Consider the following 142,711-nt stretch of genomic DNA (forward strand, 5'->3'; position numbering starts at 1 on the left):
GGGCTTGTCTCTCAGGTGCAGATCTTAAAAGCTGTAGTGCCCAATATGGGGTTCAAACTGTGCTCCTCATGAAGGTCTGAGTTTTGAGTTCCTCCCAATTGTGGGTTGTTGCACAAACAGGTTATGGCAAAATTGTTATTTTAGCCTCTCTTACTCACTTTGATATGGGTTTTTGTTTGCCCAATGTGTAGGAGTTGCTCAGCCCATTTTTGGTATTTTTTCAGAGGAGAATGTTCCATGTATAGCTATAGATTTTGTGAACCTGTGAGAGGAGATGCGTTCAGGATCTTCTTATGTTGCCATCTTGAACCAGAACTTGCCACTGGAATTTTGACAGGGATTGCATTAAATTTCTGGATTGCTTAGGATAGTATGGACATTTTAATGATGTTAATCCTTTCTAACCATAAACATATCTTTTCATTTATTTGTGTCTATAATTTCTTTAAACAATATCTTAAACTTTTCAGTTTACAGATCTTTCACTTCCTTGATTAAGTTTATTCTGTTTCATTCTTTTTGATGCAACTGTAAATGGGATCATTTTCTTAATTTCTGTTCCTGATAGTTTGATGCTAGTATATAGAAACACACTTGATTTTTGTATATTAATTTCGTATCCTATAATTCTGCTGAATTCATTTATTCTGGCATTTTCTGTGTGTGTATGTGTGTAGTCTTTAGGGTTTTCTAAATAAAATGTCATGTCATCTGCAAATAGAGATGGTTTTACCTTTTCCTTTCTGATTTGGAGGCCCCCCGCCCCAAACACACTTTTCTAGTTGCTTTGGCTAAGACTTCCAGTACTATGCTGAATTAAAGTGGTGAGAGTGGGCATCCATCCATGTCTTGTTCCTGGATCTTAGAGGAAATGTTTTTTTTTCACTACCGAATGTTAGCAATGAACTTGACCTTAAGCATGTTAAGGTACATTCCCTCTATACTCAAGTGAGAGTTTTTATCATAAATAGATGTTGAATTTTGTCCAATGCTTTTTCTGTATGTTATGATTTTAATATTTTTGTCATGTAGTATATGACACTGATTTGTTTATGTTTATCTATCCTTGCATCCCTGAAATAAGTCCCACTTGATCATGGTGTATAATCCTTTTAATGTATTGTCGAATGTGGTTTGCTAATATTTTGTTGAGGATTTTTGCATCTATGTTCATCAGGAAGATTGGCCTGTGTAATTTTCTCTTCTGCGGCATCCTTGTCTGGTTTGGGTATCGGTACTGCTGGCCTCATAAAATAGTCTGGAAGTGTTCCTATCCTCCTATTTTTTCGAAGAGTTTGAGAAGAATATTTCACCTTAATTTCTGAAAGCTATTTTCACTGGGTTAAGAATCTTATGTTGATTTTTATTTTTTGCAGGAGTTTAAAAATGTTGTTCCTCTATCTTTTGATTGGCTTTTTTTTTTTTTCCTGGAAAAAATCTGCTCTAGTCCTTCTCTTTTTTTATCAGTCTATTTTTTGTTTTAAGCAAAAGGGTAAATCTAGAGGCTGTCCTTTTACCTGACAGAGAAGTTTTCTCCATTTTTTTGAAGGCTTGTACTCTCTCAAAGCATTTATGCTTAAAGTATCCTGCCCTATCTAGTTTGGGCCAATTTTGCTTTAGGGGTTGGGACAATAAAGTTTCTCAAGCTTTTTTCCTTTGTGTCTTCTTGTCAGTGTGCATATTCTGATCTCCCTTATTTTGGAGCCTGGTATATGAAGTCGGTCAAAAAGGTTTTTTCTTGGCCTATTTCAGGTGCTAAGTTCTTGTGCATATATAGCTTAAGTTAAAGAATCCATCATGAAGTTCAAAGATCCACCTAGAAATGTATGCCTAGATATATTCTCTCATTATATATATGCTCTATTAGCATTATATATATTCTCTCAGGACTTCATGGAACTCTGGGGACAGAATTTAGGTATCTGCAGGGCATAGTTAACAATATAAGGTAGGGCTAAGTGGGTGTGAATACTGGAGTCAAAGTAAATTAGAATCTTTATAGTATTGAGTTACATTACTTAATTTCTCTAAGTCTCATCTTTTTTCACCTGTAAAAGGCATTTTAAAAATCTCTTATCTCTAACAAAAAAACAGTGCCTCATAGGTTTGTTCTAGAGGTTAAGTAAGATACTCTACACAAGCTGCTTAACTCAGGGCTATAATTACTCAATGAATTATCACCATCATCATCATTTCCCTGGAGAAAATACCATCATAATTCCATTTCGATCTCATCCAAAACTGCCAACAAAGCCCAATATGTAAGTACTCAAGGTATGTAACACTGATTCATGCAAATTTAACATTATGTAAATTATACCCTGAGACAGTGAAATTTTATAGAAATAGTTTATAATGCTTATAAAAACACAGTAGAACTTCAGGTTTCAGCTCCAGCATGTAGAGAGCTTGGCACTCATTATTCCTATCCTTATGAGAAAAAAAAAAAAAAAAAAAAAACAGAACTGAAAATTGACAGCTTTTCGTAGAGTATCAGAAATGGTCTAGATATACCAATAAAAGTCAGTGGGGATTAAAAAAGCAAACAAACCAAGACCTCATACCCACTTTAAAGATGCAGATAGATTAAAAGTAAAGCAACGAAGAAAGATAATCCATGCTAACACAAAGAAAGCTGAAGTAGCTTTAGTAATTCCAGACATTCAGACTTTATAACAAGTAAAATAATCAGAGATAAAGAAGGGAATTACATGATAAAGAACTCAATTCTCCAAGATATACAATACTTAACATGCAACTAACAGCAGAGCATCAAAATACCTAAAGCAAAAACTAACAGATGTGCAAGGAGAAATTAAAAATCTTCAACTATAGTTGGAAACTTCAACACCACTTTATCACTAATAGCAATTTTCTGTCTAACACTACCATCAATCAATGAAGATCTGATTGATATTTATAGAATATTTCATCTAACAATAAAATACACATTCTTCCCAAGCTCATATGGAACATTTATCATGACAGACCAAATTCTGGGCCATATATCATACCTTAACAAATTTAAAAGTTTAGCGATCATACAAAATATACCCTCTCAAACCAAAATGGAATTAAACTACAAATCAATAATTAGATAGCTGGACAATTCTAAAATAATTGAGATTAAATAACACACTTCTAAGTAACACATGAGAACAAATACGTCTCAAAAGAAAGTAAAAGACTTTTTTAACTAAAAGTGAAAATATAACCTATTAATTTGTGGGATGTATCAAAAATAGCGGTTAGAGGGAAGTTTACAGCACTGAATGCATATATTAGAAAAAATACCTAAACTCAATTATCTAAGTTTCTACCTTAGGAAACTAAACAAGAAGAGCAAATCAAAAGAAGAAAATAATAAAAATTAAAGCAGAAATCAATGCAGTTAAAGAAATCAATGGAGAAAATCAATAAAACCAAAAGCTTGCTCTTCGAAAAGATCGGTTAAACTGATAAACCAGTAGCCAGGCTAACCATGAAAATAGAAGATAAAATATTGATATCTGAAATGAAAGACGGTCATCACTACTGATCCCATGTACATTAAAAGGAACAAGAAATATTGTGAATAACCTAACTCCTTGAAATACGTGATGGACCAAAACTCACAAAAAGAGTAATGGGTATCTTAATAGGCTTATATCTATTAAATTGAATCAATAACCTTCCAAAAAGAAAAGCCCTAGGCCCAGATAGTTTCACTGATGAATCCTAATGAATATTTAAGGAAGAAATGAGACCTATTCTTTTTTAATCTCTGAGAGAACTGAAGCAGAGAAATACTTCCTAACTCATTTTATGAAGCCAGAGTTAACCTAATTACCAAAACCAGATGAAGACATTACAAGTAAGAAAAACTACAGACCAATTTCTCCATTTTGCAAAAATCTTCAATAAAACATTAGCAAACTGAATCCAGCAACGTATAAAAAGAATTATATATCATGACTAAATGAGCTTTATTCCAGCTATGTAAGGCTAGTTTGATATTCAAAAATCAATTAATATAATCTATATCAATAGACTAAAGAAGAAAAATCAATTTTTTCTCAATAAATGAAGAAAAAGCTTCAAGATTTACTATAAAGCCACAGTAATCAAGACAGTATGGTATTGGCAAAAGATCAATAGAAGACAATAGTTCAGAAACAGACCTACATAAATATAGTCCACTGATCTTTGACACAGGAGAAAAGACAATTCAATGGAGACCCGCTAGTCTTTTCAACAAAAGATGCTAGAACAAGTGGACATTCATATGCAAAGAGATCAATCTAAACACAGGCCTTAGGTCTTTCACAACTCAAAATGGATCACATACATATAAAAGGTAAAACTATAAAACTAGAAGACAATGAAGGAAAAAACCTAGGTGACTTGGCAATGGGTTTTTACACATAACAGCAAAAGCACAATCCATGAAAGAAAATTTAAGTTGTAATTTATTAAAATTAAAACCTTATCCTCTGCAAAAGACACTATTAAGAGACTAAACAGTAAGAAAATAACCAAATTAAAAAATGGGCAGAAGAGCTGAACAGACACCTCACCAAAGAAGATACACAGATGACAGGTAAGCAGATGAAAAGATGGTTAACATTGTATGTCATTAGGAAATTGCAAATTAAAACAGCAATGAGATAGCACTACATAACATATCTTTTAAAATGACTAAAATCCAAAACAGTGACACCACCAAATGCTGATGAGAATGTGGAACTACGGGATCTCTCAGAACTCCAAACTCTCAATGGAACTCACTTATTGCTGGTGGGAATACAAAATGTTACAGCCACTTTGGAAGATGGTTTGGCAGTTTTAAATGGCTAAACAGTCTTACCACATATAGGCATTTCCCCAGTTAAGTTGAAAACTTACGTCCACAAAAAAACCTGTACACAAATGTTTACAGCAGCTTTGTCCATAATTGTGAAAACCTGTAAACAAAAGCAACCAAGATGTCCTTCAAAGGATGAATAGACAAACTGTGGGATATTCATACATGGAGATACATTAGCAATAACAAAATAAGTTAGCAACTCACAGAAAGATATTTAGAAACTTTAATGAATATTGCTAAGTGAAAGAAGCCAATCTGAAATGGCTGTAAAGTATGTTTTTCTAACTATATGACACTCTGGTAAAGGCAAACTATAGAGACACCAAAAAGACAGTCTTTTAGTTTGAGAATTTACTTTAAGATAAAAGAATTTCAGTTTCAAAATTCTATTTTAGATTCCGACATCAGCTGGTACTACTTCAGTGTGCTATATACAACGATGGAGAGAATGCAACATATACAAGTCACTGTATACTAAACTGAGGTAAGTGTATTATATGTTTGCAATTTTTGTTGCATTTCCATTCCCATGTATTCAGCCATCCTCTCTCCTTTTTCTTATACGATTCCACATACTCATTATTCCTAGCTCAGCTCCTTCACCAGTGTCTGCACCAAAATCAGCAGTTCAGTAAACAAGGTACAGTGAAGTTAATTCTCACCCAATGAAATCCCTACCTTGAGTGCCCCCTCCGTCCGGGTCACCACTGTATCCCATTTCCTAGAATGGCTTCTGATACAGATAGACGGTACTCGGTAAATATTTGTGAACAAATAAATTTCCTAATAGTTTAAAAATTCTCTAACAGTTAAACATTTTATCAAATTTAAAATGATCTCGATTGTTTAAAATGTTATCAAAGAATGCCAGACCAAACTAAGGTAAAACTCTAACAAATAACATTTATTTTTCTTTTATATAGGTATTTCACAGCCTGAACATCACATTACCTTCAAAGAAAGGTGCTTTTATGCCATTATATTTTACTATTTACCGCACAGGCATTAAGCATTCTCATTAACACGGTGAGACAATTTGCTGGTAAACATTTAAACACACAAACATTGATTTCAATATCTCAACATATTTTTGGTCATAACCAAGGAGGTACATCAAAATATGACAACATTGACTAATATTTTACAAGCAAATATTTAACTCTGCATAGTTTTATACAATAGGCTGTGGTAATAAATAGTATCACCAATCTCATCAACTATACTGGCCACAAAAAGCCTAACATTCATTTTAATTGATATGAAATGCTCTATTAGTGTACTTTCAACATAGCCTTAAAATGCCGTGGGTGTTTAACCCTGAATACATGAAAAAAAAAGTACTAAACTGGTATGTTTCAGTTAACTACAAATATGTCATGTTCACGGGTTACATTCCTAACATGAAGGCAAATGTTTAAATAGAAAAACTAGCAGTCCAAAAAATGTGAATGTGCAAACTGTGAGGAAAACATTGCATTTAAATTTGCACTCATTTGCAAGTTACAGTACTAGCTGTTTAAACACTAACAGGAAAAATATTCAGCAGGAAAGAATGGAAATGACCTCTCTCAGCAGAGAACTAGTCATTGCATACTGCTCCATAGCTTAGAAAGTGTTTCTGGTGATCTAGAGCTTCTAACACCTTATGACTATCCTTCATTCAATAAAGGAAACTGCGGGCATGCTTCGATCAGTGGTAAGGATAGGAAGAAACACCTGAATCAGCAACATTTTAAATTGTTATGTTTTCAGAATCAGGTTTGCTAAAGGCTGTAAAGCTACCCTTCATACGATACTAGGTTTGATTTTTTTTTTTTTATGTCAGCATGGTAAAAGGTACATGCAGTCATTCTACCAACCTGTATAGGCAGTACTCAGCATAACACTCAGCTTGAATCAGATTCAAATTCTACACAGAGATTCTCTGTATTGTTTTCAATGTGTTAACTGCTTGGAAAGCAGAAATGCCTAATAATTACTGCAGTGTTTTTTAATTGAAATGTTTATAGAAAAGCCCCAATCTTAAAGTCTATAGAATATCAAGAATTCTATTTGGGATGTTAAACGCACTGGGCAAAACCCTGGTTTTCAGTGTGCCATCTGCCCCACAGGAGAAGATCCGATTGCCCTGGATGATGTCAATCTGCATGACTCCAGCCCCAAGGTTTCTGAATATGGACTGTTTAGCATGTTCATTTTTAAATGAATGAATCAGACCATGGCCTGTCAATCTCCAAACCTAGTTAAAAAGAAAAACAGGGAAAACAAGAAGTGTAAGTCTTTGAAAAAATTTACTCCCTGTATTTCACTGTCCTTTCAAGTTTCTCCCTTCACATCCTCTTATAATTTCACAATAACCACATGTGCCCCATTTCTAATTCAATTAAGTATTTAATTAAACATGTTCTTAATGCTAAGCTAGGCTCTGGGCAACATAACAGTACCATCTCATTTATCCAGAAACCTCAACTATACAAAATAGTCAGGTACTGGGGGCAGAGGTGGGGAGTGAGGAGGTGGCACTGGGGAGCCAAACTAATGTCACCAAAAAAAATCCATGCATTAATTTATATGCTTTACTCAAGAGTTCTTTAAGGCTTCTTACTAACCTGAGAGTCTGAGGCTGATTATCTGGTTTTCTAGACCATAACAGTTTAGAAAGAACCACAGAGAAGGGTGTCAACAGATATTCAGTATCTCCACAAAGCTTTATGCCCTCATTTCAAAGAGCATGGTGGGGTTTTTCTTCTGAATCAGTGTTGACAGCAGATAAAAATAATACATAATAGCGCATTCCAATGGTACCTCTTGTGCTAACTCACCTTTATGTTACCTTCTGCTGAACCTGTAGTAAAAAACTCCTCACAGGGATCCAGAGACAGAGCCTTAATGGCTGAGTCATGTGCCTGGAACGTGTGGATTAGCTGCCTCTGCCTGATGTCAAAGATGCAGACGCATCCTTTCCTCCCTCCAGATATTAAGAGTTGATGTTTTGGCGCATACTGAAGTACTGTGGCACCATGATCATGGCATGTGAAACCTGAAGAAGAAAAACAAGAGCCTTTTCCAAAAAAATTTCTGTCTTGGCAATTCTGATAATAATATAGAAATTACCATTTTTCATTCTAATTTCTGTAATTGTATGATCAAAATATTAAAAAAGATGCCAAGTCAATGACAGAAAAAATTACCAGTAATCTCAATATGAAAATACACACACGGGAAATTTAAACCTTAAGCCCAAATTAAGTTACACTGCCTCATAAGTATGTAGAAGCAAAAGTGCAGAGGAGACCAAGTTTCTCAATAACATGTTTAGCCACCGACGACAGCTATTTACCTTCTCTTAGTTCCTGCCCATACATACCTGACAAGAAATTTGGATGAGGCTCTAACTGAAACTCAAGTACACCAGTGTGCAACTTACCAGCCACACGGTGTTAGCCTTCAAAGAGTCTCTGCACTTTAATATTGTTCATATTTCTAGCTTTTACTATAAGGTTACTTAACTTTTATGGTTAGATTTAATTCTTTAAAATATCTCATTTCTATTGAGCTCAGTGAATATTTTGCAACTAATTCCTTAAAAAGCCTCATCAGTAACACTATGCACCATATCACATTTTCTAAATGGAATACAACTGAAGACTAAGCTAGCTGTATTTCTATGACCATACATATTTACCTCAGCAAGATTGCAAGTTATTCCAGTTAACTTTCAGAATTTTATTCTAAATATTTTTCCAATGTCAACCCACAAATGCTGACTGGATTCACTGGTTAAAATAAAATCAGGGAAGCATTCCTTCACAGTGTATTAAAAATCAGACTCTAACTCACCATGAATGAGGCTGTTTCCAGGTGATATCAAAGTGTCCCAAAGACATACATTTCTTATAAAGAAACAATAAGAAAAATACATTGTAAACAATTGTTCAAAGCCATCGCCAGGGGAGAACTGTCTTCAAGTATCTTATTTAGTCTTGTTATCTTTTTTGTTCACTCACATTTAAAAAGCAGTGATTCTCAACTAGAATGAGGGTAGAGGCTGGGACTGGGGTTGTGTCTCTTCTACGAGTTTATACTTTGCACACTACACAGTTCTGTCTTATGTAGTCCTACCTGTCTCTGCCCCATCTCATCCTCCAGCCCCATCTCTTTTCCTTTACCGTTCCGGGGAAATTAAGATAGGATTTCCAGGACAGAAGGGATGCTTCCATACCCCCAGGGGAAACTACTGCAGGGAAATGAGAGATGTCATTCATGGGCACCTGCTGCCAGTGAAAATAGTGTGAGGTAAAAGAAAACGCTGAGAATGACCGCTACGGAGTATCAAATGCTTACTAGTTCTCCAGAACATGACAGCATTAACGGCAATAAAAAAAAACTGATAGCTTTAACATAAAAATTACACATACTTTTTGACTCACTATATTAGGAGTAATTTTTGTTTTTTTCTTTGGTAAGGAAAACTAAGAATTATATAACAAGGAGTTTTTGTATTCTTGGGCTGAAAAACCTTCCTAAGTAGAAATCCATATTTTCTAGTGAGAATAGCTTTCTGCCAAAAAAAAAAAAAAAAATTTTTAACTTTAGGTTTATTTGAGCCAAAACTGACAACTGCAGAGAAGCAAGATCTCAAATCTTTCCCAAAATGTCTTATTTCTTATTTTGCTTCTCTGTCAACCTACCTGTTGTCATTGGACTGCCCAGATGTGGCAACCAGACTTGAAGAGGTAATAAATGCGAAGTCACTTGTGGCTTTACTGTGGCACTGCCAACTCTATGGAAAACAAAGTGTAACTGATGTTAACCAAAAATCCAGTAAAACTTGGTACAATACACATGCAGTTCTGCTAATACAAGATATGCAAGAGCTAAGAACAGTTTTGTAAAACAGTCTGCAATAAAGAATAAGTCATAATATGAGGATTAGCTGTCATGTATATTATTTGCCTAACAGCCAATAATTTTTTAAAACTGAAAAGGGATGGTAAAAACATGGAATTAAAGGTTATGATTTTTTTAGAATATGCAACAAAAGAATAAGACACCAAATACATTAACATCATACAATTAGACGGCCTGGTTAAGTAAGGGCCCAATCAAACAATTTTAGTGTTAATGACCCCAAATACATTTAATAAACTTCAAATAATAATATAAATCATAATAACAACCCTAGGAAGAAAAGTCTTACATATCCATCTAGTCTATACTGCAGTGTGAAGGACTTGAGTCAAATTAACTTTGTAACCATCCACCTTCCTTATCATCTCTGTGCTCCCTGTCTTCACCCCTAGATGAGCTTTAGCAATTATAAAAGATCTAAAGTGGTTCTGCAAATAATCCAGAGGTTTAAGGCTATCCCAAACAGCTCCTGAGGATATTTCAGCACCCCGGGAAACCATTTACTGAGGCAAGCATGACTTTTCTTATTAGATCAACTAGATAAGTAGAAGTTTAGAGGTGAGGACTCAGAAGGAAGCTGTTAGGGTATTTTAAAATAAAACACATTTTTCTGTTTGAAATTATCATGGTATAGATCTGACTGAAGGTAAAAGGACAAATTCAAGATCACTTCCATTTCTGTAAATACTTTATCATATAGCCTGCAGTATACTAATATATGTAATGTGTATAGTCTAGAAAAAACTCTTAAGTATTTGGGAATCTATCTAAACCCTGGAGGTTCAGGACTTTTTATAAAATCAAAATATACGAAGACAGTTCTGTTTAGGATAGTATCATCTTCCACCTCTCTTGGCTCCACCCCTCCAAATGTTTTAATATGATTTGGATAAATGAATAGTTGGGATTGGTTATTTTATAATCTAGTAAACAGAATTCTGGAACAAACTGGAATATAGTCAGCCCTCCATATCTGATCAAAAATATTTTTAAAAGTTACATTGTTGCTAACATGTAGTATGAGTATACAGTTAGGACTGAGGTGGTTGCATCTGTACTGAACATATACAGACTTTTCCCCTTGTCATTATACCCTATACAACACAGTATATCAACGATTTACATAGCCCTTACACTGTATTGGGTATTATAAGTAGTCCAGAGATGATTTAAAGTACATGAAGGATGTGCGTAGGTTATATGCAAATACTACACCACTTTACATAAGGGATTTGAACATCTGTGGATTTGGTATCCGCAAAGGTCCTGGAACCAATTCCCCATGGATACTGAGAGCCAATTGTATAAGGAACCTCTCTGATTCTTAATACAGGTATCTAAAATGAATCACTACAAAATTCGATCATTAAAAAGAATCAGTTTTCAAAATGGATAAAAGTATAATAAAAATGTACCTTATGGAGGACCACACACAGGGAAAGTACCTGAATTTTTTCAAATATAAAGATTATCCTTCAAGCTGTTTTATTTTTTAAGTCATTTCAGTCTAAACCTAGAGCAACGATGGGTTCAGGGCTGTGGTTGCTGGATGCAACTGTCCCTTTTCCATCAGATCCACTAATGAGATTCACTGTCTGAAACTGACACTTCATAAACAAGTGGCTTCTACACTTCTGGGAATGCCGAGTGATACTTACCATGTAAGGTTTAGGATTTGCTGCAGTTTGGTTTACTTGCCAGATACTCAGAAAACCCTCTCCATCTGCAACGCCACACTATAAGAAAGTAAGTATTAAACACTGCTGCTTATCAAGGTAAAAGCATTTAAGGAAAGCAGTCACTTAGTCCCCACTTAACTAACATTCTGCTTATACCTATGTTTCTGTTGCTACAGTTCCCAAGAAAGTCCAAGTACTATAACATCCTGCCACTTTTTAAATGCTTTTCCACAGCTATTTCACTGTTTTTCTCTAATTTTCTGTAGTAGAATTTAGTGAGAAACTGAAAGGTTTCTCTCAGGTATTTGACTATGCTTATGGGTACCACTAACACACTCAACAGAGCTCTTTAACCTCAGAGTATTTAGTATCTTTAAGTGGATAATTAAGCCATATAAAATTTTGTGGATTTATGCTTTTGTTGGGAGGCAAGGGGGTATATAAATAGACAACAACAAACTACCTACTCAGCTTAAACCAGGGTCACTGAATTTGCTTTTAAATGTAGTTTTACTAACCATTTACAAATAAATATCTATAATTATTTTTAAATGACTTAGTGGTAACCCCTAAGAACTAACCTTGTTGCCTTGAGAATTAAAATATAATCTGGTAACTCTTGCATTGCCAGCCTGGCGGAAACAAACAAGTTGCTGAGGTCGTGTCCATTCAAACATTCGTACACTGCCATCTTGAGCACCTGTAAGATCTGAAATACATGCGGAAAACCAGAAAATAAGAAATGGAAAGCTAAAGAAAGAGTTCCAATATTTTCCATTCTATAAATCAACTTCAAAATGATAGAGGCCACTTACAATCCTTGGATCATAAAATACTTACAGTATTGATGGACTGGGTGTGAGGTCATTCTCTTAACATTATGTAGATTCCGTTTCATAAGCTTTAAAAGAAGATAATAAAAAATGAATTTGTTTTGTAAATAACGAAAGGCATGAGGAAGGATATGATTCAGGCCAACTTTAATTCTGGTAACATTTATTCTTCTACAACCGGCTTATTACCGAGAAAAAACCTGCTGTAGATTTTCTGAACCACTTAATACACAAACCTTGTCTGAGCAGCTTGTGGAAGCATAGTCACTTCCTGGTGCAGCCCTGGCCTGTGTGGACTGTGAGGATACCAAGCACCTTCACCTAGTAGTGAAGGGAACGCTCCTCCAGTGCTTCTCCCTGAGGTCAATCAGGCGTATCTCCAGAGTCTTCAGAGTAGAACATGAGAACGGGACCCCTTTACACTAACGATGTTACTGACGCGCTTGTCAAACCTCTTTGCTTTACCACTTTTTGCCTCATGGTTTACTCATTTATAAATGATAATGGGGGATAATAATAGCACCTTCCCCCTAGGGTTGTTATGAGAAAAAGCATGCACCTGACACAAAGAAACTGAGAATATGTTAGTTATTATTATAGTATACTAACTAGTCACTGCCCCTGATCTTTAGCATCATTCCTATGTCAAAGTAATTCCAACTTATTTTTGAGGGAGTCCACATCCAGAAACCACACCTAACAGTGAATAACATACCACGCTAGCTCCAGTGCTCGTCTGTCCACTGCCCAGCCATGGCAGAGATGACGGCGGATGCACCTGATTTGCTGAGTAAGATGATGCACTTGGCTGATAAAGAGTTGTAGTGGAACCACGATAATCAACATCATCTGAACTGTGAAAAACATGTGTGTTATGATGAAAATTCCATTTTCTCAACACAAATTTCAATTACAGAGCTTCTTATGAAAACACAGGATAGTCTTTATGTTTAAAAAATGAGTAAGTATCCATGAGAAAAGCTTAGGTACACATCCTAATCATAGCAAGTTTTAGTATCGATTAACTTTTTTTTCCCCTTTAGGCAAAATATAAATTTAGTTCAATGTTGTTCGGGGGTAATTTTATTGCTGCACAAGTTGGAACAAATGTTTTAAAAGTATTTAACAAGATTTTCTTTTTCTCACGTATAGAAAAAAGTTATATGTACTCTTCAAGTATAGATAGCCCATGTATCAAATTCACACATTTTTTAGAAGTTGAGTTTAAAGATTTCTAAAAAGGTATAATTATCACATAAAAATGTTAAAGTAATTTTTATGATGGACATATACTACATGTAATATATTACAAGTGTGATACTGAAATCTAGTTATATACTGACAAAACAGAAAGTCAACAGAACACGGAGAGATGTTATCGTGGCACCATTCCCAAGCAAATAAAATTTTCAAGAGTCTGGAGAAAAGCAAGAGGGAGGGCAAATGTGGAGAAGAAACCCTGATAGAGGGAAGTGTTGCAAAATACTCTTGGTGCAGTGTCCATGGCTTTACTGAAAAGTTGTCCATATTTTTATCTGTAAAAAAGGTATGCTTATAAGAAGAAAAAACTCTGAAAACTACTCAGTAAATATGACTCGTCAATTAGTCCAATACATTTGTGTATATTGCTTCTTGCTCTAATTATCCAGGTCGACTGAATTTATGGAATATTGTGCAATTCCTCACATTTCTTTGGGATTAAATGTCAAGGTGGCAGTTGTTAGCATTAGACTTCAGTGATGAGGATTATCCTGACTTAAACACTATAAATAGTTTATGGTCTAATGGAAAAAGTATGAGTAATATGTTTACTGATGTAAACAGAGCCTTTTATTGGCAGCTAAACCAATTATGTTTGTCTCCTACCCAAATGAAAGGAGAGAGATACAAATATATTTTTCAAGATACCTCAAATCATGTGGATAATCACTTAATGGGTTCCCTTTAAAGAAAACTACATTTAAAATGCACTACATAAGACTATCAAACCTTTTGGATTCTCTGTCATATTCTTCTCCAATCCACATGTATGACTGACAGGCCAGTAGAGAAGTTACATCAAGTTCTTGTACATCATGTGTTGAAGCCAAAACAATTTCATTACAGTTTGCCTGTAAAGCAAAGGTGAAGTCAATAATTTAAGCAATTTCACTAAAAATTGTTTATAATGACTAAAGCTTTTACCTTATTAATGGCAAATGCCATGATCATATCTGATTCCTTATGAATGATTTTTGCCTTTCCACCTGGATAGCCCAGATCAGCTTCAACCTACAAAACATTTGTCAGCAGTTTTAGTTGTTGCAGCATAGCTCCACGTAGAGATCTGCACACCCCACAAAACGAAAGGTAAGAAAATGTAGCAGCAGCAGCAGCAGCAGCAAGTAAAAAGGGACCAGTAACTTAGTGTGTTGAGAACTAGCTCTGGAGTTAGCTTAAAGTCTGATGCCCTGTAATCAAGCCAATTATAAATATTTTCATTGTGATTACAGGATTCTGATTAAATGTCATAAAAGATTTCTAACATAGTTTTCATTAGTATTTATGACAGTAATGTGTTTCTCTTATCTCTTCCAAAAGTGTGCAAAGATACTACAGTAAGAATGTGTATACAGAAGAGTCACAAAGTGGAGGGAAAAAAAGACAAAAGGGTCATATAAGAACTAAAACGTTTTTAAAATAAGAGTGATGAGCTAGGAATAAGAAGTTGGAAAAAATAGAGAGCAATAAAGGAAACTAATGAGAGGAAAGTGCAGTGGCTTAGGGTCAAAGGTGATGGGAAGGAAAGAAGAGGCAGAATCACGAAGGAAGAGAGATAAACAATCAGATTCAAAAACAGATTGGGAAAGTGACAGAGTAGAGATCGAACAATAAGTAAGAAGGAGAACCAGTAGCAGAAGAACAAGCCACTGAGGTACATGAGAGCAATGAGTACTCTGACTAGTTAGCCAGCTGAGCAAGTCATGGTTAGTATTAGAAATGAGGGGTTAGCTCCCTGAACTTTAAAGAATGAGCTAAGTACAAGAGCTTTGAATACTACCTTGCTGTGGCAATCTTCTGCTACGGAGTTTTGTTTGACCTGCTCCACATGTTCTTCTACAGACTAAATAACACCACACCATCACAAACACAGAACACATGCATGAAACAAAATTATAAAGAGAATAAACAGTTTCAAACTGCAATGGTTACTCCATCACTTAAAGACGGTAATAATGAATTTGCAAGATTTCCTTTTAAAAGCACAAAAATCAGAAATTAAACTGAGTAAAACATAATGTAATCAAATAAACACAACACAAAGCAAACCAGGCAAAATTAAAGTTAACATGACTATTATGTAAGTTATTTCAAAATGAAAATTAGTTATTTGTACATCAGTTATGTAACTTAAAGTTCTAATTTAAACTGTAATATCTAAAAACAAAACCTACATGTACAAGCAGATGCGTTCCATACTGCATAGCTTCCTATTCTACAGGGGTTTATTTCAAATACAAATTAAAACTACTTATTTCTAAACACAGTTCAAAAGAAGTACTGATGATTATTTCACTCTTACTCATGAGGAATATATCCATGAAGAGAGAGTCAGGGATTAGAATTCACATTAACCATTATTATAAACACATGATTTTTCTCCTTATAAGTAAATAAATGTTTGATAAAATGAGTCATGAGAAAGAAATCACACGAATAACTTGCTACTGGTTGATGACAAGGTCACTAGGGGTGGCTATAGTCAGAAATAATATTTCTACTCTGCTGTGGAAACCTGTGAAGGCTCGATCAGAGCAATGCACTTCTAATACTCTTGAAGTGACTGCTTCACTTAAAGCAAAAAGGACCAAGTTCTCTAACGTGCCTTTAGTGACTGTCCTAGGGCTACTGCAACTGCCAAAGAAGGAAGTAAAGTGTGCAGGGGCTGACTCAGCAAAAGCCCAACCGCTAAAGAATTTATTTGCCTTTAATCAAGTAGCTTAGTTTGTTATATTTACCAATTTCACAAAACTTGTTTGTGGAATATTCTTTAATATGTTCAATGAATAAAAATTTCAGCATTTCTTAAGGGAATTTAATTAAGTCATTTTTTATGCTAACATTTTAGCACTCAGAATTAGTTTGCCAATTTTACTAATTCACTGAATTTACCAAATTTACTGATTACCAAAATCCTATTTAATAATTTTAAAAGCTAGAACTATCTTATTGGATGGGTAGTTTTAATAATGTTACACATTTCTGAACTTATGAACAGTTTTTGTCTTAACAGCTTTAACATTTTTTTCATAACTTTTTTCTTAATGAAAACAATTTTTCAGCAGACCTATACTATTCAATACAGTAGCCACTAACCATATGTGGCTTTTCTTTTCTTTTTTTTTTTTTTTTAGGCGAGGCAACCCTTAGCTGACTTCTCAGATTTCAAGAACTTTGTCAGCTTACAATCCCTTATTTTTTATTTTTCATGCCTACAGCACCTGGTCTTCCTAGGTGATCTCCCATGCAAGTACTAACCAGGCCCGACCTTGCTTGGCTTCCGAGATCAGAAGGGATCGGGCTTGTTCAGGGTAGCATGGCTATAGACTTAAATTTAAACAAAATTAAAAATTCAGTCCTTCAGTCACACTAGCCATATTTCAACTGCTCAATAACCACATGTGGATGGTGACTAGTATACTGAACAGAACGGATATAAATTTCCATTATCATAGAAAGTTCTATTTGATAGCACTGGACAAGAAAATTGTTTCAGCCAACAATTTAAAATTCAAAAGGTATAAAAAGGGTACATAACCAAAATTCTTTCTCCACTCCAAATTCCTAGCCATGTACTTCCCTTCCCTGGAGACAACCAATGCTTAAACAACATTTTAAGAAATATTCTATTTGTCTCTGTCCCACCTCTCTGTTCATGGAGACCCTCTGCTGGCAGAAAAATAGCAGAGAACACAAAGCTTGGCTGCTGATGCCAAGAGCACAGAAACTGGGGGGCATAAAGAAGGGGAGACAGGGGTGGAAAGAGGGAGAGCCTTAGTTAAGAAAGAGGAAAAACACAGAGGAGAAAACAGAACCTGAAGGGCAAGACTAGAGTCTAAGGGTCCAAGAAACCTAGACACCTGACTTCCCACAGAACTCTGAAGCTCTGACAATCCAACACAATCAAATGCCTACAAACCTTAAGCATTATTAAAGCATATTTTCAATAAATCATTATGTTTAGTAATTTGAAGAACACTCAGAAAATTGATCCTTCAATGAACTGGCTTTCTGTGAATAACAGAGCTCTAATTTAGTAAGTTTCCTTTATTTTAAATCTATTTCTGTATCTTGTTTTATGGCATATGGATTCAGCATCACTACAGGAAATGCTGTGAACAGTGGATTAAATGAAAGAGGAAATGAATCTGGCTCTGTGAATCCCCTAACAAATCCTATGTCAAAAATTTCAATACCATCAGGGCATAAGACTCAAAAAATCTCTATAGTTCAATCCCAATTCTTCATTTAAGTACATAATTTTTAAATTCATAGAGAAAATAAATGGCTGTTCACAAAGGCTGACCACATTCCATCCAGGTAAGTGGGTAACTAGTGAAAAGAATGAATGTGGCAGGTTCTGTTGCCCTAGGTCTGGGAGGAAACTGAGAAGCAAATTCTATATTTTACTTTGGGAAACTGAAACATGTAGACTGTCCCTCTTGGTTTTCACTTGCCGAAGTGAAATATAATTCATTTTTCCTTTCTCATAAATTGTCAAATTTTTAATCACATTTGACATTGTACTCTGAGAACACTCTCCAAACTGCCCATTACCTCATTAAATGGCCAAATGAACTGAAATGCTCATATAAAACACCTATAGACCCCTTTTTTATAAGGAAGAAATCATTTTAAGTTCTACAGTGCCAGACTCCCAAATTCCTGATTCTTGTTAAACCCCGAATGGTATCACATTACTAATTTATATTTAGATTAAAAATCACCATGCAATGCAGAACCTCTACCTCACTTTGTAAAATCAATCTTCCTTCATCTTCTATTTGTTTTTTCTGTAGTTTATTTTCTCTCACAAAATTATTCTGAATTTGTTGCTTCTAAAGTTTCTCCTGTTCATTTCTAAATGCTAAATAAATAAAATACTTTTAAAGGGCTACGCTATATTTTCAATTAAATGATATTAAGAGAATTGTAATATTGAGTACACTCATTTATATAATATAGTCCCCAAACCATCCATCACGTTTATTACATGTAAAGCCCAACAAAAAATAGTAAAGAGGAAATAGCAACTTTCACTTGATTATACAGGATTTATCAAGGGATCAATGTCATTTCATTGTTATGAAATGAAAATTGTTAATTTTTTATCTTAAAAGAAACTTACTGTAGTTTGGCAAACTGTTACCCATGATGTATAAAAGATAGTAAGTTCCAACCAAAAAGTAAATTTCAAAATAAGTCGAGTACAGACTTCATTAGAAATGTTAAAGAAAACTATACAAAAATTACAACAGAATTTTTTTAAATACCTCACTCTGCTTTCTTTTCTTAGTGAAAATATATCTAATAAATGTCTCTTGAAGAACTTCTTGTTTAACAAGGAAATGCCAAAGTCGTTTGACTGGAAGTGCAGAGGAATCCCGAGATCTGGTAAAACAATCAACATATCATACTCTTTTAGTCTGTAGAAAATGTGTTTCATATGTTCAGATGCTTTAAAAAAAAAAAAAAAAACTCCATTATCTATTGCAAAGATACATTAAGCTCAACGAAATTTTCCAATTTATTTCACTTTTAATTTTTAGTTTTTCTAGAAATCATTCCTTCATCTAGCAATTAATTCTCTTACTTGTTTCCTTGAATGAACAGGTTGAGTTGAAAGTAAAATGAATCTCTTATGATTCACTTTTTAAATTATACTTTAGATTGGTTCTGTTGGTTAAAGCATGCGATCACCCATGAAAATAAAGTCATAGATTTCATTTCTAATATCCTAATGACCTAAAAAGCCCTGTTTTTTCAAGCTTATGAGCAATATTCTTAATAATAGCAGGCTGCCTCAAAAAAAAAAAAAAAACCAAAACAAAACATGCCACTTACCAAAATGGAGCCCAGATGAACATCAATGAAAAACAATGTATTTACTGTTAAATTACTGAAAAAAGGTCAGTAGCACCTGTTTGCATATGCAGATTATCTCAAAATTTTTCTGTAAGTTCTTAAAATAACAAAAAAATACCAATAAAGGTTTCTTCCTGATTATAAAAGTAGTATGTCTATTGAATTATAGGTAATACTGGGGAAAAATTTTTTCTAACTACATTTCTGATGTTTTTCTTATCATAAACTACTAGAAATAGGACTGCAGGTTCAAAGTTATGTTTTGAAGGCTACTGGCATATTTTGATAAACTGTCTTCCAGACGGGTTAAACCAAGCTACACTCATCAGTATTATAAAAAAGCATTCTTACTTGAATGGAGTATTTTCAGGTTCTAGCATTGCTTTATTTCGAAGAATAGCTGGTCCAGCTCCTACTGAAAGGTCAGATGGATATGTATTGATATAGTTAGGGGGTGGACCTTCAAACTGATCCATTTTCTCTTGTAAGATGTGTTCCCAATTCTCCAAGTTTTTAATCACAGCAATACCTAACGGTGATGTTACAGGCAACTCTGAAAAGTGATAGAATATGTCATTTTATTTTGATAAAAATGTTGATCATCATCCACATATTTATAAAATCTGAATTCATAGCCAAAACTTCTGAAAGTACAACTAAATCTGAAAATCTTAATCTAGTATCATTTGGATTTTTAATGCTTTCAACGAAGCTCTAACATGAGCTGAAAAAATGTCTAGCTTTCTTCAGTCTGGTTTTTTGCTTTTTTTTCTACCTTCTAGGTAGACAGTGATTTCTGCTATGTATTAAAACCGTAGACTGGAGCCTAAAATAAAAAAGATCTCTTAAATAGTCAATGCAGTATTTTATTTACCAAATGCTCTTTCATATAAATTTTGTTAAGAAGAACCTGATGGCAATTTATTAACATTAATTTTCAAATTCCAAACTTACCAGAGAATTCCAATCCAGCAATGGGAAAGAAATTCTTGACATTGTGAAGTACTAGCTTAACCATTGCCAAATGCAGAAGAGCCCAGCTGTTCAAGAGGGGACAAAAAAAATTCTCCTTAATTGAAAAATAAAATCACGAGAAGCACAGTAATAATCCTTGTCAACTGTTTAGCACAATCTCCCACCCGGAAATTTCTAACAGCACAACAATAAATTATGCATTTTTCTCACTAAAAATGTTTGTGTTTGGACTCTATATGTAAACTACTCTTTGAAACAAGATGTGAAAGAAATACTCTCATGTCTAGAAATTTACCTCAAAGGTACAGAATTCCTAACCTGAAAACATTAAGTCAGTTCTTGTATAAATTCATGGCTATTTTATTTAAAATCAAAATTACAAGGATTTTCTACAAAGGGGAAAAAAAGAAAAAGAGAAAAGCCTTACTTACCTATAAGAATTTGGATCTTGGTGCTCCTGTATTTGTGTGTCTGAAAAAAAAGCATCATCATCTTCTTCATCACTATGAATGCTCTCATCAGAATCATAAATAACACCACTATCAGATAAAGGGAGAAATGGCTGCAATAAAAGGTAAAGTTATTTTTTAAATATATCATTATTTTTGTTCTAACTTAACATGGCATGATGGGAAATGTATTCCCTTATGTGCACTCACAGAAGATGACAACATTGTTAACACATGCAGACAAAAGATACGTTAATAGAAAGAAGGTGATGAGCTCAAAAAAGCAAAATGGTAAAAAGCAAGTGACACACCCAACATGGTACAAAAATGAAAGTCTAATGGATCTGGTCACCATGAGTATTCTGATCTCAAGAGACGTTTTCTCTGCTTTGGAGAAACAGAGATTTGTCATGGGGCCTCACCATGGCCTGATAAAACCCCCAAATATCTATCTTCTGCTCTAACTCCATGCTGACCAAGGGAACTACTGATAATCAGCTGAAGGGAACTTAGATGGTAGATACATGTATTCCAGTCACAAGAAAAGGATGACACTGATTACATGTTAATAAACTGACTTCTGATATATACCTAAATCCCATATGATTTTCCTTTTGCCACCCAAAGTTAAATTTCCTTCCATCACCATATATTTGACCCTCTTTGCTCTTCTCTATTGCCACCTCTCCCACTTCCTCTGGTAACCACTAAACTGTTGTCTGTGTCCATGAGTCTCTATTTGTCTTACTTGTTTGTTGTTTTCAGTTTTATATCTATCTATATGATTTTAATCTGTCTCATCCATATCAAATATCTGATCATCCCTGAATGACTGTTGTTACTGGACTTGACACATTAAATGTCTAAACTATGGTGATTTAATCCAGAAGCTATCCTCATTCCTATGTGATGCATGTACAAGAGTCATTAAACCAGATACACTTAAAACCTACGTTCTTCAAGCCCCTTACCTTTGCAACAAAATAATCCCACATACTAAGTTCAGGAGGAATAAATTTTTCTTTGTAAGATGGTCTTTCGGTAGGCACTGGTGGTGGCGTAGCATCTTTTACAGGCCTTCCAGGGACCAGCATTCGCATGTTAAACCTCCTACGGTGTTTATCTATGTCTTCAGAAGGAACAGGAGGTGCTGAATAAAGATAGGAGAAAAAAAAACCAGCATTTATTTTCCATTATTAATTCAAAGAGTTAACCTTTCTTTCCTCCTACTTTTAACATTTTTTGTCCAGACTAAATAACTTACATCTGTGCTTCTAAACTATTCTAATTACTGTATCAGTTTTCTAGCCTTCATGGCAGAGATGCAGATGAGGACAGAACATAAAAGAGTTTCTTGCCATGAAGCATCCTTTGTGCTATATAGAATAAAAGCTAAAGTAATTCTAGGTACAATGTACAAAATAAATGGTATAGTCAGTAAGTCATAAAGGAGGGAACTTGAGTGATTATTTCTGGCTATGCTGTTCAAGATAGATTCACTGAATATGTAGAATAAAAGCATGCCTTAAGAAAGGCAAAAGCTAAGTGTGAAAGAGAGAATAAAAACAAATGATCAAAGGTTTGAATAAATGAGGAGTAAACTACTTTTGCTAGACAGGCATCAGGAAGGACAATAACAACAACAGTTTACAGTTAGGCCAGGAATAGCTTGTGGGTAAGAGGCTAGGAGCTTATCTCATGGGCATTCTCACAAAAGCTTCCTGAGCTAGTCACATGATGAGGTACGGTTTGCTTTATCAGAGAGGAAGATGGATGAAGATGACAGAAGGGCCTGAACTAGGTTGGTGGGTGGTAAAGACTGAGAGGAAGGGTTAGATACAAGGAATACATAAAAGAAATATCAAAAGGATCCAAGAATTCATGGGATGTGGGAGGGCCAAAAAGTAGAAGTCAACCCACTCCACTCCTAAAGTTCTCCATCACAGAAAATGATAATTCTATCTTAATTCCTCTTTCTTCCATGCCCCACACAATTCATCAACAATCTATTGGCAATAACCTAAAATTACATACAGAATATGTCCACTTTTCACTTTGCCCATGACTACTACCTGAAGCTAAACCATCTTTAACTTTTTTTCTAATTGAGGTGAAATTTACATAAAACCAATCATTTTAAAATGTACAGTCCAGTGGCATTTAGCACATTCACATTGTTGTGCAACTGCCATCTATCCAACTGCCATCTAAAGCGTTCTCATCACCCCAAATGAAAACCTCATAAGCAGTCACTCCCCATTGCTCCTTCCCTCTATGCCATGGCAACCACCAACCTGCTTTCTGTCTCTATGGATTATCTATTCTGGATATTCCACATAAATGGAATCATACAATATGTGACTTCTGTGTCTGGCTTCTTTCAGTTAACATATTTTTGAGGTTCATGCTGTTTGTAGCATGTATTAGTACTTCATTCCTTTCTTTGACTAACACTTCATTATATGTATATACCACATTTTGTTTATCTGTTCTTTTTTACACTACGCCACTGATTGCTTATCTGTAATATGACCATTTCAAAGGATGAAATACAGATGATTTCTATGTTTCAGCATCGAGATGGAACCTTTCCTATGGCATTAGTCTACATCTCACCATATCTTACCATCTTAAAAAGTGGGATGAAAAATATATTCTAGTCCATAAGGAAAAAAAAAGTACAGAAAATGGAATAAATAAACCATGGAACAGTGACCTTGTATGACCATAAACTTAATCTGAAGCCAACTGCTGGTATGCTCTATAAAGACTGAGGATTTATTTAAATTTTCTTTCTCTAATTAAAAACTATCCTTTTTCCATGTCCTCATTCCTTAACATTTGTCTTTTCACGTACCTTTACCTTTCCTCTATTCCTTTTTTATCCTCCTTAAATTTGTTCTAGTACCGAAAAAAGTTAAATTGAAAATACTGAATGTTTCTTATTTTAAAATGAGTTTATTTACTAAGATAACAAGAGTGAACATACTTTAAACATCCTTGATTTTCAAAATAAAAATTTTTTAAATATTAAAAAATCTTTTATTTTAACATCAGAAATTATTTACATTTACATACATTAATCTTACCTGAAATACTTTCTGATTGTCTTTGAGGTTTCACAACAAGTTTCACACCCCCTCCGAATACAGCAGCCCACATTCGATTATTTAAGGGGTGGGCTGCAAGTCTAAACAATTCATTGGAGGAATTTGTGGCAAGAGCATGTATCAATAAACTTAAGTAAACAGCAACAACAGCTTCACACAACAAAATGTTCAGTTTTGGCTGGTCTTCATCTTGGGCCGAACTCAAGAGATTAATTAGTGAGTTCACACCTGTAAGGGTATATAATATCAGAAGAACTATATCAGCATAATTCTCCAGAAGGAAAAAATTCCAAATCTTCAATTTAACCAAATTTATGTATGCTTATTATATAAAAATGCATTTCCATAATTTCGGCAACAAGATAAATAATGACAGAAGTGGCTTATAACCTATAAAACAAGAATCTATTAATCTATACTGATAAGAAATGAGCGAATAAATAATTTAAAGGGGGAAAAGGGAAAGCTCTTCCTTACAGTACAATTTCAACTAATAAGTAGAAGAAATGACAGAATTAGCAAATCACCAGCTAGTGACCTCCACAATAATATATGATTCAGGCAAGAATCATCACTGGATGCTAGAATTAGTGGGTAAAAGTATATTTTATAGTCTCAAATGGTCTCTTCCAAAGATCCTTATTCATTGCAAAGGAAAAAAGCAGTAACTTTACAAAGAAGAAATCTGGCAGAGATGGCCTTACCAAGCAATCACAGTGAATGGTACCAGTAACGGGACCAGCTGATAGCAAGTACCCCTTGATATTTTGCACTGAAAAGGGCACAATATTGCTTTTGTGGTATCTCTGACAAAAATACATAATCTGAATCTAATAGTAAGAAAACATCAGAAAAATCCAAATTGAGGGATATTCTAAAGTATAATCAGCTAGTACTTCTCAAAAGTGTGAACGTCATGAGAAAGAATGAGATTCATGAGAAATTACAACTAAATGTTACATGGACTACTAGTGAAATTTGAAAAAAATCTATAGAAAAAAAATCAATGTTTAAGATGCTGAATTTGATAACTGTGCTATGGTTATACGAAAGAATGTCTGTTTTCTGGACCGACACAGATACATTTAGATTTAAAAGAGCATCACGTCTGCAACTTTCAAATATTTCAGAAAAAATACACATATATACACACATAAGTGAATGAGTGAGAGAAAGAAGGAATGAATGATAAAGCAGCATGTTAATATTTGGGGATTCTGACTGAAGGTTATAGAGAAATTCTTTGTACTATTTTTGTACCTTTGTATGTTTAAAATTATTTCAATAAAAAGTTAAAATTAAAACAATGTTTCTACCAACTTATGTATAAATGAATTTTAAATGCGCACTTTGAGTTTGTCACTTCTTTCTACTGCCACTCTTCACAATGATCATTAATATGTAAACTCAGTTACAAAACAGAGTAAAAATTAAATGACATGGCAGACCAGAAAAGGCTTTATAAGAGAGTGGAGGAGGTTTGAAATGTAGCAAATGAGAAAGAGAACCAACCAGAAAAAAAAAAAGACCGGAAGACAGTATGACATAAGTACCATAGAATGGGATAGTCCTATCCCAATATGTACATTTACACTCAAGAATAAGTGTGTTCTCTCTGATATATCTGTGAGAGTATTGCTGTGATACTGCTCTCTATGACCCAGAATTTCTAAGGATATGGAAGATGATGTGCTCACTCTTATGAAAGATGTTAAACCCTGCTCTTTTTATGCTGGTCAACACAGCTGCTTTTGAAGCCTTAACTTTCTGAGTCTTCAGACAACATTACAGTACTTAATAAGTTCTAACCCATGATAGAAAATATCATCAAAAATTAATAAAAAGCCATTTACCAAATCTACAAAGAACAACAATCATGAAACCAGTTGGTAACTTTTAAAAAAAGAACTGCCAAATAGAAGATTTAAAAAAACACTTAAAGTCTTACCAGGCCATTGAGCAGGAGAAGAATTTGGTGTTGCATGTTCTTCAATGCTTTCTGTCCTCAGTCTTCGACGATCACTTAAAAGAAGTCCTTGATATGCCATTCCTGTAAACTGGTTTCCCTCTGTTTGACTGCTAAAACAAATATAAAGTTGTTATTTATCATCTTAACAGAGGTAATAAGCAATTGTACTTTATACATATTTATTTTAGATGATTATAACAAAAACAAAATTCTTAAAACTCAATTCACTATCCTAATAAGATTTTAGAAAGTTCTTGAAATTAGATACAAATGTTTATTGATAGTTTTTTTAAAAACAAAATACCAAAATATCAAATTTTATTATGTTGGGTAGATGACATTTAGTCTTTTAAAATTTTTTTCCAGAAGCCACTTAATACTATGAGATCTTTCCTATGTTTATCCATTTTTTTTTTTTTTTTAAAGTCTAAGGTAAGAAGACTACTGTTCTAATGTACTAGAATTATTAGAAAATTTCCGGGTACAATTTTGTTGCATTTCTTAGCTCTGCAAAATTGTGCAAACTTAATCCTGAATTAAATTATAAAACTAAAATCTGGAGACTCATAGTTTAGAAATACCTAATCCTAAAGCCAAAATGTGTCTGAATATTTACTTCCCTCATTTTTGTGGAGTTGAAGAAAATGCAAAAGCAAAAGTAAAGCTGACACCCTTGAGAGCTAATCATAGCTTAAGAACTAGAAAATACACATTTAAAAAGATGTATTTGAATTCTTACTTGGCGCCACATTAACCAGGGATTAATAACTAACAAGTTGTCTTTGAACATGAAGATACCCACAGTCATCTTTTAAAAACCCTCTTTTTTTTCTTAGTTACATTTTCAAGTCTTAGGAATAGTTAGACATGGCCTTATTAGGCTAAAATCAGAGTACAGGCCATTTTGAGAGAGTAATTCTTTATGCAATATCAAATCTTCCCACAAAAGGTTGCTGAATTTATAAGAAAAAAAAATCTAGACATATGTTTAATACAAATTTAATGTGATTCTATGTATATTACAAACTTTTCATGTATTAATATAATTCATTTAAATCTGAGTCATCTTTCTAAGTGATTCAATTTCTTACTACTTAACCTGCCCAAGTCATTAAAATGCAAAGTACACACTCATGAAGTCGATTTTACATTTTAAAAAATTGGAACCATTACTTCTAATTGATATCACTTCCAAAGACTTTTATGCTATATGCATATGAGTAAGTAAAATTGATTTTAATAATTCAATGTTAGGAATGTACTTTTTCATTTTTCAACAAAAGTATTTCTTCTTTCAACTAAAAACCAGTTAAACAAATAGAAGTTAATCCAATGCTAAAAGACATAGTTTCGAAACGGAAAAAAATTTAGAAAACTTCATTTTATAAATTATTTTAGATAATGAAAACTTTTCTTGACAACAAAAAAAGATGGTGATGTTGCTAATTTCCATTTATTATTTGTCGTATTCTATATGTCTGTTATCAGGTGACAGCTAAACTAAACAAATCATTATTTGTTTTTTTTCATTCTCTCTCATCTATTAAAGAAACATGGCAGTCATATTTGAGGATTTTTCAGTCCCTACGAAACAGAACTTTAATATAAGTTTGGAACAGTTTAATATTTTTGCTGTATTAATACTATTTGGGTGATTTTTTTTTTTTTTACCTGTAGCTATGACTGTCACATAATGCTTGGTAAATTGATGCAGAAAGTGAAGCTGCTAGTGAATGAAGTGTGTGCACCTAAAACCAAAACAGCCAAAATTACATTTTGTACTAACATTTCTATACAACAGTAATATCTTAAAAATTAGAAAATACCCAGGAAACTAGCAATATCATAAGACTAGATCCTTTTATGACACTACCGACTACTTTAAAACTTCTAAAACAACACTCACCCAACTTTATATGCATGCCCACAACAAAGCTAATTGATTCAGACACATCTTTATCAAATATTTATTTACTGTGAGTCTGCCATTTACTAGGCTTCCTAAGAAAAGCACTAATGTTCATGCTATTGGGTCTGTCCTAGACTCCTAACAATTAGCTTAAATAGTAATATTCAAAAAAAACTAAACACCAAAAACCAAAAAAAACAAACAAAATAAGTACGGTTTTCAGAGCTTTTATTTAAACTTGACCTATGAAATTTCCCTTCATAAAAATAAAATATTGATCTCATCAATGAGAATGAATTAAATGTTTAGAAAACATATTAATCACCATGTAAAATGGTTGATTTTCCAAAAAGCAAATAATTTACTTACTGTTTATGTATGAGTAGTGCATAACCTTAACATTTTATTTAGAAAGTTTAAAAATTGTCAACATATAATAAAAACCACATTCTAAAATGCTATACTGAATCAACATCTTCAGACTCACAAAATTTTAAAATTTGAAGGGACCTTAGAAATAGTTACTCTCTGAAAGCCTTATCCAAATTTCTAGGATTGGAAATGTTTACTTAGAATTTATATGCACTTTGCCTTTTCTGTGTGTTCGATTCGCCTAACAAATAATTTAAGTAATCTCTTCTAAAATAATGTATGCTGTAGATTAGAAGTCTCTAATAGGTTGATGTGAAAAATATATCTTGGGTCCCTCAGAAGAATGCACTACCAGAGATCAAACAGGCCTTTCAAACAAAAGAAATGAACAAAGTTTGGGACCTGAAATGACATCAGGCACTGGAATTGGAAAAAGCACAGCACAAGTACACTTAGGCCAGCACAGTGGAAGTTGATCGGCCCTTCAGATCCTGCCAAGCTCCCTAAGGTTTCTTGGAATCTATCCATTTTTTAAGTTATCAAAACAGTGAATAGGTTTCATTTTAAGTAATGAAACTGCCAAAACTCTGACAGCCCCTAACTCCTGTATAGCCTCCAACACAATCATCAGGGAAAGAGTTACAAGGATACTTTCTCTGGGACTATTTCAGATCAATCATGGCTCTCTCAAAAATACCCTTAGAACCCATATTTTCAAAATATCTTGGCATGTAAGCAAATCGTCATAAATATTTCTAACTTAATGGTTCATTTAAGGGAAATGGAGGATCTAAAGGAATGTGTCAAGAAAATTGTCTAGGAAATTAATTTTATTACCAAAAGATTATTTCCTGTCTTAAAGGAAGACAATAACTTTCCAGAAGTAAGAATACTTACTTTTAAATTACATTCATTGGACAAATAGTCTTTAACTAATCAGGACTGAGTAGGTAGACTTTAAAATATTTCCTCTAAGTCCGATTTGGAAGACAAGTACAACATATTTACCTTCTCAATGTGTGCAATATCAAATGATAAAATTTACATTACCTTCACATCTCCAATACTGGGATGAGGCGGTGTTTTCATCTGAGCAATAGTATAAAGTATATCATGGATGTGATTATTTAAGTACAATACAGGATTAGCTATGACTGTTTTTGTTGATGCAATACTTGCTGAAAGCAGAGGCAGGGTGGTAGGTAATGGCAGTGGAGACTGGAGCTGCTTCACTGTAGTTTCCTGTGGGTGACAGTTATTTTTTTCAAAATAGTTAAAATGAAGGAGAAAAATAACAATAGTTATCTAATAAAAATATTGGCGATGAATATTTAAATATAAATAATATACTCATATACTTATTCCCCCACTCCACAAAAATTTATTGAGGACCCAATATGTACCAGGTACTATGTATGCTAGGTGCAGAAGATAAAGATGAGTATGACTCAAGCTTTTAAGCCTACTTCCGATTCCCAAAAGTTTAGACTAAAAAGATCTATGTAGATTATAAATATCTGCCTCCTATAGAGAAGTTGAACATATTTAGATTAACTAGTAAAAAAAAGTTTTATAGCTATAACTGGCAGAACTATTGAAATTATTAAAATAACCAAGATTGAAAACAAAAGTGAAGTTCATACCTGCTGGGATTCTTGTAGCAAAAACTTGAGCTCCATCCTTACTGAGGCCAGACCACCACCTTGGGCCCCATGAAGGCTGCAGTAACTAAGAAACACTCTCAGCAGATCTTGGTTTTTCTGCAGCCATAACTTTCGTCTTTCAGCATGCTCTCGTTTAGCCTGCAATCTTCGTCTTTCTATTTGGTGGCGCTCATATGAATCAATATCTGGTTTGTCTACCATTTCTTCCTGATCCAGAAGATCACTTTCTACTTTAGAATATGTTCTACTGGCATATTCTTTAATAATTGTTTCATGATTACATATCTCATGCAATGCAGCAATTTCCTTTTCAAGCCAGTTATAGAGTTGAAATCTGAGTTTTCCTCCATCTACTTCATAACCTGTAGCCAATGTTCTTAGTTCAGTCATAAGGATCTTTAAACAAGCTCTGAATTTTAGTTGTTCAGCAATCACATCAACTTCAGCATCACCTTCAAGACAATCCTCTTCCTGAGGAGTCAATAACATATTAGGGTCTGAGGCTTTCTGATCTTGTCTTTCTTTCCCCCTGGCATCTGTACTTTTCATTACTAAGCCAACTGTATCTTCATCCTCTTCTTCTAAGGCACTGTCATGATCTTCGCCCCAATCAAGATTAAGAGGTTCTTCTTCAACTTTTACTACTGGCTGACTCCAATCAAACTGTGATGAAGTTACATTTGACCAATCAATGCCAGAACTTTTATTGTCATCACTCAGAGTTTTTGATTCTGAAGGTATATCACCCACCTTTTTAGAAATAAAGTCAGACTGCTCTTTTTTTGCAGGTAAGGCAGATATTTTGGTAACTTTTGGAATTTTAGAGAGTACCTCCAAAGCTAAAACAGGGCATCCAACTTTAAAATGAGCATTTGCAGTGGTAAAAAATAATTTTCTTTCTATGAGGTTAATTTTATCAACCAAGTTTTTCTCAGTTTTGAGACCTACGGTCGCCAAAGTTCCTTCAGGGGAGGCAAGGTTTCTTCGAATAAGCAAAGGATGAGTTCGAAGATAGTTGTAGAAACTAAACACCATTGGGTTACAAGATTTGACGATAACTATAGAAATCAAACAGATACAATCCAAGGTACTATGTTAATTTGTACTTAAATTATAAAAGAATAAACTAGGGTATATCATCAGTAAAACTACAGAGATGAAATTAAAAAAAAAAAATTTCCTATGTTCTGCTATGGAGTGATGTCCAGGATATATTAAGTAAAGGATGGTGCAAAAAAATGTATATTGTAAACTACTCTTTATCTGAGAAAGTGGAAAAGTGATATGCATGCACTTATATATTTTTTAAATGATTTTTTAATTGGTTCCCTAAAAAGGGAGGGAAGAACAGTGTAGAGAGATCAGGAAAGAAGCTAGATTTCGCTGAAAAATGCCTTGGATTTATACACTTTTATTTCAAAACTGTATCAATATTTTACATTATATTGAAAGAAAATAATTTTTAAAAATTCACACAAAAGCAAAATTAAATAAATCAATCTGTATATCAAGTTGGTAGCATCATACAGAGAGGAAGTATAGGGTGACTTCAAAACAAGTAATTTAACTGTATATCCTTAGCGGGACACATCATAAAAGCAAAAATAGCTGCAAAAAAGAAAGAAGTTTTAACTGTCCTCAGTAATGTTATTATCAAAAGTGTTTGCCTCATTATTCTGTAACTATTATATGCACATAATGTAGCAAATAATTGTTAATGCCATGAGAATCCAAGCTTTTCATAAGATAGAAATTTTAAATCTAAGAAGAACCTTAAAATCTATATTTCAATTTGAAATTTCAATGTGAACTCATGAATTCTCAGAGAAAAACAACTGCTTAGCTCCGACTATCAAAATAGCCTAGAAATGATGACCAAATCAATGGCAATGAGAATCTCTGAGCACAGGCTGTGGTCTCTACTACTATTCCATACTAAAAGGAACCCATTCTTTAGAGGAAAAGCCATTTCCAGATCTGGGGCAAGAAATATATCAAATGAGCCCAATACATCTTACCAAACTAGAAGGCAAAGAAACTACCAAGGAATAATGTCAAAAGGATTCAAGAACTTGAAGAGAGGCTCCCACTGGTTAAAGACAGGATAATCTGAGCATTTGTAATAACAATCTGCAATGATTTAAAACACAGATCTATCTAAATCCATGAGCTCAAAATAACCTTTAAAAAATAAAATCTAATTGGTAACCTTTGTAGGATGTTAAGGAATTAAGCTATTATTTTGAAAACTAATAAACAGAATGAACCAGACATTTATGTTTCCTTTTTTATACATACTACTGGACTTCAGCATAATCAAACAGTTGCTAAGGGACGATGTACTCAAGGGAAGTATTCTAGCTCATAAAGAAAGGCTAAAATGACATAATTAGAACATCGCCGTTTTACAACCACTAACAAAATAAAGAATCTAGGCATAGATACATAATATGTACATCTGTAAAATACTTAAATACATACATAAATACATAAAATGCAAAAAGAATCTAACTGTTCTGAATCTTACTTTTTTCACTTAATACTAAAGCACATATTAACACATCGATTTACCTTTTAAAGGCACTGTTTCTATACTTTGGCTATATTATAATTTATTCTATTAATGAATACTCTGACTGCTCCTTTTTTTAAATTATTGCTAACAAAGCTGATAAATACCCTCCAGATGCTTTCAAAAATCGAATTATTTGGGATGACTAGGAGTTAAGAAAGTTTAGCACATAAAAATAAAGCTTTTCCAGACCCACGCACTAAGCCAATAAATATAACAGCCCAAATTTCTTCTTAAAAATAAATTTTAAAAAAATTGGCTATGTAATTAAATAGAAAGAGCTGTGCAATGGAGCGAACATTCTGTATGCTTCAGTTTAACAGATATGAAATTAGAACGCCATGGTAATCTTATCTTACATACCTCAATATATCTATGAGAGTAAAAATATGTGTGAAGTCTTTACTGCTAGACTCAATTACAAATAATAAGTGACTGATTCTCTAGCCGCACAAGAAATTTTGATAATTTCTCAAAGTTGAAGAGTAAATCTGGTAATGATTGTGTTTTTTGTTTGTTTTTTGATCTAAGGGAACATTAGCTCAGAAACTGTTTTCTTTTAAAAAAGGGAGAAACTTACAAAATGTCCTACCTTGACAATCATCCTCCTCCTTTGGTGTTTGTTCCAATAACGTGTCCAAGGCTCGGGTGTAATCTTTCATTACCCAATAGGCAAGACTACGCAGAAAGGGATCAGGATGTAATCTTTTGCAATCAAATCCTGATCCATCCTTTTGGCAACCCAAAACCTTCTGATTTAGGATGGATATATAAGTGGATGACGTCTCAAATTCAGATTCATATAAACGGGCAATAATCATGGCTAGCTGAATATCCTCCATTTTTTCAAGACATACCTGTAAATTTTAATATTAAATACTTATTTAATAACAATTTAAAGATACAAAATATTCTACCATCATGAAATTATCTACCATTTATACTCTCGTAGATGAAGGAGGGGGTCCAGAGGCTGAAGTATATGTAGTTAAATGACTGCCTGATAGATTAAAGAACAGTAAGAATAATAAGAAACCAAAATTTAGTACCTTCCAGCCTAAAAAAAACATTTATAAAATAAGCATAAAACAAAGTATATCAATATCAGACTTAGGTCAATTTAAATTAGTAACATTCATTTTTAAATTTAATGCCACTTATGACATTTGAACTTATTTATATCAGTTCCTCTTAATTTCCAATTTAAAAGAAACTTCTATTTATTTAGCAAATAACACAAGAAATGAAACCACATATTCTATTTTGACTCTCTATAAGTTTATATTCTAATATAACTTCTCATCTTGAGAATCTGTGGTCATTCGGGCAATCTGCATATTTTTCAGTCAATCAATATGTCTCTTCTATGCCTGAGTATCTTTTAGCCTAAACTTCCCATTTCGAAATTATAAACATGTTATTTTTAAAAAATCATATATTTGAGATAATTTTGAAAATATGACTAATGCTAAATGTAAAGTACTTTCACTTTGTTGGATAATTCCTATTTCTTCTTTCATGTATTATTTCCACTTCTATTTTCCCTTCACCCGTTTGGATTGTTCATAATGCTAGTAAGTATCCTAAGAGAAAGATATCATAAATAAACAGAAACATTTATAATTACTCCCTTAACCAGCAAACAAGATTATACATCAAAAATGCTAAGTTTTACTTCTTCACATTCATTTTCCAATATGTAGGACAACTACCTTTAAAACAGTACAAATTGCAGTTTCAGTTCCATATCTATGAATCCCATTTAGAAAAAAAAGAACTAAAAAAGAACTTTCTACACCAGATAAGAAGGTTGTGACCTATATATAATTGTGACTTATATATAACTGAATCACAAGATGGTTCAGAAGATAGTCATAGACCATTTTTTGCCATTTTTCATACATTTATACTTGAAATGCATATACTTACCTTGACATAAAATACCATCTATACAAAATTTTTCATTTGTTTCTCACTTAAATTTATTTATAATTTCATTTATCACAGTGGCCCTATTTAAGTTCAGTAACTTCTATAGTTATTCTCTGTCCTTACAAACATTTGACAATAACTGCAATCTCCTCTATACACTTTTCAGGTTTTCAATCTCTTACAATTATAGCATAGCATATTTTCTTAGTTTTACCTCTATGGCATCTTTCAATGAACCAGCTAACAAGAAAAAAGCAGCAGATTGTTCAAAGCGTTGTTTGCCAAGTAAAGAGAAAGCATTTTTCAAAGCAGCTTTACGCCATCTATCTTCGTTAAAGTTGTGGCTGAAAAACGTTGTCATTTTTTCATCATGCTGTGACCTGGGAACCAGAGCACAAACATCAGTGGTTAAACCAAATTTTAAATATTTTGTAATCTATTACGGAACATGTAATAATGGGGGGGGGAAAAACCAAAAACCTTCAAACATCCATCTAAAAAAAGAACACTAACTTCAGTGATAGGTATTTATTAGCAACCTTCTCTTCCCTTCTTCTAATAAGGAAAGTTCAAATTACTCTATGTGTACAGAAACAGAAAGCAAGAGCATTTTTTACTTTCCAAAGTGCTTTTATCAACTTTTTTTTAACAACACCCCACTCTTTAGATAAGGTGAAACAATATTGTGCCCATTTTTTGCAGATAAAGGAACCAAGGCACAAAGAAGTAAGCTGACTTGATCAAGCTCATACATCTACTTTCAAAAGTATTAGGTTTCTGATTCACAGCACAATTTTCATTCACTAAATCATGTTGAGTATTGAGGGAACTTACCTAAACAGACCCCACACTACTGCTTTCTTCTTCATTGAAAGGTAGAATAGCGCAGCATCCAAGGCATCACTGTTCCTTTGAAAAGAAGCTTTGGCAACCTAAATGGTAAATAAACTATTATATTAAATTAACCATTTGATAAAAAAAAAAATTACGACAAATTAAACAATTAATGCTTTCTGCTACTTCCATGGCTGACAGAAACTATGGCAATGGGAAAAGTTAGCTCTATTCCAGTCTCCAGTATCTTCTAATACATGCTCCCAGAGATAACTATTTACATGCCAGTAATAATAAAAATAAGCACCTTTCATTTATCTTATGAATCACCACAATCCAGGAGGTACTACTATACTCATTTTACAAATGAGATGACTGAGACACAGAGAAGTTAAGTGAATTGTTTAAGGTCACAGAGTAAGGTAGGGGGTAGAGATCAGAACCCAAAGGTAACAACGAAGAAGGTAGAATATTCAACGGATGTGACCTTTTTCTTAAAAATTAAACATATTACAATTCTTAATGTTTTATAAAAGTTAATATGCTAACTTCTATGGTATATGTGATTCCACAACTGAAAGCTCTCAGCTAATACTGAAAGAAACATCTGTGAATGAATATTAATTATACACACACATTTATACAATTACAGGCAAAAATACATTTAAAAAATGTTCTTTTTTAACAACATATTTTTCTGGTACTTTTCAATCAAATTTTGACAATTCTGAAGGACTGACACATTCTTCCTGAAGTAATTAAAATACAGAAGGTTGAAGCTCTATTATTTTGAAGGGCTTACAAATTTTAGTTCTTAGAAATTTCATGAGAAAAAGCCTTAATGAGCACAAAATTTTCCTCATATTGTAACTGATAACCAAAGTTGCTGAATTCATATGGAACCAGTCAATTCAATATAACTTTTAAATTAAGCCAATAACATTATTGTATATAATTACTGTTTTGAACACAATACTAAACAGATATCTTATTTCTCAAAAATACTGAGATAATCTCTGCAAATCATGAAGCTGAGAGGCATAATAATAAAAAATGATGAATGTTTTATTTAGCTCACACTGTCTGATGGTGAAGCAGGAAGCTACTAAGGCATGGGCAGGATACCTAAAATCATTTCACAAAAATGCTTTACTCTCAATACTCTATCCTTTTGATTTAATTTTGAGATAAATTAGTTGTGGAAATAAATCACATGTACATAACAAAAATATTCAATGATAATGACACAACACATGAATGACAAGAAATTTAAAAGACCTATGTAGGCAACACCTGAAACATTTCAAACAAAAGATGTCCTCTTTTTTCCACTTGGTTTGGGACATATAAAATTTACTGTAGATACTGTTATTTATATACTATAACAATTAACTTACGCTATACACCAAAAACTAGTTTCTTAGTTGGTGTCAGAAAAATTCCCTCTGACATTTGTACCTATTTTGAGAAGAAAAATGCTGATATCTTTATCAGCTGCTGTGCATGTAGCATGAAAATGACATTTTTATACTTTCACTTCAAACTGTGATCTGAGAACCACGAACACCAGAATCACAGGATTCTAATTAAGATGCCACAGCCCTGCCACCCCCAATCTACCACCAAATGAAAACCTCTGGGAGCAGGACTGGAGGATATGCATATTAAATGTTTGCCAGGTGGTTCTTCTGAGAACTACTATCGCAGAGAAATAAATTCCTCTTGAGAGAAATACATTCATACTTTACAAATGTAGTATCATTAATTGTACTTTGGGAATCTCAATGGACTCCTAAAAGTAAATGATGAATGAGAATTCCACTATCCTAGGCCTGACAGAGTAGAAAGGATACAGACAAAATAACATTTAGAAATGACAGGAGTTTGAGCTGGTTACCTAGCCTCTCTGAATCTTAGTTATATCAGGTAGAAAATAGAGATGGAGCTAATGAGATGAAATAATTTATCAAAGGCAACTAGAAACAAACCTGGTACACAGTAGGTGCTCAATAATAGTGGGTTTCTGCAACACTGAAATAACTTTCCATTTCCTCTAATACATTTTTAAACAATTTTTTTCTAAAGAGAATCTACCAGATAACTGATTCTAAAAACCTGTCTTAAAAAATTTATAGAATGTTTCATTTGTTGACATACATGTCCTTCGAATGTACATAAATCAAAAATTTTTATTGAATGGTATTTCAATAAAAAGGAAGTTTGCTGTTTATTAGCCTAGCCGTGCAGAGAATCCTTTGTATAAAAAGAATGATTTTTCTATGTAATGTATGTAACTGACAGGAATTTAAGCTTATTTTCTAAATTTAGATTTTTATATTTTCTTACAAGAGAACACACCTCAACTGATAGCAGAAAATATTGCTATTCCATAAATATGTAAACTCAGTATGTACAGCAAAAGACTGCATGGACATTTTATAAAGGTCAAGTTTTGGAATCTCCAAAAAATTTTGTTTAAGAAATTCTCCAGATCTGACGATATACAAACTAATTTCCCACTACTGGTTTTCTGGAAGATAATATCTTTTCTCCTTTAAGAAAAAACTTTTTTTTTTTTTTTAACTTCAAAATCCAATGAAGTAAAGTTACCTTCTCAATGCATCTTCGGAGAGTGTTAATATTCCTGACCCACCAACCTATTCCCATAGCTCTTAACTCAGACCACTGAGGGTCCCCTCTCTGAATTGCAGGAATCATATTAATCAGTTCTTCCTCAGCCTCAGAATGAAAAGCCCAGGCAAAATGGCAAGTAGACACACCTAAGTTAGAAATACAAATAATAACCTTCAGAACTATATCAAAAAGAACAAAACAATTTCTCACATAGTCATGTGTTCATTCACTTTGGAAAGAATTTTCAAGCAGAAAAAAAGAAAGGAGTCTTTCATCATTCAAAATTTTATAATATAAACTTCTAAATACAAGATCTAAATACACAAAACCAAAATCTCTACCTTTTTCCCAAACATTTGCTTTTTCCCCCCTGCAAAAATAGAGACACTAAAACTGTCTCATGGGAAAGAAAGATATTTGAATACTGCGCCATTCATATGTACACACACCAAACTTATCAACAGTAAAAGCCTTGGTCAAGTCAAACTATCTTGGCCCGTGTGCCGGGGTGTCGTTTCACAGATTACTTTGCCTGAGGACCATGTCCTCTAGTACTGAACACTGAAAACTGCCATTCATCCCTCTGGTCAAAGAGCTAGACCTAAATATCACTTCAAAGCAAGCTCTAAACTTCATGAGCGTTCCAGGGAATAACCGTCTGGAGGCATATTACTCTGCCTGTAGTGCTTTGGCTGAAAGTAGTTTAAAGCTGCCTAATATTGATGGGATATGGCAAACTCTTCTTTGCCCAGGTAGAAGACGGACAGGGATTTAGGCTGTATTTAGAGACAACAAAATGGGTTTAGTGATACTATGAGACTGAGAAGTTATTAATAGTTTAGCTACTGATAACACTTTATTCCACGTAGAGCAGGTAAAGGGGAAACATGAAGAAAGTAGACCACACAGAGTGGTGACAGATAGGGAGAATGCTGGGAAGAACCCTGAGAAGCTTAGGGAAGAAGCCATATTCATTGAAGTAGCTATCAATGTGAACTCATTTTGTAAACAAAGAAATGTCTAGGGTCAATGACAGTCACATTATAACACAGTCCTCTCAATGCTATAAGGCCATTAATATTACTACATATATTTCTCATTAACAACTACTATTCACATTTAACATGTAGTTTAAAGCTTTTTAAATAATTACTGCTTCAAAATAATTCCTTTAGAAAGCATAAAAGGAAAAAACTATTATGACTATTTTGAATAATAATCTTTCGTCTTTTAAATTGCCCACTGCTATCATTTACATACAACTATATTTGAAATCATAACACAAAATCAACACAACAAGCCTTGACTGCCACTATAAATTTAGGGGGGGTGGGGAACAGACAAAATTAAATAACATCAATTTGTAGTTTTTCACAACCTTAAAGGCAGATTCATTTTCTTACTATTTAAATCTTTGATTTAAGAGATAATTACTACATGAAATAACTGACGCTTTGCTTTAGAAATTGCTATTCTAAATCAATGCAAAATGCATACTTTTGCTGATGTAAAATTTATGAGAATATTTTTGGTATGATTAAGAGGAAACAAAAATACAGGCATGTCAAGGGAATTAAGGTCAGAAAGCAAGATTAAGAGCAGTGAATATATTTGGAAACCTAATTATTGGAGGTGAAAAAGGTATTATAAAGAAAAAGAACAGGAGCACCAAAAGGCACTTCTTTTTATTTGCCTACCAACGGCAGGCTACCCTTTGCAGTTTATCTCTCTTCTTAGATTTTTTATCTACATACTGGCCACTTAACTTTTTCCCTGAAAACTGTTCCCAGGACCATCACCTACAACACCAGTCACTTCTCATCTCCAGTGTTTTAACTGTATTAAAGAGGAAATGGAATTTTACAAAGCTTTAGAAATGGAAGATGTTTTAAATACCCCCAGGCAATCTACACAATTGTCATATTAAGTGATTCAGTGCCATCTGACTACTGTTTAAGACTAAAATTTAAAAGAACATCAAGATACCATTTTTAAACCCATCCAAGAGGCACAGATTGTTTAAAATGATATCAAATGCTGGCAATGGATTGAGTTTTGGCATTGCATCAAACACTGCTTCTGGAAATGTAAATTAGAGTAGTCTGTCAGACTGTGGCAATACTTATCAAGAGTTAAGAATTATCAGCCCTTTGATTCAGTAATTCGAACACTAGAAAACACGAGGAAATAATCAGATATATACATGTTTAAATGCAATGTTATAGGGTCATTCATTACAGTGATAATTCAAATAGAAAAAAATAGCAAAATTTGTTTCAAAAATAACTGGACAGTTTTGATACATGACAGAATATCAGACTACTGTATAAAATCACATTTTCAGAAGACATTTATGGAAGGTAAAGGGTGCTATGGGTAATAACAATGAATTGTAAAGCCTGGTATTCTAAGTCCTGCAACACTAATGCATACTAGATAGGGCTTTGTCCACAATGCTGAGCTCAGATTCTAATTCCAATTCCATTAATAAATAATCCTATTTATTAAAGTGACTTTAAGCAGGTCACTTGAAACTCCAATTTCAATTTTTTAATCTACAAGTAAGAAGGTTGATATAAATCCTTATGTCTCAAAGCAGCATGTGCGGCAGTATGTTAGAAGTATACAAATCTACTGGATTACTATATGGCGAATAGTCTTGAAACATCAGCTTTTTCTGTGAGTAAATAACTTAGACCATAATGCTTATATTAAAATAAACATGAATAACAACATGTAGGGCAAATTTTACATAATTTTTTTAAAAAAATCATCAGATGTCAAAGAAATTCAGGGCCACGTTGTTGGGCTACAACATCAGGCACACCAGGTCTACTGTGACTCTACAACTTATTGAGTAAAGTCTGAGAAACTGAGATGGATGAGCAAAAGTCACAGAAAAAGCTTTAAGGTATACAGAAAAATGCTAAGTGGGTATCATGTGAGAGAAAGATCTTAAGTCTAATGACAGATGTACATATAATGATTTACCTAATGCTTATACAAAAATACAAATAGATCAACCACTTCTATACTGAATAAAGGTGTACAAAGGTTTAAACAAGGAGTTACATACCTTGATGAAGCAGCTGTACTCGGTATAAAGGAGGCAGTGATGTCAAAAGGCATGTGTGTAAGCGCATAGCTAATAAGTATCTCAAACCACACTCATCTAATGTATCTCTTCCTGTAAACAGAAAATATGATTAAGGAGAAGGGAATGCGACAGGTCACAAACCAACCAAAAGTTAGAAAATAAACAATAAATTTAGTAATGATAATTTATATAAAATATATTTTTTAGTGTATTCCTTCATGAACACTTTACTATCTTTATAAAGAACATCTCTACAAAAAAAACACATCTTAAAACTCAAATGAAAAATAACTGGGGAAATATAATTACCTATTAATACAGGTAACAATAGTATTTCTAGCTACTCATAATAAATGAGAAGACATCTTGAAAGCCAATAAAAAATGTATTAACTACAGTAAATTAAGTACAATTTAAAAAAATATTCTCTCCAAATTCAGATGAGATTTAAAGACAGGAATTATACAACTAAAGTGAAATCATTTATTATATAACTAGATAGATAATATTTTGTAGGCTGGTTAGCTCAACTAAAATATAGTACTATCAAAGATTTGACATCTGATTTGCTAGGCTAGTGTTACAAAGTTAAGGTTGAACCATAACCTTGATTCCAAAAATTTACTTTCAGTCCAAAGTTGAACAAAGGTATGAAAGTATGGTAAGTTTAATCAAACCTATAGCTACTACTGAATAAAAGCAATGCAAAAGTATTGAAAAACTGTTTTAAGTTGTCAAGTTCCAGCTCTACTTCCCATTAGCTATATTCATTCATCCATCCGTCCATTTATTTGCTCAACAAATTAAGCATCTACTACATGCAAAGCACTGTTTAGGTACTAAAGATTTGGCTGTGAATAAGGCAAAGTGCCTATTCTTGTGGGGCTTACATTTTAGGAAACAAACAATAAATAAGTAACTAATGTGTCTAATAGAAATTAATGTTATGATGAGTAATAAAGCAGGATTGAGAGAAAGGGAATGCTGGAGTTAGAGGGCTCTATTTTTATTTTTTTTATTTTTTATTTTTTTAGAGGGTTCTATTTCATACAGCGTGGCCAGGAAAGAACTTTCCAGTGAGATGATACTTCAGCAGAAACCTGAGGAGGTAAGGGAATGAGACATGCATAAATCTGGAAGAAGAGCATTCCACACAGAGAGAATATGTCCAAAGACCCTGAGAAAAGAATGTGTTAGTGTGTTGGAGGCCAATGTAGTAGAGAGGAAATGAGCACAGATCACCTAGAGCCTTGTTGACCACTGTAAGGATTTAGCTTTCATTCTAAAGTGAGGTAGGCATCCACTAGTGTGTGCTGAGCAGAGGAGAGATTTAATGTGAGTTTGGTTTTAAAATAATCACTTTGTGGTTCCTATGTGAAAAACAGACTGAAGTAACAAGAATGAAGCATTAGGAGACTGTCAATAATTAGGCAGGAGGTGTCAGTGACTTGGACCAGAGTGGTAACAAGAGAGGTGATGAAAATGACTGGATTCTAGATATAGCACAACTAACAGTATTTGCCAGTGGACTGGATATGGGGTGAGAGAGAAAATCGTAGAGAATGCTTCTAAGTTGTCTCACCTGAACAAAGGGAAGAATTCAGTTACTTAGAATTCATTTACTGAGATGTGCAACTTATTTAATTTCTGAGCTTCGATTTCTCACTTGTGAAATGGAGACATTCATTCCTGCCTTATCTACCAACTGAAAGTCCAGTGACCAGGATGAGCCATTTTTATATTGCCTAGCCAATGACATAGTTTTCTATCAGAAATTTTAAACAACTTTTCATGAATTGTGGCGTGACTACTTTCTTAATGTCTCAGAGTGAAAACTTATATTAAATATGCATCAAGGCTTAACACTATCCTGGAGAGACTCCCGCTGTATTGCACACAACCTCAAAATAATTAGAATTTTTTAAATTAACATGGTTAGAAAATAGGTCATAGACAAAACCCTCTAAGGTCTCTAGTTATTTTAATCTACAGAGGAGAAAACTTTGGGGATCTGTTATAAGGGTATAAACCTCAATGAATAGATATATTCCAGGTGGCATCAAGGAAGTCTTTTTCCCTTAAATTTGGAAATCTTGTGAAATAGTTATGAGTACAGGCTTGAAGGCAATGATTTATGCGTATACAAACCCCCATTCTGCACTTACTACCTGTGTGATCTCTGATAAATCATTTAATCTAAGGCTCAGTGTCTTCATCTATAAAGTTAAATAATAGCTACCTACTAGAAGGCTGTTGTGATAATTAAATATGATAAAGTATATAAAAAGCCTAGCACACAGCAATTTTTCACTCCTCCACAATATTTACTGAGTGATCGTTTTCAGTTTCCGTTGCTAATGCTATCATTTACAATCAGCACCACTACCTTCAACTACTTGCATAAAAGAAAATGGAATCAGTTTCAAGAGGCAGCCAAAAATCTTCCAGTTGCAAAATGAATTAAGCAAGACACACATTATATTAAAATATGTGAAAATCTCCTTATGAAGAGATTTTATGGAGAAAATCAATTAATTATAAAAATTATTTATACCTAGAAATGGTAAGATGAACAAGTCGAGCCCATGAGGTGCCTATAAGCCTCATGTTTCAATGGTAAAATTAACAAATGGGCCATTATTATAACTAAAAGTAAACAAACCACAGAACTCAATCTGATTGAAAAAAACAAAAAACTATATATCCTAAATCATACAAAAGTTTCGATGTAAAAACTTATGTAGGAAAGCACACAGATATCGCAAATCCATGAAGTCCTATGTGTAAAATCACGGCCCACCCCAACTGTCTTTTGTTCCCCCATAACAAACCATATTTTGTAACGGTAATCATCTATTAGAGAGGTCTTTTCCTTGCAAGGTTTAAAGACTGCAATTAAATATGCAAGTCATTACTTAGATAATACAAATAGTTCTATTAATGATAACTTCATAAATTTTTAGTGAGAATATTTACCTGAGTAACTCTTATCTCTGTTTTCATCAAGCTCAGTACTGGTGGTAGCCACTGTATCGGCCAAAGCTACAAGGAACATCTGCTCCAAACGGGTAAGGCCTGGCAGACTCGAGTGCATAAGATGACTTGAAAGTACCCTAGCATGTTCTTGGCCAAAGTAAGCTGGTCCATACTGGGAAAGATTTATTACTTTTGATTTGTTTTCTCTCTTCTCTGGCTCTAAATCAATATCATCCGTTGTTATATCCTGTACTTGGAACAGCTCTGAGTACTGATCCTCTGGTTGACTTTTGGTATGATCTTCATAGCTCTGAGGTATCTTTGTACTTTCTTCTGAAATTCTATAGGTTGTATCTTGATCTGCAGCAAGTAATGCATATAATGGTAGTGGAGGGATAGAATCTATCTCAGTATAATCTCGAGTACCATCTTTTCCTATGGTGACTGTATCCTTTGCTGTACTGCCACTTACACTGATGGTTCGAGAAAGATGTCGCTTAGTTCCTTCTCCAGCATCAGCATCTCTAACTATTGCAACTTCACCTGCAATACATTTTACTAAGTGAGAGAGAATAGCTTTAGCCCGGCGAACTTTCCCTAAATCCATCAATTCTAACAGTTGAGTTGGATGATATTGTGGGAGAGTAGGAGAAAGTACATGTGCAGCCTCAAATAAGCCACCATCTTGAACTACAGTTGGTGAACAAAAAACATCATCAGCAACAGCTGTTCCTTCAACGATACTTTTTCTTGACAACATATTAGATTTAAAAGCAGAATGATCATGTATTGCAGTCTCTTCTGCATCAGGACTATCAGCTTCAGTGTCTCCAAATTTGACACCATGCTTCCACTGCGCATATACATGCATTTCACAATCCATTCCTACCACCAAGATCCCATCTCTTACCCAAGAGAGAGAAACAGGCAGTGAAGGTGTACCATCGACAGAAGATACTAAGTCTATAGATCTAAGAAGAACCCATCTTGACCTAACTCCTTGTTTGATACTACCACCCAGTGGTAAAGTAATGACAGCTACTCCATCCTTACTGTTGATTTGTTCAGTCACAATTCCTGAAAGCCGCCCATACATGAAGATATTAGCACCGACCCCCACTGTGAGAATGTGGGAGCCATCTTCTTTTGATACCCAGTCCAAATGTACTAAATGCTTGATATTTGGAATAATACATCTATCCTTGCTCAAAACAGCATCTGATTTGCTATACACAAACAGGTTACTGTCAACACTGACTCTTGAATCAAGCACACTCCCAACTTTGACCAAGTCATCAAGATGAATTGTTTGTTCTAAAACCCATTCTGATCCTCCTGTAGATTCACATTCAAATATGCAAACATGCATGGAAAATTCTTTGGAAACAAAACCATTGTGTTGGATAGGCTGTTTGTAAGCCACTGCAAGGCGACCTGTGTATGAACAACTAACGGCAACTGGTCTTCCCACAATGCTCACTGTACTGCTATTATCTTCTCCTTCATCATTCATCAAGGGCCATCTCCTCCAGTGATAGGTTTCCTTCTCATCACTTTTACACTGCAGGTTGGTTTCCATATTACATTTCCAGAAGCGTACTTTATTGTCAGAACAAGCTGTAACCACTAAATAAGGTGCAAGGCACACTGGATAAATTGAAGAGGAACTCAGATGGCCTTAAAAAAGAAAAAGCAGATATTCATAATAATAGAACCACCAAATAATATGCTAATAATATTCTAATAATAAAATTCTAAAACGTGATAAATCCAAAGCTACTATGAGCATCTTCAGAATAACTCTGCAGTTCCCTCCTTAACCAGGTCCTACACTAAATGTCCGTTGGTCAAGTATTTATAGAAGGTTTGAACAGCCCATTGGTGAAATTAAAATATGCAATAATAATCACATAATTTGTTTTTAGGTAATGCTATTGTTATAGTATTCTTATTTGTAGGAAATCATAGTGCAGGCAAGAAACTTCACATTAAAATATTTACACTATGTTCTGTCGATCTGATTATATTTACAAGAAATTATTTCTTCTAAAGACATGTTTATAAACAGATGTATCATTACTAGAAAGTAAATCTTTATTTTGACGTCGACATAGCACATATTTCAGAAGAGTTCATCCATTTTATCCACTGAAGATTGCTCTAAGCTACAACTGCCTGCTATTAAAGTTACCTTACCTGCTGAAGGTGTTGCTCTTACTACTTCGACTCCTTCTGGGAGGTCAAGAGGTTGACTATATACCAGTTTAGAACTCAAAATAAGTTTACTAGCAGTCTGAAGATTGGCAATTGATGAAGAATGTGGCATTGGGCTCACACTGGGAGAGGTTTCTGGAGAAGAGTCTACATTTTTCTGTCCGGGGACTGAAAGTCGACTCTCTGATGAAACACTTTCTGAAGCTTTAGCTTTAAAAATAAATTATTAAATTATGAAACATATTACTATCATCGCTATATACATAGAATAGAATACATTTTCTTATCATTTAAAAAATATGGTTTCTTAAAAGTACTTTGGAGATAAAGTTACTCTTCAGACTTTGCTCAGTTACCATGATTTTTTTTTCTCTTCTACTCTTTCTTAGTATCTCCATCACAGGGACACTTTCAGAGAAGAATCACAACATGTCAAAACTAGAAAAAATCTTAAATTATTTGGTCCAATGTTCTCAACCTTTAAAACACTTCGAAAGCCTGAGGAACTTGTTAACATAAAGATTCCTGAGTTGAACCACAGAGATAGTGATTCAGTTGTTTTGAGATGGATTCTAGAAATCTGTATTAATAAGCAGCTCGGATGTTGCTGAAATGAATGAGTCATGAATCGAACTTTGAGAAATTTCACTTAATAGATGAAATTTAAACTTTGAGAACTTAATGGTTTTCCTAAAGTCATATAATTAGCTGTGATAAAGAAGACACTAAAATACCAGCCTCTTAACTACTACGTGCTGAAATAAAATAATGATTTCAAGAATATATACAAAAAATAAAAGTTCCAAAGAAATTTAAGATAGTATTAGGTGGCTGGCTTAGTAAGGCATATTACCTTGATCTTCTTCCAAAGAGTTTCCAGCCTACACATTAGAGTGTAAATCTCTAAGCGGATTCAGTTACCTGTTTTTCTGTTACACGTGAGGGATGCTTTGCACTACATTTACTTATTTGTGTGTCTGTAGTCCCCATTAGACTCTGAATTCATCAAGGACAAGGATGATATTTTATTGCTTTGTACATCTCAAGAAGCACTAAAATACCAAGAGATAATAATCCCCTTTTGCTTCTGGTGGATGTTAAATATGTCGATGTATTTTATAATGGCAGACCTCACTCAATAAGAAATATGATAACATTTTTCATGAACTGGAATAAGACTACAAACTCGAATCAGTGGTCAGAAGACAGAGTACTACTCCTGGCTCTATCACTAACTAGATATGTTTCCATAAGCAAGACACTTCACCAGCTCTGGCTATTTTCTTATCTGCAAAATACGGCTGAACTACATCATTTCTCTCCCTGTAACCCGGCAATTTTCTAATATGTATCTCACATTAAGAAGAAAATCAGAGCAGGAAAAAAGAAAAGGCTTTAGAGCCAGAGGCCTGATTTTGAAACCTGGTTCTGTGGGACTTGGTCAAGTTACTTAATATTATTCCATTAGTAAAGTGAGGATAATATCTATCTCACATACATAAAACATCTATCTCAGTGCCTGGCACCTAGAAGTTACCCATTACCCAACATGCTCCTTCCCCATCGAAATTTAAGCCTATCATTACATTCTCTGCCAGGATTTTCAACACACTGATAAACTCAAGTATTAGCTATGAATGGAAATATGTACTTTGTTAAATCTGCTGTGAATGTCAGACCCAAAAGATAGGTGTTTTCTTCATAGTTGAAGAGAACATATCATTTGTTTGACTCTACTGTAATCTTACTGTTCATGATCATATACTTGCTGTCACAAACAGGGTAACAAACAACTCTACATTAGCTCTGGCTTTAGGGAAGAGAAGTGGGACACTTCCCTCATAAGCAGCGGGGACAGAAAATATCACATGATTCCTGTCCTACCACAAGGATCTGTTACTACCTATATTAATCTCTTTGAAAACATTCCCGGTTCTGTGCTCAACTCTAGAAAATACTATATTTTCTGGTGGGTTAAGAAGTCTCTTCCTGACGGGCTTATTCTAGATCCCTCTATTCTTGCATTTCTGTGAAACAACATGTAACGCCAAGAATTAATTCCAAAGGCTCTGAAAGAATTTTTGAAGGAATTTCTGCTGCCTCAAGAAGGTTAGGCTCAACTAAGCACAGGTAGAAAGGTACTATCAAATCATCTGGCTTTTTTAATCCCAGTTCGTGGCCCAGTTAGAACTGCTACTTACACAGTTATGTGATTATACGGATGATAAAGAGAATATATAATTAGTTTACTGTACGAAATGTTGACTATATATAAAGTCAGTTAAATTATATAATTATGAGAAATAAACACTATTAATAATTCAAATATTGTGAGTTAAGTAGTTTAAAGGAGATTCAGTTTGATATGACTATCAGTGCAGTTCAAGAATTTATCTCTTAATTTCTTTGCTTCAAACTATAGATTTTCTACTTTGTTAAAAAATTAATATGAATATGTATAGCAAAACCATAGCTGAAATAATTTTTTTATCAATGTTGCATTTCCTAATGTGTTACCAAAACAGTTTTGCTTATGACCTTCAGATTCTCAATCATATTTTTCTAAATAGCAAATCTGTTTCTCTTAGTGATACTTAAAGCTAATATACACTGTATCAGAAGAAATTATGTATTAATCAACAGAAAAGCACAATATTAATCTTATAGCAAAACTGACTTACAGAGACATAGTATCTAAAACAGAGTTACAGTAAACATTCAATAAATATTAATGGAAAAAAATCAATCAGGTTTTTCTTTTCCTATTCCAATATGTCTAATGTGCCCTTAATGTTTTTAGATTAACCTGTTTCATTAATGATTTATGAACTTGTAATTAAAACTCTGGCATATACATACTTCAATGCACCAACTCAATTTACAGTTCATTAATTCTTTAAATAACTGAGCAACCTAAAGCTTACTCAGTAAAATGATTTATTTTATAACATTGCTACATAAAAATTACAATTACTTACCTAAACATGGCTGTACAGATTTAAGATGAAGATGCCACATATGGAGAATAGAGTAATTATTGCTGTCCTTTTCAATTACAACTAGAAAGAACTTTTCTGAAAATGGTGGTGGGCGATATCCTGTTGTTCAAAGGAAAAGAATACTTAAGTTACTATTTTTCTGTAGGGTTAAAAGAGAAGACACTTTTTAAAACATCTTCTGATGTGCATAGAAACTGGGAGGGAGAGGGAAGAATACACATTTATAAGTGGTTTTATATAATTTTGGTAGCTATCAAAGACTAATGGGGCTACATCAAAAATACACAAAAGCCAACATGAGGAGACACCTAGTGGTCAAACATGGTACAATCTGAGCATCAGAGAATAATAATGAATACAATTAAAACACATTGACTACGTTAAAAAAAAAAAAAAACAAGAGTTCATAACAATACCAAAAGAGAAAGTGGTCACACAAGAAAAAAAAGAAAGGAAGAACAAGACATGGAACGAGGAGAGAGAGGAAGAGAAAGACAGGGACAAGACAGAGGTAGAGACACAAAGCAAAAGAGGGAGGGGGAGTACGAAAGCCAAGCCAGCCTCACTGGACGCCCCTGGAGGTCACTGGGGCACTAACTCCTTATTTTAAAAATAGGCAAGTAAAAGGAATAAATAAATAAACACGTATGCTGCTTCTCCTCTATGAAAATAGCATTGCTTTAAAAACTTAGAAGTTATGGGGGAGGGGTAGTGGCAGTAATGCAGAACGGACTTTATAGAAATTTGATTTTTATTTATTTATTTTTTTAACAACTTCAGCGCCTGGTATTCCTAGATGGTCGGTCTCCCATCCAAGTACTAACCAGGTCCAAGATCAGACAAGATTGGGTGCATTTAGGGTGGCATGGCTGTAGACTAGAAATTTTATGCATTTTAAATCAAAACCACAATGAGATACCATCTCACACTTGTTAGAATGGCTATAATCAACAGGACATGCAATAACAAATGTTGGAGCAGGTGTGGAGAAACAGGAACCCTCATACACTGCGGCTGGGACTGCAAATTAGTACAGCAGTATGGAAAACAGCATGGAGGTTCCTCAAAAAACTAAGAATTGATCTACCATATGATCCAGCAATCCCTCTACTGGGTGTTTACCTCAAAGAATTAAAAACTCATATCCGAAAAGATTTCATAGCAGCATTATTCACAGTGGCCAGAACATGGAAGCAACCGAAGTGTCCAATGATAGATGATTAACTAAAGAAGCTATGGTACACACATACAATGGAATATTACTCAACCATAAGAAGAGTAATATTTGCAATATGGATGATCTTGAAATAATCATACTAAGTGAAATAAGCCAGACAGAAAAAGTTGAAAATCATATGACATCACTTATATGTGGAATATAGACCTAAAAGTAACAAAAGAACAGGACAAACAAACAGAGACTCATGGACATGGACAATGGACTAGCAGTTACCAGAGAGGAGGGGGAAGGAGAAAGGGGAGAAAATATTAAAAAATAAAATGTTAAAAAATAAAAATAAAAAATTTAAATAAATAAATAACATTATAAAAAGAAACTTCTATAGATTTAAATTTTCTCAGGAAAGTGATACTTGAGATACTTGTTAATATTTAGTCTATTAATAATTTTACCATATCAATTTTTTTAAAAAGAGATATTATTTGGTGACTTAATTTCCCGTTCTTCTTATATTTAAATTGTGCTCTTCATATATGAGAATAAAGTCTACACAGAACAAAAACTTTCCTTAAAAATGAAAATCATAATAACGACTCATTTGCAATAACCAGAGCTACGGCCCAAACTGTGGTCTCAAAATCTCACTCTTCATTAAAAGGAAGAGTGTGGAGGGATGACTCCATTTTCGCAAAGGATATCTACAAGATAAGCCTGGGATATCTAGTTGTGCCAGAAAGAAAGTAAACTACTAAGATTAATGAGGTTGTGTCAAAAGGACTCAGCAGACAAACTTGAAAGGAGTCTCATTAGCCTACAACAGGACAATGTGAGCATTAAAAAGAAATAAAGACCTCAAATTGATTGAAATATGCTAAGAATATAAATATTCCTGAGTAATATGAGTATTTTCTATATGTATATTATTCTTCAATAAAGAATTATGAGTTCATAATACCCAAAAGAAAAAGCCAAACAACAATAAATCCATCAGTAACCACTGGAAGTAACATGAGTATAGTCTTCTTCCTTTGAAACAGTCAATTAAAGGGAAAAAACTAAGCACTTATCCTGCCTTTCCTAAAAATAACTCCATATTCCGACACGGCCAAATAAATCCATTTGATAAAAGAAAGCTTTTCTTTATGAATGCTTTCTAGCTAATAAATAAATAAGGACTGATAAAATTAGAAATCATAATTTTGTAGTTCTTAATGAAATAACTGATTGAAAAGCAACATTATCAATGGAAGAACCCATGATATGAACGACTGCTGGCAAACTTTACACTGGAACCACTATCTGATTCTTCTGACTCTTACATTCACTAAAAACGAGACATCATAACATGTTATTTCTGGCATGATACAGATGAAATAGATAGCATCACCCAGGAAGTTGAACCTGTATCTAATCAAGTGTATAGAGTTAACTTGAACTTTACAAGGAAAAGTTTCTATGACATCACAAATAACTACTTAGAGAAATACATGGAAAGTAACTCTCTAAAACAACTCAGTGGCACGATGATAGCATAAAGGGGATCGCTTTGGATTAAAAGACTCATAATAAACAATGAAACACACTGTGGACTTTGAAATATGGATCCAAACAAATTAAAAACAAATAACTCCAACATTTTTGAAACAACTGAAGTCAATATAGTTATTACACAATTCTGAGGAATTTTATGGTTTTATCAATATGATAATAGCACACATGTAAGAAAGTTATTTTCAGAAATGTATATGGAAGTACACAGGAGTGAAACAACATGATGGCTGGATTTTCTTTAAAATATTTCAGAAAAAAAGGAAAAGAAAAGAAAACAGGGTGAAGTAAGTATAACAAAATCTTAAATTTCAATCTATAGGTGTAGGGAAGTTAATTTAACTATACACTCCACTTTTGTCTATAAGTAGCATTTTTTAAATTAAGAGTAATTTTATATATTTATACATTTTATACGTATCAAGTCCTTTAAGAAGATTGCTACAAAATCAGAAAGAATATCTGAGAAACTCAGCAGAAAAACTAAAAAAAAATCAAGAAAGGCTTTGGGAAAATCTTTTTTTTCCTCAAAGTGACAGAAAGAAATATCAGAAAATGTAAATAATATTTTAAAATCCAAGTCCTTCAATTAAAAATATTATAAAATACCAACTTTATATAAACACTGTTTTCTAATAGGTTAGCATGTATTTACTATTATAAATAGAATGATAAATGGTGACTAGGTTTGTTGGAAGGCATATAAAAAAGTTTAACCCATATAAAGGAGAAATACTAAGGACTAGGAAATTTTAAATCTATAAAGTAGTACTGTTATGCTATAATAACACTGAAATAAAACTGAACATAACTGAATAAATTACAAAGAAGTTCTGATATATAAAGAAAAATAAATGAAAAGGAAAAAAAATTACTAGTCTGGGAGTGAAAAGAAGTTTAAGCTAAGCCTCACAAAGATAGAAACTCATTCTGATATTCCACTAAAGAAAATTATCTGTATAAATTCATTAGAAATACTTTCCTTAAATGTCTATAAATAATTCTGTGCTAAAACCTATACACTAAGAAAATTAAACATGTTCATCTAGATACTTGCAAACTGTAACCAAATGAAATAAATGTGGAAACCCTTTATAAGCTAAATAGTGTTCATCATAGAAAATGAATTAATAGAATGTGTCATTCCTACTTTCAAGTGGAAAGTATTCTATTCAATTTGGTCTATGTTAAAATAGAATATGGCAGTTTTATAATTACGAAGTTACCCCTTCTAAAGGAAACATTTTAAGGTAAAATATTAAAGTTTAAACTAAATATTATACGGTTTGTTCTTGAAAGGTCTTACTTTCACAAAAGAAAAAAAAATAACTACACTTCAGAGAAAACTGTAAGATGGTACCTTTAATTCACAGCATACCTGATGTTTCTAGTATACCATAGAACATAGTATCTTACACCCTATATTCAATAAGTCTATAGCAATTTATTATATTTTTGAACTTACGTTAAAATTAACTGGCTTGAACAATTATAAACAATTAAAATTAATTTTTAAAACAAACTAGGTTTCATAAATAACATCTCTTGACAAAAGTATGTTGCCACTGAGACTCTCTTTCAAAATGTAATTTCAGCCACATGGCTTCTAAATCTACAAACAAGCAATTTTGATACAACTAGTATATCTGCTAAAAATTATGAGAGTGATTTCTTTTGACATAAAGAGCTATACTCGGAAAAATTTTTGGAGGTTTTTTTTTAAGATTAAAGTAAGCAACCTCAAGACTATTTTTTTAATAGTACCTTGTGATGGCTGAAAAAATACTTCTGTTTCCTTTTTCTCCAGATCTTCCTTATGCGGTTTATATCCTATAATGAAGTCTTCTTGAAACACATGGAGCAACTGTGTATTTGAGCCACACTAAAAATATGAAAAAATTGAAGTTTTATTTTTGAAATTCTCCCTCACACACCACTGCCTCAAGAACACTAATGTAGAAGAAATAAATTTCTCTAACAATTTTCTTTTCCAGTGACTAATTGAAGAGGAAAAAGCAACAGAAAAAAAAATCATCAGAACTACCCGGGCAGAGAAAAATACTTTCAAAGATGCTACAGCCAATAGCAGAACTGAGGAGCTCTAATATAAACGAATCAAAAAGTCTGCATCTCAAAAAAAAAAAAAAAATCCAAAAAACAAAAACAAAAGCAAAACATAGTTAAGTACTCTGTACCACTCTGAGCTTAAAAGTATCAGGTCTCATGCCTGGCTGGCACACTCGCACAGAACTACTTTAGTTTTCCTAATTCTACTTCAAAAAAAGAAAAAACAGAAAGGTCCTCAAAGTACTCTCAATAAATCTGTCTGGTGGGAACTATACGGGATCCTGTAACAGCCAGTGGGAATGACCCATCTCTGAAGAAATGTATTTACATGTAAGTAAACAGGATTTCTAAAAGGATGAATGAAACATCACTGTCAGCTGCTATGCTACATGATCATATTTTTGGACCAGAGAAAAAAGTAAAAACAACCAAAGACGCAGAATCACGAAAGTGACCAGAAATTCAAGGAAAGGCCAGATCCAAACAAAACATCATAATGGAAGTGTGTCAAAAACAATTAGATGGCTGCCCACAGATTTCAATGTAGAAATATTAAATCGTTTCACATTCACAGTATAAAAGATCGCCTCCCCCAGAGAAAAAGAATAAGTAAAAGGGGAGGGTGCTGTCTTCATGGATACAGAAATTGTACAGTACACTGGGCACAAACCTAGAATGAGTTTTAAATTTTGTCATTTATATAAAAGCCTAAGTCATTTATCAGTGCTTGCAGTTTATCAGCCCTTGTGTTAAAGATAGCCACTACTAGGAAGAAAAAAATTGTAAACAAGTATGAAGTGAAAAGCAGAATATCATCAATTCGCTTAATATCCTATGATAGAGTAAAGAGGAGCTAAAGTAGGGGATGAGTTTAACACTAAGTCCATTAAAAATGAAGACATTTAAGAAAATGAAGCCAATCCACTCTTCTCCCATATCCCTATGGAGTAGAAAAAAGAAATCATAGTTTGAATTTGAAAGAAAAGCATGATTTGGGCAATCATAGTTCTACTGACAAGAAATGATGAGGTAATTTCATCAAAAAGATTTCCCCAAAATAATGTGCAAGGTACCATAAAAAGGTGATATAATTCTGTATTTGTTTCTAAATATGGTCAGCTCTTTCTTCATTTCCTTGTTTGAAAATACTGGCAACTTCCTCACCAAAGTAATCTCTTTTTATATTTGGAATGAATATGTGAGTTCTATCTCTTAGTCCCTAAACATAACCTTGAAGAAACTAAAATCCTGATAGCTAGAATGGATTTACAAACTTCCTGTAGGGAGAAGGGTTCACCTTTCCCAAGTAGTAGCTGGGGAAGAACAGTGGCTACACAAAAGACCTATAATTAGAAAGTAAATGTATACTTTGACCCTGTTTTCATCAGCATGTTAACTGACCTCAGAAATATCTAATAAACAGCCTAACAAAGCAAATGCTCTAAAGATGAAGTCACTCTCTATTAGGCTAAAATGAGTAATAATATAAAAATAACAGCAAACCATGCATCTATACAATTGTAATATTTTCCCTCATAGCTTCCCTAACTGAATTAAATAATTTTTAAAAAGAAAATAAGGCTATAGATACAATTCGATTGGAGAAAAATAATTCCTACATTATTAGATTTTCACTACAAGAATCAAGAGAAGTTGGCTGTATTTTGTATCAAACAAGAGAATTCTTTTGAGAATGAAACATATGCATATAAAGCACTCCAGGATAAAGTATATTATCATCAATTCACAAGCATGTTTTTACTTGGTTGGTTATTGCATCGAGTTCAATAATGCAGCCAGGTCGAGCAGTAGACTGTTGGCTCACAATATTAAACACTTCTCCAATAAGTTTCTGTAAATAAAAAACACAAAATGTTAATGATCAACAATTTTTGAATTTACTGTCAATATGATACAGCATCTCAGACCATAAAGGTCCCTCTAATTCACTGACCATGGCAATTCACACATTCTAAGAAATATTTCAACTTTCCCCACTCATTCTCATTTTTAAAATTAACTAAGCAATTAGAAAAATCTATAGTGTTTACATAAATAGTATATAACTTCGAGGTAACTAGTTCTTTTAACATGTCTTCGTTTTGCAACCTTAAAGCTCCAAGACAGACATTTTGATAGTATTATTGAAGAGTTTGCTTTCATTAATGCCAGCAAAGTAAAATTATAATAAAATATTTAAACTTAAAATAATGTTGTCAGTTTTAATATACTTATTTTCAATTTGCATTACTTTTCAACTATTTTAACATTCTGGGGGAAAATTAACCATTAAAAAATACAAAAACATTATTATAGTATAAACATTCTCCCTTTTGCCTCAAGCTCCTATATGGATCATCATGGCATGTTCAATCCTGTCTTTATTTGAAATGTTGGCATTTTGCTCATCATAGCATTTTGTTCATCATGGAATTTTTGCATTAATTTTGATTATTTAATATATGGCTGTCCTCCAAGCTACAGTCTTAAATTAATGATCAATAAGATGCCATTTCCTCCACAGCTAGGTCTGCAAACCAAAAGGTAGATGTAGGAGTAACCTCTTTCCCTAATATATCTAATAACCCAGCCATAGAATTCTGTATTCCTGTTCCCACAATCTTGGACTTGATATGTCTAGAAGAGTCCTGTGTTCAAAAAAACAAATATTTCCATCTGGGAAAACAGTCAGAGTTCCATTATACTGAAGCTAAGGCTGGCCCTTGCAACACAAATGTATTATCTCACAGCTCTGTAGCTCGGAAGTCTGGCATGAGTCTTACTGGACTAAAACCAAGGTGTCAGCAGGGCTGCACTCCTTTCTGGAGGTTCTTGAGAAGTCTGTTTCCTTGTCTTCTAGACAGCTTCTAGAAGCTATCTATATTCTTTGGCTCATGGACCCCTATCTCCATCTTCAAAGCCAGTAACATCGTCCCTTTGACCATTCTTTTTTTGTCATATCTCCCTCAAACCACAGCCAGGAATGGTTCTCTGTTTTCAAGGACTCCTGATTAGATAGGGTCCACCCAGATAATCCAAGATAATCTCCACATTTCAAGGTCCTTAATTTATTCACATCTACAAAGTCTCTTTTGCCATGTGAGGTAACATATTCACGGGTTCTGCGGATAAGCATGTGGACAATCTTTGGTGGCAGGGGCAGGGCTTATTCTGCCTACCACAACGTGATAACAGCATCATCCTATTGCTAGACTCTGAGAGCTTTACTATTAGTCCTTGTGGGTTAACCATGTGCTTACGTCTACAAGGAGTTCTTTCACTAAACTCTCCCCAGTTAAACTTTTATGAGTGTGTCATCTGTTTCCCACCTAGGCCCTAACTGACACAGTGACTAATAAATTCCTGGCTGCGTCCATGCATCTACCAACTATACTTTACTTCCCAGTCCAAAAATTTCAGTGCCCCCTAAATCTACCTCTTGATCTACAGAATAAAATTCAAATCTTTTCAGATGTTTCTCACGGAATTTTTAAAAAGCTAGCCTCTTCTCAGCATCTACTGAAAATTTCATTTGAGGAAGAGGACAGCATGTGACAACTTCTTGCTACATTTCAACTCACAATCAGTAGAGGAAGTAACTAGCAGAACTGCTGCTCTAACAAGAAAACAAAAGAGATGAGCAGAAAAATGGGAACTTGACAGAAAGTAATTGTCTTCTTTGAAGAATTTAAGATCAACAAATAGGGCAAGGCTCTGTGGTCTACATTTTAAGAGAAAAATCTCGGAATTCCTTATAGAAGGAGGTTCTGAAAGTTGAAATGGCTAAAGGCAATAAAGAGGGTCAAGAAACTTTAGAGGTTCCTGATTGCAATTGCAAATATAACTGATGAGGTAAAAAAGTTTGTTAGTATAGTGCATTGAAGAGTTTCCCCCCAAAATTCAGGTCTACCAAGAATCTCTGAATGAAACTTAGAAACAGGGTGTCTGCAGATATCGTCATTTTGAGATAAGGTCATACTGAATTAGGGATATGCCAAAACCAGTGAGTGGCGTCCTTCTAAGAAGAGGGAGAAGACACACAGAGTCAGAGAGAAGTCTATGTGAAGACAGAAGCGGAAACTAGAGTGTTACAGCTTTGTCTAGGATCGCCAAGGACATAGTGAGCTGAGTGAAACTGAAAATGCTACTTATACGTGCCAAAGAAGTGCTGAGAAGCAAATTTACAGCACTAAATGCATACATTAGAAAATAAGGAAAGTTTCAAATCAATATTCCAAGTTCCTATCTCATGAAACCTAGAAAAAGAAGAACCAAGAAACAAAATAAGCGGAAAGAAGGAAACAATAAAGATAGGGGCAGAAATTAATGCAAAACAAAACAAAAACAGCTCAATGAAACAAAGAGCTGGTTCCTTAATAAACATCAATGAAGTTAACAAACTTCTAGCAAGACTGAAAAGAGAAAAAGAAGGAAGACACTAATACTGGTCTTAGGAATAAAATAGTATTATCACTACAGACATCAAAATGATAATAAGGGAATACTGCAGATGATTCTACATGCACAAATTTGATAACTCAGATAAAAGAGACCAATTATTCAAAAAACACAAACTGCCACAATTCATGCTATCTGAAATAATGTGAATAGCCCCAAGGAAATCTCAATTAAAGAAAGTGAATCATGTTAAAACTCCCAAAAAGAAATCTCCAAACCAGACAGTTTCACGAAAGAATTACACTAAACATTTACAGAATTTAAAGAAATTACATGTAATTTCTTCCAGAAAACAGAAGTGAATACTTCTCAATTCATTTTATAAAGTAGTATATACCCTGATACCAAAACCAGACAAGGATACTATACAAAAAAACTATAGACCAATCCCTCATGATTATAGACACAAAAATCCTTACTAAAACAACAGCAAATAGAATTCAGCAATATATAGAAAGAATTATACACCATGACCATGTAGGGTTTATTCCAGAAATGCATGGCTAGTTCAATATTTGAAAATCAATTGATGTAATTCACCATGTGAACCAAAACTAAAAAAATATTACATGTAATACCAATTGATACAGAAAGAGCATTTGACAAAATTCAATGCTTAATCAAAAAAAAAATGAAAAAAAATAGAAATTGAGTTGAAGTTCCTCAACTTGATGGAGTCTCTAACAAAAACCCTACGGCTAACATTATACTTCATAGTGAAAGACTGAATGCTTTCCCTATAAAATTAGGAAAAAGGCAAACATGTCTAACCTCACCCCTCTTATGCAACATAGTGCTGGAAGTTTCAGTCAGTGCAATAAGATAAGAAATAAAAATAACAGGCATGAAGATTGGAAAGGAAGAAATAAATCTATTCCATTTACAGATGGTTGTCTATGTAGAAAATCCCAAGAAATCAACAAGAAAAAACAACTAATATGTGAGTTCAGCAAGGTTGTAGGACACAAGATAAACATACAAAAATCCATTGTATTTCTATATTCTGGCAATGAACAAATGCATACTGATTAAAAATATAATACCGTTTAAAGTCGCTACAGAAATTTAGATCTAAACCTAATAAAACATGTAAAGATTATATGCTAAAAACTGCATAAGAAGGAAAGGGGGTTAATGAAATAATAGTGTTGTAAGGTGTTTACATTTGAAGTGATATATTATTATTGGAAAATAAATTGTGATAGGTGAAAGATATATTTGTAAACCCTAGACAAACCACTAAAAACAAAAACATAGGGTATAGCGAATAAATCCATATGGAGATAAAATAGAAGCATAAGAAAACATGAATCCAAAAGGAGAGAGGAAAAAAAAGGAAAAAAGAACAGATGGAAGAAATGGGGGGTGGGGGGGTGGGAAAGTAGCCAAATAGTAGACTTAACCCCAATTATAGCAATAATGACATTTAAAGTGAATGCCCCCCTCCCTGGTAGAGCCTGAACTGCTCCTCTCCCTTGAGTGTAGTCAGTGCATAGTGGCATAGCGACTTCCTTCCAAAGAACAGCATGAAAGGGTAGAGAAGGAAGGTAACTTTACAGTGGAGAAACCTGCCAAACACTACTTTGGTCTGATAATCAAAGTTAACATCATGAGTGATAAGTCATATTGACAGTATGCACCCCTCATATAATGTGATGAGAAGAGTACTTCACATCTGTGGTATTCTTCCTCAAAACTCAAAAATCCAGTCTAACCATGAGAAAAATAGCAGACAAACCCAAATCAAGAGAAAATTCTACATGATTTCTGACCAGTACTACTCAAAACTGTCTTAAGTATGAGAAAGAAAACGGATGAAGCTGAAGAAAACTGAGAAACTTTCACAGATCAGAGACTTGATGACTAAACATAATGTTTCTGGAACACAAAATACACATGAGTGAAAAAATCAGTGAAGTCTCATTAAGTATGGAATGTAATTAATTGTATCATACCAATGATGGTTTCTTAGCTGTGACAAATGTATGCTGGTAATATAAGATGTTAACAATAGGTGAAACTGGCTGTGGGGTATTCTGGGAACTCTACCATATTTTTAACTTCTCTATAAAGCTAAAAACTATTCCAAAATTAAGTTTCTTTAAAAATTAACTAAGGCATTAAATAAATTATTGTTTTTCAGAGTACAGAGTACAGAGTACAGATAAAGGAAAAGATCATTAACAGAGGCTGATGGTTCAATGTTAACAAAGTCCAGCAGATAAAGAACTCCTTAATCCCCACTTTGTCTCTGAGCTTCTATTTCAAGAATTTAGCTTGCACAACTAGAAAAAAACAAAAATTTTCTACAATGAATAAGTATTACTTTTTAATTTTTTAAAAAATGGAAGGTTTAAGAAAAAATTACACTGGTGGGGGCAAGTATAACACCAAAATAAAAATTCTAATAATGCGTTTAACCGTTCTAAATGAATTTCTATTTTGTGGAAAAATAATGCCCAGGTTAGGGAAATTCTGCAAATGCAATTAAGAACAACAGAGGATGTTTTCTGAGAATTCATGGGGAATGCCATAGCCAAAAGACTAAAAACAGGCAAATGTTCCAATTTTCAAAAATGAAAAGAAAAGCTTGATGTCTGTTTAGTACATTTTAGTTATCAGGAGATATCAGGGTACATACATTCTACCTACTGTATATTAAAACAATCATAGCATACAAATTTGACTCCCTCTTTTGACGGCAGAAGATCTGACAGACAGGGTATATTTTATTTCAGCAAAGTACGTAGCAAGCTGCCTCACAGAAATCCTGAGGACAAGCTGGAGAAATATGCCACACAATAAAAATGGAGTAAGATTTCAAATGTACACTACTAGGCTCTTTCTTTGCTCCTGTTCTGTTTAACATTTTAATAACTGACTCAGATGAAGCTGTAGATACAGTACTTATCAAATAGGCTGGTCCCATGCATCATAAAACAATAACAATGAACGAATCAGAATTCAAAAATATACTAAAAAGTTTTAATTTTTAAGTTGAGACTAGCAAGGTAAAATGTAATAGGGAAAATGGGCCTACATTTGGGCCCCAAATGCAATTGGAAATACAGAATGGTTTACTGGCAAAACAAACACACACACACACACACACACACACCCCAAAAATCAACTTTGGGATATTTAAAGAATCGATTACATACAAAGGATGTGGTGTGACTGCCAAAGCATATTAGATACTATTAATCTATTAATCTTACAATGTCTAGAAATATTAGACCTATTCTAAATGGAATTAGGACTAATAAATAAAATTTAAGGAATAAAAATTTAATTTTAGTATACTAGTAAGGGCAATTCAAAGGCAGAATGAGCTCCCTTTAGAGTTGAGTTTCTCTCCTTGGAGGCCAGATGACAAATTGGCAGGAATGTGGTAGAGGAGAATGAAGCATCAGATGGCTGGTTAGACTAAGCGACCTTTAAAGCATCTTCCAACTTTAATTTTAAGATTCTAGAATTTCTCTATGCCAAACCTTTGGCTCTACTCCAACTGGTTGTCTCACTGTTTATGGAATAAGTCATAATTTTATATGTACTTTCCTATATCTATACTTACTTTCAGGCTACTCTCAGTCAGGCAAAAGCTATGTCTTTTAAATCTTATCCATTCATCACAAATGAACCCAAATATTGTCCTTAATAAAGACTTCTATGCCTACCCTAAATTGATATCTCTATCCTCTGAATTATGAAATACTTTAGTGCCATCTGTTTGATAATTAATTACATACCACCCTCAGATACCTCTTCTTCTGTCTTAAACTGTTATTTAACCTCCTATTAATAATTTCTCTCAACTAAATTAAAGTTCTTTAAAGGCAGTGAAACTTATTCTAAATCTGTATCACCTACATATCTAAGGGCATGAAGTGGACACTTTGGTTTTCAATACTGGAAGGATTTTTATTAAAACAGTTGTTTAATAAAAAGCCATGTTTTTATACATAAATAGAAAATTCACTATTCAAATCTATATATTAACTAATATATATGATTTCCAGTTCAGATACAGAACAACCAGAATGAGATCCTGCCACCCACTGGTAACATATTCTAACCACAGCATATTTTGTAAAGAGTAAATCAAGCGCAGAAAAGTTCAAATTTTCTAACTTAAATATAGACCTTGGTAAAGCTGCCTTAAAACCTTTTTTGAGCAAAGAAAGATTAACAGAATCAAACTAGAAAATATAAAATGTCAAGAAGAAACTGTGATATTTTAGAAAAAGAAAAATGTATGTTTAAATGTAAAATCTACTGAAGTGTGACATGTAGACTAATTTTGTTTCATGTATCTCATTAACACAAATCTAAAAAAATAAATGTCACATGGAGCCCAGAACATACGCTCACTCCCTTAACGCCAACAAATAAGGATCCTAAACCACGTAAAAGCGCATTCCTTATCAGTGTCGCGATATTAAAAAAGATTAGTAAATATTTACCGAAGATTCTGGATCTGACAATTCATCCAATAATTTCCTTGCATCTACCACAGCTTGATACAGTCTCAGATTTTTGCCATCAGAAGCAACGAAGCAAGCACTTGCAGAATTGCAATATGTGCCTGAGAAAATAAATACTTTGCATTATCATGCAGTTTATTATTGGCTGAAATACAAAAGTCACTTTTATTCTTAGGCATACCCATGGTCAAGAATCATAACTAAACAGATATAATTAATGGATACAAAATTATTAGCAAAAAATTCAAGAGAAAATAGATTGAGAGCAAAGAGATTAAAAACAAACTTCTAAAAATTCTAAACATATGTCTGGTGCCTACATTCTGAATACTTTTTAAAGTCTTCCTAATAATGACAAATATAAACCATTTTGTGGATAACAAATAATAGTTTAAAGTTTTATTAAGTTCACCATTAAAATGAATACTTACCAAGACAATAGCTGGGAATTAGAGTTGGAAGCCAGGCTACATTAGAGAAGGCTGAAGTATATAAAGAGTTAATGCGAGCCAATTCTGATACTCCTCCAGTGTATGACAAAGGTCCTATTGGGTCTACACGCCATAGAATAAGTTCACTGTAGATTGCATTTGGGTCATGAAATGTACGTGTGGCTGCATTTCTAAGAGGTTGTTTCAAGGAACCTTTTAAATGTTTTACAGGATCCATTAATCTACTTAATTTATTGTCTGGGTCCCACTGATGATCTGATTCAGGAGTCAACAAAGCATTATGATGAGATGATGTCAATAACAGTGGTAAAACTGAATGACATGCCAGGTCATTGAGGTGAAATCTATGACCACAATATCTAAATTTGTGAGATACAGTTAGAACAGTAGTAAAGGCAGACTTATCTGCAAAAGTAACTGCCCACTGATTTAAGGAACCATCTATGTGTTTAGAGACCATCATTACTGTGGGAGCTAGAATGTTCATATTTGTACTATGTGATCTATAGTGTGACTGTGATCTGTGAGGACTGCCTACAGCTGTCATATCTTCTTGTAACAGAGTGGGGTGAGAATCTTTCGTAGCATTTATACAGGCATACATCATGATATTTTTACTAAGAGAGCTTGCATCACCAGAAGGAAATGCAACAGGAATCCGAGAAGAAAAAGAAACCTGAAAAACACAATTATATGATTCAGGGTAAGTAGTCTGCCACCTCTCAAAAAGTCTTCCAAGAATACTTCCATTTTCAAAATGCCAAATTTCAGCTTCCTAGCAAAAAGTATCATTTTCAAACTTTTATGACCTAATCCCTTTCCTATATTAATGCAATATACTGCTATTTGTAGCCTAAGAGAAGACTAAAGAAAAAAAAGTTTCAAATACTTTGCCTGTATGTATAAATGACCACAACCACAAATCTAAAGTTCAAAAACAAAACAGATAAAGGTAGCTGGATTTAGTTAATAAAACAGGGGGCTCATCCTGAATCACATGTTTAGGTTAGTTTCTTAGGTTTCTTCAAAATATTGTGAAAAATATCAACGCATCTATATTAGAATATTCAGTATACATTTCAAAGTCAAATTCATTTTACTCAAATTCAGATTTGTAAAAGTTGTGGTTAATACTTATTCTTTGGTTGCAAGAATAAGTATTTTCTTCTCATGATCAAGAAAATTGCTCATCAAAAACAAAATCTTTGAGTAATTCTGAACACCTGCTAAATCTGCACAGCATCTGTTTCCTTTTTTATGTATATATATAAAGTATTGTAATAATAACTGTATCAATAAAATATACCTGGACTTGTCTAAATATTCCAGGATTATATTCATCCAAATACTTTATGTGCCACACTAGAAAGGTACCATCTACAGGATGAATAGTAAAAAGCATATCGGGATTCTTATTCCATTCAGTTAGGAGCATTTCAATCTTCCGATCAAGCAGAACAGTAGGTAATGGCATTGATACACTAGGTCGTGAATAAGTTCTAGGACTTCCCTCTCGTTCTCCATCTTCATGTTCTGATGATCCTGTACCTGCCTCAGATTCTCTGTCCAGGGATAACTCTGAATCAGAAAATAAACTTATCAATACATACAAATTTATTAGTATATGCTAATAATACTATAAAAATTCATTTATGTACTAGACTAGAAATAAATAGCATACCACCTTTACAAACTATAAATCCCTTTTCCAATTTATGGTCAGGAAAAAAAAAAGAAGGACTATTTTCTGGTCTGAACTGAAAATTACTACTATATTTCTTACTTTTAGATAAAATCAAAATTTCGTTCACACTATCATCATTATTACTATTAGCAAAACCTGTTCCCCAAAAGAGGCTACGGCTTCCAAAGTAACACATTACTCAAACTAGTATGTTACCAGAAAGCATATAGTAAATACTTGTGGAATGAATAGAAAAGTCAAAAGGAGAGCGAGCAGGAAGAAAGGGTTACAAACTAAAAACAGCACCACAAAAACGTGTGACCTTGGAAAATAAAATCTGAGCACAGCATACTAACCATGGTCTAGTTTCATATGTAAACCTCTCTCTCTTTCCTCCTGTGAATGCTCCTCATCTTCTCTATCTGCATCATCACTTTCATGATCTACTTGCTTTTCAGAAAGTTTTCGTAATTGCTGCATAAATATTTCAGTAGATGATGTAAAATGAAATTCCTTATTGTTTAACCAATGAACTACAAAGCCCCCATTTCCATCATCAACATTAAATACAGTGCCAACCAAGACACTTGGAATATCTGTGAAAACAAAAAAGATTTCAATATGAATTATTAATGTCTAAAATTATTATAGTGCTTATAAAGACCAATTCTAAACTTACACAGAAAAAGTGCTAAACAAGTCAACAGAACTCTAGCAAGATTTGTAAAAACTTCAATTGAATTTAATGATAAATGTAAATATAAAGAACTAATGGCACAGACTTATATGGAATTAAGTTACTAATTTAAAAACCAAATACACCGAATGCATAAACCTTTATTGAATTCTGGTTTGGGACAGAAAGCTAAACACAAAAAACTATAAAAGACATTTCTGAAATATCCAGAGAAATTTAAATATTAACTTAATATTAAGATTTTATGGAATTAATTCTAATTTTCTTAAGTATCATAATGATATAGTGATTATGTGATTAATTTCCTTAATTTAGATAGTTGCTAAAATATGTAAGGGTGATGTGTAATCTACTTTAAAAAGATTAGAAAAAATTTACACACCCACATATATGTGTATGTGTATACAGAGAGAAAATAAAGCAACTGTGGTAAAATGATAGCAATTGTTGAATCAAAGTGGAGGAACTGAGTATTCATAGTACTAATCTTCCAACTTTTCTGAATATTTGAAACTTTCCTGAAAAGTTAGGAAAATATAATAATGAGAAAGAATGCAGGAAGGGAGGCAAACTTCTAAGTATAAATGGTTTTCTTCATTTGGGGTAATTGAAATTCATGATACAGACTAGTTCACGTAAAATAGGACAACTCAAAAAATTCATATCCTTAATTCCAATTTATATTCTAATCTATTCAACATACAAAACAAAAACAAAAAAAAAACCAAAACAACAACAACAAAAAAAGAAAACATTGTCCACTGTAAACAGAAGTAACAGTTTAAGGATAAAATACACCGAACATTCTAGTAGTATTCTATTAATAAATATCAGTGTTAAATAAAATTCCGAGGTGTTCCTTCTAACTCCTGAATGACAACTGTGATTTTCTGATAAAATGAAACAAATCAAATAAAACAGGACTTGTAAATAAACAATCCCATAAAAAAAGTACATCCCATATGTACTTATGTAGTATTTTTGCTAAAATTGTTTAACTTAAACCTTATCATGAATATTCAGCCTATAAGATATTCTAAAAGATAACTGAGATAACTTTTTTCAGATTGAGAGACTATTTTTGACAACTCAGAAACACACAGACTATTCTAGAGATCAGGAGTTTAAAGAGAAATGACCATCGAATGCATCAAAAAAATCTATACTTTAATATGAACTATATATTAGATGATATTATTTCATCCATGTTCCTTGCATGTGATAACAGTAATATGGTTAGGAAGTTATTTCCTCTTTTTATTAGAATATATGTTGAAATATTTACATAATGTCATAAAATATTTACGGAATGAAGGACAATGTCAGTGACAATGTTCCTTTCAAATGGCTCAGCCAAAAATAAGGGAGGAGAGAACAAAGATATATTTACATGGGCAGAAGAGGGAGAAAAAACTAGATAAGATGTTAACTGGCAAATCTGGATAAAGGGTATATGAATTTTCATTGCACTATGCTTTCAGATTTACTGTACATTCAAAATATTTTCCTAAAAAAAAAAAAAAGGCAGAGAAGAGGAAGAATGCTACAATACAAAATTATTTGCATTTAGCAATCAATATGGTGAACCTAAATGTATTTATATACAGTATCTACAAATGCATGATGTTAAATATTGTTTTAAAAAATAACCAATCCAGTCCATAAGACTCAAATGATATGACAGAACACCTATTTATAGGGAACAATTCTATGATCCTATTCCATTTGATTAGAATAGTGTATATAATTAAAAAACCAAGCTTTCTAACATGTGTTGAATTTACCACATACTATCACTAAGTGCATTTTGTCTGAACTTAGATCTTCATAACAGTCAATAACTCAAGGTTCTTTTAAGTTTAAATATTTATAAAAATCTAAAATCACCCATATTTTTAAAACATGTTAATATTATAAAGACAACTGTAGAATACAATTAAGATTTTAGATCAGAAAGGATAATATAAACGAAATAATATTTAATCAGCTAGCACAGGACTGTTCAACAGAAATATAATGCAAACCACAAATGCGAGGCACATAATTAATTTTTATTTCAGTAGTCACACTGTAAAATGTAAAAAGAAACAGGTGAACTTAAGTTTAATATATCTTAATGGCTCTAACATATTTGAAATATTATCATTTCAGCATGTTACCAATATTAAATAAAATTATTGAGATCTTATATTCTTTTTTTGATATGAAGTCTTAGAAATCCAGTGTTTATTTTGCAGCATATCTCAATTTGGACTAGCCACATTTCAAGTGCTCAAATGTGGCTAGTGACTACTATATTGGACAGCACATTTCTAGAGCTACTGCTACAACAGGGGAAGAATCCTAAATAAAGACCATCCTTCTGGAACTGTATTTACTAAATACTGTCTTTTTATAAACAAACTTTTAAAAATAAAGTCTTCAGCACTCTGAAGCAAAAGACTTCCATTTCAATAGAACATGATTATAACTCTATATAACTATAGTTCTACCAGCAACGCAATTTGAAACTAATAGGCCTTCTCATGTTTTTTTATGCAGAAAGAAAATAATGCTCTTAATGCTTTCAAATAAATATGCTTTTGCCAACATTGAACCTACTTCAAATTACTTCTCAACCACATGGAAGAAAAAGAGCAAAAAGAAAATATCAAGGTTAGGGGAAAAAAATACATCTTTTTTCTACATTAGGACAAGAAAAGTTAATGGGAGTAGAAAACGAGATATGCTGAAATATAAGAAAAACTATACAAAACTATACATTTAGATAAAGCTATAAAGACAATGTGAGAAGAAAGAGTAACAGTAAAAGTATAAAAGGAGAGAAATCACACTAATTAAGCAGACTGCTACCACTTGTGTTCCCAGGTTCAACTAAAGCTCAGTTTACCAAGAAGCCTTGCTATATTCTAGGCAAAGGTGCTCAAAAATATTTGAAGTTATTCACCGAGAATCACATAGTCTATATTTAAGAAATAGTACCTTGTATTATATTCCTATTTCAATCAAGAAGCATTTTAAAACATGGAATATTAACATAAAATAAAGAACAGGTTATAAAAGTAGTCCCACTTTTTTACTTATTTTATTTTAGCATATTTATAAGAAAGAAAACTTTACCTGTGGCAGGATTGATGCTCGCTGCAATATGAAAATGGCACAGAGCATTTGCATGGTGGGAAATGTGTCTTTGAACTTCATGTGTTGCCACCTGGTCAGGCATCAATTCAGTGTGAGTTACAAGAACAGACGATCTCCTTTGTCCCTTTCTTAAATTTTTCAAATGGTGTATTGTCTAAAATAAAAAAATAATAATAATTGCTAAATCCAACTCTGTTAAGTCTAATAAGTGTTCATCAAAGTACTTTTGATTATTGAGGATTTTATGATTTTATCTCTGTAAAACCTGATCATTTTAAAGGAAAGTCTTTTAACTACAGTGTAACAATTCTGAATATATTCTCCATACTTCTTCCATATTTCATAGTTCGAAGCAGAAATAGATGCTCAAAAATCTTAATATTATCTACGGAAACCTCTATTCAGATTAGGAGTTCAAAGTCTAGTTCTTTCAGGATATCCCAGTACTGAGATGAAACTCTCTAGTCATAAGAGGGGAAAAATTCCTGAATCTTTCTACCAGAAAGAATATTTCTCCTTCAAATTCTTACTTAGAACAGTCAGCATAAATTTTAATATATGATCCTTATTATAGAAAAGAGGGTACAAAAATATATAACAAGGGGAACCTACTTAGACAAGGGTAGCAAAAGACGACATAAAAGTGTTAACCAATGTTATTTGTTTAAATTGAGTTATGTCTGTACGATAAAAATTCTCCACCAGCATACTCGATCATCTGAACTATTTTGATATAGTTCTGTCATTCTTGGTATGATTTTCTTTCTCCACACCATAACCCTGTCTCACAGTATTCCTTTATTCTGTCACTTAACTTACCCCCCAATACCATGCTTTCTAATAATTTTCTATCTGTTCCTTTGTCCCTCACATTTAGCCAAACAAAAAATAGCATCTTCTCAATTCTTCCTCCATTAAAGTAACACATCTGGTCCTTCCTTTCAATTTCCACAGCCCTCATGATTTTTCATATGGAAAACAGTATCAGTTCTATGGTGTGTCCTCTGCCTCTGGTTTCCCTACTATGGAGTTGCTCATTTCTTTGATAACAGGTTTAAGATGGTTAGTAAAGACTCTTATTCCAAAATGCTTATTATTTACACTTGATCTTTGACATTTATCATGAGTTCTAATTAGATTGGCATGCCTGGTATAATACTAGCTGGTTATTTTCTCGAAGGAACAAAATGTATCATTTAAGTATATGTAAAATTGTACAGGCGTTGCCATTAGGAATTTCAGAGGAAAGGATGTCAGAAAGCAAAAGAGCTAATGGGTCAGACAACTACTTTTTTTCTATTAAAAACAATTTTAACATTATTAATTAATAACATTATTAAAGTACAGTAAAAACCTGTCAAATCACTGGTTATGTATGTTTACTTACAATTTTGCTTTTATTTTATATAGCAGTTAGTAATTCAATTTAAAAACATGTGAAAAGCAATATATTAGGTATCATGGAGGATAAAAAAGAAGTCTAAAAGCAGTTCTCCAAAAGCACATATGTAATTTGAAAATAAAATATATAACATAATTACATATAAACGATTGTAACTATGTAGTAAATTAAGTGTTTTGTTCCACTAAATTTCAATCAATATCAAAACAAAATATAATTTTAACTATTCTGACTTGTTTTTAATTTCATTTATGCTTTAAATATTGAGGAAAAAAATATATAACTGGTGTCCAATCACAGCTAGTTTCAGAGCAAGCCTAGTTTATATAAAACTTTAAAAGACAACTCCTTAGCCAAATCAAAAAAATATTTCTGCTTCCTGAAACAGCAAAGCCATTTTGTCTACGTAACCATTAGATTGTTAATGGAAATGTACAAGGTAAAAGTATAATTAGCAATCTAATGTTTATAATACATTAAGTATAAAAAGCAAGTTATAAAACTACTTTAAAATACAATCTCAATCTTGTAAATAAAGAAAAATATATACATAACTGGAATAGTTGGACTATAAATTTCCTATTTTTCTTTTTCCTAATCTAATTTTAGAATAAGTATACAATCCTTGTTTACTAAAAACCGTCACACAAAAAATGATGAAAATTAGGCATCTAGGTTTATTAAAATAAATTTCTGGTAATTTTTAATAATGTGTTTATCTCATTTTAGTCCCTAATCATAATGTACACAACAGTTTATACTATATTATAAACAATCTAATTTGTTAGAAAGCACTTTTATTTCATATATAGTGCATTTAAAAATCAGAATAATTATTTCGCTTTTAAAATATTAAACCACAGAAATTATAAAGCAATTATTTAAGTTTACTTGCATCTAATATCTTAATATCTTTATTCTTAAGGACCAAAATAGTCATTTTCAATTAGAACAATAAAAGTCAAATTTAATCCTAATGAAACAAAAGCAAAATATTTTTAATTACAATTAACTTCAAGGAAATATAAAACCTTTACAAAACTGCTTACTCCTACAGATTTTCACATCTGACATGCAAAATGAAAGAACTAAAAGTACATTATTAACCTAGACTACTTGTCTGAGATCATTACTATCTGTATTTGGCTTCTAAGTGGCATAAAATGAGTAATCTAATAAGCAAAGTGCGAGTTCTTTGCTATTGATTTTATCATTACATGTACATGTGCACTATCTGCATCTTAGTTTATGAATTCTCACCAGACACATGTCTTCAAAATTCAACTACCACCTTAAATAATATAGTACCTCAAGAGCATGTTGTATTCTGTCTTTGTGTCTTCCAGCATGAGTAAGGTTGCTGGCAATGCTGGAAGTGGTAGTCTCACAAATTTGCTCACCCAAAAGACAGTCTTCTGGTAATAAGGTTTCTGCCCAGAGGCGGCAGACACCATCTTGGCATGAAGTTAATAACACATTACAAACAGAACCTCTAATGACAAAGAGAAACAAACAAAAAGTTACTATGACTATCAACACCATCAATTAAAGGCTATTAATATTTGGTTCTTCACATATAAAGATAACATTAGTGCAAAACTAACAGTATAACCTATGTTATTTTTCCAGTAATGGTAATGGATTACACTATTTCATAATCAAATACCATGTACTACTGCAAAGGAAGAGGTTGGATATAGGGCTCCAATCAGTTATCATAAAATAGGAACAACCACTGTCCCTGACATTTACCTTAATTCATTAAAATCACATTTTGAAAAGCTAAGCTAAACTAAACTATAGAATGCTTTCAACCACTTTAGAAATTATATTGTATGAAAAAGGAGTGGTCGAAGAGCTTGAAATCATACATAGTACTGCTGTGAACATCTTAAAAATTAGGAAGCAGTCTTAACAAAGGAAGAGAAATTAATGCCAGATTACACATGTGCTGTTTGAAAACTAGGCTCTGGAGAAATATTAGTATCTTCTAAACAAAACAAACTAAACAAAAGAAAACCTAACTACTGCAAATTACAGAATGACTATAATAAGAGATCATTAAAAGTAATTAAACTATGTGGCTTATGGTAGTAACTGCACCTTCATATAATCTAAATAGTTACAAACAGGTAAACAAATGAGCATCTTCATAATAAAATGGTAAGAAAAATAAAATTTCAAACTATAATGAAAATTTCAATTTTCATTAAGTTAAAACAAGCAAACATGTCACTGCATCAAGCGGCTGAACTGACAACTACTCATTATGAAAGAAAAATCATTCTCCCTTTTAAAAAATGCTTACAATGAATTTAACTTGGTCAAAGGTGGAGAGTTTTGCAAATCTTTTCAATAAATGCCAATAACTTAAGAATAAATATTTTATTCCAAAAATGTATAAATTCCCCACGTTATCATTTACTGAGCACCTCTATAATGTGTGCTGTATTTCCCATCAAGTGTAAACAGTTCTAAGATATATTTAGCAGATGAAGTAACCCTCTCTCAAGAATGAATACAGATTTCTAAGCACACTCTTTTAGAATTGTATAATACAGGAATCATTTGCATGACCTGTTTTGTAGTTTATTTAATCTTGTAAATATTTTCAAAATATGCTGTAAAAATTTATAACAATAATCCTTTGATAAGGTGTTAATAGCCCTAAGAAAAACCTGGCCACTTTATTGACTATATATCACATGCTTTCCCACCATATGTATTACTGACAGTTTATTAGTATTTTATTTCCCCTCAATGGTGTGTTTTCCTTTTACTTGCAAACATTTCCTTCCTAGAATCTTCTACTACTGCTGCTACTGCTAACAATACCGGCTAGCGCCGTCTGAGCACACACAATGTGCAAAGACCTATACTAAGCATTCATATGCACTAACACATTCTAGTCTCATAATGGATCCCTCATTTTACAGAGAAAAACTGAGGCATAGAGTGTCTAAGAAATTTAATCAAAAGCTCATGAAGCTAGTAACTACAGCAGGATCTGAACTCAGGCAGTTGAAACCAGAGCCTATTTTTATAAACATGTAAATATACAAACTAAGGTCATGTGATACATTTCTCTAACCTGGGCATATACTTGCTAGTTTTACGCCATGAAAAACCTGTAACAGTTCGAGGATGTGCCAGGTAAACAAAGGAAAACTGGGTGGACGCCTGTCTCCTTTTCATTTCATGATGATCCTGAGGTATAATCGAAGACTTCCATCCAGTCATAGGATACCACACTTTCAAAAGACAATCATCCTGCAAAAATATATAGGTCAATATAAAATAATTTGTATATACACAATTAGATGTTTAAGTGGTTTGAAGAAGCTTTCAAAATTAAGCTAGACATAAAAAAACTATTGTTGACCTATAAATAGTATAAAACTAAATCTAACATGATTTACATTACTCTAAAGAATTCTGTTCCTGAAAAATATATGGACCACCTGCTCAGTATAAATCTTCTCTGCATAGTGGTGATTTTCAAATAGAGGCTAATGCCAAATTTTGCCATTTAAATATACATGGGTAACTGTAGAGAAAAAGTCTGAAACCCGATGTTAGACCCCTGGATAAGATCAAAGATAAGAAAGATGCTATGTTATCAGTCATTGTTATCATCCTTTCCTTCTTGAAGAGATCTGTAAGGGTGAAACAAACCCTCTTTAAATATGAATTGTTTCTTATTCTAAGTCAGGCATCAGAAAATTTTTCCTGTAAGGAGCCAGAGAGTATAAGTTAGGTTTTGTGGACCACACAGTCTCTGACAAAGTTTCTTCTTGATTTTCGTTACACTCTTTAAAAAATGTAAAAACCATTCTTAGTTCATTGGCTACAGTTGTCTGATTCCTAAACGATAAGAGGGCATTTAGGTAGTTGTCAAGAACCACCTCTATGCTCACCTAAGATATTTACAGGTATAACAACAGGTACTAACTTAGTCATTTTATTTAGTTGTAATGATTTTGTTAGAGGCCTATATAATTGTATCTTATTTAACAGAAACTATCTTTAATGCTTTATCTTCAATGGTGAAAAGCGCATGAAGGGAAAAAAATATTTTCATATAAAAATCTCAATCTGTAAGAAACAATAAAATTATGTATTCCTGAAAAGTATGTATAAGTCTAAATATTTGTATCTGGACTAGACAAGCACTTCTGTTTTTTTTCCTTCTTGGTACTCATTCTCAATTTATACTGCATAATGTATGTTTCCAATAACGTTTCATTTATTTGGATATTAAATCTTTTTAAGTGCTTATTCTGAGACAACCACTTAACAATGAATGTACTAGTTGCTTTCCTCCAAGTACCTTCTTCACCTTAGCATCATTTTCACCTAACCAAATTTACTGCACAATCTATGGCCGTGATTTCAGATTATGTACCATAAAGACCCTTGACGTACCTCAGAGCCCTGCAGGAGTCATAAAGAATAAGCAGAGAGCTCCACAAGTAGGCAGCATTCTAGCCCCTTCTACCATTCCCACCAGCTTTCCTCTCAAAGAAGCCCCACTTTCATCTGTTACTGGTTAAAACTCTAAAGCTACACAAAAGTAAATCAGAAATCATTAACAGAAAGATAGCTAGAAAATTTCCATATATTTGGAAACTAAATAAAATACTTAAATTACAAGGGAAATTTTAAAATATGTTGAACTGAATGAAATTTAAAGCAAAACATAAAAATTTGGGGGTTTCAGCTACATTAGTGCTCAAAAGGAAATATATAGCTTTAAGTTCTACCTGAAGTAGCAAGTAAAAGAGCAAAGTGAACGCACAGGAAGTAAATGTAAGAAAGAATGAAAATCAATGAAATAAAATACAAAAATGTAGAGAAATCAATAAATTAAAAAACTATTTTTGAAAAATCAATAACAGTGATAATCTATCTAGAATGATCAGAAATATTTAGAGAAAAAACACAAATTACCACTATATCGAGACATGACTATAGATCCTACAAATAGTAAAATAATAATGAGAGAATGTTATAAATAATTTCATCACAATAAATTCAACAATTTATGTTAAACAAGTTCCTTGAAAGACAATTTCAAAAACTGACAAAGGAATAAAAAGAAAAACTAAATAGCTCTACATCTATTAAAGATGTTGAATTCACAATCTGAGATCTTCTCATTAAAAAAACAACTACAACTAAAACCCAAGCCCAAATGGTTTTACTGATGAATTTTACCAAACATTTAAGGAATAAATAGCATTGATCCTTCATGATTTCAGAAAATTGAGGAAAGGGGCTAATTGTATAAGACCAGTACAAAACCAGACAAAGACATAAGAAAACTATAAATAAATACCTTTCATGACTAGAGATTCTAACATTTTTAATAAATTATTAGCAAACTTAATCCAGCAGTATATGTTTAAAAAATTGTGACCAAGTGGAATTTATTCCAGCAAAGCAAAGTGGGCTTAACATTTGAAAAATAAATCATTGTAATCTGCCATATCAACAGAATGAAAAAGAAAACCCATATAACTATCTCAATATAGTTGACACGACATGGGGGTAAGGGACGTCGACATTCATCTCCTACAGTCAAAAATCCATGTATAACTTTTGACTCCCCAGAAACTTCAGTTATTCCTTGGTATCCCTGGAGAACTGGTTCCAGGCCCCCCCCCTTCCCGCAAAGATACCAAAGTTCATGGATGTTCAAGCTCTTTATATAAAATAGTGTAAATCAATGCATACTCAGTCTACAGCATCCAGATTCCCAATCGCAGGTCAAAAATATACTATTTTCAATCTGTGATTGGTTGAATCCACAGGTGTGAAACCAGAAGATACAGAAGGCTGACTGCATATTTATTGAAAAAAATCTGTGTACAAATGGACCTGTGCAGTTCAAATCCTGCTGTTCAAAGGTCAACTGTATATGACAAAAGTAAACATTAATTCATGGAGTTGTGGGAGTGGGGGGAGATGCCAGCAACCTAGGAATAGAAGGGAACATCCACAATTTCCTCAAGTACATTTACAATAAACCTACAATTCATATATAATTGTGAAAGACTGAACAATACAAGGATGTCTGCCCCCATAAATTCTATTCAACGTTGTCCTAGAGGTCCTAGACTTGCAACAACGTGGACAAGGGGGAAAAAAATAAAAGGCGTATAAATTAGAAAGGAAGAAATAAAATTGTCTTTATTCATAAATTCCTAAGGAATCCACCAAAAAAGCTTAAACTTATAGGCAAGATCCTAAGACTAAACATCAAAATTCAAATATTAATTCTATTTCTCTATGTTAGCAAGAAATGGAAATGTAATTTTTTTAAATACATTTTACATTAGGAAGACAAACAACAAATTTTATGTCCAAGACATGTACACTGAGAACTACAGAACACTGCTAAGAGAAAGAAGACCAAATGCTACTAATGTCAATTCTTCCCAAACTGATCTATAAAGATTCAATGTAAGCACAATCAAAAATTATAGCACGCTTTCTTGTATAAAATGACAGGCTTATTCTAAAATTTGTGTGTAAATCAAAGGATTGATACTACCAAAACCATTTGTAAAGAACAAAGAGGAATACACTATCGAACTTCAAAACTTACTATAAACCTACAATAATTAAGACGGTATATTATTAGTAAAAGGAATATGTGTATGTATATATACATATATATGTATATGTGTGTGTGTATATCTCAATAAAAACAAAATAGGCCAGATCCACACACACATGAAAAATTGATGTTCAACAAAGCTGAAGATAATTCAATGGAGAATGACACCTTTTCAAAAAACTTGCCACTGTAATACCTAGATATCTACTTGGAAAAAAATTAATTTCAAATCAAATACAAAAAACTATATTATACAAACAGCCAATAAGCACATGCTTAAGGTCATTAGATGTCAGAAAATTCATATTAAAACCACAACAAGACACCACTACACAACCATTATTACAATGGCTAATATTAAAAATGCTTATGATACCAAATGTTGGCAAGAAAGTGGAACAACTGAAATTATTCAAATGCTGGTGGTATAACTTTAGAAAGAGTTTGGCACTTTCTTGTAAAGTACCATATGACCACCAATTCCACTCCTAGGTTATTTTTTACCTGTGAAAAATGAAAACAAATGTATACATACAGACTTGCTAATAAATAGTCACAATAGCTTTATTCATTTTAGCCTAAAATCCCAACAACCCAAATATCCATCAATAGGTAAATGGATAAACAAATCTTGACATATCCAAATAATGAAATCCAACTCAGCAATAAAGAGAACTACTGATGGAGACAACATGGATGGATCTCAAAAACATTAAAGTACAAAGAGCCAGACACAAAAGAGTATATACTATACAATTTCACTTATGTGAAACTCTAGGGAAGACAAATCAAATCAATAGTGAGAGAAAAGAGCAGCCATTATCTGGTACTAGGAAAGGGAGTGAGGATTAATTGAACAGCAAAAAAAAACCTTCTAAGTGATGGAAATGTCCCATAACTTGATGGTGGTAGTGATTATGTGGGTCTATAAATCTGTCGAAACTTACTGAACATTTAAAAATATACATTTTAATTTGTTAATTATACCACAATAAAGTTAATTATAAAAAGGAAAAAGGACAAGATTTATGCACGAGGATTTCATTTTTGATAGCAATAGAAAAAAATTAGAACCTTAATGATCGTTAGTTGTCTAGTTATATTAAATTCATTCATATAATGGGAAATTACATCATCTTTAAAAAGAATACAGATCAATGTAAATTGACACAGCAATGTGTCTATGATATATTGAGGAAATCAGCTTTAAGGACATGATCTCATTGGAATATGTGTGTACACACATACACACTTCTGTGTGGTTTACAAAGGTTATCAGAAAGCCTGAAATAACGCATATTAAATAGAAAACGGTGGCCACTTTGGCAGGGGGTTGGGAGGGTGGATAGGGCTTTTGGGCAGAGAATTTTCACTTCCTCTGCATGTTATTTCTGATAAACATATTTTTTTTTAAAGTAAAGATATTTTCACTTTTAAAAGGGTGGGAAAAGGTTGATAAGCCAATCCTTAAATACCCAAAACACTGAACTGAAGAACAGAGACGCATCCTCAAGAGAAGTTTCAAAGAATATTCTGCAGTCTTCTCTTTCCCCTCCTACCGAAATCACCCTCCTCAAAAATTGTTCTCATCCCAGCCCTTAGAAAGCCCAGTGTTTTTACTCAAAAGGTAAATCCTCTATCAGAAATGTTTTTGGTGAAAACAATATTTTAAATCACTTTCAAATTTTTACAAAGTATCAAATTGTTAAAGTGTTCAGCTATAACCCTTATGAATATAAACAGAATCTAATTAAATACCTAGCAAGCAAACTCCCCAAAATAATTCTTGACCTGAAGTTTTAATCAGATATTCTTGTGGAGATAAAAGGTTATTTTAATAAGTAAGACTTTAAACTCAGATGAAGTTAAAACTTTTTTTTAGATTTTTACTCGAACATCTGTAAACTGCCCCAGATTTAAATTACCTGTAAAGAAAGTTAAAATACTCTTAAGCGCAAGAAAAATTTAATTACCACACTTATAAAAAACAGATCTTACCACTAAAAGTGCTCAGTGAACTGTGATATTAAAAATCCTGAAGTAACTGGATTTGAATCCCACAACACCTGAACTGAAATCCTGTCATGTGCAGCTGAGGCGGTGGAAAATGCCTTCTAGTGGTAAATCACAGTTACCATCTGTTTCATCCATCAGAAAAACTTGACTCATTAACAGAAGCAGAACAGATTGTGGGGGGAAAAGTGCCAACATTACAAAGTTAGTTTCCATTCTTTTGATCATGAAGATCTTAATTATATGTGCTATCTTATCAAAAATGTGAGGAAATAAGCTTTTTATATCCATGACACATTTTATTAACTTCCAAAGGATCTTCACTAGTAAGGAATTCTTATCTTTCCATATAATTACAAAACACTTAGCTCTTAGGAGAATTGAATATAAGAAGCTTAAGTAAACATGACTAATACAACGGAAAAACACTCAATAATCAACTGCTAAGGTTGTATGCAATAAAAACTCAAAGAAAGAAGATACTATTAGGCATTATGGAGTATACAAACAGAACTGCCTTTGAAGTACTTAAAATCTAGTTTCCCCATTTGAGAGAATGTACTTTTTAGTCTCAGTGCTTATTTTTGTTTGAAGCACAAAGGCATCTTTCAGATTAAGGATGGAAGCTCAAATATTCATAAGATGTTCAGACAATGAACACTGATCATCTCACATGGGTAATTAATAGCTTTTAAGGTACCAAGTGACACTATCAAAAAACTACATATCCTAAAATAGTCTCAAAGTTCAGCCAGTTGTGACACACAGCTAAGGCAAACACCATCCACTGGGATAAGCAAACAGAGACCATCAGAAACACTAAGACTATATGAGGGATTTAAAACCCAAACATGTAGTTTAGAAAACAATTATTCTTCAGTGTAAATATAATATCATTACATAAGTTAAAATAAAATACCTGTAATTATTGTTCAATTTAAAAAAAAAAAAAAGACTGTATGAGGGAAATCAACTACAGAAAGAGAAGAATCTAGAAAATAAACAATACTTTTTGTAAGTATTTTAACAGTTCATTTGTCTTGTTAGGGAAGCGTAGGCATTCTGTATTCTGTATCAATGTGCTATTGTGAATTCAATCCAATTACATGTATTTCAATATATTTCATAAGAACCAATGATTATATTACATTTGATCATGTCCGGATAGATTTATTAAAGACCTAAATTTTACTTCGAGTAAATTCAATGGCTTTCATATCCATTTCACAGTTAAAATCAGTCTGTAACATACAAATGGATAATGATGTGCTATTAACTGCCTGTACACTATGGAATGGTCACATGATTCATTTGAACAACAAATATTTATTGAATGCAAGCACTATGTGAACTGCTGGGGATATAGGTAGGTGGGGCAAGGGAAGAGACAGAGATAATAAAATATATTGCCGAATTATACTGAGCTTATACTCTAGATGGGAAAACAACAGTATTTGAGGATATAAAGTACTGTTTTAATTTAAATTATGCTAAGTGCTAGAAATGAGAATCATACTATGAGAATATTTAATTGAGAGATGTGACCTTGTCTGGAAGGTCAGGTTTCCTTAAAAAAAGTGATATTTAAACAGAGAGCTGAAAGATACATAGAAGATGACTAAAGAACAGGGAAAGATGAGCATTCCCTAAAGAAAGAATAGCATATACAAAGGGTTGAAAGCAGTGAAGAGCTTGGCTCTTTTAAGGTTCTGAAAGGTGATCAGTAAGCATTAAGATAGAAAGGAGCTGGAGAAGAACACAAGCATAGCCTCCCAGACCATGGAAAGGAATGTGGTGCTCATCTTATGAGTGGCAGCAGTCATGAAAGGATTGTGAGTAGGAGAGTGGTATGTTCAGGTGTCCCTGGGCACTGTGAGAAGATGGGATCAGAGGATGGTTGCCAGACATCCAGTTAAGAGACTACTCTAAGGGTCCAGAGGAAGGAAGATGCTAATTTGGGTAGAAGCAGTAGGGAGGCAAACAAGTGGACTTTACCCCCAAAGCCCTCAGCTTCTTTCTATGATCTGTAAGATCATTAAATACTATAATTCTAAAAGCGTTTAAAGTTTATATTTTAATTTATGCATAAACAGGTAGTCCTATCCAATCTACATATATTCAAACAGTTCTCGTATGTGCGCTAGATCATTTGACAGAATTATAACTATTCCCTCTATCTTGATTTTTTTTTTCCTTCTCACTTCTCTAATGTCACATCATCCTAGTTTTCCTTCTATCTTAGTGGTGATCTCTCAGCATTTTCATACATTTCTCCCTGTTTTTTGTTTGTTTGTTTGTTTTTCACTTCTTAATTTTCAAGGATTCTGAGACTTCATCCTGGGCCCCATTCTATTCTCCATCATACATCATGTCCCTAGTTAATTTCACCCAGCCCCATAACTTTAAACACTGTCTTTTGGCTAATGAACTCAAACTCCATATCTCTAAGTCTGACCTCTCCAGGAAAACTCCTACTCTATCCTATCTAACATCTTAACCTGGAAGCATCACAAACTTTGATCTAGCCACTATATTCCAGCTTTCTGCTGTTCTTTGACAACCCCTGCTAATTCCCATGTCAAAGCATTTCCACTTGCTCCCTTGGCCAAAAATACTTCCTTCTGAAATTCACATAGTTGTATCTTTCCTATTAATCAGTTCTCAGTTTAAAGTTATTTCCCCAGAAAAACCTGTCTAAAGATCATCCACTCTAACAGACACCAACTCACAATACTATATCATTCTGTGTTAATTTTCTGGATAGCATTTATTAATGCGTGATATTCTTTCTGTCTTTCCTCACTAGAAGTTAAGGTTCTGTCCATGAGGACAGAAACCTTGTCTGTCCTCTTCATCCCGAGATTGCCAGCACAGAGAACACTTTAGGACCTATGGTGGTGTTCAAAAAAATGTTTGCTAAACACGTGAAGGCTGTTAATTTCAGGTAAAATTCAAATCAGTTTTCCCTAGAAAACACACTATCAATATAGAGAGACAAATTTTATATATACACATATGTATTAACATATTATATGTTATATACATATTCAAGAGAAAGAGTTTATCATGAAGTGAATCCAATTATGATAGATTCTTGTACACCTTATAAATATAGGTTGCTAGAATTCTGAAATGCATTTTCTTTGACCAGTTCTGTGATAAAAAGTATATCAGACAATATATATACACAAAATAAAAGCATATATTTTAAGAAAAACAAGTATATGTGATATCTGCCCACAATCATAGTGCCATTAAGGTAGTTAGAAGAGGTTGATAGGAAAACATGCTTCAAATGCCACATAATATGCACAACTATATCTAAGCTTATATTAGAGCAAAGAATAACTGGGAATATTAAAAAGCTGCATTCCAGTATGAATCTAGAGTAGCTTTCTGATCACACTCATTGGTCCTTTATTAAATCATCATGACCTTACCTACAATGGACTCATATGGTAACCTTAGGAAATATGAAATATGAGTATCAAAAAGAACAAATATGGGGGGCAAGCAGGTTTCTTCATAGCCAAGTTTTAGGAGTAATGGGATGCTAGTTTTTAAAGATGAAAGCTTTAAAAGTGACTACCTAGTTTTTCCCTATGATTCTGGTAACAGTTTTTCCTTTATTAACCTTGTTTTTCAGACTTTATGGGAAATTCTTCAAGCATCTATTATTATTATTATTATTATCTGTAGGCAACTAAACTGGCTTTTCAAAATTTTCAGTGTTTTGTTTTTAAAAATCTAGTCTAATTTTCTTCCTTCTAATTTATTTATCTGTATTTATTTCTCCTGTTTTCCTTTGGCTCTTACTTTATACCAAATTGTTTAGTCAGCTCTATTATTTGTGAGGGGGAGGAGGAGGCAGAGGGGAAGGAGAAGAAGAGGAAAAGGGAAGTCCACATGGAAAAGAACTGCAGGCAGCCTCTAGGGCCTGAGGAGGCCTCCAGCCAGCAACAGGCAAAAAGCCAAGCCTTGAGTTATACAAAGAAAGAAACTCTACTAACAACCTGAGTGAATGTGGAAGAAGATTCTGCCCTAGTCAAGCCTTAAGGTAAGAATTCAGCCTAACTGAATTGCAAACTTTAGAGTCCCTTATCACAGTACCCAGCTACACAATGCCCAGACACCTAACCCACAAAAGTTCAGATAATAAATGTGTAGTTTTAAGCTGCTAAATTTGTGGTAATTTGTTACACCATAACAGAAAACTACCACAGACTCCTAGTAACAAGTATCGTGAGTAAAATTAAGGCAGGCAAAGGGAATAAATAGTACAGCAGGGAGTCTACAGCCATACTACCCTGAACAAGCCCGATCCTGTCTGATCTCGGACGCTAAGCAGGGTTGAGACTGATTAATGCTTGGATGGCAGACCACCTAGGAAGACCACGTGCTACAGGCGAAGAAACTAAAAAACAAAAAAATAAGGGATTGTAAACTGACAAGGTCCTCACAATCTGTGAGGTCAACCAAGGGTTGCCTTGCCTAGAAATATTAAAAAACTAAAAAATTAAAAAATTTTAAAAAAGTACAGTGGGGGGTAAGAGTAACAAGACATAAAGTCAAAGAAGTGATAGATTTGGTAAGCATGGGACCTCATAAGCCATCATAAAGAAAGGGCTTTTACTGAATGAAATGAGAAATCTTTCAATAGTTTTGAACAGAGTAATGACATGACCTGACTTAATATTTTTGAATAGATCACTCCAGCTGCTGGTTTGAAAATTCACTGTACAGGAAAATAGCAAAAGTTGGGAGACTGATTAAGAATTTAAAACAAGAATACAAGTGATAGTGATAGAGGCTTCAACCAGAATATAAGAATGGAGGTGGTAAAGAAATGAGCAGATTGTGGATATATTCTGAAGTCTAGTAGAGCCATTGGGGGTATGGACTGGGGATGGAGGGTGAAGAAAAGGAGTTTCATTTTAGACACATTTACTTAAAAATGTGCAAGAGTTATATACATAAGTCTGGAGATCAGGGGAGATGTACAGACAAAAAGATACAAATTTCAATGCACTTGAAGCCATGAGATAAGATGAGACTGCCAAAGGAATGTGTATGGCCAGAGAAAAAGTCCAAGAAATACATCCTGTGGTACTGCAACATTTAAAAGTAGGAGAGAGAAGGTGACACACCAGCAAACTGAGGGGGGGTGGGGCAGCCGGAAAGTTAAAAAGAAAATCAAGAGTGTCCTGTATCCTGGAAGTAAACTGAAGAAAGTATTCAAGGTGGAAGAAGTAGCCAACTGTGTTAAATCATGCTAACAGGTTAAGTAAGAACTAACCACAGGATTCAGTAACAGGAACTCACTGATGAGTTACAGAGTGGTGGTGAGTGGGTGCAATAGAAAATGAGGAGAAAATCTTAGAGACAACAACAAGAAGCAACTCATTCAAGGTGCCATAAGGAGGGCAGGGAAATGTAGCAGAACCTGAGAGAGGTCAAGAGAGGGCTTTTGTTACTGCTGTAATTTTTAGAAAGGGCAAGATTATAGCACATACAGTTTGCTATGCTGTATTAGTTAGTTCAGAGGGCCATAACAAAATACCACAGACTTGGTGACTTAAAGGAACTGATTTTCTCATAGTTTTGGAGGCTGGAATTCTGATATCAGGATGCCAGCATGGTCAGGTTCTGGTGAGAGCTCTGTTCCTAGCTTGCAGACTGCTACCTTCTTGCTGTGTCTTCATGTGGCAGAGAGAGAGCAAGCTCTTTAGTGTCTCTTCTTATAAAGGGACTATTCCTATCATCAGGGCATCCTTATGACCTCACCCAACCTTAATTATCACCCAAATGTCCCATCTCCAAATACCAACACATTGGGGGTTAGGGCTTCAACATATAAATTTATAAGGAACACAAACATTCTGTCCATAACATATGCTCATGTGATGACCCAGTGGAAAAAGAAAAACTGAGAAGGAGACAACTACAACAGTGAAGTCCCTGAGTAAGCAAGAAAAAATGGCATCTAGAACACAAAAGAAGGAACTGGCCTCGTTTTACTTAATGCGAAATAAAAATTGTCACCACCAATAAAGTATTCCTACACCATCTACCCTCACCCCAAAAATAACTGAACCTGATTCTAATCCATTCCCTGGACAACACATAAGTTGGAAACAAGTCAAAAAAATTAGTAAAATTTATGTTTAGAAAAAAATAATACATATTAAAACTTATAGTATTAAATAAACTTACAATATAAAGCTAAGCTTATGGAGAAATCCAGTGTTAAATGTATACACTACAAACAGAAAAGGCTGAACATTCTTCTAAAGAGTCTGAAAAAACAACAGAACAACTAACTTAACAGAAATAAATGAAACAGAAAACATAAAATACAAAAAAAACTTAGTTTTTTGAAAACTTATAAAACTGACAAACCTTAGTGAAATAAATCAAGGGAAAAAAGCACAAATAATCAATATTAAAAATGAAAAAGAAATCATCACATGTATACAAGCATTAAAAAGATGTTCTGCATAACTTTTTCCAATAAATTCAGAAATTTAGATAAAGCTGACAAATCTAGATAAATATAACTTATCAAAACTGACAACTAAAAAGGAAATACAACATCAGAATAGCTCTATAACTATTTAAAAAAACTGAATCCCACAAAGAAAATTCCTGGTCCAGATGATTTTACCAGTAATTATTTAAGGATAAAGCTATACCAATCTTCCAAAAACTCTTTCATAGGTAGATAAAAAAGAATTTTCCAACCCATTTTAGGAGGCCAGCATGAAAGCAATACCAAAACCCGTCAAGTAAAATAAAAAAAAAAAACTATTTGCTAAATCTCATTCTTTATAGATGTCATAAATCCTAAACCAAATATTAACAAACCAAATCCAGCAAGGATGATACATTACAATCAAGCTAGGATTATTCCAGAAACACAAGGTTTAACACTTGAAAATAAGCCCACGTATTTCACCTTTTTAAAGAGTAAAAAAGAAAAAAATGATCCCAATACAGAAAAAGCATGTAAGATTCGACATTATTTGTGATTTAAAAAAGAAAATTCTAGCAACCTACAAATAACAAGAAAATTTCATCTGCAAAAGAGTTATCGATAGTAAATACCTATAGTAAACATCATAATGGTGACACAGCAAAGGTCTCCTTTTGAGATTGGGAATAAGAAAAAGATACCTACTCTTATCGATTTTATTCAACACTACACTAGAGGTCTGAGAGAGAGAGAGAGAGAGAGAGAGAGAGAGAGAGAGAGAGAGAGAGAGATTAAATACCCGAGAGAGTTACAAAAGATGAAATAAAACTGTCATTATTCACAGGTAATATAATTGTGCACATAGAAAATTCAAAATGATCGACTTAATAAAATTAATGAGTTAAGATTGCTGAGTATAAACTAATATACAAACATTAATTGCATTTCTATATACCAGAAACAATCATAGAATAAAATTTATGCCAATTCTACCAAGATCAAAAACATCAAAAATCTAGGAAAGAATGTAACAGATGTTCAGGAAACAGAAAATTTTAAAATATTACTGAGAGATATAAAAAGATCTAAAGTAAATGAAGAGCTATGTCATGTTCATTGATAGGAGAATTAATGGTAAAGATATCAATTTTCCTCAAACTAATCAACAGAGTGAATGCAATACCAATCAAAATCACAAGAGGGTTTTTGTTTTATAACACTTATTCTAAGCTATTCTGAGATTAATATGGAAACACAAAGGGCCAAGGATAAGATAATCTTAAAGAAGAAAAACAAGAGAAGAGGATTAATTCCAGCAGATATCAAAATCATTTAAAAGCTATAATAATTAAGACAAGTGGCACTGGTACAAGGAAAGACCGACAGACTAGAAAAAGAACTCACAAACAAACCTACACAAATATGGACATTTGATTTTATGCCGAAGGTGCTAATACACAGCAATGGAAAAAGACGCTTTTAAATAAATGTGGACAACTGGATATCCATATAGGAAAAATGAAACTCAAACCATACCTAAAAATTATTCCACATGGGATTTTAGACCTAAATGTGGAAGCCAAAAATAAAATGTCTGCATTTTAGACCAGAGATTCTTCGCCTGAGGTCCTCTCACCCAAGGGGCTAGTGGACAGAATTCAAAATATAAAAGACATTTTTGATAATCAGCTGTATCATCTCAGGCCTTAGCGTTTAATGAATTGGTTCCAACTGACCAATACACCTCTTTGCCTTGGGTTTTCTAAGAGCTGTTCACAGTGCTGAGAATAACTGCCCTGCCTTTACCAGCCCTCACCAAACGACTGACATGTGAAGAACATGTGTGAGAAACAACAGGTTGTGAGGAACACTGGCTCCCAGTTACCCAGAGACAAGCTTTTCAACCAACCACCTGCATGATAATATACCCTCACTAAGATCCTTCGCTTCCTGGCCTTGAATCAAGTAAGTATATTCTTTTGTGATCGTTCCCCATATTAATTACTTAACACTCAAATCCTTGCCTCAGGTCTACTTCTTGAGAAATCAAGACAACTAAGACCCATGAATTTAAGTGGAAAACAATTACTTCTCTATTTTCATAACTGCTAATTGAAGGAAATGCTAAACTTCAGTTATGAATATAAGTAACAAACCAAAGCAGTCTTAGCAGCATGTGTGACTGTCTTTAACAGAAATCACAAAATTTTTAATATCACATTATAGTCCTGCAGACATTTCAAAACAGTTTGTATATTCCTCACTACTTCGAAATTAGGAGTTATTACATTACATAATTTACAAAACTACACACAATTGCAGTCTTTCTCTCCGTAATGTTGTACAGACTTCCTGTCTGTGATGTCGTCCACTCTTTGAGTAACTACCTCTGTGCCTAGTAATTATTCAGCCATGAAACAGTTGAGTGCTCTACAACTAGAGATTAATTCAAAAGCCTTGGATGAATTCTGGTGTTCTTGGAAAATCTATCTTTCCCTTGTAAAGTATAATATGGAAATTTAAATTCCATATACAATACAATTAAACTTTAACTTGGGATTTTTAGATATCATTTTTAAATGTTATTTTTGTTACTATATGCATTAACTTAAAAGTATATTATGGCTATTATCACAAATTTTTTATATCTTGAAACTATTTTAATAACTGCATGGTATCATTTTTACAAGTTCAAAACTATGCAAAACTAAACATATTATTTGAGAATTCATACATGTAACATTATAAAAAAAGACAATGAAATAAAACATAAAATTCAGGATTCTGGTTGCCTGGGTGAGAGGGAAGGAGCAATTGCAAGCAGGAAGGTTAAAAAAAACATTAGTTTTCTGTTGTCTCAAATTGAGTAATGAGGTCATATGTATTTAATTATATCTTATATGTAAGTTTTAAATATACTTTTCTATTTTTAAAATATTTATAATTTAAAAAAGAATATTCATATAAGAAAAAATCTCTTAAAAATAAAAAACGTGATAACTGGAAATAATTATCCTAGAGTTTAAGCTGAAAAATCTCCCAGAAAACGAACAAAAATATAAAGAGATGAAAAAAGGTTTTTAAATAAAAAATGAAAAAAATGAAAAGATGGACAAGAGGAGAGAGAAAAAGAGTGAATTAGAAAATCAATACAAAAGGATCCACATCTGAATAAGGGGAGATCCAGAAAGAGAGAAAAGACAACATGAAAGAAAGGAAGTAACACAAAAATAATATAATCTTTCTAAACTGAATGAAGGACATGAGTTTTCAGACTGAAGAAACCCACCGAATTACCTATACGAAAAAGTCTTTATCCCTTAGAGATACATACTAAAATATTTATATATGACTGACCCCATACCATTAGATCATCATGAAATTTCAGAACAGCAGGGAAAAAGAGAAGATTCTTAAAATCTCTATAAACTGGAGACGGGGGTGGTAGGGAGTGGGAAGTATAATCATAATGCCACTATACTTCTCAAATGGCAATAGTGGAAGCTAAAAGGCAATAAAACCGTTACTTAAGAAATTCTAAGGAAAATTTTTTTCAACCCAATTCTATGCCCAGCCAAATCAAACATAAGAACAGAAGAAATACTTGTTCAGACTTTCAAAGCCTTGAAATGTTTTCTTCCCATTCATCTTTTCTAAGGACGCTACTAGAGGATATCTCCATTAAACCAAGGAAAGAATATAAATGATGTTGAGAAACAGGGATTTAACAAAGGAGATAGACAAAGCAAATCTCCTGAGGCAACTGAAAGAAAATCCCCAAATGATAGCTCTATTTTAGACTTAGAGAGCAACTAAGCCAGACTGGAGCAAAGAAAACACCCATCTCCAAGATACTCCTGTGTGGGATTGTGATGAGAGAAGATTCAAAAACTGTCAGAGGTTTAAGGGATGAATTAGGTATATAGAGAACTAAGCAAATAGTAAAATAATTAACTCCAAAGTATTCTATGAAGAACATTTTACATAATCAACAATGTGAACAATAAATACTGATTTACTCAAAAACTATGAGAAATCTACATCAAAAAGATAGGAGGAAGGGAAGTGAATACGTTTATGTGCTAGAAGATGTGATAGGGTTGGGAACATCGGCTAGAGAACTAAAGTCTCAGCTTCCACAGAAGAAAGGCAAGAGATGATACATAGAAATAAAAGCAAAAAAAAAAAAAAAAAAAAATCAAGAAATGGAAGCATAAGCAAGTTATTTAGGAACATGGGAGGAAGTACTACAATATGAAATCTGACAAATAACTGCCTCCAAGATACAGGACTTAAGAGCAGGAAGAATGAAGTGCTTCTTTTCACTGACTCTAGTGGTATTGCTTTACTTTTTAAATTATGGATGTATGCTATTCTTTAAATGTAAAAATTAATTTTAAAAAGCATAGACTTTTTTAAAAGGTCAAAGAATAATAAAAAAAAATAACTATTATTTTCCAATGCCTACTACCTAAGGGAAACATACCTGATCTTTTACAAATCTATTACTATTCCTCAGGTCACTTTTGCAGAGTAAGATTATCCCAATTTTACAGATGAAATAACTGAAAATGAGAATGAATAGAAACATTTTGAATTGTTTTGTTTCTTTTGTTAATGTTTTGTTTGGTCCTTTACCTTTCCAGCAGTAGCAAAATATTCACCATCAGGGGACCATTCCATCAAATGTACAGATACCGAGGTTCTAAACAAACAAACAAACAAAAAAAGTTAAACAGCATTTTTAAAATCTGGAACACCTTACATAAAAATGGTCAAAATAAGATTTTTAATATCATCGGAACAAGACTGTTTTTACCTCCCTAAAAATAAAAATTAATTAATTAAAACTAATCTGAAGTTCACTTTAGGAATCCAAAGAATGCACTTAACATGTATAAATGATATCTCCAGTTACAAGTCTCACCAACATCCTAAATATACTATGTTGAAAACTAAGCTCATCATCTTCCCTGGCTAACTGGTCCCCTTCACATCATCCACACTGTTAATAGTTCAACCATCCTTCCACTTTCAAAACTGGCTGGCAACTTTCATCACGTCTTCTCTCTATTCCCATCACCATCCACATCTCTTCCATTAATGAGTAATTCCTAAGTGTCAGCCCAAGTCCTGAGGTTATTACTATGAAAACATTTTTATCTTTTCTGTAAACAATCAACTATAGCACAGACTGAAGGATAAGTTTTGGTTAGAAAAAATCTACTTTCTAGGCTTCTAAATGTAATAGTACCATGAAATTAAAAAAAAAAGATAACTATAAAAGGGAACATATTTTAGAAAGCATTTTTTTAAAAATTAATGAACACAACAACAGAATGCGATACTAACTTGCACTGCCAGATGCATTTCCAATCATTTAAAACTAGAGGAATTTTATTATCAATTTCTTCTTCTTCTTCCAGAATGTCACCTCCTGGAGGAGCCCACAACTGAAGAGAATCAGTTGCTGTCAACAATCTGTTATCTGAAAATTAAAGAATGTTCCGATGAACGAGCAAGGATTATCTACAGAAATATATATGTGGGCTTCTATATAGGTCTATAAATTACACTACGAAAAATGAGCAATATTGTCTAAGACATTTGGGGTATATCCATTTAAAAGTTCTAAGGATCCACTAGACAAGAGAGGGTAGTTTTTTGGGGAAACTTGAGAACAAAAAAAAAAAAACCTAATAACAAAGAGCCCTTATATATCAGGTAAATCTTTTTTAAAATAACAGAAAAGGTAGAATAAAAAAGAATAGCACATGTAATATTCTCAGGATATAAGACATAACTAAAAATTAATGAAATGTCTTTCTACTTAGAAGTGAATGTGAAAAGGAACAAAGGCATTATCATTAGAGGTTTCTAATCTTTCAAAATTAAAGACAATAATTTCTGAAATACAAATAACAAGACAGGTTTTATTTCTGATTCTTTCTCAATAAATATAAGAGTAAAACGCAGCATATGTTCACTAAGAAAACAAATCATCACTGTTCTTAAAATATTCACAGGATAGTAAATTCAGCACTGTATAAAGTAGTATATACCAAGAAGAAAAAATTATACTCATTTACTAGCAAAAATAAAATATACTATTGATCATTTTCTTATTTTGGGAAAATGTATCACATTGTAATTATATATTTAAAATATTTACTTTCATAATTTCATTTTATTTATTTTATTTTTATTTTTTACGTCTACAGCACCTGGTCTTCCTATGTGGTCTCCCATCCAAGTACTAACCAGGCATGCATGACCCTGCTTAGCTTCCGAGATCAGACGGGATCAGACTTGTTCAGGGTAGCATGGCTGTAAACATTACTTTTCATAATTTCTAAATACAATCACTAAATACCTTGAGGGTCCCATGCTAAATTGTATGTCACAGAACTCAAAAAGAACTGCCCAGTTTTAAGCCACTGACACTTGAGTTGCTGAAACAGAAAAAAGAAAAAGATATTTTTAAAAATAATATCCACAAACACCACGTCATCATTTTCTTCAACCTAAGACCTTATTATCTAAGACAAAGATATACATATTTCACTACTATTTTCAAAATACTATTTTTAAAAAAACTTCCAATAGTTCTACTTAATTTAACAGTATCAGCTGCTTTCCATGTCCAAAGCCAAGCATCTTCTCTCAGGCTTTCTTCCACATCTACAAACACATTCTTATACTTAAGATATCCTTTCTTCTCTTCTCCACCTGCAAACTCCTATGCCTAACTACAGCAGATCTAGCTAAATCGTCACCTCTGTTGTGAAGCCTTTCCTGACATCCTAGCAACACTCATAGCTCTTTTTTTTACATTACCATTACAATACTGGTTACACTGAATTACTATTTCTTCATATGTCTGACTCTCCTATTAAACTACAACTCTTCAAGGGCAGGAATTACATCTTCAGCGCTGTAATGGCTAGTACGCAGATAGTCAATAAATGTTTATGAAAAAATAAATGAACCGTAGAAAGAAGTGCAAATTATCATAATCCTATGGACTCGATGTCTAAAAGAAAACTAGATATATCCCCCAAAAAGTCAACAAATTTGAATTATATAATATATAAAAATCTACAAACTTGACCTATATTATACTTGAATAATTTCTATCCTTTTTACTATTTTCATTCTAAAAGGCAGAAAGATTTAAAATTTAAAAGTCAAATGTCTTTGCCATGAAATATAGTATCTAAGTAAAAAGAAGTTTAGACATTTTTTTGTAGGACATAAATATAAAATGACCTTTTGTGAAAGTACACTGCAATGTAAAGCTGTTTAACCTTAGGCAAGTTATACATTAACTGTTTGCCAAGCAATAATAATTTAATAAGTGGCGATTCCCTCTCTCTTTACAGTATTTTTAGAATGTTTAATAGTAAATAATTAAAGATTTCATGACTATCTAGAGGCAGAATTTTAAAACATAACTGCAAACCTGAATCTCATTATCTAAAAATAATTTTACATTTTTCAATCAGGGAAAGTTTTATTTTCCTACCACTGCTGAACAAACAACAGTATTTTAAATACTGTTCAAAAGATCTATTTCGGAGTAATAATTAAATCATTCTTAAAACTAGAGATATCCATAATATTCTTTCCTTTAGTACTTCTCAGAGTGCAATCTGTGGACCAACTACATAGCAGAAATTTTGGGAGTGAGGCCTGGAATCTGAATTTTTAATAAGTACTACAGGTGAAGCTTAAGCACTCTAAAATTTGATAACATTTCATAATACTATCATAGGGAAAAGACTAATATTTTTATTTGCATTTTTTGGAAATACAAAAAGAAATTCAAATACAACATTCAATGAAACATCAAAACCACTTATTTTAATGTATTTAAGAATATTCTTTTTAAAAAAAATTCTGGTAAATATAAACTCTTGGCATCAGCTTTCACATGGGCAGTTTTGACTATTTGTGAGTGATGGTGGAGTTATAATGCATGTAGTAATTTTTAAAGGGGTTAGTAATTCCAACCAAATGGTATTTTCTGAATATTACATGAGATAAAATAATATACAAAATGAACCTGAATGGTTCTGAAAGTGAATGTTAGACCACTTAGCTGGTAAGTGAATTTACCTAAACTCCTAACTCTTCATTCAACAAATATTTAGGAGCCTATTATGTTCCAGACAGGTGCTAAGTACTTGGGATGCATCGGTGAACAAAAGAAACAAAGCCCCCTACTCCTGTGGAGCTTATGTTCTAAACAGTAAACAACTACTATAGTAGTAAATAACTACTATAGAAAAAAGTTAAAACTACAAGGACAGAGAGGTTATAATAAGGTGGTAGAAACAAGTGACAATTTTTAATTAAGGGTGATAAAGGTAGACCCCGCTGAGACAGTATTATTGTACAAAAACTTAAGCATCTGCATGAGCAGGCCGTGGAGCTATCTAGAGAAAGAACATTCCAGACAAGAGAACAACCAATGCAAAGGCCCTAAGATGAGAAGGTACTGTTCTAAGAACAGTAAAAATTGCCAGCGTGGCTAGAGTGACAACGGAGAGGATGAAAATAGATGAGCTCTGAGAGGTAATAAGTGAATGCTGGGGTGAAGAAAGGCTGTAGTCTATTCTAAAGCTTTCTGACTGAATCTGAGGGAAATTTGGAGCTATTAGAGAAATTTAAGCAGAGAAGTGTCATGATCTGCTCTGCTGAGGAAAGAGAAGGGGGGAGGGGGATACAAAACAGATATCAGAAACTAGTCTAGTAATCTAGTCAAGAAATAATAGTTCAACTAGGGTAGATCCCAATCGACAAGATAAATCTCGATTAGCAGTATTCTAGAAAACTGAGTTTCTAAAAGGCCTAGGGATATATTCCCAGTGAACGTAAAAGATTTTACCAAAAAGCATCAGACTAACTTCATACTGATATTCCAGACCACCTTCAGCATCAGCCCCTAAGGAGCTCTTTATTGCTATCAACTGGATTGTAAACTTAATTCTAAAAGTTTTTTACCATCATGTAATACTTACACAATTTCTCTTATGAGAGTTTATGCCTAAGGGCTCAAAGATACAAACAGCATTACCATATGAAGCTGCGATCTAAAAAGAAATAAACAATGCATTAATATTTAGGAAAAGAAAAAATAAAAATAATCTACTCTTCACAATAATGTATAAATTAATTACATGATACAATTCCAACGCAGTACTCATGGTTTATTCCCTTCCATAAACATAGCTAGAAAAGTACTGGACTTAAGACTCTTTTCTCTGTTATCAAAAATTCAGCAGGCTTTATTTTACCTATCAAATACAAGGTTGGCCTATTCAAAGAAATCATCATTTTCTGTAAGAATTTTCTTAATACAGAAATAACTATTAACAAAGACACATTTCAATGGCACATCTGTGTCAGAAACCATAATCCAGTATAAAACACATGAAAGGTAATTTCCCAGTTCATCCTCCTCTTGGCAAGAGGGGATCAACTGGAGGGAACGGACAAAAAACCATCCTTCTTGACACCTCTGGACCTGCTGGTTAACCTATGAAAATAAATTAGGTACATATTCTTTCATGGCCAGCCAAAAAGGTCTACTGTGGCTTCAAGGTACCCTTCATGCCAATTAGTGATTTTAACTGTTACTTAATATCTAACATTCTTTCCAAGAAAAAGCTTTTAATCCCCAATGGTAGGGGGAAAGCTACTTAAAATGCCTGGCTAAGGTAGTACTTAGGCAAAAAGTGTTATAAATGATCACATTCTACATGTCGATGAATGAGTGAATGATAAATGGCTAACAAAAGGTCATAAATACGAAAGTTATCACCACAAGGACGAGGAAGGCCGGGAGGGCGGGGGCGGGGGAGGGAAGAAATAAAAGAGAATGTAAATAAAAGACAGTATATCAAAGATGTCACTATTTTGTCTTCTTTACCTTTGATCAGGTAAGGAAAAGTAGAAACACAGTTATGAACACCAAGGCCTGATATACTAAAATAAAAAAAAAACCTCCCAGAGAATTTTATTGTGATTATCATCAGCACATAAATATTAAAATTCATCTCTGACAACTATCTCTAGGCAGGTTTAAAGCTACCTTACTTGGCCTAAGAAGATAAACAATGAAAAATTAATGAAAGAAATCCAACACTCTCAATGTTCTCTAAAAAGCAAGCAATGCTTAAAAAAAAACAATGGGGGTAAAAAATCGAAACAGCAGGCAACTAGTATCAGAAAACACCAAGAAACTCAGTGTTTCAATACTAGGTCAATTATTTCACTAGATTGCCATATTATAGTATATTTATACAAATATTAAAGCTTGACACAAGCAGCAGGCCTGGTAGGACAGTAGAAATGGTATAATAATAATTTATCATTTGGCATAAATTTGCATGATTACTATTTATCACCATGAATATCCTGATTTAATATATCCTTGATAAAATGTTATTGTTCAGTAAAGAACAATTTCTTGAACATGAAGACTATTCAAGTTATTACAGGAAAAAATCTCATTTTCATATTCTTTTAGAGCCATTCAATTCTGCTACAAAATATTGCCCTCATTGACTTGCTAGAGCATATAGGAAATATGCCATATTTACTTTACATATAACCAAAACTTGATGTACACTATGCTTGAAATTTTGGGTGAGGGGTACATATGATGAAATTTAAACTATTTCAAAATTAACCCTCCCTCTGTTTTAAAGTCTGAAGAAATGAATTTTAAGATTCTTCATTCAACAAGCTTTCATTAATTAACAGAAATTTTACAAAGCACCTGTTAAATGAAAAATATATTAGACACTAACAACTTGCTAAATTTCTCGATAAATATTTGAGGTTATTATAATTTGAGTTAGCGCTAAGGGGTGCTAGGTAGAGAAGATAAAAGTTTACTTCCCTGCTATTGGCTCAATAGCTGCTAGAATTATTAACTGGCAGAACATTAGTACCCACAGGATTTTGAGCCTACCACTTCACCCACTCCTATCAACAGACATCTAAGCAAAGTATATTAACAAGACATTTTAGGCAAGTCCTGTACAAGAGGATAAGAATATTCTGAGATTGTTAACTATATTATAAGATGACATTTAATAAAGTAATTAAATCCCTTACTCTTCCATGTTGGTTAGAACATTCCACACAGCTGACTTGGATGTTTCCATGCTTAGCACCAGGAATGATCTGCACACATTCAAAGTCACTTGCCAAAATAACAATATCACAGCCTGATCCATATGCCTAAAAAGAAAAGTTTTACAATATGTGAGATATGTAACTTTTGAATTATTACATAATAGTTTATCTTAGTTTGTTACCATTATTATGTATACTTTGACACTTTTACAAAAAGTTAGTATTAAAATATCAATTTCCAAGTAAGAATATTAAAAGTCACATAAAAAAAAATGGGGTAATGACACCCCATGCATTATCATTCAACAACTGCTACTAACAGAAAAAGCGTTCTTTCAATTCTTAAACGCTACATCCTCTGTCCTGCAGGTCATAAATCATTCTATTTAGAGTTTCTCTCCAAAGCTCATCTCAGTAAACCTTGAAGAATAAAACTTCCATCTGAAAATAATAAGGTACTAAAGGCTACAATTGTGTTCTGAGTGTTCAAACCAGGCTTGAGAAAGATCAAGATAGAAATCAGATTCATTTTCCAACACAATTCCACATGGCTAAAGGAGCTAGTTAAATAGACATGAACCCCTGAGACAGAATTACATGCACTAAGGCAAAGACTAAACTCAAACTCATTAACTGCCTAAGTGAATCCATAAGGCAGCCTGCCTTCCCTCTCCCCTCAACCTCACCATGCATGAGGGAGAGAGGAAACCAACCAAAAATGGTTTCATAAAAAAAGATTAAATAAAAAATAAACTGATTTATATAAAACGTTGGCAAATATACGGTCTGGCAAATATACGGTCTGGAAAATAAAATAAAATACAAAATTGAGTTCCTGGAAAATTCCCTTGTACGACATAACTATAATGAGTAAAACCACATATTCTTCCTATTGCCACACTTCTTGGTGCACGCTATTCCTGTTTTGCAACTTTGTGAATTTTATGATGACATAAGGGGGCAGAGGGCGGGGACATTTTTCTTTTTCTTCCAAACTCTCCTGATGATTAAATATTTAAAACAACCTAAGAACCTAATTCTTAAATGAAAAAAAACTATTAAAAGCAACATAAATGTAAAATTTATAAGATAGCATTTTTCTCACCGTTTCTATACCGCTAAGCAATATGGTCACGTCCTACAAAATACAGATATCCAATAGCCAGGGCTGACATGTCAAGACACCTAAGTCAGTAACCTATGCCCTGAAGATGTCCACATATGGCTGCTAATGAAAGAGGAAAATGAAGATAAAGGCCAGCTAGGAAGACAAAACACTACTTCTCCCAGTTACTAAAACCTCTGGTGTTGCCAAAATCCTGCTGTAACTACTATAAACCATTTCAATTCGTATATTTACAAATACCAAAAAGCTCGCCAAAAGAAAAACAAAGAATTTTAAGCAAAGGAAATATGGGAAAAAATCACTCAAAAGATAATAACCCTTTATACACTTATACACAAGGCAGATTTGCTATAGCATACATTCAAAGCTGAACTGAAAAGGAATACTGAGTATAGGCAAAAGAAATGTATCACCATGCTAATCTTTAAAATTACATTATTAAAATAACCTCACCCTTACCCCTAAACAACATTTTGCAATTTCCGAAGGACTTTATGGAATCATCTAAGCAAAGCTGCTTTATGGAAAGAGCACAGACTATCTAGTTTGGAATTATAGATGCAGGGTTTTCCATTATAGTTCTAACAAACTGTGTGATCTTAAGCAAGTTACTTAAGCTCTCTGAGCATATCCTTATGGTAAAATGGAAGAAATACTACTTATTAGAATAATTGTGAAAATTGAAATAGAAAATCTATTTGCATAGTGCTTAGCAAGAATCATTCATTTAAGAAACAAACCAGTGCACAATATCCCAAGCCTGGGCTAGAGATTGGAAATACAAAGCCACAAAATGGGGTCCCAGTGAGTCTAATGGGGAGATGACCAAGTACCAATCACAACTAAATAACAAAACTGCCATTACAGAGATATCCACAAAATCCTAGCAGAAGACAGATGGTTCCCAATAAATGTTATATTACCCCCCCCCTTTAATCTTTGCAAAGAACCTAAAAGGCAGATATGATCATTATCACTGTATAAAAATTCAAGTTCATTAATTTGCCCAGTATTACAGTTAGTAAGTGGAAGATGTTAACAGTCAGGTTCTTACAATTCTTACATTCCTTCTCCTGACATTACGTGTCAAATGAAATAAAATATTCCAAATAATTACTAGTATACTTGCTTCTCTAAAGATGAGCCAACCCTAGCAACTGCTACTATAGACAGATAGGCTCTTACTGCTGTTATTAAAAAGAATGTTTACTCTTCCCTAAATATTCATAATTGCCAGATTGTTTCCAGAAGATGTGTACCATACTCCTTACTTGTAGAGAATCTTGCATTTTTCTGACCTTACAATAGTTCTCAAATCTGGCTGCCATGAAAGTCACTTAGGGAACCTGTTAAACATACAGACTGCTTAATACCACCCCAAACTTACTAAATCATAATCTTCATAGATAAAAGAATTTGGCAAATATCTATAAAAATTTAAATACAATATACCCTTTGATCAAATAAGTCTCTATTGTACTCGATAAGTGTACTTAAAAAATTTGCCAAAATTTATACAGAACAGTGGTCACTACCTCATTATTTATAGCAGCAAAAACTGAAAATAATCATACTACCCATCAGTAGGGGAGTGGTTATATAAATTACTGACAATCCGTATAATGGAATACAAAGCAGCTACTAAAAGTTTAGAGACCAATGGTCTAAAATGGTCTCAAATCCCTTAACAAACTAGTAATTACCATCATAATTGAATAATTATGTCTGGGAATAGTTTCCTATGGAACCACACCAGGGCGATGCCTGCCATTTTATATAATACCCATTGCCACAGCTAGAACAAAACCCCCTAAACTACTATACACTAAGAACTTGCAAAAGTACAGAGGAAGAATATTAGTATTCTTTACCTTCCTCTAGAGTCTAAGGCACAAATAACCCGAGTGTAGAAGAATAGAGGCTTTATCATCAGTCAGTACGTAATCATATGCATTCTGTAACTGAAGGCTCACAAGACTTTAATGATTAATGTTATTGTGAATAATGATTAAGTGTAACCAAACAGATATGACATACTTATTGTCCTCTCTAACTTCAGTTTTACATATAATGGCCTTGACTATATTACTCTCAGAAGAGCAAACAACACTCATATCCCACACTGTTCTAATTTATCATATTTCCTTTAAGTTTTAGATAAATTAAAATATAAAGAAAAGAAATAAGAAAATTTTAAATCTTACAGAAACATAACCTTTCCTATGAGAATAAAGAGTATACAAAGAGTAAAGAAACATGACCCTTTCCTTTGAGAATAAAGAGTACAAAGAGATTAATTACATTGGCATTTTCTAAGGAGTAGTTGGATGCTTTAACATCTTGGTTGTTACAGGGTCAAAGTTTGTGATCATTGACAACTGTTGACAGATGTGTCTAAATTTAAAAGAAAAAGAAAAGCACTGATGAATCAAGAGCTATTGAGCATGCTGAGACGTTTGTCCACGTTAACAAAGTGTGTAGCCTTACCAAGAATACTATACCAAGAGTTTTACTGTTAAACTTCCACCTCTACCCAAGAGTTCTAATTTATGTAAATATGTTCATTCACTCTTCTACGTAAGAGGGCATGTGTTATTAAGAGTTAGAAAAATAATTTCTAGAAACAGGTATTTACTGAAAGCCTACTGGGCAACAAGTAGTGTACCATGCACTCTAAATTCCTAGTCTTTCCTTCAAGTCTGCAATAATCTTAGTAGTTATTAATCCCACTATAAGGAAATAGCAGTTTGTATGATTTAATCAAAGTCATAAGATGAATACATGCTGGGATGCAAATTAAGGTCTCCTTACACTGTTTTATAGCCTCTTAAACAATGACCAACTTCTATTGTTTTGTTTTCTATTGCTCAAATTTTTATTGGTTAAATACATAAATTCTTTACTTCTGCTGTGATCTTTGCTCTATAAACAAACAAAAAGCTGAAGAGAAGACAGGGTTAACTGGTTGATGGTTACTTGGTTGTACCAAGTCATCAAAAAACTCTTACAAGGCCAATTGTGACCTACGAAAAACCTTATAACCAAGAAAACATAGCACAGATTAACAAAAATTTCCCCAAACATCCTTTCCCTCTCTTCATTTCAGTCACCTGATTATAATTCTGTTTATCATGCTCTTAGAATTAAAAATTAACTTCTAAAATGGACAAATAGTTTCCCTATAGAATAGGTCCCTTATGAAGCTAGAATTTTCATATATCACTTATCCATTAAGGCCATCTACAAGATACATAAATCGTTTCAAATGTTTAATGTTAATGTTTTTAGTAACAAGATTTTCTTTTTTATAGAGAAAATAACATGTAATAAATTTTTAAAAACAGAAAACTTAAGTCACCTTCCTGGCTTGACCACCTGTCCCATTCCCAAAGAGCGGTCATGTAATTGTTTCTTTTGAACCCTTTCTGAAATGTTTAATGTATACAGAAGTATATCTACATATTTTTTTTAAATAAAGGGATTATGCTATACACAATTTTGCAATTTTTTTCCACTTAATTAAAAACATATCTTAAAAACATTCCATATCAAAGAAGGAATTACCTCATTCTTCTTAATTGTTGCATAGTATTCCATTTTCTGGTTTTGCCATAATTAATTTAGGTTGTTTCCAGTCTTTCACTACTGCAAAAAAGCTTTACTAAACACCTCTGAATAAAATATTATTATGCATACATGTGCCAAGTATACCCAAAAGATAAATTCTAAGACATAATTTGCTAGGTGACTAAAATTGAGTAACAATTGCAAACTGGCCTCGAAAAAGATCATATCCCTCAAGGGTGTAAAAGTACCTGTTTCTCTACTTATTTACTAACCCGTGTCATTATCAAATGTTTTGTTTCCAATCTAACAAAATCTGACAGTTCCCCAGTGTTTTAATTTGTATTTTTTTCTCATTTTAAAATTTATTTTATTATTAGTTTCAAGGGGTGAAGGGTTAAAGAAGTACAAATTAGTAGTTAATTTGTATGTTTATTAGGAGAAATGTTCAGCAACTTTTCATATATTTATCGGTCATTTATATTTATTTCTCTGTCAACTGACTATTCAAGTTATTAGTCCATTTTTTAACTGGGTCTTTTGTCTTATAAAAACTCTTTATAGAACTCACCCTTTGTCGTATATAGCTAATAAGCTGTCTTTCTGTAAGTTTCTACATCAAAATTCAAAACCTTACCATTATCAACTACTGTTACCACCACCACCTCCGAAAATAAATAAGCTTCCTATCATTCACATGTTAAGTCTGCACTACGGTTAGAAAAGGGAGAGGGTCCTATTGAATAAGAAGCTCTGCTCTCCACATGACTAAGAACACACTTTACTGATATGATTCAATCATTTTAATAGCCTAAAGTCCTTTCAAGAATGCTGAATGAGTGCTCACTTTGGCAGCATATATACTTAAATTGGAATGATACAGAGAAGATGGCTCTGAGCAAGGATTAAAAAAGGAAGAAGAAAAAGAATGCTGAACCAACAAAGTAAATATATGAGAAACTAAATAGTATGAAAGAAGCTTAGAGCAAAAAAAAATAACCTAAGTCAACAGGTGGAGCAATACTGGAAATAATCTAATAAGAACTACTTATGTGGTAACCAAGGGTACTGTTCCTTTTACAAACAACCCACATCAGAAAATGAAAAGGTAACAGACTCCTTATAAGTAGCACTAGAAAAAAGCAAAGCTGCGAGTGGCATGCTAAGTGAAACAGTAAGACAAAACTTACTGACATGTAAAAAAAATCTATGGCTAGAGACAACAGAAGAAAATTTAAGAAATATTACAAGTGTTCATCATTAAGTAGTAAAAGACAAAATGATTTTTGATTTAATTTCTTCCTAACAACCCCAAAGGAACAACTGATCTGAAAAAACTGCAGAACTTTCTTTAAAATTAAAACTTTAAATTTAAAAAAAGAGCTATTTTAAGCATTAGTCAAAGACTAATAATTATAACAATTTACTAACAAGATGGAGCTTTAACAAACTTCTAAATACTAAAATAAAAAGAAACACAGACACCTGCAGTCCAAACTAAGCCTATTACTATACCCCTGAACAAAACATGTTTTGTTTTTAATTTACTGATGCTAGTAACATCTGAAAAGAAAATGAGACCTTGAAAAGAGAAATATGCATTAATTAATTTGCTCAATTTAACCATCACGAAACCAGTTCTATCTCCAACTGGCCTGCATTCTCATTAAAAGGTAGGTCTCAAAGTAGAAACCAAAAATCAACTCTTATAAATAACCATTTTATGTCATGCTAGGAGTAAACCATTCAAAGTATTATTGAAACTCTCCAATGGAAATCATAGTAATACTGGTAAAAATAAGCCCCATAGACTGGCTAGCATAAAAATCTAGAGTATAAAAACCTAGAGTCACCTTTCAGCCTATAATTTGTTCTAGAAAGCTTAGAGTATGTAACAATTTGCCTCAGAATAATTAAGTTAAAATGTTACTTTTTAAAATGGCTAAAGAAATTGAGTAACATTTTTTCAACATTAAATTATTAGAAACAGAATAAGTGACCCAACATTTTGTTTCTTAGTTCATTCTTAATACATATTACATTTGAAAGAATTTTAAAGTTAATAGTATATTATGTAATATGTAGCAATATTAACATATAATGTTTATGAAAATTTCCAATTATTTTGTAACTACTGGACATTTCCAGAAAATCACTTAAATGCTGATATTTTGAGGGAGATGGTCCTGATAGTGTTCAAAAATGTTTCCTATAGAATATAAACTATTAAATTGTAATTAAACTTCCAATACCTTCAATGATGAAAAGAGTACATTCCTGAGAATCTAGAGGTGCTAACATTGACTATAACTATAGGCAAAACATAATCTCTCAACAGATGTTTCCTTCATCGATCCAATAAAAGGTTGTCACTAGATCACTTTTGAGATCCCTTTCAACTTTTAAGCTGTAATTCTGTTAAGTATACATAAATTTGTTTCAAAAAGTTTTGATAAAAAGATTAAATAATCTAATGCTTTACAAAGAGCCCAGCTAAGCATTTTTTATCTTGTGACTCTTTAGCCCTTACAGCTGACAGTAGGTGAGGATGCTCCAAAGTAACGACCAGTGGCAAATAGCTGAAAAAGATGTGCTATGCCAATCAAAGTCCACTCTGGGGAATTTAAACCAAAAGAATCAGAGTTAGCAGAAAGAGCTGGGATGAAAAGTCATACATATTCAGGGATAAGGCAGCCATTAAGAACCATATAAAATATGAAACTGAAATCACCAGTGAGAAGTAAATAGTCAGATATCCAAAAACAAGAAGAACCCATGAGAAACAAGTATATAAAATCCCTAAGAAAATGCCATCTTGATTCTACCGGCTTTTTTTTTTTAAACGCCTACAGCACCTGGTATTCATAGGTGGTCTCCCATCCAAGTACTAACCCCTATCGGCTTTTTAGTTCCAGTCACTCTGAAGTCCAACTACCCTTCCTTGATGGTTCATCGTGTATCCTGAATAAACCTTATTTTTAATTTCAGTTAATCTATTCCTTGCCCTAACTCAAATCAAAGCTGATAGAAAGACTGGAGATATTCACGGCAGAGCTTCAAAGAAAAATTCAGAATTGGCTATGATATTAAAGTAGGGATGTCAGGATGGAAAGCGAGCAAAAGAGGTTGTATAAAAGAGATAGTTACTAAAGCAATCATCTGTGATCCTTGGGACCCAGAATACCTACCTTGAGAGAGTAAATCTGGAGCACTGGATAGCCAAATGTACTTTTTTCAGCCTTAAATAAAGAATAGTAAAAAGCAAAGAGCAAGAATATGGTATGCCTGTTACTCATACACTACTGAGTATAAAACCACATGGCTTTTCTGTAAAACAATTTGGTAGTATGAATTAAGAGATTATAAAGAGGTTTAAGAACTCTGATTCATTAAGTCTATTTCTAGGACTCTATCCTAAGAAAACATTCACACATTCAAACAAACTTTACAACTAGTACTAAAATGTTTATTGCAGCATTATTTTAAGTAATAAAAAAGGGAACCACCTAAACATCCCATCCTAGGAAAATTATGCTTTATCGTTTCAAATGTATTGTCCATCTTACAGGAAAAAAATGCCCCACCTATATTCCTTCTAAAAGGGCGGCGTTGGCAGACCATATGACCAACATCCACTACAGATAACTGACTGGTAATAGATTAGGAAAAAACATTTAGAATGCTGCAGAAAAAGATAAAAATGAAATACAGAAAGTATCAGACATAGAAATAAAGTGAGACAGTCTTCTATGTGTTTAATATACAGTCATGCACGGCTTAAGGACAGGGATACATTCTGAGAAATGTATCATTAGATGGTTTCGGCATTATGCAAACAACATAGAGTGCACTCACACAAACCTAGATGGTACAGCCTACTACATACACACCTAAGCTATATGGTATAGCCTATTGCTCCTACACTACAAGCCTGTATAAAACTCTAGATTAATTCAAGCACAAGAGAAAATGATGCAATCAAGAGACACAGTAAACACAAGATGAGGTTGCTGCTAGAGTAAGACATACTATTTACAGTAAACATTTTTTTTAGAAGTAGAAAGAGTACATTTTAAAATAACAATAAATATTAAATACACAAACTAGTCACAGTTATTAGCAAGTATTATATACTGTACATAATTGTATGTGCTATACTTTTATACAATTGGCAGCACAGGTTTGTTTGCATCAGCATCAGCACAAACACATGTTACACTATAAAGTTAGGACGGCTACAACACTAACAACAGGAATTTTTCAGATCCATTATAATCTATAAGGCCACCTGTATAGATGCAGTCCATCGATGACCAAAATGTCATTATGTAGTGCATGAATGTATTAGTCTCGTGAGGTCAATGGGACAGAGGCAATATTTAAAGCGATATTAGCTGAAAATTTCCAATTTGAATACATTAATTCACAGATTAAAAGATCTCAAAAGTCCAAAATAGGACTGAAAATAGAATATGCATACCTAGACACAAGATAGTAAACCTCCAAAAAGCAAAGAAAAAAGTCTTAAAAGCAGTTAGAGAAAAATACAACTTTAAAGAAGCAATAGGCTAGGAGCTGACTGCTCAACAGAATCAGTGGAGGCCAGAAAACAAGGACTGAAGTATTATCAAGATGCTGAAAAGAAAATACTACCACCCTCGACCTAATGAAAATGGTTTTCAAGAATAAAAAAAAAAAGACATTTTCAGACAAACAAAAGATGACATCACAACACCAACAAAACCACACCAAAGAAAATGCTAAAAGTTCTCCAGGAAGAAAAAAAATGATCACAAATGGAATGTGAAAGATGTAGGAGTAAATGAAGAGTAAAGTGAATATTTAGGTAAATCTAAGCACGCACTGACTATGTAAAATAATAATAATGTCTTACAGGACTTATAAATACAAACAGACATTGCGGAAGGACAGATTATAAGCAGCAACAGGGCAAACACCAATGCAAAGGGTTCTTGTATTGTCTAGAAAAAACAGAACATAAATCCTCATCAGACTTTGGTTAAGTCACATGGTAACTTAAGAATGCATGCTATAAATTCTAGGGTAGAAACAGAGCTTTAGGACTACTAGAGGGAAAAAACTGAAATGAAAAAGAATATTTATGTCAAAAGATGCAAAGGAGAAAAAATGGAGCAAAGAACATAGGGCACAAATAGGAAGATAGTAGATTTAAACACAAACATGATGATAATTAACATTAAATGTTAGTGACTTAAAAGTTCTAGTTAACACAAAAACTGCCAGGTTAGATTTAAAAAATTGCACTATGGGATACTTAAGAGACAAAGATCTGAAACATAATTATATAGAGAAGTTGACAGTAAAAGGGTGGAAAAAGATGAACTTCAAAAATGCTAATAAAAAAAGCTGACAGCTACATTAATATCAGGTAAGGAAGACTATAGAAAGCATTACAAGAGATTAAAAAAAAAAAAGAATTACTTCACAATGATAAACAGGTCAAATCACCAGGAAGATCCAATCATTTTAAATTTGTAAACACAAATAATTAAAGCAAAAATCTATAAGATAGGTGTAAATTCATACTCAGTATTTTAAGTAGCAATAAACATGCCTCGGATAAACTTCATTGGCTACGATACTGCCACTGCACAAAGCTTATATTCAATATTTTAACACATCTCTCAGTAAGAGAATAAATAAGCAGACAGAAAAGCAGTAAAGTTTTAGAAGATTTAAACATGATTAACAAACGACCTAAAGGACATTTGTAGAATACTGTATGGAACAATTGCAGAGCACACACTTTCTTTAATTACACATGAAACACATAAAAATTGATCAACTAAAATCTCAACAACCTTAAAAGGACTGAAAGTATATGTTGGATGTTGCTTGGATACAATACAGCTTTACTAAAATTTCATAAGCAGATTTTAAATAGAAATGTCCCATATATTTGGAAATTTAAAAACATACTTCTAAATTATGAGTTAGTGATTTAAAAAATAGCTTTGTGGTATGCAGATATGTAGTGGGTCCTAAGAATATAAAACTTACATTCATAAAAGCATATACAGAAAGAAAGACTAGAATGAGCTAAGCATTTAAGTCAACAAGTTAGGGGGAGTGCAAAATTGATCCAAATAATATAGAAAGGAAAAAATAAATTAAGAATAAGAGTTAATGAAATAGAAAATAAACATATTAGAGAACTAGTAAAGTTAGAAGTAGGTTATCTTAAAACATTAATAAAGTGAATAAACCACCACTGAAGAAATAAGGCACAAATAACAAACAGTCGTAAGGAGAAAAGCAACACACAAATGCTGCAGACCTTAAAAAAGATAAGAGGTTGCTGTGAACAACTTTAGATTAATAAATTCAAAAATCTACACAAAAGAATAAATTCTTAGAAAAATAACGACCAAAAGTCATTAAAGGAAAAAGTACAGATAAACAAATCTCTTCCCTGAGTGAGATTCTCAAATCAATAATTTAAGCCTCTCCCAGTATGCCAGTATGCTGACAGCAGTCTCATATATATTGTTTACCCCACCTCTTAACTGTATCATTTTCTCTTGTGCTTGATTTAATCTCCTGTTATTTTATACAGTAACGTACTGTAGAGATCTGTAGGGCAATAGGCTATGCCATGTAGCCTAGGTGTGTAGTAGGCTATATCACCTAGGTTTAGGTAAGTGCGCTCTATGCTCACATAATGACAAAAATTACAAATGACACTTTTCCCAGAATGTGTCCTTGTCATTAAGCACCACATGACTATATTTTAACAGGATCATTCTGGCTACTATGTTGAGAATAAACTGAAGGAGGATAAGACTACAGGCAGACAAGGCAAGGAAACCTGTAAAGAGCCTATTGCCATAATCCCGGAATGACACGATGGTGTTTTGGACCAAGGTGACAGCAGTACAGATGATAAGAACTGGTCAGGTTCTGGATGTATTTTGAAGGTATGGCCAAAAGAATCTGCCAATACTAGATACGGGGTATAAATAAAAATGAAAGATTCCAAGGAAACTGAAAAAAAAAAAGGAGTAGCCATTTACTGATTTAGGAAAGGCTGGAGGAGGAAAATGTTATGAGGATAGGACTCTGAGGCAGTTAGCTATTAGATACTCAAGAGAGAGATGTCAAACAAACAGCTGGATATAGAAATCTGGAATCGGGCTGAGAAGGAGCAGTTAAGGGAAGTAGAGGAAAATTAGGAGAGCTACATGAAAAAATATTTCAATAAAGAAGAAAAAGCAATTTTACAGGAGAGAAAAGGAGAAACCAATAGAGCCATGACCTTGAGTAGATAAGAGGGGGTGGGAACTAGGGTATTAATCAGAATTTCTCACACCTTCAACAGTATTTACATTTGGGACCTAATAATTCCTCACGTGGGGGTCCTGTGCACTGCAGGACATTTACCTGGATCTCTAGCCTCTCCCCACTAGATGCCATTCCTCCCTGCTAACCCAATCACAATAAAAAATGTCTTTAGACATTGCCAAATGTCCCCTAGTGGTTTAAAAGCACTGGTATAAATGGAAAAACTGCCCTTGCTGGGAACACGATTCATCCACATGAAAAGAAAGATGGAAGATGATATGAGTAGAGTACATAAAAACCTGAATACCTCCTAATTAGATCCTCCTAAGTACAGACACAGTCAAGACCAGACAACATGTGAGGAAGCTGCTGGCATATCACAAAACCAAAGTCATTACTCCTAAGAAAATGTTGGCATTCTGCCATATAAACTAACGATATCTTTGAACTGAATCTAAGCCAAAACTTTCATGTGTTGTTGTTGTTTTTTTTTTTTCCCATTCATCTATGGCTCTTTGCATAATGCCCATGTGGTCTCAGGTTTCCAGGGTTTCTCCTAAAATCACAGCATGAAAATATCATGACTTAGTATGAATTAAATTGAATGTTATTATTCCTGAGAGAGCTCAATTTTTAGAGGAAGTGGCCTGAAAGGAACGTTTCTCCAGTGACAATATAAAAGAATATTACTTATGGCTTTCAAATCATCCCATCAATTATCATATAGTACAGTGTTTAAAGGAATCCTGGCCTATTTATTGGCCCCTTTATACCTACTAACTTCTCTAACAGAGGGATAACAAGATAACCATCATATTTTTTAGGTATGTACGAAGAGGGCAGGAGAGAGGGTTAAAGGGGCCCTCAGAAATCATAAAATGAGGAAGTTTGAGAATAAAAAGGGTACACAATTGATTTCAAAGATACACATCAAGTCCCAGGGTTATATAAGCTATCTCTAAGAGGAAGAAAATACAATCATACCACCTGTGTAAGTTGCACCTGCTTCCTCAATAATAGGTCCTATCCTGTTACAGCATGAATTAGGGTTCCAGAGCAAAAATATAGTGCAAAGGATTCTATAAACTCAAAAAGACTGAAAACTCAAAAGCTTCTATTAAAATATTTGGCTTCCAAACTTATTTTTAAACATAACACACGAGCTAGAAAAGCCGTACTAAATCTGAATTACAGATACTCTTTATTATTATCCCCTTTTAAATACTGCTTTGTTTTCTATCATAGAAGAAAATTAAATTGGTCAGGAATGACTTGTTTTTCCACTGTGCCACTGTGGTTGTAACCCAACATCCTGTGCTCTTTTCAATGATTAAATATTGAGACTCCGATTTGTTCTAAAAATTTCCCAAGATCTATTAAGACATTGATTATAATTTATAAAGTCATCTTTCAAATATTCATAATCCTAAAATCAGAAAGTAAAGGAATAAATATATTTAGGGGGCAGAGAACCTGAACACCATTACACTAGTCCCCTCTCCCAGTCCATACTGCATGTGACAGTCCAAGCAAACTACCAGCCACCAGATGCAGAGGATACAATCATAAACAAGAGCCTTCTGGACTGTGAGCTCAAAGATCCACTATTTCATAAATGCTCTGTATGGCTTATTCCCTAAGCCAGAAAGGTGAGGCTCCCTGACTGTAAAGTATGACCAACTAGTGGAAGGGAAATAATAATCCAGACCTATAACTTCACCACAAGTACTTTATGTTACTGGTCTATTTTCTCTTTTGTCTCTTGGAAATCTAAAGAAGCCAATACAATGCTCATGTGAGGTCTGAATACTTAAACAGAACCTAACTTAAGAATCTCAATTTACAAATGAAAAACCTAAGAGTTTAAGTGATCTAGCCAAGGTCATATAAGTAGTTGGTCTCTGAACTCCCTTTTCTGGGGCGGCATTATTTGGGACTATACCAGAGTCTCTGAGTAACTTACTACTAGGAATCTTTTCACTATAACTAGGAATGTGAATTAACAATCTACACAAGGACATAAGAAATAACTTCTATAACCTCATATACACCTATACAGGTTGACACCAACACAAACCAAAAAACTCTGAAAGATATCAATTTAAAAAAAAAAAAAACAAGCTATTCTCCAAAGCACAATCTCTCTTAGAAAATAAGTCCATACTAAATCCTTGACTTCTGTCTTCCCCTTTACTCTCAGGCACAGGCTGTCAATAGGTGTATGGGTTGTTACATCTATTGATAACCAGCCAGTAAAGAAGCATTTTTCTATGAACTCTCCAATTCCCCTGGCCAAAAGTAATCTATTATTCCTCCTGAATTCCCACCGGAATTTCAGTGCCTCACAATACCACACAGCTGGCCTGCTATGGTTAAGGAAATGCCTTAACTCTCCTAGAAGATTACTAAGTTCCTACATTTATTTAATAAATTCCCTGAAATCATGACCATGTTTTTTTTTTTGTTCCTTTTTTTTTAAACCTCCAGAGCCTGGCATACCTATGTGTTCAACAAACACCTGCTAAATGTATAAACAGGCTGATCATTTTCAAAGTTTGGTGTTACCATAACTCTAGGACTGGAATGTTATTATACTATGGTAGAATTAAAATAGATCTAAATGCCAGGAAAAGTTCACATAGCATTATCTTCTAACTTTTAAATTATTTTTTTTTCATTTATTACTAGCCTGGTGACTTTAAGAAAAAAACAAAACCAACAACAAAAGTCGAAAAATGTCAGAATACAGATATATTTTCCTTAAAGCTATGGGTAATGTTTGCAAATTATATTTTTCAACATTTTAAGAGTGTTTGCTATTTAATAAATAAGTCCTGTGTTTTCCTCAGGTTAGCATTGGCTTCGGACCACTGGCTAGCTGCAGGACAGTCTTTCCTTCTACACTGGCCATGTCTAAGCTTCCCATACACACACACCTTGCTCAGCTGCGGAAGAGCTCTGATAAGAAAGAAATATAAGGAGGAGGAAAAGATGGAGGAGGGGAAGGAAGGGAAAGAAGAAAAAAGAAAAATTGGAAAAAATTTAAAATAAAAAAGAAACATACTACAGAAAAATGCCCACCAGATGAGAAGTCACAAGACCTACTTTCGGTCCTGACTGGTCCCCCTTTGTAATCATCTGAACCAGAACTGAAGTTTTTCCATCTAATTGCTAAACAAATTAAACACCATGTTCTATGTAAAGAAAGGAGATTTTTCTTAAAAAAATTATTTTTAATATACTAATATAGACATTCAAATAATTGTTAGTTAATTCTGGAGTACTTGAAAACAGCTTATTCTCAATGTTTTTAAACCAAATCTGTTCTTCACAGAGTCCAAAAGGTCATTTCTAGTTCAAGGCAAAATTATAACTGGATCAGTGCATTCAAAACTAAGATATTAAAATGAGATAGTGTACAGTGTGGATTTATAATGCCAAAGGATTTATAATGTCACAGGCAGGCATCCCATATTAGGTAAATTTTCAGTCATATTTGGGAAATTAAATAGTAAAGATTCTCTTTGTTGCAATATAAAAATGTAGGCTAGAGTCAGAAGATTAGTATGTCCATAGTGGAAAGGCCAAAGTGAGAACTATATATAATTAAATATAAAGTCAAAGATGACAGAAGAATATCTGACAAGTTTAAATTTCATAACAAAGCTATCAGGAACAACTACATATTCTTTGATCCAGAATGAAATAGTGAATAGTATTGGAAGAAAATGATCCCAGTAGCTCTGCAAAGGATGAAATGAAGTGATAAGATGAGTGTCAGGAAAATCAGCTTGGAAGCTGTCATATTAAACAATATAAATGTTTCTATAAGGTGATAACAACTAAGGACACGAAAAGGGGTAAATCTTATAAACAACATAGAGAGTCAGCTAGACATGATGAATTAGGGAGGTGGAAAAAGATATGAAAATGATTCCAAGGACCTGGTCATAGATGACCTATAGCATAACCACACCTAGGAAGCAATCACAGCTCATGCACTGGCTTTTCCAGACTGCATCTGAATGTTTAGTGCTATACACCAGCTCCAAAATGAGACACCGTTCCACTGTAGATGCAAACAGAAATCTACCACCACAATAGTGTGGAAATACCCCCAAACCCAAAGTTCCACATTTATTTCTTCATGGAGGAAGCCTGTTCTTCTAACCCTGAGGAACTTTTTCCCCATCTACACAACTGAGGGAAAGGGAAATTTTTCTCTTTATACCTCAAATATTCTCTATACAAATCTTTTAGGTCATATGTACACAAAACACAGATGACACCATTGATAAAGTGTAACAACACAAGGGTTCATTTTTAAAGGGTTCATTCTAAATTGGAACAAAGCCAAATTAATTACATTTAAAAATTAAAATGACCAAAAGGCAATCTTATAATAGTTATTTTTAATGTATCACACTGACAGACAAATTCTGTTCCAGAATGCATTGCTACATGATTCTGCAGTTTTGCTGGAGCTTTTCTTATTTCTGCAGCTTTAAAAACATGTTGTTGGATAGCAGGCATCAGATCAAAGTGATCCCCATGTCTAAAAAAGCATACCACTATGTGATTTCCAATTTTATCAAGCAGAATGATTATCAATACAACGTGTTTTTAATCAGTCTCATTCCCTAAAGTTCCTTCTAAGGAAGTCCATGTATAAATTTCACATGCGAAAAAAGGAACTCATGTTAATCCAAACGAGTCTATCTGCCGGTAAAAGCTCTAGGGTTTGAATTAGCTATACTAACAACATCCCATTCTCAAAAAGAACTGATCCATCCACGCTCATTGAGAAACATGTCTATTTCATCTAGATTTTAAAGAGGTTCTAGCACGTTATTGTTTACATACACTTTACTCAAACAAACAAGAAAAACACGATCATAAAATGTTCACATTGCTTTAGCTTAAAACAAACCAGCCTACCTCGCAAACGGATTAAAATATAACCTAGGAAGGCTACTAAACTGTGACCTCGTGATAAATAAGGGCCCTCCCAGACACTGTCACGTGAACCCTTCCATTCTAAATTGTTCAGGGGCAGAGAATGAATTTTTCTGTTTTCCTGTTGGAATTAAGATTCTGCATTTTTGTAGATAAAGAGGGTTGGGTCGGCTTTAAAGCCGCAGCAGGCTCCAGAGTCTCCTCGCTGCCCTAACACTGCAGGCAGAGGGAGCCAAGCGCAGCAGAATCGCCTCCACGCTCCGAGACAAGACCAAGTCACTTCGCCTCCACGCCAGGAGCAGGTGCGAAACGGACGCTCTGGGGTTTCAGCGGTTTGCAACCATTTTCCTTCACCGCAGACCCGGGGCCGCCCTAGGAGAGGAACCTTCTAGTCTAGTCACTCCTAGGGCCCGTTTGCTGAAGGTGGACAGTGAGGTGGATTCCTAAACCGTTCCCCTAACGGGTTATTTCCTACACCGCAAGACTCAAAGTCCCACGCCGCCGCCACCTCCAGCACCGCCGCCCCCCCCCCCCCATAACTGGGCTGCAGAGGGAGAGAGGGTGGGGCCCAACAACACCTCGCAGCCCCCGAGGGAGGCGTGGGCCCGAGACAAGGGATCTCGGGCCCCACCTCCGGACCCCGGTCTCTCCCCCTTGGGCTCCCGGACGCCGCTCACCGTAAAAGGGACATCTCCGACGCTGCCCACGGAGTAGCAGTTGTCTCCGGGATTGACCGCACCGGTGAGGACCTGATGCAGATGCATGTCCGGGACCCGGGCTGGCCAGGAGAATGCACGAGAGGCTCGATGAGCCTCGCGCCCGGCCCTCCTCCGGCCGCGAAAGCGCTTCCCCCTACGACTATCTCGGGACCCACCGCGCGGTGGCTCCGGCTTATCGCTTCTTCTCTCTTTTTCCTCCCCCCTTCCTCGTCCCTGCCATGCGAGCTCCTCAACCGCCGCCGCCGCCGCTGCCGCCCGGATCGCCGCTCGGCTGCGGAAATGCCCGGATGCTCCCACTGCCGGCAGCACCCGCGCACAAATGCGGGAGGAGGGCAAGGGTGCGTGCGAGGCGGGGGAGCGCCCGGGCGAACGCGCGAGCCAGGCGCGTGCAGGAAGGGACGCTCCGCCCGAGGGAGATGGGCGGTGCGCGCGCCCACCCGGCTGGGTGCGACGGCCGAGTGGGAGGGTAAACCCCTCCTCCCGCCGCTAAGCGGTTAGCTCAGTCCTTCTCCCTCGCCCCCATTTGCGCGTGCGCGCGCAGTGGTTTCCAGGGCAATTGCGCGCGTCGTGCGGGGACCCTTGGCCCTGGATTGCGCGCGCAGTCGTGCGGGAGTTCCCTCGGAGCCTCGGGACTGCGGCCGCTAGGGCAGGGGCGGGGCGGGGCGGGGCGGAGCGGGGCGTGGGTGGGACCAAGGCGGGGCGAAGGCTGCTCCCGGCCACGCAGCTGTCCACCTCCGGGGAAACGCCGCGGGTCTGTTTTGCTGAGTGTTTAATCCACTCACAAAAACACTGTGTAATAGTCAGTGCAGTTCACCTCAGGAGGACACCCGTCACCACCTCGGGAAATCTTAAGATTCCTTAAGGCTTTTTTAAAGTACAATACATATTTTATTTCACGTAAACAATAAAGGCATCTCGAAGCTGAAGAAGCCATACTCTCCTCACAGTAAATTATTTTTCTCACACCTTTTGTCACAGTTGTTCTAGACAGTGAAAGGGCCCCCTAGAGACGGGTGACTCCTCTCAACTTTTTCATGCGTGATGTCATGGATTCATAGAATTGCCTGATTTTTCCAGACTGCTAAACTTTGGTTGATACAGATCAATTGATTACAAATTTTTGAGCCTATACTGTGTATAAATCAATCAATGGAGCAAGGAAGTAGAAGGGATATCAAGGCACAACTATTTATAAAACCACTTAGAAAGCCAAGTGTTATAATTGAGACACAAAAGTCTATGCACTGCGAAAAAGGAAAAATACTTTGACTTAACGGGAGGGTAGTGTTACGGAGACGCTGGGTAGAATTTTGGCAGGCTGAGATGGACAAGAAACTGCTTTCAAATAGAGAAAACAACTTGAGCTAAGTATTAGAGATATAAAATGACAGGATGTGTAAGAGGAACAAAGATTAGATTGAGGTTTGAGGCAGACATATAGGATGGAGAAAGGAAATAATAGTTAAGGAGATAAAGGTATCCAAGAGGTAACTTGTGGCCTGCCTGAAGATGGAGAGTCTTGAATGCTCCACTAAGATACTTAGATTTCATTCAGCATGCAATGTATGTGTATTGTAGGAGGAGTTGGGGAGAGAGGTCCATCAAAGGTTTATACAATTAAAACTGCTTTAGGAAGATGACTTTGTGTCGTACTGTGAAGGATAGTTTAGGAGAGTGGTCTAGACTGGAAGCAAAGGCCTAGCAGAAGTTGGTAATGTGGTCAGTGGAAAAAAGAAGGAGGAGTCAAAAATAATCTCAATGATCTAGGGCATTGTCCTTCTCACTCAGTGACCTAACTTTCCCCCCCTTCCTCCCCCGTCATCCAGGCTAAAAATCACAGAGCCACTGTTGGCTCTTTTCTCTCTTTTGTGTCTATGTCTAAGGATCCCTTTTTGAAGTCCTTAATTCATGCCCCTCACCATCCCCACTGCCATTTACCTTTACTTCTGACCTCATAATTTCTCATTTATTTATTTTTATTTTTTATTATTAATTTAATTTTTTATGGTGACATTGGTTAATGAAATCCAGTAAGTTTCCATTTCTCATTTAATTACCATAATAGCCTCCTAACTAGTCTGACTGCCTTCCATCTCTTCCTCTCCAATCCATCCAGTACAGTGCAGCCAAAGAAACCTTGTAAAGGAAAAATTCCTCTGCTTGAAATCCCCACACCCTACAAGTTAAATTCTAAACTCCTTAGTTTGGCTGACAAACCTGTTCATTCTGGTTTCCACCTAATCTTGTCATCTCAAGCTATTCACTCACAGCCACTCTGCTCCAGCCCCACTGAGCTATTTGCTGGTTCCAGAGCATGCTGTGTTCTTTTATGCTTCCTTGTCTTGGTTTATGCTCTTTGCTCTGTCTGAAATGCCCTTCATCCCCTTCTTGACCTGACAAACCACTAGTTTAGAAGTCACCTATTCAGCAAGTGTTTCCTTGTCTACCCCCAAATATCTGAGAGTTCCTCCTCTTGAAACACACATATCACATAGCAATCTAAGTCTGTTTTATGTCTGTTTCTTCTATGAGGGTTTTAGATATTTCAAGTTGGGTTCGGTATCTTATTTTCCTGTTCCCTGAATCATAGTACTTTATTTGCTGTCATACAAGATTTGAATGTAAGAGCACCCAATTCTGCAAGAAAAAATTATGAGGTAAAAGTACATTTCATTATACTTGTATTTATTTGTATTTATGACAGTATTTAAATGATTTTAAGTGGTTTTGTCGAGAGAAGTATCACATGCTCAAGTTAATATAGTAACTATGTACAATATATTGGGTTCTAGGAAATCACAGGTTCTGTGTATTTAATTGTATACTACTAACCATGAATAAAGGTACCTTAGCCACATAGCTAAAAGAAATATATAGTGAAAATATAGCAGACAACAAAATATACACACAGACACGTGCACAAATGATGAGTAAATGAAGCCCCATGCTATGCATGAAGTGCCATGAAGGCAAATATAGGTACTAGTATCTTGGTACTAGCAGCTTAAAAGCAAGCTGTATCAAATAAATTTGAGAGAATTCCTCTGTATACAGCACATATCAGTAAAAAATAGTATAAAGCAAGCAATTAAATACAATAAACTTAAATGAATTTTTTTACAAGAAGTTATAATATGTGTAGACAAACATTTCAATGAAAACTGGAACAAAACATACAGCAAAATAATAAATTTAAAGAAATTTTAGTATCATGTTCATACTTAAATATTTTACTAAATATTAATACACATTGAATAATAAGAAAAAATGAATATGTGTTATAGAAACTAGTGTTTTCATGAATGGTAGCTACGTAACAAGAACTGAACACTATTTCTATTTGTCATAAAGATTTTACTCTTTACCCTCAAAACTTAAATATTTTCAAAGCTTGAAAACTTTTGCTACTATTAGATTCTAGATGAATCTCTTAATCTTCAACCTTCACTGCATTAAAAACTGAGTCAAAATCATCATTAAACAAGAAACTGTACTCATATTGTCAAGAGTATTAATTCCACATTATTTAAACCATTTTACAACTGGTAAGCCTTCTCCTTCTTTTGGTATCAACTCAAAAAACCAGAAGCCTGCATTCACCTGTTCCTCTTGTCCCTCATGAATCCTTTAAATGACTTCTTGATAGTGGCATCTCAAGGTTGCAAGGTTGATTAGTTAGTCTCCTGGAATTATAGGCAAGACTTTTGTTTTCTGATCTGATCAATCAAAACTCATTCCAGACTAATATGGCAAATTTTCTTAGAAGCCCACCCAACTAGGGTATCTGGACCACGTTTTAACTGGTCCATGATTTCATTTCTTCCGTGTTCGTCCAACTTTTTGTATGGACCTAAAAATAAAGTGAAGATTCTTTCTTCTGATCTGAAAATGGCTTTTTTTTTTTTATTAGAAAAAGTATCAGTTTTGTATCATTAACAAAACATCTTAATACAACTATGAGATATAATTTCTCATGTCTACAAAGGTTTAGTAGTAATACATGTTGTGCCTTTAGGGTTGGGTTTAATAGAACATTGCATGTCAGAGGAACTTAGTTTCCCAGTAGTAATCACATACCCATGGGTACTAGTTATCTGTTATTGTGTAACAAATTACCCCAAAACTTAGTGGCTAAAATCAACAGTAAACATTTACTATCTCACAGTTTTTGTGCATCAAAAATTTAATAGTAACTTAGCTGGGAGGCTTTAGTTCAGTGTCTCCCTTAAGATTGCAGTCAAAATGTTAACTAGATCCTAAATAGAAGAAATAGAAGATCACATATTGTGTGATTCCATTTAGATTAATATTCCTAAATAGGCAAATCTATAGACACAGAAAATAGGTGAGTGTTTGTCTGGGGCTGGTGGTAAAATGGGAAGCAACTGCTAATGGGCATGAGGTTTCTTTGGCCACAATGGAGATATTCTAAAATTAGATTGTGGTCATGGCTGCCCAAATCTGTAAATTTACTAGAAATCAATAAATTGTACTTAGTGAATTTTATAGTAAATAAACTATAACCTCAATAAAGCTATCTAAAAAAAATGTCAGCCAAGGCTACAATCATCTGAAGGCTTGACTGAGACTAAAAGATCTGCTTCCAAGATGGCACACTCTCACGGCCGACAAGTTTATACTGATGGTTGGATGGAGGCCTCAGTTTCTCACTATATGGTCCTCTTTATAGTGCTGCGCGAGTATCCTCAAAACAGCTGTCTACCCTAAGAGTGAGTGATTCAAAAAAGAGACCAAAGTGGGAACTGCAATGTCTTTTATAATCCAGCCTCAGAAGTCACATACCGTTACTTCCATCATATTTTATTGAATACACAGGCCAGCCATGATTAAGTGTAGGAGAATATTTCTCAAGAGAGTGAATACCAGGAAATGAAAATTGTGAGGGGCCATCTTGGAGGCTGACTAGCATACCACAGAACTCAAGGATTTTAACTTCAAGTGTCAAGGGGCACTGTTTAGGTCATTCTTATTCTTACCTACAGAAGTAACTGGCATTTCTACTCATAAATCTATTGTACCATCATACTGATCTTTTATATATCTGTTGTTATCAGTTCTTTATCAGTATAATATATATTTTAAATATTGACTTTCCCAAGTGAATCCATTAGTTCATTTAAGGAGTTTAATACTCACGTTTTTAAATATTTCCTCTAGCTGTGGAGACCTTACAGTTTTCTCACAGATGCCTAACAACTTAAGCTCTTTTCTCAGTTTATAGCAGTGAAAGCCCTGACTCCCTGTTACCAGTTCATTTTGCAAAATCTATTACACTAAGCCTGAAACTGATGTAATAGCAACACCTTCATTGCTTTTGAGTTGTAAGCTGTAGTGTTAATAATGTATTTTAAGCTAAAATATCAACGAAATGACCTTATTTCATTTATGTATTGCTATATAACAAACCACTCTGAAAACTAGTGGCTTAAAATAGCAATGATTTATTTCTTATGCTCTGTGGATTGGGTGGGGAGTTCCTCTGCTGGTTTCACTTGGGCTCACTCATGCAGCTGCATTCATTTAGAAGGGTCACCTGGGGTAGAAGATCCAAGATGGCCTCATGGCTGCCACTTGATGTTAACTGTGCACTGTGGTTCCCCTGCCATGTGGCCTCCATATCTTAGATTGGCTTTCATAGCAGTGTCAGGCCCAGTCTTGAAGGTTACACATGGAGTCACTTCTACTACAATGCCTTGGTCAAAACAAGTCACAGGGTCAGAAAAGATTCAAGGCCTAGAGAAACAAATTCCATCCTTTGATGTGAGGAACAGAAAAGTCACCTTGCAAAGAAGTATAGGAGGAATTATAGCCATCTTTGCAAACAATCTTTATAACAGAACCAAACTCTGCCTCTGATCATCTCTATGACCTCGGATTTATTTTTGCTTTGTTTTAATTAAGAATACCATTTACAGGATGAAAAGTTAATATATTTTCTACGATGTCTTTCTCTGCTAGAGGCAATATCAAATTACTAATTTCTTGGTGACTACACCTCAGAATCTTAGATATTTAATTCACCCCTTAAGCCTCAGCCTTTTTGTCTCTAATATAGATGCATTGAACACAAGGCAAAACTTTTGTCAGGGGCAAGGATGAATCTTTATGAATCTTATAAGCAGATGAATAAAGTAAGTTTTGATCTCATTGGATTCTTGTTGCAGGCAAGGAAAGCAGCTACCAAAGTAACACCCTTGGACATGTCTGTATCTTTTCACAATGCTAGGTTTATTGAGTGGAACATTCTGAGATAATCTAATCAGGTATCCATGCAGGTTAACACACAACACAAAGGGAAGGGAAGTACAAAGTCTTATGGGTCAGAGCAAAGGGATGAAAGTCCTTAGCGTCTCCAAAGGCAGCAGATCGGTTTGTGTCCCAAGTCAGCTACATACAATAGACAGAAGGTCAGGGCTTCGGCTCTCAGTGTACCTATTCATGATACTCTCCACCAAGCTCGAGCATTGTCTGAGGTGTTCAGCTTGTTTGATCCTTATAAGGTGGAATCCTTTTGTTTATCAGCTCCTGCAGTCATGGTTTATGGACTGTAGTCTGGCTGACATTTCCGTGGTTTGGGGCAGTCCTGTCATACCCTAAGGGTGTTCTCATCATGTGAATTGGTTGTTTACTGGCTGACATTACTGTTATGACTCAAAATGAAATCTATTTTGTAAAGTCCAAAAAGTCCTCAATTCTTGATACTTTACACAATTCTTTTGCTGCTGGGATCTGAGAAGACTGATCATCTTAGAGGAAATAGTAGCAAATGGTTCATATCTTTGCCGATACTATTTACAATTGTGCTGTGAAAAGTAAGATGTTCTACAAATATAACTGATTTCCTTAAATACCAATGTTCAGTGGTTTCATAAACCCATTTAAGTGAGAGCTGAAATAGGAAGTAATTTTTAAAAATATTTCGTCATTTAAATAATTATTATGTAGTAGACCAGATACAAGATGAGCTGACACCTACTTACCTTTCCAACTTAATCTTTTGGTGTTTCTGACCTCTAAATATATGTTGTAACTACACTAAAGTGCTAGTAACTTCTTTGATCTTTCAAGCCTCTGGAAACTCACTACTTCTCCTATACAGAAACTCGTTGGCCACCATCACAGCACCACCACCACACCCTTTGCCTGAATAATTTCTACTCTTTTTTAAAAATTCAGTTCAGAAGACCCCATCTCTGGAGAGCTGCACCCAGTGTGAATCAGATCTCTTTATTGTGCGCTCCTACAATCATTCACTTCTCTTTTTCTCTCTAGAAAGCCAGGACTGGGTCTTGACAATTACCAATTGCCTTCTCTATTTGTTTTCTGCTCATTAGGATCTCTAGTTTTTAGCTGGTAAATAAATGCCTGAAATAAAGGATACATTTCCCAGCTTACCATGTTGCTATTTGGTCATTGACTAAGTTCTGACAAATCAGATGTTAACTGAAGATGATATATACAGCAGTTTCTGGAAGTTTTCCTCAAAAGATAACTGTCACACCCTTTATACTGTCAATGAAAAGAGACTGAATCTGAAATTTTTTGAAAGCAGTTTTTTGAGTCTTGCTGAGTACTATAGTCTGAGAGCAGAGCTTCAAAAAGCCTTAAATCGGTGCTTTAACTCTGGGAAAGTGAGGAGCACTTAAACAGGCAAGTAACAGAGGGAAACACTCAGCCTCTCTGATTCCGTCTTGTTCAAGCCTGCTGTGTCCCAAGGGACTTCAGGTTAAGACCTCCTGCTTTAGACATGGTAATCATTAGAGGAATTCTTCTTATGGACTTGAGGTTTTACAAAAACAGCCCCTCCCGTTTTTCTTTCCCTTGACATAAAAGAAGCCTGAACTCTGTACTTTCTTAAGATGAATTTGAGGCTTAGGGCTCCCATTTTCTCCATTGGCCCCTTCTTGATCGATAAACTTTTCCTTATTCCAAATTCTGACATTTTTTGTTTTGGCCTTTCTAAGAGTCCACTGGGCACACCAACTTTGGACCAGTAATAGGCAGAGGACTAAGCAAAGAAAAGTACATGTGATGCATCAAAAGTCTCAGTTAGGGTACATATATTTCAATGATTAAGTTTTACATCAAAAGAAAGAAACGTATAGGAAAGATAAAGTTGGGTCATTGTGCCCCCTGGCATCAAGGATTCTGGGGATAGGGTCTGGAAACAATTACACTACTTTGAAACTCCTTCAGGTGAATTTTTATCAGGATTAGAAAGAACAGGCACTGTTTTCTGTAATCATTGATCTTTAGTGTAGGCCATTTGTGCCTGTCGTTTTCTCTTTACCAGTTACCAAAGCTAAATACGGCCCCGCTAAGTAGTAAACACACCATTCTGTGCCTCTGGAGAAATAAATTAGTTTTGCTGGCATAGTGCATAAGAAAAAATTTTAAATTGGGAGTAATAAATTAATCTGGTCCTAGACTTAGAGAATATAATGAATTTACTATTGTTAAAGAGAAAAACCACAGGCCCAAATTGGTGTTGTTACCGTTTGGGGTCGGTTTGAATTCCTGCGTTGCCCCGCAGCATGGAGGGAGTAACAACGCAGAAGTGCACTTAGCATTTTTCCTTGGTTCTTCACCGCTGATGCAGCTAAGAATTACAGGTCAGTGAGGTTTAGAAAAAGATTTATTAAAGGTATATTTTAAAAGGACATGGGTCACGCTAAGGAAGGCTGTAGTCTTATGGATCAGGGAGGTGAAAAGATAAAAGAGTACACTCCAAGGTAGGAACAGGTTCTCAGAGAAGAGGGATGTAACAACCCAGAAGTGGGAAGGGACTATATTATATTAGGGCTGAGGTGGGTGGTTATGAAGGTGTTTGTAAGTGATTGACACGTGAGGTCATTTTGATTGACATTTGGCTGCTATATAACTCTGCCTAGTGTGCATGTACTTACCTAAAATTCAGTCTGTTATCATTAGCTTCATAAACTTCCAGGCATGTACATGGTATTATGATGATGGTATTATGAGGTTGAGGTTGTGGGCAGGTTAGGCTAGTACGTTCCGCGCAGGTGTCTGTGGCCAGATTAAATCAGCTATAGGTTTATGGCCCTCCAGTCCTCTGTCTCCCAGGACGCAGGAAGGATTCTTTAACTACCAATGGGGTGTTCTTTGTTCAGTCTCTGGTTGGGCTTCTATTCTTTTATTCTCCTGCTGCTCATGTCTGACTATCTAACAGTATCACTTGTGCTAAAAGCCCATGATACCAAACCTAGATTTAATATCTCATCTAATTGCAGTTTCAATCTCTCCCAGACACATAATCTTAGTCAACCAGTCTGGAATTTTCAGTTTAAACACCAGTAAGGTTATTTGTTACTTGGGCCCTGTCCATCCTTCTTCCCAAACCTGTAGAAAGAAGAGGCAATCTGCATAATCCTTTCTTTTGTTAATAGCTCCCTTGTCCCAACTTTTTTTCCTCTCTGCAAAACCTTTTATTTTGCAAAACCCCTTAGAGTACTTTTCTAATTGCTAGAGAAGATGTTGCCTGATTCATGAATCACTTAATAAAGCCAGTTAGGTCTCCAAATTTAATACGTTGAATTTTATTTTCTAATACTATGTTCTTCTGGTTGCAGAGAGAAAACTTAATTATGCAAATAACCAGGCCCTGTGGTATTGAGATTACCAAGTACTGTACAGTACTCTGGGCTAAGACTGTCAGAGCACTGGGCCCATAACACCACAACCCTAAAGAGAAATGAGAGGGGACAGGAATCAGTACTTGCTGATGGTGTCCCCTCCTGTGTGAAATAATTCATATCTGGGTACAAAAACAAGAAGGAAAGTTCAGGGCAGTTTGGCTCCAATGGTGATGGTAGTGATGGTATGTAGTTGCCTGTGTGTCAATTAGGTGTTAACAACAACAACAACAAAAAAACAAAAACAAAGTTCTTACTTTACTTTCTTTCTGATCTAGTTCTAAATGTTTCAAGCACATTTGTATGGGCATATTCCTGTGACCATGTATAAAGCAAGATTATAAAAACTGTTCATGGACAAATGTGCAAATTATATTAAGGTTTTGTTCTGTTTTTTTCAAGAGTAGATTATAAGAAGAAATAACTGTCCTCCAACAGATGAATGGATAAATAGATGATGGTATATACTGTTAAAAGAAAAAGAAAAAGAAAGGAAACAAATAGCCCAAAAGAGTTACTTGTTAAGCCATGTTACCAAACCTAAATTTAATAAATTGACCTAATTGTGGTTTCAGCTTTTCCCAGGAGTGGAATTTTAAACCAATCAATCTAGAATTTCCTGACCAACCCTAATGAAGTAATTTGCCTGACAGGACCCCCTGTCTTCCCCTAAGAGAAAGCATCCTTGCTTGAAATAATCCACTCTTTTAATTTCTTAGTCCCACCCTCTTTCTGCCTATAAAACTATACATTTTTTACAGCTCATCATAGCGCCCTTCTAGTTGCTAGATGGGATCCTACCGAATTATGAATTGCTTAATAAGCTAATTAGATCATCAAATTTACTCAGTAGAATTATGCTGTTTAACAATACATGGACTATATACAATGGAATATTATTCAGCCAGAATGAGAATGGAAGTACTGATACATGCTATAACATGAATAAATCTAAAAAAAAAAAAAAAAAAAGCATGTTCAGTGAAAGAAATCAGACATAAAAAGTTGCATATTGCCTGGTTCCATTTATATGAAATATCCAAAATAGGTAAATCCATAGACAGAAAAGAGATTGGTGGTTCCCAAGGGCTGGAGGGACTAGAGAATAGGGAGGGACTGGTTAATGGGTACTGGGTCTCCTTTTGTGGCAGTGATAATGTTTGGGACTGGGTGTACTTGCATTGGATAGGAGTACTTTAAAATAGCCAATTTTATATTATGAGAATTTCACCTCAATAAAAAAAAAACACACACATTTTTGTAAATTAAAAAAAACTGTGTGTGTATAAAGAAAAAGATCTGAAAGGTATATAAGAGTTATATGTCTAATAGATAGAATTATGAACAAGTTTAATTTTAATCTTTTTGCAGTTTCTAATTTTTCTACAATGACTATACATATATATACATTGCTTTTATATTGAGAAAACATAGTAATTTTAAATTTTTAAACAGAATGGCCTTTAAGTTTATGAAGAGGTTTAATGAAGAAACTAGGAAACCATGCTCATGATTAATGTCATTTATGTCAGTCTTCCTATTGCAAAATTAAATTTTAAGTGCAAATGGAATACATTTCACTATTTTTAAAATATAATAATTTTCACGCACTTATATATAAAATTTCAAATATGAATGCAAATATCCTGTCTAAATTTGTTTTTAAAAATAAGCATTTCAGTAGGTTCTGTATTCTGAATAAGTCTACATAGAGTATTTGTTGAGATCTGTAAGGTATCAGAGTTTCTACCAGCTCTTTGATCTTAGAGTTGATTATGACTTCAATAACATTGTCCTACAACAGTGTCAGGCAACCTAACTCTGAGATCTTACCACCTTTGACAAGTGGTTGATATGGAGCCAGTGGTAGTTTTAAGACTTATGCCTCTTAAGCAGTAGAGGCCAAAAATACAGACCCATCTCAATTCCAGTATCTTTTGCCTGTAGTTGTTCTTCTTTCCCTTTCATTTCTCCCCCCAACCTCAGCTGTACCTCAATTCAACTCTTTCTTCAAACCCCAGCTTTAAAAGTTACCGCCTAAGTGAAATCATCCTTCCCACATAATGTCAAATAAATTGATCTCACCTGTGCTCCCATAAATACTCATGCCTCCATTATAGAATTAATCACACTATTCCATTAAAGTATACTTTTTCAGAGTTAAAAGTACTACTCCCATGCAAATATAAAATGAAATCATGCCACAGATTTTATTCAACTCACTCATTAATGAGGAAACCTGTTAGATGTTAAAAGTAGTTTAAATGAGAATTTGACTTAGAGATTTGTATTTTCTACCTGACAAAGTTCGTTTGCATTGTTATGAACATAAACTATTAGTATTGCCATCGGTTTTCTAACATTCTACTCTCACAAGATTTTAAAATAGCCTAGACATCAATCAGATAGAATTAGATAATCCATAAATTTCCTAGCCAATGCCCAACGCTCTACTGAAAGGACATGCAATCATTTATTTTGCCCATTTCCAAGTCTTGGACTATATTTCAGGACATTTTATAGCTTTGATATCTGTCTACTACCCTGCTAGAATATGAGCTCAAAACTAGATCTTCAGATACTGGTTCAGTACTGAGTTGGTGCCTTTATGCCAGGCACCAAGTAAGACTCCAGGGATAAAGAAATGATACTATGGCAGAAAAATATCTTCTTTAACTTCAGGGACATATTAAAGCTATATAAACAAATAATTTACATACAACATAGAAGATCTGTGACTAAGATTAATCTGTGACATCCACAAATGGAACAATGAGAGAATTGAGAGGGTGAGGGCACAATTAGAATTGTTCTTAGCAGAGAAGTGATTCCACATATCTCCCTAAGGCAAAACCCACTCATGACTTACCTACTGAGAATTCAATTCAACCACAAACATGAAAAGTTTTTTGAGGACCACTTATATTGGCATGTGGAGAACAAGGAGACTAAAGAAGTTACAAAGAAGATGGGATAACAATATTGACAATTAATATTTGCTGAGCACATTATCTTTAAGGCTTGCAACTACCTAATAACCTAAATGCTTTTAAGAATTGCTTTCTATAGATGAGGAAACAGAGCACATTGAGGTTATACAATGCTCAATTTTACCCTCTAGGAGCTGAGAGTCTAATGAAGTAGGAAAAATATAAAAAGTCACATACACAATGATAATGGTATTAAGAACTACAGATTAATAATTAATTATGGCAAATATAATAGACATATTTTGGGTTGCCAATCCAAATCATGCCTCCTTCTTTGAAATTGCCTCCATCTACCTTTTATGTTAAAAGGAGGAAACTAACTGACCATGTTTGTTCCATCGACCTCCATTAAAGCTTGCAGCAACTGGTTGGATCAGGGATATACACTTATTCAAATGAGCACCAACAAATAGCCTGGCTGAACCAATCAGATTCTTCTCTGAACTTGGAATGTGAAATTGGGACACAGAAACTCTCAATTGAATTATGGTGGGTGGAGGATCGATTACAGGCTACCTTGTTTTATGTCACTTCACTTTATTGCACTTCACAGATATTGCATTTTTTTTTTTTTTTACAAATTGAAGGCAAGACCCTCCACCAGCAAAAACATTACAACTTGCTTTATAACAGTGGTCTGGAACCAAACCTACAATCACTCCAAGGAATGCCCGTGTTATTTTTACCTTTAACTTTCCCCTTCCCAGAGCCATCTCAACCATATTGAAATTATGTGAAAGAAAGGCATAGAGATGAAGGAATATTCTGGACTCTACTATCTAGTCCTCTGGGTTTACAACATTTCATTTTGTAATTCACCGTTCTGGTTTCTTTCCAAGTGAGAATCAAGTCTACTGAGAAGGAATTTAGATATCTTTCATTTATTAGGAACCAAAGGGTAATTCTAAAAGACTAGAGAAACTTCTTTGTATTTCATCTCATCTAAGATGCCACTGACTCTAAAACTACCATTATTTTATAGACCATAAAGAAAGAACAAAACCCACCAATTAAAGTATAATACATTGCTGTCTTATTACTAGGAATATTTAAATTTATTGAAAGATCTCTTGATTTTTATCTAATTTAGCTCTCTTGGGCATACATAAAAAAGCAGAAGGAGGAGGAGAATAAGGAAGAAGGAAGAAGAAGGAGGAGGAGGAGGAGGAGGAGGAGGAGAAGGAGGAGGAGGAGGAAGAGGAGGAGGAGGAGGTATAAGCAAAATTAGTTGGTGAAAATTTCCTAAAACTCACTCTTACTTAGACTTCAACCCTACCGAATCACACTTCAACTCAGAATTGTCATTGTTGGGTTTTCCCACACCATGTCATTCTCTACACCATCAAAAGCATTAGTGTTGTAGAATTTCTACAACAGTGTTTCTCTATTGTCTCTTGGATTTTATACAAGCTCTGACACCCATTCTAAAGAATCGATGCACATGCATAGGCAACGACAACTATGACATGATGGTTGCCTGAGCAACAGTGGCAATAGGAAGCAAGAGGAACTTAGAGCCCTGGTACCTTCATGTCAGTTAGTTGACTGATGCTGGGCTAATTGGAGAAGCATCACCTGGAAAGCCTGTTAAAATATAAGATCATGGGTTCTACTCCTAGAGATTCAGGCCGAGTAGGCCAACATAGGGTTCCCCTGGTGTTTCTAATGAACGAAATTCCAAGTGGGAGGCAATGTAGGACAAACACTAGTAAAACATGCTAGGTTCAAATCCTAGATTTACCTTTTGCTGATTACATGATCTTGAGCACATTACCATGCCACACCCTAGTTTACTAATCTATAAAATGGGGGTGATAACAGCACCTATCTCATGAATTGTTGTAAGAATTAAATAAATGAATGCATTTGAAACACCTGGGATACTGCCCAGCACAGAATAAGTGCTAAAGAAGTGTTTCAGGCCAAATTTAATAATAATAACAAAAATAGTAATTATTAAATTTCGCCTAACATATATCTGTGTTACTAAAGAGGCACTATAAAGCCTAGAGAGAGTACTGGTGAAAGTAATCAAAAGGCCATTCATTGAACATTTATTATGAACCCAGTGCTCAAAAAAATGGCATCTCCCTTTTGCCTCATGTGTTTGGAAAATTTAATAGAAATTTATAATAAAGCTATAATCTGGTTCCCGTCTTCTAATTATATCAGTAGCAGAAGTATCCATATCACTGCACCCTTTTAGGCAAACACTGTGTATCTGTTATAATGATAGAGCTTCACTTACTAAAGCATGTGATTGGAGTGCTTAATTTCAGTCTTCTTAAATGAGATCAGTCAGTCCCCACTACTGGATCCATGCTGCTAGAGGGCAGGGACTTTGTTGTTGGCTTTGAATTGGAATCGTTTTGTTTTTTGCACACTTCTAGGTTGTTTTATTTTCATTTTATCTTGTAGTCTTTCTTTTATTTCTCCTAAGTTTACCTCACAAATGTTAAGGAGCACCCCTTGATTTTCATTTGCCACGGTTGGGTAAATAAGCCTCTGTTCATTTTGTCTTTGTTGTGATTTTATAAGTCCTTTTTGTTTACTCATTATATTTTTACTGCTAAGCAATACTCTGATGTATGAATATAGTAGTTCACATATTCTGTTGATGAAACTATATTTTGTTGGAACAGACATCATTTTATTAATTTTCGGTGAGGAATGTAGCAGGCTGGTGGCCCAGACAGTGGAGTCAATCTGACCAGCCTATTCTCTCCCTGTGGATTTATTATATGGGCAGCTGAATCTTCAGGAAGTGTCTGTATGAGTCTGGAATCCAATAGAACAAAAGAGGTTTCTTAGATGATTCAAATAGCCAGCTCTCAACAGAGTTATTCTATCAGGAGGTTTGACATAGGGCCGGGTGAATAAGGTTGATATTTGCCTCAAGGATTTACCTTTGTTTCTCTACAGCTGATTCCGGACCGATATGATTGACACATTCTCTCTTTTGACACATTAATACTAACCTTAGGCATTTCTCTCTTTAAAACTAAGCTTGGACTATCTGAGCTGTTGCCATTAAGTTGAATTATCTGAAGTCCCCACTTCTTTCCACTTTCAGTTCTTGTGTGAAGGACTTCTCTGTTACCCTAACCTAAAGGATCATATGCAGGATGTACCCCGCAAGGGTGGGTCAGTGGTGCTCCAGCCATCTGGAGGAGTCATGTGGAGTCAGCCCCCTCAATGCTTTACTCTGAAAGAAAGACATTATAAAAGTTGTCAAATTTGTAAATGGCAAGGATAGCTGATGAGGGAGCTAACATAATCAAAATGCAAAAAATAAAATTTGAAAGATTTTTTGACATGAAAATTAATGTGCAACTCAAACTTCAGTGTCCAAAAATAAAGATTTATTGGAACACATCCACACTCATTCATTTATGTATTATCTATGGTTTCTTTGGCACTATCACAGTAGGGTCGAGTACTTGCCGTAGAGATGATATGGCCTGCAAAGTCTAAAATATTTACTGTCTGGCCCTTTATGGAAAATATTGACCCTGAAATAAGGCAGCAAGACCTACCAATATCTAAGGGGAAAATGTTCTGGCAAAGAGAATGGCAAGAGCAAAGACCAGGACAGTGGTTGGCTTGTGTTCAAAGAATTATGCAGAAGACGGTGTGGCTGAACAGCAGTGAACAAGAAGGGAAGTGGTAGGAAATGGTAGGAAATGAGATCAAGAAGGAAACGATGGCCAGGTCTTCTTGAAATAAGGATTTTTTAAGTGAGATAAGGAGACATTTAAGAGGTTTGAAAAGAGAATGACATAATCTGACAGCTGGCTGGATAATAGACTGAAGGACAGGAATTCTTAACCTATATCTTATGGAGAGCAAAAAAATATCTTTGTTGTCACTAAGTTTTAGCTGCAATGTAACATTTACTCCAATAATGAAGATAACCAATAAAACACAGTGACTTTGTCATCAACAGAAATCCAAATATTTTAATATCATATCACAGTAGTTGTAATTATATTGAAATATTTTAGTAATATCTCTACTTAGTGATTGTTACTACACCTTCTATTATATCTTATTTAATACACTAATATAGTATGTAGATATATATTACTCTATTATATATCAATATTATGTATCTATAATATACATATATTTACTATACACAAATTTATTTTTTAGGTATTTTAATAACTATATTTCAATGTAATTTTTCCTTAATGCAATGTATTTTATTTTCTGTATTTAAAAGCATCCTCCATATGCTTGACCAGCCTGCTAAAGAGGTCCAAGGCCCAAGAAAGGCTAGGAATGGAAGCAGAAGAAATCATTAGAAAAACTAAATTGGATAAGAGAGGGCTAGGTGTGTCCAAGATAACTATTTTAATATTCCTGGCACATAGTAAGCACTAAATATATGTAAATTATTATTGTTATTAACATTTTGATGTATATCTTTATGGTGTTTTAGCTGTACATTATATATGCTACTTCGTGATCTCCATTTTTCACTAAAAAAAAAAAAACACATTTTACCCTTGAATAACCTGGGTTTGAACTGCTCAGGTCTATTTATATGTAGATTTTTTTTTTCAATAAATATAGAGTCAGCCTACCGTGTTTCTGGGTTTCTCATCCACAAATTGAAACGGTATTCTCGATCCACAGTTGGGAATCCTTGAATGTAGAGGGCCCACTGTATGCATTGTTCTAGGCCTTTTTAAATAAAGGAGTTGAGCATCAGAAGGTTCAAGTATCACCAGAGGGTCCTGTAACCTATCGCCCTCGGATACCAAGGGATAACTACAGTTAAATCTTCAGGAAATCAAACGTTACCTGCAGATTTTCAACCACACAGGTCATCACTCCTAAATCCACGTCATTCAAAGGTCAACTGTATGTCGTAAACCTCATTCCTTATCACTACACAGGCTTAATACCACTTTAATGGTCAACGAATAGTTAATTGTAGAGATGTACCAATATCATTTAATCAATCCTCAATCATTGGACATTTATATTCTTGTTTTGATTGTTATAAAAAAAAACACATGATAAACAGCAGCATTAAAACTTAGAACATTTATGATTATTTCCTTAGGATGGATTCTAAAATTGGAATCATAATGTATTACTCAGTGTACAAGATACACAATTTAGTCTCTTGAAGATTTCCACTCCAGCTTCCTTCCTAGTTGGCATTTCACCTTTCCTCCTTGGCTCACATATACATGAGCAACTCTCTGAGTTAACCCTGCTGGTTCAAACCAAGCCCCAGGAGTTTCCCCAAATGTACACACATACTCTGTCTGGTCTATTCTATTCTGACTTTCTACATAGAATTAAATCAACAGGAACCAAAACTTAATTCTATTATCCACTGGGTGGCAGTATTTCCTAAATGTTGGTTAGAATATCTGAAAGGAAAGTACCTTCTGTTATTTCAAGAGTACTTTCCATGTAAACCCAATCCCATAAAGTGATGTCCAAGTATCACATGAACGAGAAGAGGTAGGATTGTTTGGGCAAATACCTACTAGGTCAGTACAGTTATATGGTAATTCTAGAAGTTTTCTTTGGGGGTTGCTTCAACAAAAAACTTACATTATTTTTTAAGAGCATATGTTAATTTTTCTCATTAAAAAATATCAGATTGCAGAAAATTTTTGAAATAGAGAAAAGAAGTCACATATATTCTTACTATCATAACCTGTTATTATTCTTTTCCTTTCTAGTCCTTTTTTTTCTCTGAGCACATTTTTATAGTTATAATCAAGCTATGCATAAAATTGACTTCTGCTTTCCTCCTAGCATTAATCACATTGAAAAAAATTAATATACTGAAATATATTAAAATGTTAAGAATACTAACTTAGGAGAGGTTGTTACAGGTGCTATCCCAGCTACTTAAAGTCATTTTTCCTTATTCTCTATCATATCACTTAATTTCCTTTGGGAGTTCATCTTTCTTCCTTGGCCCACATATACATGAGCAACTGTTTGAGTAAACCTTCCTGGTTCAATTAAGCTCTCAAATTTTCCCCAGATGTACACACACACTTGAGTGAGTTTGTTCACATATCACAATCCATAGTTATCTAGCTTATATATTTTATGTTAGTTCGAATTCTCTGAAAATAGACTCTAGTGCAAAGGTTTATTTGGGGCTATAAAGAAGAAAAGAAGGCAGCATTGGGCAGAGGGAGAAGTTAGCTGTCATGTGGCTGCTACTGAGGAGGCCTCAGTGGAGCCTGTCAGAGCTCTGGAGCTGCGGTAGCTCTTAAGAGTTGTCTAAAATTGAGGTAAGGGGGCCAGGCTTCTGTAGGTCCACAAGAGCTAGCCATTGGCCGTGGACCACCCCCTGAGAAGGGGCATAAACCTGGGTGAGAAAATTCCCAGTGAAGGGGTCAGTAATATGGGAAGATCCCCAGTCTTCTCTGTATTTACTGAGTTATTGTTTGTGTTACCCCTAAAATGGGAGCATCATGCAGGCAGAAGCCTTATCTGTATTGTTTAGTGTATTTCCAGTATTTGCTCATTAATACATAAAACTGAATACAAATATAAACAATCCTTTGTTAGAATATTGAATAAATGGAGGCATAGAGAGTTTAAGGTATCTGCCAATGGTTGCCCAACTAGTGAGTCTCCCCATTTCTCACTCCAGTGCCCATGCTCCTAGCTCTTTACCAAAACACACAGGGGTTTCTGTCACATTTAAAGCTTTCAGAAGGAAGAAAGGCCTCTAAAAATAAGAGATCCTCAGAGAAATCTGAAATGCAAAGGACAAGAGTTAGGCCCAGTGAGTCCATTCAGATCCCCTACTGCCAACCTACAGATTGATCTACATAGAATTAGGAGTTCTGTGTTTCATTTTTAAAAGGAAGAAGTTTTGTGTTCTGTGTTCTAAAAATGGGTTTTCTGTTTCCAAGATTGTCACTATTTTAAAAGCATGAAGATACAAAACCAACTTTGGGCAAATGAGAGAGAGGTAACATGAACCTACTCAACTGAGTATGAAAACAGAAGATGAATACAATATAATAAGAATTCTAGGAAGAGGCTCTGGGCATGACTTCAATAATTAGTATGCAGCACTTCATATTTACAAGTCTACATGAAAGATTGAATATTTCTCAGAAGGATTAGGTCAGGGATCCAGCCTCTTAGAGGAATTGTGCTGAACTCAGTGCTCAGAATAATACAGCCTATTCGACTGTGAAAGCTGTTCAATTACATGTTTCAAATAAAATAAATGGTCTAACTTATTTCCTTTATTATCTACAGTTCATTCATAGGCATATGGGCAGGAAAGGAACCAGGTGCGGGGGGCACTGAAGCTTATAAAATTGTTGAGACTCTTGAAAAAAGGAATAACAATACCAAATCATGGTATTGTTATGAAACAAAAAGGTGAATATTTATTTGAGCAAAGAAATCATAACAAATTACATATTTTGAAAAGCTCACAAATACTAAAAACATAACAAACTTTAAAAAAAAAACATTTCATTAACTCCCTGACATATCTATATATTATCTTTCTTTTCCATATTTTTGGGCTACAAATTTTTCACATGACATTGATTTTATAGCATCAATTTCTATAGGGAGAATAGAAGGAAAAGTCAATCTTTTCTGTAACATGATAATCAAAACCTCTTTTTTTATTTTTGATTATTTGGCAACTTAAAACATACAATTTCATACACATACATAGTTTGTAGTACTGCTACAGATCTATGCCCCCAAAACACAGGGATTCTGATAAAATTTATTGTGTAAGATTCCTATCAAAAAAGAAAAAATGTACATACTTAAAATTGTTTATGCGTCATTATCAAGTACATTTCTGAAAATTTTAACGAGACATGGAGAACTGAATTTTCCATTTACAATTTTCCATTTTTGATGATTGGAAAAATTTTCCACATACCAGCTCTGGTTCAGTATGGTTATATCTTTTTACTTACATCCTTTCTATGTCTTTATATTTAAAGTATACGTCTTGTGAGCAGCATGTAGTTAGTCGGGTTGGTTTTTTCGCCCAGTCTAATCATCTTTGTCTGTCTATTGAAGTATTTATTCCATTTGCATGCTCTTCAGGTTGTTTTCTGCAACAGCATTAATCATCCCCCAGTTACTTCGTCATACCCTTGACCTTGTTTCTCACCCGCCATTGACATACTTTGGTGCCAAAGCTGTAGGACACATTCATATTTCATATTGGGATAGGACCTCTGGCCTTGCACCTTCATGCAGGAACATTAGATGAGTTGGCACAGCTGTCAGTAGGTATGTTTTCGGAATCCATTTCTATATCAAGCAGACTAGCAATAATGGAAGCGACTATGAACTACTTAAATTATCCTACTACACCCAATTGTCTCCAGCTCAACTTTCCTTTATCTGACTTCCAGAAATTCCCATGGCCATTAACCTAACCATCAATGTGAGGGAAGTTGGGTATGAAGTTGGGAGTACAAAGACAAAGGTCTTAATCAATGTGTTTTTTTTAATTTAGTTTCAAGTATATAGTACATTGGTTAGACATCTATATAGCTCATAAAATGATCCCTACAGTTGTACCCTTCCTCTCCTGACCCTCCACCTAGCCAACGTATTAATGCTAACTGTATTTCCTATGCCATGCTCCCCATCCCAGTGACCATCCATCAGCTACTAATTTAGCCCTTCACCCTATTCTCCCAGCCCCCCCAAACCTCCCTCCCCTCTGTCCATCACCAAATTGTCCACTATATTTGTGAGTTTGTTTTTGATCGGTTTGTTCTTTTTATTCCTTAGATTCTGCATATAAGTGAAATCATATAGTGTTTATCTTTCTGTCTGGCTTAAACACCTTCTAAGTCCATCAAAGCAATCTTTTCCTTCCCCTTTCTTTTCACATGTAGGGGTCTTGTTTTCTTATCCTTTCAGCTACTCTATCTTTTGGTTGAAGTACTTAATTGTTTTTCATTAAGGTACTTATTGATAGGAATGCAGTTGTTGCCATTCTTTATTCCTGTTTTTTATAGTTCCTGTTTTTTCTTCTTAAAGAAGTCCCTCCAGCACTTTCTGTAATTCTGACTTGGTGGTGATAAATTCCTTTAGTTTATTTTTGTCTAGGAAGCTCTTTATCTGTCCTTCAACTCTTAATGATAGTTTTGCTGGATAAATTTTTCTTGGTTGTATATGATGGGTCTGCATTCTATCGAATGTTTTTTGCTAAGCCCTTCTGTGCTGCACAGTTTCTTTTGAGAAATTAGCTGCCAGTCTTATGAATGTTTCCTTTGTAGGTAATTATTTGTTTTTCTCTTGCTGCTTTTAATATTATTTCTTTGTATTTAACCTTTGGCATTTTAATTATTATGTGTCTTGGTGTGAGTCTCTTTGGATCCCTGATTTTAGTACTCCTCTGAGCTTCCTGAGGTTTTATGTCCATTTCTTTCACCAGATTAGGGAAGTGTTCCATTGTCATTTCTTCAAACAGCTGTTCAATGTCTTGATTTTCTTATGCTGATCGGACAAATATTTGGAGCCTTAATAGTATCCCATATCCTCCTTAAATCATCTTTATAGTCTTGGCATCTTTCTTCTTGCCATTCTGATTGAGTGTCCTGATTGGCTGTCCTGTCCTCTTCTTTATTCACGTTGTTTATTTCTTTGTTTATTCCATTTAATATACTTCTCATCTCAGATAATGAGTTCTTCATTCCAGACTGGTTCCCTTTTATAATTTCCACTTCTATTTTTTATGTTTTTTATCTCTTTGAAGTTCTCACTGAAGTTATCTACACTTCCCAAAAGTTCATTGAGCATCTTTATAACCAGTGTTTTGAACTCTGCACCTGTTAGATTACTTGACTCCATTATATCTGGATCTCTGTTCTCTTCTCTCATATGATTTCTGCTTCTTTGCCTTCCCATTTTGGCTGCCCTTCCATGTCTGTTTCTACGTACTAAGCAAAGCTCCTAAGCCTCTTGGTCTTATTAGTGTGGATTTGTGAAGTAGGTGTCCAGAGGCACAGTCCTGAGAGGCGTTCAGCTGCAGACCAAACTTAGCCCAAGCCTCTACCTCTCAAGGGTGACCTGTTAAGATTTAGTAAGCAATCCACAGATGCTGTACTTACAGTTGCCTCGAAAGGCCACACCAGAAACTGAGGCTGCCTCCAGTGTGAGTCTCATCAAGGAGTACCTTACTCACTGAGGATACACCTGGATGTGGCTTGGGTGGAGACGCTAGTTGGGAGATGCAGGGTTTCAGGGAATCCTATGGGCTGAGTGACCCCTGTTATCTAGTTTGATGACGTCACGGCTATGGCAGCACTGGGAGTGGGGAGGGCTCAACAGGGAACGATGGATACTGCCAGCACTTCTGTACAGAGCATGTCTTGCCTCAGCCCTCACTTCGACACTGTCTCCTATAAGTCCCTAGTGTCCCGTGCATGCAGCCGAATTGGCATTGGTGCTCCAAGTGAGCAGGTCTGTCACTGCGAAAATACACTCAGGGTGGCAGCCTCTTTAAGAGGCTTCTGCCACTGCCACTGCCTTCACCTCACTTAGCTGCTCAAGACCAGGCAGACCCGTGTCTTCACCCTTCTACCTTCTGCCTGTTGCAGGGTGATTTCTTGGATTTCTCCATAGTTGTATGACTTGTTCATCTAGATCCTGAGCTATTTTTCCTTGCTGCTGGTCCTTGTTTTCATCACAACTTTAATTTGGTCGCCAAAGGAATGAACAGAGCCTATCATCTCTGCCATTATTTTTTCTCCCCCAGTTGTATTTGTTTTAAAGACTTCAAATTTTACAAAAGTTTACAGCTATATGAACAATAACTAGGGCTTTCCCCTGGGCCTAGGGAGGGGCTTAAGTATGTTTCATTAGCTTCACAGTAAATGTGTCTTTGAGTGTAGCGAACAATGGCTCGAAAGGAAGTAGGGTCAAAAAGCATTTGCTTATGATTTTCCAATAACTCTGTTGAGACAATATGATGATGTATCTCTGCTTTCTAGATCATATAAATGATAAGAAATACCAGAAACGAGATAGGCGTCTTTGAGTGGAGAGGACAAGAGCGGCAACTGGATTGTGGAACGCTAGGTCAGTGTGTCAGGAAATTCTAAACAAGTTCCTTTTTTTCCTACTGTTGTCTGATGACCTCTGCTGGAATTTCAAGAATATAATCCTTCTAACTTTTATATATGGTTAAAATTGCTGTATTTTGTCATCTCAATGTACTAATAATATAATAAAGGATTTTTTCTGGATTTTGAATTTATGTGCATGAAAAGATATATATAGGTATAGAAATTAAATATTTAGTTATATATATTTTAAATTTCTTTTATTTTAAGAAAAACAATATTCTATGAAATGTAATATAAAATTCACTAATATTTGGGTTGTCATTTTGTCATACACATGTGTACTGCAGAAGTTGATAGTAACTGTACTTTTATATAGAACTCAGAATTGATAAGATTTATATTCCTTAATTTATTCAAATGTCTCTTGGAAAAAATATTTTTGAACCCCAGAATTACATTTTTAAAAGATCATTCTGGTTGTTTTAAAGTATGAACCAGAAGAATGGAGGTTTGGGACAAGAGGAAGGGAGGCAGAGAGATTTGACAGTAAAAAAGTAAAAACCAGGACTGACTTTTAAAATCTCAAATGTGTGGACATTGAGAAACACAAGACTCTGAGCTCCACTTATTCATCCCACTTTTTAAATAACTATTTATGTGCCAGATACTATTATAGACATGTGGGAAAGATCGATAAATAAATCATATATTTGAAAGAGGTAAATGGTAAGGAATAATGAAAAAGTAAAGCAAGGTAAAAGGGTTGGGAGTAGAGTGTGGTAGCAGTGTGTGCAATTTTAAATAATTAATCACTGAGACAGTGACATTTCAGCTAAGGCTTGGAGAAGGTGAGGGAACAAGCCATGGGGAGACTATTAGAGGCAGTGGGGAGGAGGAATCACTGTAAAGGCGCCAATACAAGGGCATGTCTGGTCATGTCAGGAGCAGCAGAGGCCAGTGTAGCTCAGGGGCCTTGGGGCCAGTGGAAAGAAATGAAGTCAGAGCAGCCACAGAAGCCATATCATGTGGGGCCTTTCTTGGAATTTGGGGAAGAGGCAGTAGAGAAGTGGGAACTGCTTCCCTCTTCTCTCTCCTCTACCCTGTGGGTCAACCTCCACTTTGGGGAGAGGTAAATCTCACACATCCTCCTCCTACCCACAGTTCCATGACTGATGAAAGAGGAAATTCAGTAATCACTCTTAGTTTTCCAGAATGCATTGATCTTGTCTCATTCTATCTATGCAGTGTCTAACAAGAAATGCTGGCCTAATTCTGCAATGTCTGTGAAATATTGGCATCTTAGGAGACAAGAGCTGAAATTGCACCACTAACCCTGCAGGGGCATTGGCAGCTAAGTTACTTGGGGTTCCCATGGCAGCAGCATGCCTACAGGGATGGCTAGAGAACAGGCATTGGAGCACCAGAGGAAAGCTATTGATTTTCTGTTCCACTGAGGATAAGAAGATGTTTAATTGTATTTTCAGAATACCTTTAGGAGGAAAAGAGGAAAGAAAAACAGGCTGTTATTATTCTCTTCACCTATGAGCAGTAAATTTAAAAGAAATCTTTTTTTTAAGCTTTCATTATGAAAAATTTCAAGTATATGCAAAATTTGAAAGGAGAGTGTATTGAATCTCTGTGTACTCATTACCAAGATTCAATAATTATTGACTAATGGCCAATCTTATTTTTTTCTACTTACCTAACTACATATTTTTTTCTGGGCTATTATTCCAGGCATCAATGTGTGTCGAGAACTCATTAGACACTATTCTAGATACTCAAAATACAACAATGGAAAACGTATATAGACAAAAATTCCTGTCCACAAAATTCTCACAGTCTAGTTAGGAGAGAGAGATAAAATCAATAAGAAAGTTATATGGTATGTTAGGTGATAAATGCAACATAGAAATATAAGGCAGGGGAGCAGAAGGAGACAATAGAGGTTGGGGTTACAACTTTAAATAAAGGGGTGAGAGTGCATGTGATGAAGGTTGGGACGCACTGCTCAGATCTCACTTCAGAACCTAAGAACTTACTCTCCCAGCTGCTGAAAATAACCACCTCATCCAAGGTTATGACTCCTTCCTGGGAACACCTAATACCCAATGACTAATCTATGCAGGAGTATAAATGCCTACACTTCTTGCCCCAACTCAGGACAGCTCTGAAGGGCCATCTCATTGGCAAAAGTCCTTATAGAATTGGCTAAGTCTTCCATTGAAACTATGTTGCAGCTCAGCTTCTGCCTCTGCCAAATCCTGCATCTTTCCCATTCTTTCTTTTCTATAGTCGCTAATTCGAAAGTATACACTAATAAACTTCCTGCATGCTAATCTTCATTTCAGGGTCTGTTTCCCAAGGAACCCAACCTGAGACAGTAGACCTTCCTAAAAACATGACTTCGTAGTAAATATACGTACGTAAAGGATTGAGCCTGAGAATAAGGCATTGATTGCAGTGGAGAATCACACTGACAGAGTGGCTAAGAGCTCTTTAAAGAACTGGCAGCTCCTGGTACTGCAAGACAGTCATGATCCTCCAGTGTGGGACAGTGATAACATTTTCAGCATCTGAAGACTAAAAGTAAACAGGTAACCCTCTGTTACTTCATTAATTTAAGCAAATGGATCCAGGTGCTGTAAGCAGGGCCAAGAAGTGAAAGATAAGTAAGACAAGACCCTTTCCCTGGAGGAGATGACTGTTTAGTGGGATAGATAGCTAGTTATGTAAGCAGATAATTACAGTGAGACATATAATTTTATAAATATATATAATATTTTCTTAGAAAAAGCATGCACCAGAAGGACATATACCAAAAGTTAGCAGTGTTTATCTCTGATGATTTTTCCCCTTTTCATTTACCTGTATTTTCAGAATTTTTCCTTCAATGTATATTTATTATTTTTGAAATAAGAAGAAAAGAAGCATGTACAAAAACAGCACAATGAGAAGTATGTATGGTATGCTGAGGAAGCAATTAACTTCTCTGGGGAAGTCAAAGAAGACCTAGCAACATCTACCTTTTTGGTCTTATACCCATAAGGGTTTCTCACATGCCAAACAAATGCATGGCCTTGTTTGGATCCTGGTCCAAGCAAACCAATGTAAAAATATTTATGAAGCAAGTAGGGAAATTTGAACTCTGACTGGATATTTGATGATGCTAAGGTAGTATTCTTATTATAAGGTTATGATAAAGTTATTACGGTAATGTTAGGAAAAAAGAATACTTATCTTTTAGGTAAACATACTGACAAACTTATGGATGAAATTATATGAAGTCCTGGATTTTTATGGGTATATAATCCATTGGTGGTACAAAGTGGTTGAGAATATAAAATAAAAAGAATGGTCATGAGTTAATGACTATTGAAGTTGGGTAATGAATTCATGGGAGTATGTTTCAATAATTTTTTTCTACTTTTGTGTTTGTTTGAAATTTTCTATAATAAAATACACAATAATAACATAACAATACTTTCTATGCTAAATAAAAACATTCTTCAAACATATCTTCAAGTCTCAGTTCAAAAGGTATCTTCTCCACTAGCGAATGAGCACACGACAATCAATCCATGGGCACGATGATGCACACACAAGCAGCATTCAACTCATTGTACATTGTATGTTGTCAATTTCATGATCATCTGATCTGTGTCAGTGACACTTGTCCTATAATTTCAATATATATTTTTTATATTATTCAATGTGTATAGTGCATTTACATATAATAATCAAGTATTTTAATCTTTTTATTATTAATAAAAGAGGCATCTTCTCTTTGAAACCTTTCCTGATTATTTATTTCATTATTTGCATCCCACCTGAGCTCCACACATACAACAGGGGACCCATAGCACACCTTTGTGCTTATTTATTCACTTATATTTAAATGACATCAATGTGTAGCACATAAAACCAATTCAGTAAATAGTTGTGATTGTTATTTTAATTGTTGTTATAATCACAGTACTTTCTATTAGACTGTTTGACTCGCAGAGATTATACCCAGAAATTATCTCAATACTTGGTACATTCCAGTGCACAATAATGTGTTACATAAATGAGAGAATAAGTAAAACTTGGGATTACTCTATTCATAGACCCACACTAAGTTCAGCAAAAACATCCACAAGACTGATGAATGTAAACTAATTTATGCCTTACTATTACTCAATGCTCCATATAGCTCATTTGATCAGAAACATAACATGTTGCTAGATTTCGTGCCCATTTAACACAGTCACTTTGAATCCAAATGGCAGAGAAAGGTCAAATACCTTTCTTATTTTTGGCAAGCAATGCAATGTGCTCAATAACCATCCCTTACCCTTTATTCCATTCTGTACCTCCCTTAATTGCAAACATATATTGAGGGGAGAGGTGAGTCAGGAACAAGACAAAGAATGGAGTGAGGCCGAGGGATGAGGTCAGCAACAGAGTGAATCTCAGAATTGATGGATGGATATTTCACAGTAATGTTTTTTAAAAGCTGAAAATATTTCATGACTTATTTTTTTAGGTGGTATCAAAATATTCTTAGCATCAAAATTACTTGATCAAAACATGTACCCATTTGATCTTATAATAACATTTTGAGGTAAACAGAGTCTGTCATCTCTATTTCGAAGAGGAGGAAACTAAGGAAATTTACACTTTACTAAGCTAGGATTCTAAATTGTGATTTAATTTTTTAAATGTAATATAGTGGGATAATAATGCTATATTATCCCCACCAAGAAACAACTATTTGTTTTGAAGTACCTGTTAGATTAAAAAGCACTCTTTATGTTCCCCACTATCCAGTAATAATCTGGTACCAGCA

General features: G+C 34.2%; 1 protein-coding gene and 3 pseudogenes across 4 annotated transcripts; all 4 read right to left on the minus strand.

Annotated features, from left to right (window-relative positions):
- Nucleotides 1-5,724: 5,724 nt before the first annotated feature.
- DMXL2 (Dmx like 2) lies at nt 5,725-114,431 on the minus strand. Of its 4 annotated transcripts, none has more exons than XM_016162670.2 (44): nt 114,115-114,431; nt 96,448-96,573; nt 94,344-94,415; nt 91,694-91,772; nt 90,673-90,808; nt 89,959-90,025; nt 73,305-73,483; nt 71,522-71,705; nt 68,791-68,965; nt 65,330-65,569; nt 64,596-64,867; nt 63,269-63,965; nt 62,817-62,938; nt 55,658-55,747; nt 53,593-53,710; nt 49,080-49,199; nt 46,084-46,311; nt 43,888-45,564; nt 40,891-41,001; nt 37,791-37,960; nt 35,181-35,278; nt 34,561-34,726; nt 33,007-33,271; nt 29,822-30,900; nt 29,229-29,420; nt 27,569-27,645; nt 25,877-26,007; nt 23,908-24,156; nt 21,790-21,968; nt 20,801-20,931; nt 20,349-20,434; nt 19,746-19,947; nt 18,803-18,920; nt 15,310-15,372; nt 14,454-14,540; nt 14,259-14,380; nt 12,985-13,123; nt 12,277-12,337; nt 12,018-12,145; nt 11,416-11,493; nt 9,538-9,629; nt 8,687-8,739; nt 7,669-7,886; nt 5,725-7,085 (listed from the first exon to the last, which is right to left on the minus strand). In XM_016162670.2, exons 1-44 carry the CDS (start codon nt 114,199-114,201, stop codon nt 6,876-6,878), a joined length of 9,174 nt encoding a protein of 3,057 aa, XP_016018156.2. In that variant the 5' UTR covers nt 114,202-114,431; the 3' UTR covers nt 5,725-6,875. The 4 variants fall into 4 exon arrangements, with proteins under 4 accessions (XP_016018156.2, XP_016018159.2, XP_016018158.2 ...); XM_016162671.2 differs by having other exon boundaries at nt 6,876-7,085; nt 25,877-26,004; XM_016162673.2 differs by lacking the exon at nt 15,310-15,372 and having other exon boundaries at nt 6,652-7,085; nt 25,877-26,004.
- Nucleotides 16,739-16,857, minus strand: LOC118601203 (annotated as a pseudogene).
- Nucleotides 91,533-91,655, minus strand: LOC118601529 (annotated as a pseudogene).
- LOC118601036 lies at nt 106,667-106,799 on the minus strand (annotated as a pseudogene).
- Nucleotides 114,432-142,711: the final 28,280 nt, after the last annotated feature.

The sequence above is a fragment of the Rousettus aegyptiacus genome, unplaced genomic scaffold (assembly GCF_014176215.1).
Source record: "Rousettus aegyptiacus isolate mRouAeg1 unplaced genomic scaffold, mRouAeg1.p scaffold_m13_p_3, whole genome shotgun sequence".
Classification (NCBI taxonomy): Eukaryota; Metazoa; Chordata; class Mammalia; order Chiroptera; family Pteropodidae; genus Rousettus; species Rousettus aegyptiacus.

Excerpts from the sequence above, each read along its gene's own strand:
- DMXL2 (XM_016162670.2), bottom strand. The coding sequence starts at position 114,201 with ATGCATCTGCATCAGGTCCTCACCGGTGCGGTCAATCCCGGAGACAAC. Across the intron at positions 73,484-89,958 it reads ATTTTGCTACTGCTGGAAAG|GATGATTGTCTTTTGAAAGT; the intron begins GTAAAGGACCAA and ends ATATTTTTGCAG. Across the intron at positions 30,901-33,006 it reads GGAGGAGGATGATTGTCAAG|TTATCGTCAAATCTTGTAAC; the intron begins GTAGGACATTTT and ends TGATTTCTATAG.